We start from the raw sequence: 144179 nt of genomic DNA on the forward strand, positions 1-144179 counted from the left end.
AGTCCTGTAAGATGTTATAGTTCTATGAGTTTGTCATGTTTGATAGGATCGAATGCTTTCTCATAGTCGATAAAACAGGCGTAAACATCTTTCTGTTGATCCAGACATTTTTGAATCAAGACTTGTATTGCAAAGAGCGGCTCTCGAGCTTTTTTTTCTTACAAATTTTAAAATTCATTTTCCATTTTGTAACAGAATAACATATTTATATCATAGAGTTACGCAGTATTTTTTTTATAATTATACCACAATAAACAGAAATTATATAAAGACATTTTGCTTAGCTGGTTCTCGCGGCCCCGGTCTCCCCTACTTCCCTTTAAACATTAAAGAATACCATATTATGAACTTTAGTTTCTTTCCCTACATGTCCTAACCAACTTCTATTAGTAACGGATAAACCAATTTTAATTGACCAAAATTATTTAAAAATAAATTATTCATACAACCTTGTGTAGGATCTAAATCCTTTTTTGAATTTGAGCCAGTTACATCCACCTGGTTTAGTTTGAGTTTGTCTGCTTTATAAGTTTATTCTGTTTTACATAAAGTCATTATATATTTAACTTAGTTCGTGAAGTTCTACTGTCCCTATATATTATGAAGTTCGTAGTTAAACTATCAAGGCAGTAGAATTTCGTTAATAATATCGTTGTGATAAAGTGCAAAACTTCAGTAGCGCTCTGAAAACAAACGTAGTTAAGTGGTTCATAACAAAGTTTGTTTGATTGTTCAGAAGAATTTTTCCATTTTGCTTAGAAACCTAATAAGATGGAGGGATTTGAACGTCGAAAGATATATTAAAAATAATTCATAGCTTTACTAATGTAAACTTTATTTGATGAACTCCCAGTTTCTAAATATTATAAAAATCCAACTCTAGGCAATTCCCAGTTACTTCCTGGTTTAAAATACTTTTTACCTCTTCATTAAAAAAGTGACCCATCAACTTCAAGTTTCTTGGTTCTGTTAGAAACTAATTCCCGATAACAAATTTAATTCATGATAATCTTCCAACACACGCTAACTTGAAGTTTCAAGTCAAACTTAAGAACTATGTGGCAAGTAAAATTTTTTTTGATAACAGAAAATAATTTATTTTTATCTTTTTCTTTGGGTTCTCACTTAGTTTTTTAATACAAAATTGATTATTATTGTCTTGTTGTCTTCTTTTTTCTCCAGGCTCCAAGTTCTTTTTTCACCAGGCACTGAATTCTTTGGGTTTCAAAGCACTTGTAGACAATTTATCAGTCCTTTTTGAATAGTACTGGCTGATCCAAAACCATTACGACATCTTGTAGAATTAGCTCTATTATGTGCTCAAAGTAATCCATCTTATGTATAAATCATCTCCTAAATATCATCCCGTAAGTATTATAAAAACTATTAAAAACATCTACCAAAACAACAACATGGAAGTCAAAATAGATGGACTTACAGAACCTAAGACATAGACAGCGGAATAAGACAAGGGGACTCGTTGAACCCTATGCTCTTCAATTTAATCATGGATAAACTTATCAAAAAAGATACACAAAGGAAGAGGATACAGAATGGGAAACAAAGAAGTAAAAAATTCTGTTAGTCAGACAACGCAATATTGATAGCCCAAGATAAAGTTAGTTTGCAAAGACTGGTCCACATATTTAACATAAGAGAAAAAGAATTTAATATGAAAATCTCATCTCAGAAAACTAAACAAGAGTACAGCGTTAACGAATATATAACCTACAAAGGCAGCTCCATACCTTCAATATCACAGCAAATAAACTTAATATGAGAATATCAGTAGAAAAAACTAAATGTATAGTGATCAGTAAAGAGCCGCGTAGATTCAAACTAGAAATAGACGGCAAAATTGTAGAACAAGTAATGAAATTCAATTACCTAGGAGTAGAGATCACTAATGACAGGGATATAAAAACAGAGACCACAAGGCAAGCATCAAAAGCGGCAAGAGTAAGTGGTTGCCTCCGAGAAACCATATGGAGAAACAAATATCTGACCATAGAAAGCAAAATGAAAGTATACAAGACAACAGTAAGACCAATTCTAACATATGCAGCGGAGACAAAGACCGATACAAGAAAGACGAAACAACAAATCAACAATATCGAAATGAAAGTATTCAAGATCAATAGCGGGCATATCATTAACAGACAAACCAACAAAAGTATACGCGAACAATGCAAAATTCAAAATATTAACAGGTGGTAGTCGCGCGAAGAAAAAGAAGAAGAAGAAGAAGAAGAAGAAGAAGAAGAAGAAGAAGAAGAAGAAGAAGAGTAATCAGCAAAGAACCAATCAGATGTAAAATAGAAATTGATGGCATCAGTATTGAACACTACTACTACTACTAAGGATTTCCACAGTTTTCACTGTCTTCCTTCACTCAACCGTTTTCTCCAATTTTCCCTGTCATTCCAGTCTCCATCTCGCAGGGTTCTTTTCTCCATAGCCTCGTCGATTTCATCTCTGAATGACCTTCGGGGTCTTCCTCTCTTTCTTCTTCCAATCGGGCTCCATTCTGTGATTTTGTTTATCCAGTGTCCTCTGTCCGCTCTTCTGACGTGGCCGTACCAGGATAGTCTCTTCTCCTCTATATAGTCGATTATGTCTGATTGCACTCCCATTCTCCGCTTAATCTCTGCGTTTTCAATTCTGTCTCTTTTTGTAAGTCAACAGCTTCTCCTCAGGAACTCCATTTCTACTGCTCTTATTCTACCTCTATTTCTCTTGTTTATTGTCCAGTTTTCGGACCCATATGTCAGGATACTTCTTGTCAGGGTATTATATATTCTCTTTTTTGTCTTTATCGTAATGTTCTTATCCCACAACACTGAGTTTAGTTGTCTTATACAGTTTCTTGTTTGTCTCAGTCTGTTGTTTATATCTTCTTCTGTTGTTCCCTGGTTCGATATTATGGTTCCTAAATACTTGAATTTATCTGTTCCATTTATTTGTCTTCCCTCGTCTATCTCTAGGTTTCTCATATCCTTGTTTTCTGTTGTTAGGTATTCGGTTTTCTCTAAGTTTATTTCCATTCCGTTGTTTTTATATTCTTCTTCTAGTTTTCTGAGCATAAAGCTGAGATCTTCTTCATCTTGTGCGATGACTACTTGATCGTCGGCAAAACTTAAGGTGTATAGGTATTCGTCTATTACTGGTATGCCCATTCCTTCGCACTTTCTCCTCCATGGTTTGAGTGTCTTTTCCAGGAATATTTTAAACAGAGTAGGGGACGTAGCACAGCCTTGTAGAAGTCCTTTTGTCGTCTTAAATGGATTGTAGGCTTTATTTCCACATTTAATAGCTACTTTGTTTTCTTTGTATAGTGCTTTAACTGCTTTTATTAGTGTTTGTCGGATTCCGAGATCATTCATTGCTTCCCATAATTTGACTCTAGGTATTGAGTCATATGCTTTCTTTAGATCAACAAAGGCCAGATGGACCGGTCTACCTTTTGCCATTTTCTTCTCTATCAGTTGTTCTAAGTATCTATCAGTATTGAACAAGTAATGGAAATAAAACACCTTGGAATTACACTGTCCAGCTATGGAGACCTGGACAAAGAAGTGAGAGATCAAGTACAAAAAGCAAATAGGCTGGCAGGATGCCTTAATAACACTATAATATGGCGAAACACACATTAACACTGAGATGCAGTAAAGAATTTATAAAGCCAGTGTAAGGCCAATAATGACATATGCCTCAAAAATAAGACCCAACACAGCCACAACACAAAGGCTACTGGAAACGGCAGGGATAAGAGTACTGAGAAGAATTACAGGAAATACGCAGAGAGATCGAAAGAGAAGTGAAGGCATTAGAAGATAATGTAACATATAGTGTATAACCGAATGGACACTAAATAGAAAAAAGGAATGGAATAACCACTTAAGCAAAATGGGGGAGACCCGTGTGGTCAAAATAGCAAGAGATAAATCACCAATCGGCAGAAGTATCGGACGACCGCACAAAGGATGGAGTGACAACCTTCCATAGAAGTATGAATCCGCCAATTAACAAGCGGAATTGTTTATAAAGAGGAAAAAGAAGAAAATTTGCTCAAAGCACCCCTCAAAAACATCAGCATTCACATCTTCGTAGTAAAAATCTCTACGAATTGACTAAAATGTTAGTAAACTATCATTTCAAAAATCATTTTAAGATCAGATCGCGCTTTCATTCCTGTAGATAATTCATCAAAAAGGCGGGCGAAAGCAGGTTTTTTATTTTATTTGATTTTTAAATTTTATTTTAAGTAGATGTGTTGAATCTTGTATCGCTTTACATTCAAACAGGGTATCGGAGTCAGCAGGTAACAATCTCAATTTCTCCATTCTGGTTTTACACTGGGACACCCCGACTCGCAGACAATTAAGAGTTCTCCACACAGGATAAGAAAGATAACTGATTCAGACGGCGAGTAACAGCTTCTTTCCATTTGGCCAGACGAGTTATTTCTAATGTGTCTTGAAGATGTGTTGATTTGACCAGAAAGCTTTTCCTCGATTTGAATCTTCCTGCGTTATGCTGGTAATCATGGAGTAGATGTCACAAAACCAGAGTTTATTTTTTTCGTTTCACATATATTGTTTTGTATTTATTTATACAAAGTATTATTTCTGCTTTCTGGTGGTTGATACTGATAAATAACTGATAAACTGAATAAAAACTGAATTTATTTGTACATTGCTTACACTGTGTTATATGATCGTTACGACATTCTTTTAATGCTATTGTCATGCGCGCTGTCATCAGCTGACATGCAACGAGCACTTATTTGCCCCACACTTGTGTATTCTGCAACATATATAGCTACTTCTTTTCAGATACCAGGTGGAGTAATATCTACGATAGGGTAAAGCTTATGTAACGGTGTTGGTCTCAAACATTCATTGGTGATTCTTGCTAACTCATTGATAGTTACATCTATGTGTCGAGCGTGAGATGCTTCCTATATTGGCGAGACATATTCGGCAGCAGAAATGCGGAGTGCAATCTTCGACGTTCTAAAGGTGGAAGGATGTGTGCTCCATTTCTGATTTACAAGCCTGGGGATAATATTATTTCTAGCCGGCTTTTTTCGTTTTAGTTTCAAACAATGTTCTTTGAATTAAAAAGTGCGATCCAAAGTGTTTCCCAGGTATTTAGAAGTATAGTGTTCAAAGGTCTCATTACACCATTCAATATTCAGTTTTCTGAAAGCGTCTCTGTTATGAGTTTTTTCAGGGTTTGGCTTAAGTTGTTTGATTCGTAGTATGTGTTGTCATTGTGTTTAGGGTTGTTAGTGTTGTCTCCACTTCGGCAACAGTTTTTTCTTGTACGATAATAGTTGTACCGCCTGTATATATGAAGGTACTAGTATCTATTGGTATGGGTTGGTTGTTTGTGTAAATATTATATACTTAGTATAGTTGCCATTACGCTGCCTTGAGTAAGACCGTTCTTACCTATATCTAAGGCCCCAACATCGATTATCTGATGTCAGGACAGATGTTAATGCTGTCAGAACGTGAAAATTAAAATTTTCCTTAAGCATTCCTCTTCAGTTCTATTCCCAGATTTACTTTACGTTTAGTCTACCAGCAAAATAAAAAGATACGTTCATACGGATTCTCTTATTAACGATTTTTACTTAACACCTACCATGACCTTATGTGATGACTACAATTATTTTACTATAAGTATAGTATAATAATAACTTTTCTTTGCTTTAATGGCCCGTCTCATGTATCATCATCATTATTGAGTCAACATAGACCTCCCGTAAATAATTCCATTGTTGGAGGACTTCCTCGATAATGATAAGCATTGTGTATAATGGGTTCATATTAACGCATTTATCCATTATTAGTTTTGTTCTTCTGTTTTTGCTATTTGAGTTTCTTCTTGTCGTTTGCAATTCTAATTTCTTACTTGCTATTTCTTACTGTTATATTGGTTTTAATGTTTAGCAGGTAATTTATGTAATAGTCTTTTAATTGTTAACTGAGTTAGACAAAACTCCAATAATGATAATTGTGTCATAACATCAAATCACCAATAAAATCAAAATGATTAGCGTTCATCCAATTGTGTATTAGCTATCTCAACAAAAAAATCTCTGTTTTGAACCAAAAAAACTATTAATCCACCGGTTTTTACCTTACCCAGATCCACCCCTGCTGACATATACACACGCGCTCTCATCTTCCTCTCCCCTGCTCGTGTCCTTCGCACCGATAATGGTCGTTGCCTAGCAATGCTGCCACCGGCTCCCAGCTCTCGCTTCCTCTCCCTCTATTGCTCTATTTAGCTCTGTCTTTCCTCTTCTCCCTCCAGCCTCCCGCCGCCCAAAACTGCCGGCTTCGAGAGTTTTCGTTACCCAAACACTGGTAATTGCATAATTGCGATTCGCCGTCGTCACTGCCGCCGCCGTCTAGATCCGCCGGGAAATTCCGGGCATTTTCCGAACGGTGTTGCCTGATATGCTGTAATTTTCGTATTTTTAGGGAAATATGGATAAAACACAAATAGCTGTGTAACGTTTTGTGAGTGTTGTTTTTGTGAACTGCAACTATACTTTCCGAATTTTAAATTCAAACTATAATTTTGTTAAAGGTACGTGTAAGACATATTTGATAAGGGTTTTTATTTATTTCAATTTGAATTTACTTATATAACATACAGAATATTCCCACCAGTGAGGGATTCTTTTTAATCTGCATGCTATTAGATCTGCATGACAGAATATATGTATTGTTGGAGATGTAATATGGTTTTGACGTGATTTAGCCGTGATTGTAGTTGTATCAAATTACTTCTATTCATTTATTTTAATTAGTTTAATTTTACAATCTGCTTTGATTTCAGTTCATCAAATAAACTACTTTAAAAAAAAATTGTTGGTAAAAAATACTTAAAAATACTGAGATTTATTATTTTAATACCCTAAATCGTATAGTAATAGTTCCAATTTGTCACTATCGATCTACATTGAGTTAAGTTTGATAGAAGTGTTTTTTTTTGCTGGGGTATTATTTTGTAAGAGATTATAAATCCATGTCAAAGGCTTGAGTGTTTTTCAGTATTTCAATTATAGTGCAGGAATCATTTTGAGCATTTTGGCACTACTTTTTGATTACTACAAAATCGACTGTTTGCTCTTTTTGCAACTCTGTTATTGACTTTTGGTGCGTTGTTTTAATCCACCAAACCAGTTCAACATAAGCAACTGTGGTTCTGACAAGCTAGATGTTATTTTTATATATTTTTACAGAGTCCTTGTTGCTTTAGTAGTGATATTTATGAGGTGCGCATTCACAGAAATTCCCTTTTAACAGTAACTTAGAGATATTTGACATCTTCCGAGAATGATAGTGTTGTCTCAATTAAATTTGAAATATACCAGTCTTCTTTGAAGATATAATTTAGGAGATAAAGCAATTGATAGGCCTATTTTCAGTTAGATTTTATTATTTTGTCGGTAAGACCATGTTGTATTCTTGATTCCAAACATTTTTTTAAATAAATACTTTATTTTGGAATTTTTACCCTGAAATAATCAGTTTTTTGTTTATTTCTTCAATTATATGCCTTCTTCAGATACTGAATACAATAATTAAAACAGACAACAACGGGAAAAACGTTTGACAATGGGAACAACAACAAAAAAAACATCTAAATTACAACCGAATAGCTGCGCATACTTTCTATGCCTTACTATCATTGACTCTTCATATGGTCTCTTACGCTCATCGCATTGTTTATTCTTTAAGAAAAGATTTCTTGAATATTCTCCCTTTTCTGTGGTTTGGTGGTATCCATTCCATAATCGTTTTCGGGAGTATTACCATTATACATTCTCTGGACATGTCCGTACCATACCCTTGCATTACCTGTTGTTAGTGAGCCATCAACTTTCAGTCATTGCGAGTTCTCCCTGTGCGGGACACTCCAACTGATCTTCTTAAAGTGTTCATTTAGACTACTTTCCGTACTTGGTTAATATTGAAACCTTGTTTACCCTTACGAGTGTAAGGCATTCGAGGTTTTGGAGTAGAAGCCTCTTCAAATGCCAGGGTTCTTGGCCACCGACTTCGCTTCTCTCCAACTGTTTCCTTGCCGCTTTAGCGCCTTTCCAATCTCACTATTCAACTTCCTTCCTGGTCTGCCTCTTTGTTTTTTGTCCACTACTGCTAGCCTTACTTGCTTCACTTTTCTATTATCATCCATACGGACCATATGACCAATCCACGCAAGTTGTCTTTGTTCGACTTTGTCTAAGACCGATAGAACATTACACTGTTCCCGTATAAAATCGGTTCTCCATCTATCGCTTCTCGTCACCATCAAAACCGCTCTAAGGTACCGCATTTCACACGCTTGTATCTTACTTGTGTCCGTCACTTAAAGTTCATGTTTCTAAGCACGGCCACGTATACACTGTTAAATACTTTTATTTTGGTGCTCATACTGATTGTTTAATGTGTAGTAAACTTTAGTCGCATTCATTACTCTGTTGTTGATTTCTGGTTCCATGTTTTCCTTCCGCATGTTCAATCGAGCCCAAATATTTGAAATTTTTAGTTTGCTTAATCTGTCTTTAATCTATTCTGACATAACTTTTTTTCAGGCTTCTTGGAAACTACAGTAATCTCAGTTTTGTCTAGATTGATTTTCATTTTGTATTTATTAAAACCTTCATTCCAAATTTGCAAACTTTTTTGTAGGTTTTTCTGGCTATTTGGTTAAAAAAAATTTATAAGTAAACACTTCCTCTTGTAAAATGGTATACAATTTTTAAAATTATCCAAAATGGATTTATAAATTTTCAGACGTTTTCGATCAGATCATCATTAATGAAAAACGTCTATAAAGAACTAGCCACATAATGAGGTCAGATGACCCTTACATTACATAATTAGAATAACGAACATTATAATTCTTAAGACAGTAAGTCTATGATAATAAATTATATTTTTTAAGAGAACGAACAATTTCCCAGCTCGAAAAAGGGACCTTACGCCCTGAGAGGTAACAACCAACAGTTGTTCCCAACACAATTTCCCTTTTAAATTCTTTTGATACATCTTCGTGCTTCTTTGGCTATTTTATCCATTAATGTAACTATACGTACTTTCCATTTTATTCTGGCATTGTTGTTTATTTTTCAAGATTCTCCTCCGTGTAACAGACTACTTTAAATAAGACTTTGGTAAATATTTTATGTTTTTCTTTTTGTATTTCGTGGCTCCACAGTATTCCGTTCAGGCAGCCTAATGTTCGTCAGTAGACCAGATCATAGATATAGGTAGAGAAAAAATGAACCATATTAACAGATAAAATAATTTGCTAAAAACTGGAAGGACTGGAAGAGACTGATAAAAGCGAAGTAAAAAATGAGAACTATTCAATTCCGCTGACCAATATGGAGAATCTTGGGAAAGAAGAAGATTATCAAAATTGTAGGATTATAACTTCTTCTAAACGTAACTAGTAAATTATAACTATTTTATTTAACGTTTTGGTCCCAAAAGTCGAAAGCCGTTTTCCAAAACCTGGGGGCTGAAAGTGGCTAATTGTACAATTTTGGTTAATTTCTACTAGAATCTTAATTATAAAATAAATTGCCACCAGAAAATATTTTCAGAACAAATCGATTTCATTGTCGTTTTATAAAATATTTCAATAAGATGTCGATCAAGGTTCCATTTACCTGAAATATTAACGACAATATAAAGCATTCGAATAATATTCGTGCGCTTTATTTTAGGGTTTGTTACTTTATTGTAGTTTCTCACCTTTATTCATCATAATTTAATTTGACAGGACGCTGAACAGCACGAGTTGGAAGTTAGAAACTCATACATTATTCACGTTACTTTGTTTCAAGTTACTTGGCAACATTGTTAATACCCTTTGATTAGACGGGGCTAAATTCCCGAAACTTTTGTGGAATTTCGGAGGAAAGGAATAAATGTTTTGTTACAACTTCGTCCCCGTAGACAGAACGGAATTTGGTGAATTTGGAGTATGTGTTTTGATTAAAACGCTTGCTACCTAGACCGGTATAGCGTGGCGAGAAAATAAATATTAATCAGGTACTCCTTATTCCTCTTGTTTCCAAATTATTTTAGTGTTGGGTCAGATTTTCGTAGACTTGTCTCTAACGATACAACTTACGACTTGTCTCTAACGAGTATTAGGATTTTCTCTAACGATTATGCTGTTGTTTACTAAAAATGAAATTTATGTGTTGGTTATAAAACTTGTAGTAATCAGATCTAAAAACTCAGTCTTATCAGAACAGCCAAGGAGTAAGCACGTTAAATTCTAATTATTTGTTTATCTGTTTTTGCAAAGGCTAAAAACGCGTTTTGTGAATGTGTTTTATTTTAATGATAAACATTGGTAAGGTACCTTTATTTCAACTAATATCGACAACTATATATATATATATATATATATATATATATATATATATATATATATATATATATATATATATATATATATATATATATAGGCCAGTATTTTCTGGCCCCAATTAATTAATATTTTGGCATACAAAATATTAATATCCACATCATGGCATCCTCATCTACGTCAACTCAACCTAGTTCTGTACCAGACCAACAACCTGTACAACCTAAAAGTTACTCTTCCGTAACCAGACACCCAACTACTAGTGTTTTTCCGTCAAGAAATCAAGCAATCGTATTTGATGCAATCTTCTTCTTCAAGTGCCATCTCCGCGGCGGAGGTCGGCAATCATCATAGCTATTCGGACTTTTGAGACTGCTGCTCTGAAAAGTTCATTTGATGTACATCCGTACCACTCTCTCAGGTTGCGCAGCCATGACATTCTACGCCTCCCTATGCTTCTCTTTCCTTGGATCTTTCCCTGCCTAATCAGTTGGAGCAAGGTGTATCTCTCCACGTGTAATATGTCCGAGATATTCTAATTTTCTTGTTTTTATTGTATTTAAAATTTCCATTTCTTTGTTCATCCTTCCCAGAACCTCTTTGTTTGTGACGTGTTCTGTCCATGATATTTTCAGAATTCTTCTGTACACCCATTTGATGCAATAGACAACACTAAAAGTGAAGATTACCTTCACAGTTTAAGCCTAATAATTCGACCAATCAATATTATTTTCTGTTCAAGACTATTCAACAGCAGAATATGCTTTTACTTAGCAAATGAAAAATTGGTCGATGATTTTATTACCAACCACGGAAAAATCAACATTAATCAACAACTCTTACAAGCACGTCGACTAATCACCCCCAGCCAACAACTAGTACTTTCTAACGTATACCCGTCCATTCCACACTTAAACTTAGAATTTGAACTGCAAGCACTTGGTGTCAAAATTTTGTCACCCCTATCGTTTCTACGGATAGAGACTTTAAGTCCTGAATTCCAGCATATATTAGGCGGCAAACCTACATATCCCCTTTAACCAACCATACCTTACCCGATTCTTTTTTTATTACTCATGAGGAGACATCATATAGAATACAAAATCCACAAGGAAACTAAGTTCCTGTATCTGGCTGTATACCATGTATCACAAAAAATTTATTTAAAATCCTTAATAAAAGGTATATAATTAAAACACCCAATCGGGCTACATCAAAAACCGTTTTCGGAATCTATATTTCATCATCAGTGTGTCTAGGTGTACATGTTTTGAGCCACTAAATATTTGGGTAAAAAAACTGTTTAACTGTATGCGATACTAAAAGTACTAGTTCTGATAGTTAACAAAAATAAAAAGGGAAATATCATTATTACAGATTCTCTCAACTCAATAATGGCATTAAACCAACTCTACTGTAATCATCCACTACTCCTTCTCATTAAAAAAAAAACTAAAACATTCAGAAAATATGAATATTAAAGTTAATTTTATATGGGTACCGTCACATACTGGAATCGAAGGAAACGAGGTCGTAGACAAAATAGCAAAAAATGCACCTACTAACCCAAACGCAGAGGAGAATACGAAATCTCTTCACACCGACCTGAAAGCATTCATTAAAGAAAAGATTAATTCAATATGGCAGGATACATGGAAGAACTCCCCAACCAAGCTGTACGAAGTTGATATTAATCATCAAAAATTCCCAAAATTTAACAATAGAAGAGAACAAGTAACCTTCACTCGCCTCCGGATTGGTCATACTCGGTTAACACACGACTACATACTAAAACGTGCTGATAAACCTGTGTGTGTGTGTGTGTGTGTGTGTGTCTTAACGGTAAAACATTGTTTATTGCAGTGCCCCAAGTATGATGTGCAACGAAAAATGTATAACATACCGTCAACATTAAATAGTGCTCTTGGAAAAGACTGATACTAAAAATATTTTCGCCTTTCTCAAAGCAAGTTGTTATCAAAAATCTAATATTTTATTTTGTATAGATTTAGGTTTATTTCTAATTTTGTATTGCTATGGTTAATATTCTATTGTTAAGTTCTAACTATGTATCACAATCCATACACGCTAATAACCCTGCGTGGTTGATGCGTTATGTAAGGAAAAAAAATATCTAAAAAGACACTGAAGCCTTGAAATTTACTTACTACATTCGTTACAGTAACAGTAACAAAAAATTTAACAGAATAAGAAATGGCGCACCAAAATAGAACTTTTTTGAGAACTTTTTGCCTCATTTTGATAATGTGAACAAAATATGCAGCCTACTACATTCTGTCAAGAGAATTAAAAAAGCATACTGATAGGTTTTGTAATAATTACTTTTCCTATTCGGATCACTTTTTCAAATTTGATACTGCCAATGTTGTGAACTGTCTCCTTTCTACAACATAAGTAGCGAGACAGACGTTGGAACTGGCTGAGTATGAAGACTTGGATCGAGGAATCCTTCGTCGAAACAATTTCTAAGTCGAATTGGTAGAAAATAATGTTTGATGAGTTTAAGAGCACTTTATTTTATGTTGTACTATTAGAAAAATACTTTGTTAAAAAACGTATTTAACTAAAATTAAGTTTATTCCTATTTTTCGGCTATATGCGAAGAGAGTTACGTAGTACTGTGATTGTGATCTTGCCGAGAGAATCCCGAATTGAGACGTGATTGTAGAATGATTTTTAAGGCATACTGCCCGTAGCGAGGCGCGATTATATAATACATAAATGCACATGCAGCTTCAATTCAACAATTTATAGGCAAAAAGCATAATCGCCAAATTCAACGTTTTCAACGGTTGTAACGGGCTTTAACGTATTTTTGTACAGTGGGTTATAATTTCCGCAATAAACCATTTTTTGCCATATATTTACGAAAAAATGCGTAAATAAAACAAAGCATAAAGCTGGAAGACTTGTTACCTTTTAAATGAGAACTATAAAAACAATAAAAACTAATGACAGACTTCCAGGTAGACATTAAGCCTGCCTTTTAGCGAAGGTAAGAAATTCAAATAACAATTGTACGAGCAAGGTGTCTAGTTGGAAAAAAGGTTAAAAAACTTTTTAAACTGGTTTTATTTGAGATAAGATATATGGAAAGTAAACAGGATATGTTTTTGTATTTTAATTATTAATTGTAACAGAAAGAATAAAAAATTCTTTATATGTTAATATGTTTAATAAAAGTCATAGATGTCATCCAATTAATAACAACATTGAATCATCTGTTTAAATTTTTATAATAATTCTCGTTTTAAAATAATTTCATATTAATATAATTATTATTTTTAAACATATTTAGTTTATATAATACTTAAATTTACTATGAAATGATATTTATTTATATTTTATTATTAATATTTGATCTGAATTTGATAGGTTTGTCATAAGTAAACAACGTATGCTTCTATGCTTTGTTAAAAAGTTAAAAGGTGGCGTTAGGAGCAAACATAATATTTTATTGAATTTGTTTAAAATATAAAACATAAATAAATAATAAAATCACTTTATTTAATTTTAAATATATTATTTAAATTTTAAAAATACAAGAAACATAGTATGAAGCTCATCGCTAGTTTGCAGTACTGCCTACTGTTTCACTTTTTTTTTTCAGGTCACGGACGCTGTTTTTTTTTTGGTACTCCAAAAGCCGGCTCTGGTTCGAAGTTTTTTGTAGCTGATCCTCTTCTATCAAGCTCGTCAGCTCTTTCTTTGTCATGTATTCCCCAATGTGAGGAATGGAAATGTTTACAGTTGCACTATTTACCTACACTGTACATTACCACTACATTAGATTCCTACATCCGTCTCTTCTGCAGTTGTAGGCCCCTCTATGTACCAGCTATAACCGTGCAGCCTGTGGTTATCTCCTTCCCATCCCCTTCGTGAAGAGAAGTCTACCTGGAAAGGTCCTTTAGGTCAGAAATCGTCATTCATACGGTATTCCTAATTTTATTTATGATGTTACTGTGACCTGGTCTCACCATTAGGTTTTCTAGCAGTCTATGATATACCATTGTCGCCCCATCCTTATATCGATGTGCAAAGGAGAAAAGCTTCCATAGCTGCTGTTGGTTTTACTCTCGCAGTTTCTGTAAATCCAAGCCAAGCAAGTCTCTGCATCTTGCTTAATCTAAGATGGCATTTTTTTGTTACACTTTTGTCACCATACCACTGAAGTATACATATTTAATTGTTGGTTTTACCGCAGTGTTATAAATCCAATATAATATGAGTTCGTTTTTACCTTGAGTGCGTACGGCTACTATTAAGGTAGTCAACGCTCTCTCAGTTATTCGTTCTAGCTGCTGATTCCAAGTAAACCTCGAGTCTAATATTACCTGAAAGTACTTAACTTCACTCACAGATTTAGATTTGTAACATTCAGGCAGAGATCTAACTTCGTTTCCCTGGTAAATTTCGTGATATTGGACTTCTCACTTCATAACCCAGGACATGATGTCTGTCGTTTCTAAGTTTAGCTATCAACGAATCCATGACCAGATTACACAAGAGATGAGATAAAACTCCTCCTGTGGACCTTTGACTACCTATTATGATACTGTATCTCCCAGTAACGTTGTGTATATCACACAGCCCTTTAGCATGCGCCTATCCTCGGCAGCTTGTTTCATCTGTTTCTTCCAGCTGGATCGTCCTTCTGATTGCTTTATATCAGGTGATCTCAAATGCTCCCTGTATATCGAGAAATCCACCCAGCATCACCTCTTGGTTTTCCAGAACATATTCCATCCATATTCTAGACTTAGTTTTTCTACAGTCTTCATTAAAATTGACATAAGAGTTATCGGCCTCAGGAACTTTGCTTTATCCTATCCATTTTTGCTAGGTTTAGGTATAAAAGATACCCTTATAAGCCTCCATACTCTTGGTATGTACTCCAGTGCTAAGTTAGCCTGTAGTGTAATACATTTTGATTTGATTCCATAATTTACTTAATAGTTTTATTTGCTCTATTTAATTGTATTGTTTCTTCCAAGCTCTAGCAGTGTACAGCTCTAGCAGTGTATGTTAATTTAATATATTAACATGTTTCAGCAAACCTTTTCTTTTCGATAATATGTTCCAATATGTCGCATATGCGTAGACTAAATTTACGCACACATATTTTGATTAGTTAATTCGTTTATATGCAACTTACTACCTTTCATTCTTTTCCAAAAGAAGTCAAAAGAAATTTATACATACTTAATTTGAGAAAAATCTTCCCGTTCCTTCTATTCATCATTGTACACGTGCAGTGGAGCCGGGTGATTCCTTTGTCCTTCGCCGCACGCTGAAGTATCGATTGTCTCGTCTTTCTTTTCTTGCCAGTTTCTTTGTTTTTGTAGTATAAAAATTAATTTTAAAATGGATTGTTATGTTTTATATTCTTCAGGGTGGATTTATTTTATTATTTAATTTAATTTTTTTAATTTCATCGTTTAGTGACATAAAAGTGGCAACGTAAGTTTATACAAGTTATGTTGTTTATAAATGTTAAATTAAGATGAGCTAAGGATTTTAAAAAATCTATACTTTTACACATTTATACATCAAAACAAAATGAAAAAGATAAGCTCTATTTTTTGTGGCATCTTAATCTCAAATTTTTATCTAAAACTAAACCTCTAATGAACAAGAAAGACGAAGAATTGTATTCATAAAATACCTTGTGAATGAGAACATTTTTATTTAGGTGAAACGTCAAGACCATTAGATGTTAGAATAAGTAAACATCAATCTTATATTATAAATAGAGAACTTGAAAGATCTCAACTATATCTATCTCAGTCAAGTCATCTACTTTAAATTGTACTTTAATTTGTATAATGTATAATGTCTGAATTGTCAATATGAATGAGTCAGATAAAGTTAAATTATTAGAAGAATTTTTATTAAGCAATAGAAACAAAATTTGTTTAATATATTAATACTTTGTACTTTGAGAGAACGATTTCCGAAGTGGAAAGCGAAACTTAATTCTAAGGTAAAATTGTGGCTTATTCCCAACAATAATAGTAAAATATTATCTTCATTGTTGACACATGATAGTTTAAACAAAAATTAATTAATTAATAATTTAAATAGTTATATATTCTTCCTAAGATACCTCTCTTAGATGGTATCTCCGTCTAAGATTTCTACTTTTCTAGCCTCTTCCTCAAGAAGTTCCTTTTTTTAAGTTTCCATTGTTCGACTTCTTTTTCTGCGCCTTTAAAGATTCCAATGTAAGCCATCCTTCCTAATAATACCTGCAGGTTTTCTTAACGAATGACCAATCCATTTCCAATTTCCTTTCATAATTTCCCCTCTCGGCCTATTCACTCCCACAAATATTCGAGTTCACGATAAACACTGTAGGTGAAAGTATGTAACCTGTAGAAAACTATATATTATTATATATATCACGTTACGAATATTTTCTGGGAAGTAGTAATATAAAAGATTCTGCCACATTTGATCGCTGTGTACAGAATTAGAAGCCTTCTTAAAATCACAAAAAATCGTGTAGCGATTGGCGAAACGAGTTTGCCATTCTGTATTCTGTTCTAAAACTTTACATTAAGCACATACATCTCGTTTGTTTCCTATATTTTGCCTGTTTTTACCTAAATACTCTTCCCCTCAATACTACACGATACACGTACGGTATGTATTAATACAATCTGTTTTTTTTTTAGACCAATAAGCCATTTTATTGTGACCTAAGATTGAGAAACAATAATGTTTAAAGGTTTTTCCAAAGGTGTCCTTTTATTTCCTTTCAATGGATGGACACCTTCCAATGGTGTCCTTTTAATTATTTATGTGAAACATAAATTATTGTCCTAGTCAGTGCATGCACTATATTCTGCTTTTACGTTGGAAACTAATCTAGGTTAAAATGCTTCGCCCTCTTGAGTCTTCTTGTTAGCCCGTTTTGTCCAGCAGCTCGAAAGACTCAACGCTAGTATGATTATGGACCCTTTTTATGATTACCTACAAATTTTCTTTCTTTGTCGACCATTTCAATGCCCAGGTCTCTGAATATCTTTATTTCTATTGTAACAACAAGCATTTACTATATTTTTCAGTACTTTATTCTAAAATCGTTAAATAACGTTAGTATTGCTTTGTTTGGTGTGTACTCACAATGAGCCTTACTAATTATCCAAAGTCGTACTAAGAAATTTCCCTTCGTTTGCGTTAGGCACATGCTGGTTTAATTATTCTATTCTTATATTCGTGAAGTGTATGTGGACATACTAAAATTCTTTAAGCTTTATTCGCCATTTATTGGTCCAATCGGTTACTTGGTAAATGGCTGCCTGTAATTTTTTCATTGACTGGTTATACTTGTTGTCCTCTGCGATTATAGCAGTAGCATAAGCATAGATATATAATACAAATAGACCGATAGCTGCAATACATGCCTTTCTCCCATTACAACAGAGAAAACTGACGCAAAGCAGCCCTTGCATGTCTTTCTAATTCTACTTTGCCAGGTTTATCGGCCACGTGGCCACATTTAGGTCACATGGTCGATAAACCTGGCAAATTAGAAAGATGCAGGGACTGCTTTGCGTAAGTTTTCTCTGTAGCACTGGAGGAACGGGTTGTTAATGCAACGATCAGTATATCTTGTATTATATGTTTATGGGTATATTAGTCAATTTGACTATAACCTTCTAAGTTAGCTGTCCGAAACTTTCTCGGATTATCAAGTCAAACATAAAAGAAAGTTTCTTAGAATTCATACTTTCTTTGATTTCATAGGTTACTTCTTTCTATGTTCGATTTAAACTCAGATCTAAAATTAATTGTTCGAACGAAATAAGTTTCGTTTTTTACAGTGTGTTGGACGGGAGCAATTTTATAACATGATTTTAAATGAAATTATATGGCAAATAACAATATTATTTGAAAGCTCTTCTGTCATTCTATAGATTCCTAGATTTGTGTGCAATGCGCTTTTTCCTTGCATGTTAGTATTATCTTGGTTTCCTCTGAGCAATATGTCTGGTTTAGCCCCATCAGCACTTCAACGTGGAACAGGTCCGTGGAGAAATGATAATCCAATACGAAAAATCGATCAATGTGAATTTTCTGGTGAGTGTAGGGAAGATAGACCAAAGAAGGCATGATGGGAGGTTGTTAGACAAGATATGTCTGTTAGGGAATTTAATATGGGACATATTTTGCGTGAATAGACTCAACATATGTGGGAAAAGACAAAAATTGTATATTTGTGCTAGCAAATAAGGGGACAGAAATACACACTGCTGCAAAATATATCTAAGATCGAAGAACCAAAAACATCGAAGGACGAAAGAATTCAGTCGCTAAACATGAACAAACATTTTAGGACAGCTATTAACAGAAATTAGAAAATTACATAAAAATAGTAGACTGCGTGCATTATTTGATTACAATAAATCTGTGATGATATGAACATTTCATAATTTATTATAAAGATATAGAAGTCGCGACTGTAGGTGGAAAGCTTACAGTTCTGTCAGTTAATTCACAAACGAAGTAAATATGAAACAAGAAATCAAGAGATATCACAACCTATAACGTCTACTGCTTAGTGTAGATCTCCTTCAGTTATCTCTAGTGTATCCGATATTGTGCCGTGTAAATTTTTTTGTGGTAACCCTCTTCAGATCATTCGACTACCTGTTGGAGTTCTTCCCCTACCTCTATATCGGTATATTGGTTTTAAATTGTTTAAATATATTAGTCTACCACCGCTAATTTTATTCGAATTTTAACTTTACAAATGTTATTATCTCGACCTGCTTGTGGCCCAGATATTTGTAAGATATTACATAGTCAATTTCTGCATCATTTATGTTGCTGTTAGTGTTAAGTTTGTCATAAATTAGGTCTTTTTAAGGATAATTTTTAGACCTACCTTGGCCAACACAGTGATTAGTGTACTTAACTACTTTTAGGCTTCTTTAATACTGTGTGACATTAGCGTAATATCGTCTGCGAAATGGTTTAATTTTTCACCATTGATGTTGATTCCTATGTTCTCCCACTGAAGTTTCTGAGTTCAATTTTAAATGTAGATTATTACTTTTACACTTACTGTTGTGCTTGTATATTATGTAGGTATAATTTTAATTAATATTGTATATCTGCAATCTACTCTACAGTCCATCAGTCTAATTTTATTTATTAATTCATTAAAGAAAAACAGACTTAGGCGGTCTCCTTTTCTGATTCCTCCCAGTGTGGGTACATTTTTTGTCATCTGCTTTCATGCTCTTATTTTTGTGGTGTTATTTTTATTCGAACCCTGTATTATGTTTATGGTTTCTTTCTCTTTTAGTATGCCTGTTATATTATGACTTAACCCTAGAATACTAACCATCGTAATTTTTACGACGCCAATGTCGTTGTTGTATGATATTGTGGAAGGGGTACACCAATATCTCTCGCCCGCTGGCCCCGCTCATTTATTCTTACATTAGTGAATATCGAAACGTTTTACAAGTACAGTTACGCCGACATTATTAGTGAAGTGCATGAGTACAGCTTCGTAAATATTACGAAGGTAAGTAATAACGTTATAATTGCAGAAACAACGATATTATCAGTTTTGTTTTTTTTTTAGTGTGAAATATGAATACGAAAAATAGAGGCATGCACAGACCTCTCACGCAGCGAGAGTTGGAAGCTAAGTTGCAATTGTGCCTGGAAGAACATGGTCAGATGAATCGGATAACAATTCTGATAAATCAGAAAGTGGATCTGAAACAGAAGATGCTGTTTTAGAAGCATTCAGTCCATCTGAATCAGAGTTCGAACCATCAAGCGAAAATGACTAAGATTCCGACCATAACTTGCCATCCAATAGTAAGAAAAGAAAAAGAAGTTCTAAAAAGAGTAATGAGTTGGAAAAACAGTTTACTTCACTGTTTTCAAGAAAAGAAAGTAATGGCTCTAAAATTGACAAGGAAAAGATATTTCTTGCTCAGCAAACTCCATCAAACGAAGAAGAATCTCCAGAAATTGCAGCTAAAGAGAAGCAAACTCGGTTGCCGTCGAGTCTAAAAGGTAAAAATGGACACAGATGGTCCTCTCAACCAAAGATCGCTACTAAAACTCCAAAACGTAACTTCCTACATTTTGTTGAAGGCCCCTCTGATAAAACCAAGGAAGCACAAACAAAAAAATTGTAGGATATACAAATGCTGAAATTTCTGTTAGGGCACAAAAATATAAAGTCGAAAAACTTACAAACTCGAAAGTGAATATTGACGAATTACATGCACTCCTAGGACTACTTATTTTTGCTGCTGCCCAGAAGACAAATGTTTGATGACAAAATTTCTGGTGCGATATATAAACCAACTATGGGCCGGGAAATATTTGAATTTCTTATAAATTTTTTACGTTTTGATGATAAAATGTCTAGACCAGACAGAAAAGAAACAGACCTATTATAAGACATTCATGAAATATGGGATGATCTTGTTACAGAACTGCAAAACGTCCTATAAGTCCGGATCATACCTAACAATTGATGAGCAGCTACTGGCTTTTAGGGGAAGATGTATATCCCAAACAAGCCAGCCAAATATGGACTGAAAATAGTAATGCTGTGTGACGTAGGTACCAAATATAATATGTTCGATGCAGAATTGTATTTAGGAAAGAGAACTAAAACCAATGGACTGCCTCTAGGAGAGTATTATCTAAAACAATTAACTCAGGGTGTGTACAGAAGTAACCGTAACATAAACATGTATAATTGGTTTACGTCAGTAGCGCTAGCATCAGATCTCTTAAAACCTCCTTACAATTTAACTGTAATTGGTACTTTATAGCAAAATAAAAGAGAAATGCCTCCCGAGATGATAAATCTCAAAAATCGTGAAATTGGTCATTCCTTATTTTGCTTCGATGGTGAAACAACAATGGTACCCTATAATACAAAAGTAAATAAGTCTGTGCTTCTTCTGTCCAAATCTTCTTCTTCTTCTGTCCAAATCTTTGGTCTTCAACCAAATGTGCGGAAACATGAACATCTCCAGAAAAACAAGAAGATGGCCTCTTTGCCTGTTCTATGGCATGATAAATATAGCATGCATAAACTCTTGGATAATTTATAATCATAACCAACAACGACAGCAGAAAAAAACCATCACCAGAAAAAAATTTATGGTCATTTTCTCTGTCTGAACAACTGACAAAGCCTTGGCTACAGCATCGTGTAAATTGGTCAACTTTGAACCGCTCGGTAAAGTTGCTTATTAAAAATATTTTAAATCTGGAGCCGCAGCAAGAGCGAATATGCCCTATTGTGTCAAAACGTGCCATGTGTCAATTTTGTCCATCTAAAAAACGTCGAATGACAACTTATCATCGTGAGCACTGCCACCATTTTCTTGTGAACATCGCGCCTTTTGTTGTCAGCAGTGTAGTTCTAAAATATGTAGAATTTATGATTTTTTTGTGATTTTTAGGATTTAGAAACATCTCTTTGTTCAAAATAATTTGTAAAATTAATATAAATAAAACACTTTTTCAGTGACCACATTTTTTTTCTCAGCGTAGTAAATTTTACGATGGTTAGTGTAAATAAAGATAAAAATAAGGTTGGTATTCTAGGGTAAATCCAAGACTTAAAAAATAGACAAAAACAACTATAATAGTTCGTGCATAAAGTAGTAAATTAAAAATCAAATAAAAGCGAACAAATTGACTAAACATGATAATGTAGATATAAATTAAACTCTACAACTTTATTATAATTATTAAATGAAATTTAAAATGTCCCCTTACACATTACATTTAATAATCGTAAAGTGTGTAGAAGTGTAATATTCCCTCCAGTTTTTATTAACGCTACAGTCGCATTGGAGTAGGCGCTTCAAACGCATGACCTTCAAGTGACATTGAACACAACAATAAAGACGCACAGCACAAGCATCCAATATTTTAAAGGGGCACTGTCGGAATACAGATAGGCAATAACGTTATATGGAAATTACACACTTTTTGTTGTTTTGTACCCTTGACCTCTCCTTGAACCCAAAAGAATAATAAAAAGTGTACATACAGATATTATTTCTTGTTTGAAATTCTTACATCGCTCGTTAATATTAACGAATGTAGTAAGTATGGTCATGTAATTTGATTGCGCAACTTTAATCTTACCGGATGTCCGGTAATATCTGCAAAATAAAATGATAAAAGTTTGTTCTGTGCATTTGATGTGGGATTATCTTTTATGTTTTTTATTCTGGTGTAAATATTGATAGATAAAAAACGTTTTTAATTATAGATTTTAATTAAACTGATACGAATATGGTATTGTGAACAAATGTGAAAATCTAAATTGTAAACAAAATGTATTCAGAATCAGTGGCGGTTTATGATATTTGAGTTTAGGAACAAAAAATATTCCAAATTTTTTTTTCATGCAAATTTGATGCTACTCGAATAAAGGATCTTTTCTATGGGAATAAGCCACAATTGATTGTAATGACGATTACATTTTACATAAAAAGTTTGACGTTATGATTTCCACTCCGGGTGTTCTCAAAATCGTTCTCGAAAAAGATTATTAAATAATTTAGTTGAAAAATGATGTGTATAACCGCCAAGATTGTTGACAAGGTTATGTCATGTCAACAAAATTGGAGGTTGATTCACTTTTGCCCACTGTGTTATAGGCAACAGCCACATTTGGCTGAAAATATGTAAGAGTGGATGTTTTGCCCCATGGATAATTCAAACTCTGATTATTATTAATATGTACTCAGTATTGTTAATATGTACTGTAAATGTTTGTATGCGTGTATGCTGTAAACCAGTTATCCATTGTCAAGTTAACGCGTGAACCAGAAATGTGTTTGCACAATATTAAAGCCACATCTTAAAGCCACTAGGTTTGTTAGAAAATTTGCATGGTCCATCGGGTTGGGAATCCCACGTAGACTTCCATTTTTGAAGGGTAAAATACTTTTGAATCAAAAACTACAAATATCTTGAGTCCGTATTTATTAGGTTTTGAGGGAATGTACTAACGGAACGAACATTTCCCTCTGAAAGCAGGGAGAATCTCGTCAATGGTAACAAATGCAGAATGATTATAACCATTTTGACAATTTTTTACGAACTGGTCAAACACCACACGAATGGGAGCTAGCTTGTCAATTTTTGATCGCTCTGCACCTGTTTCCTTATCATCACACCCAATGCAACGAAGAAGAAATCGGAACCTTTGTAGAGTCATCGTGAGATAAAAAGTTTCTATAGCATAACCATCTCTCTTCCAAACGGCTTCTGAGCTGGCACGATTACAGTGACCTAGCCCAGATAAATACAAGAGTCCTATGAAAGCACGGATTTCCATTTCATCAGTGAGATTAGCATTTTGCTCTCGCGAGTAGTTTTCTTGAATAGAGGCTATGTATTTATTTGTATTTTCCACAATGTTACCAATTATCGTGCCAGCCAACAAATAATTCCAAATCCCGACAGCGTCCTTTAAATTTTTAGTACTTTTTGTAGGTCCTGTTAAGCGAATTATTATGTTATCCTGTCTTGTTCTAGTAGTTCTTGGCTTTGGATGATGCTTCTTTCAGCGAGTTGTACGGTTCTTGCCTAAAACAGTAACAATTTAGCATGACTTGCTAATACATATTCTAGTTTTTTAACATAACTGTATAGAAAAGATGGGCAGACTGACGAATCGCAACTGTTTCATCTGCATCTGATATCTTCTGTTCTGATTCACTGTCGTGATTTATAACTTCCTCAATGTCCTGTTGCTCTTCCTGTGATTCATATTCGCATACCACTGATTCAATATCATTATTATCTAGTCCTACTTCTTCTAAAAGTTTCTGCAAGTAAGCTTGCTTGGGATAAACCCGACCCATTAGACAGAGATGCAGGGACTGCTTTGCGTCAGTTTTCTCTGTCGCTCTGGGGGAATGCGACTGTATTGGAGCAATCAGTCTATCTTGTATTATATATGTCGATGATCTTGGTGGTTATAAACACCGATTTCAACTAAATTATTTAATAATCTTTTTTGGGAAGGATATATAAAATAAAAAAATAAAAATTAAAATAAAAACGTTTATTGCCTAATATAAATTTACATGTCATTCATTTCATTCATTTTAGCCTTCTTTCTTCTTCGGCGTCCCGCTCTTGCACCGCCAGCTTCTTGATGATTTGACCTCTCGGCATTCTGGACATCTTTGTGTGAATTTATTCGTCTTCTTCTGTAGGTACTAATTTAACGCACCGTACCTACTTCCCTGCTTGGCTGTTTTTCGGCAACCATCCGGCTAGACCCTGATCATATGGTCGATCAGTCTATGGGTAGGGAAGGATATCCGGAGTGGAAATCGAAACGTCAAATCAAATTTTTTATGTAAAATGTAATTTTCATTACAATCAATTGTGACTTATTCCCATACAAACATAGTATTTAACTTAGACATGCCACAAGGAAACAGTTTCAGAACATTAGCAATTAAAACTATAATTTTAGAAGTTCCAGCAACACATTTGCTATCGAGCAACACATTTAGCGACACATTTGCTATCGAGCAGCAATAGATACACCTTCTCTTTGGTTTGCAACCCTTAGGAGTCTTGCGTTGCCATAATGTAAATCTGTTTATAACTAAAACATCATTTAAATTTATCAACAGATATGTATTAATTTACAAAGTTACCAACTCATATATGTCTGGTAATTGCACTGATGATAGAATTATTAGTCCGAAAACATTCTGTAATGTAACCAGGAAGAGCATTTTTAGAATAATATATACCTTTTATAAAGGTTTTTTAAATAAAAGTTTCTATGATTCATGGTATACAGCCAACTACAAGAATTTCATTTTCCTTATGGAGTTTAATTGTATTGTAATCCAGTTTTCTGCATAACGAGGTTAAGCTGATTGGTGTAACAATGTATGGTGTAAATATTCAGGATTTGCAAAAGAAACGGATCAATTTCATTTTTTACGCAGGTTTTTAAACCTACTGTAGAAGAGTCATAAAAAAACCTTATACATGAAGATTATCTGGATCAATCTGAAGAGCAAAATGGGTTCATAGCCGCTAGATCCACAATAGACAACATTTTTAGCATAACCTAAGTATTGGAAAAAACGCTTGCAAGAATATAATAATTACATTTACGAATGATGGATTTAATGACAGCATATATGACACAGTACCCATTAATAGGCTATGGGAAGTCCCAGAAACTCTTTCTCTAAAATTAAATTGGGAAATAAAATATCGGAAGTCTTTCTGGTTATTATAGGATAGACAGAGATGTTGTATATATCCAGTTTTATTCGATATATATATACATTGATGAGGCACTGAAACAATGAAAACTGAAATGTAAGAGAATGGAACTGCCGATAGCCGATACAATATACATTACATTACGCAGATGATCAAATTTTTATTATATAGGACAATGAAGATTTAGAATATATGCCAAGAAAACGTGTGCAAAAGTATAGAAAATGAGGTCTGGAATGATACAGTACCTGTGTATAGGAAGGGAAGAAGCTACGGAAAAACTGGAAGTAGTACAGGATGAAATCAAGAAAATATAAAAGACTGGATAATAAAATCAAGACAAGTGACAAGAAAGTATGAGAAGTTGCAGAGAGAATCTACAATACAATATTAGAACCAGTGTTAAAATATGGGACAAAAGTATGGCAATTAACCAAAAAATATAACGCAATATGGAGGTAAATCAAGGCTAAGCCTTAGTAAAAGCCCACGTAATCACCCTACTATCGTCCAAGCGAAAATTTATGGTATATAGATGTGCCCACAGGAACTAATAAAGAAGAACTGCAGGAATCGAATCGGATATACCATATTTGGGTTTTTAAAGTCCACCTCTAACAATTAAAATACTTTGAACATGTTATGAGAGCAGACACAGAAAACATTAAAAGACTTATTATTTAAGGAAAGGTATAGATGGATCGACCAAATTACAGGAATATACAAAAGACCTATGCATGAGTTAAAAGAAATGACTAGGGACAGAGATCTTTGGAGACGGACAATACACGACGTCGCCATTATCGCTACACTCCCTCCGGGGGACAGGACTAAAGAGGACCCAATCATTACAGTAAAATTCCCTTGTTAGTAATCCCAAAAACCGGAACACTCATGTAACTCGAGTAAATGTAATTTACCTTTAATATTAATGTCAAGTTTTATAGCAACTTTCTCATTTTTCTGATTTTTGTTAAGTTTTGTCTGGTAAGTCATTGATTTTCCTTTGTTTGCTTTTAATTCACGTCAACACAAATAATAATGGATGCTTTAATGATTTCTGACAAAGATAAACATTCCATTAAAGTTTTAGTAAAAGTTTTTATTTCCTTTGAGAATATTTGAAGTAAGTAGTTAATTTTCCCAACTATATCCCGCATAAAGAATTCAAAAGTCGCGTTTGACTTCACTTTAATTTCTGTTCATACTAGTTTACGTGGAGTTTGGGGAGTTTTGAAAGTTACTCGCTTCCAACAAACTTGCTCAGGAGTTAGAACCAAAACAAACTTCTTTATTATATTTCCCCAAGAAAGTTTCCTAACAAATTAAATTTTAAAGGTACTATAAAATAAGGAAACTTCGTTAATGGATACAATAAAGATTTTGTGTAAAGGTCACTGCGAAAGGACTTATTATTTTTTTATATTTATTTATTTCCGTATACCTTCATTTTTTTATAGATTAATATAATATAGCGTTTTTCTAATCGCTTAGGATTATGCACTCATACGTTGTATAGGTTTTGGGTTTTTTCAGGAATAACTCCTTCGATTTTGATCAATAACTATATCATTATATAGAACATAGTATATGATATAGAATTTTTCGGCATTGCGGAGATTTCTTGTGCGGATGTTTTTCAGTTATCAATTTCAAGCTTTTATTTTACTCAATTTTTTGTTACATATGCTCTTTATCATAACGTCTTATGCCTTTTGGGATAATTTTGATGATACCTTATGACACCTTATGATACCTAATGATACTTTATGATACCTTATGATAGCTTATGACACCTTATTATACCTTATTATTATACCTTATGATACCTTATGATATCTTATGATACCTTATGACACCTCATGACACCTTATGATACCTTATGATACCTCATGATAACTTATGATACCTTATGATACCTTATGATACCTTGTGATACCTTATGATACCTTTTGATACCTGATACCTTATGATATCTCCTTATACCTTATATACCTTATGATAGCTTATATCTTATGATACCTTATGACACCTTTAGATAATTTGTAATACCTTCCTTGTGATACTTAAGATACCATGTTGAACATGCCCTAGTTTATTTCTGAGGATACTGGGTTGTTGCGATTCAGTACACTTTGTCTTTGGTGTATGGAAGGATTTTATTCTCCTTTTCTTGCGTTAGATAGTCCTAATTTGTTACTATTATTATTATATACTTATACTTATATACTTATTGTTATTGATTTATTCGACTAGTTGGTATATGCTGTTTCTGTATTTACTAGTGCTTTTGGATCTTCCCATTTTTTCTTTGTTTTTGTTTTTATCAATTGCCGTCTTTTTTATATTTAGATTTACGAAGGCCCTCACCATCCTAGGATTGCTACCGATGGATACTTAGTATAACACTGCAATGCCTCTGGCATTTTATTTTTTAGTGTGATAAAATCTATTTCATTCCTTTTTTTGCGGTCTGGACTGATCCATATCCATCTTGTTTTTTTTTTAGGAATAAGTTGTTAATTAGTTTAAGTTTTTCTCCAACAGGATGTATACCAGGTTTTCTTTTCGTTGATGACTACTACTAACTCAGTAGTAGGTACAGGGTACTGTTTCAGATTCTGAAAAGAGAATTGAACTTTCCACTTAATGTGGTAAAATATGGTGTTGATTCATGTGATGCAGTTTTGAGATAGACAGTATAAACTTCTTGTGGGGAATTAAACAAACAGTGTACTATTACGAATTAATAGTAATTCAATTAACACGAACTATTCCTTCGATAGCTCTGGTAAGATAAATGAACTTTAACTCATAGGTGCAAATAACTATCAAAATTTAAATGGTTGCAATAAACAATCAAAAACAATTTATAGGTACAGGTAAAACTAGGTAAAACTTACCGCTTGGTCTAATTACCATGGTTTGCACTACTTTATGAAAACGACGAACAAAACAAATTCAATATGATGGTTCACTGTAGGGTGACGTCTTTCCCTCTTAACGATTTACGCTCTTGTGTCTTTAGCAAGATATATTCCCGAGCCTCAGCGGTACTATTAGGATCGTATGAATACAGGGGAGGAAAAATGTAATGATTAATTTATACAACCATATTTGAATGGTTGACCTTGATCCCTTATCAGGGCGTGGTGACACTCTAAATATTGTTAGCTTGTTGTCTACATTGGATGCGATCCTGTGCCAGATATACGGCTTCATGTAGGGATTTTCTCACCAGCTTCCTCATTTGGTCTGCCCATCGTGTTGGAGATCTTCCTCTCGGTCTTCGGCCTTCTACATTTACTGAATCGAAATCCTTTGTGTAATCTATGAAACATAACAGCATTGGTATATTGTGTTTCTCCGCTTTTTCTATCATCTATCTGGTTTTCAATATCTGCTCCCGCGTTCCTTTCCCTCGACTATATCTGGAAGAAGTAGAAAGTTCTTCAGTCGTTTATTGACTATATGAAGCAAGATTTTGCTCATTTTGCTTGCATGAATAATAAGTTCAATGGTTCTGTAATTGCTGCACGCGCTTAGTGATCCTTTTTTATGAATATGGGTAAAGGTTGATTCGCACCAATCATCAGGCCATTCACCTGTGATCCATATCATGTTGCAGATATACAATATTACATCTATGCCAATCTCGCCCATTCCTTTTATAGTCTTCGCTGGTATGCGATCTACCCCTAGAGTTTTTTGTTTCTTAATTGATTGAGAACTTTCTCTTTTTCTGCTCGTAAAACGATTAGTTCTGCCTCTTTGATTCCATGTTTCTTGTGTTCTGGTACTGGTGCATCTTTTGAAGTATATTTGTATAATTCTCCTTTATGGTCATCTTGAATAGCTTGAACTTTCGGGCCAAGTATGTAACTCTTTTAAATAGTTTATGACTTTTAATAGCTCTTGACACACGTTATTTATATGGTTGTTTTATGTCTGATGCACATACGTTTTATTTTCCTGCTTAGCTCCTCTATTCCTTGAGTGTTGTTTCCTGTTTTTAGGGTATTATGTAATATAAGTTTTCTTTCTTCCACTAATTCTAAGATTTCCTCTGATATCGAATGTTTGTTCTTTTGGATTTTACGCGTTGTGCACTCTTTTTCCGCTGTATCCAGCTTTTACTCCATTCCATGTTCTATCTGTGTCTACTAATATCGGTGGTTTTGCCTTGTTCATCAGTTTCTGGAACTCTTCCGCATTATTTACGCTTAGCTGTTTTGTATGATGTATTTTTCTAGTTGTATCTGGTTTGAGCCTGTAGTTTATTTTTAGCAGCTTATGATCTGGTCCACAATATGCTCCAGGCATAGCTTTAACGTTTATTACATAGATTTAATTTTTATGTTCTTTATTTGGACTAGTCTACGTTGATAGCCTTCTTGGGTTGTGTTTATAAAGTGTATTTGTTATCACTAGATTGTTTTCACTGGCAAACTGTAGGAGACGTTCTCCTCTGTTGTTTCTAATATCCAAGCCAAATGCCCTGCGAAACTTTCAAGTGTGGTTCATTTTCAGTTTTTCCCATTTTAGCGTTGATGTCTCCAATAATATTATATACTGGCTCCTTTTGCGGGATTTTCTTTAAAATGTTTTCTATCTTGTTGTAAATGTTGTCATTATCTTCATCTCAGACATCTCTTGTGGGCGTGTGTATCTGAATGACATGTAAATTTTCTGGTTTGGCTTCTAATGTTATTTTATTGAGTCTACCATTTATTGTTTCATATAACCTGATATATTTCGATATTTTGTTGTTTATTAGGATGGCTACTCCATACTCCATTATATCTTGTGCTTTCAGACTCTGATATGTAGAAAGTGTAGTTTTTTTTGTTTTAAAATATCCTTGATCTCTCCTGTGTGTTTCTGCTAGACCACATAGGTCTATATTTTGTCTTACTAGTTCTTTCTCTACTATGAAAATTTTATTAATTGTCTTACTAATTCTTTTTCTACTAAAAAAATTGATTTGTTGTTTTGTGTGTATTGTGTGTTGCATAATTGTTGTATTTAAGATTATAAATGATGTTTTTTCAGCCTCCTATTACTCCGTTATTGTTGGTATATTCTTGTTGTTAACTTCTTATTTTAGTATTGGCAACCAAAGCCGTCTACATTCTGAGCCGTCTGAGGGGTTTGCTACACATTTTTTTTTCCGTTGATTATGATGAGATCCACAAGGAATCTAAGTTCCTGTAGTTGGCTGTATACAATACCATATATCACAAAAATTTTTATTAAAAGTCCTTTATAAAAGGTATATAATTTAAAAACCCAATCGGGCTATATCACCAAACGTTTTCGGAATCCATATTCCATCATCAGTGCACTAGGTGGGTATACATGTATTGAGCCACTAAATATGTGGGTAAAAACCCGTTAAAAATTGGTTTTTTAAATTTAGTTTACATTATATGGTGGTAAATATTATGATGTTAAAGTTACCAGTGAATTTGGTAACATGGCGACGTATGACTCCGCGTGAAGTTGCTGGTCCTGAGACGATGTATCTACGAGGACTTGATGGAAGCAACTCAGAGTTAAGTTGCAGAGAGAGTTGCTTTGTTGCATACAATGTAAACTAAATTTAAACAAACAATTTTTAACGGGTTTTTACCCACATATTTAGTGGCTCAATACATGTATACCTAGTGCACTGATAATGGAATATGGATTCCGAGAACGTTTGGGATATACCCCGATTGGGTTTTTTAAATTATATACCTTTTATAAAGGATTTTTATTAAAATTGTTTGATTATGATGAGGTTTGCTTAGAGATTGCTTCTTTGAGTTTTCTCTTTTTCATGTCTGTTTCTTTCACGATTATTGATGCATCTTTTGATTGTAATCTGTGCTCGTTGTCCCACGCATGTTTGCATATCTGAGATTTTTTGAAGTCTCTGTTCTTGATATATGTGCCTTGCTCGTTTATCGTGACATTGACATTGACATTTAGTGGACTTGCGATTTCTTCCACGTAGAAATTGTTGCATTCACAGGGTATTTTATAGATGCAGTTTTTTGATCTTTTTGTGTGTTGTTGGGTTTGGTTTTGGACAGCATAGACCTCAGTGTGTTGGTTGTTTTGATTGTTTGATTGTTGTTGTGATGCTGCTCTTGTTTCCTATCCTCTTTAGTTCCTTTTTTTGATGTTAACGTTATGGTTTATGGCGGTTTATGGTTTATGGTTTATTACGTTATGGCAAATTTAAATATCTGTTAGTGTGGGTTGGTTTTCTGTAGACTTTTGTTAAGCCAATAATTGTGATTACTATTAAAATGGGAATAAGCCAAAATTAATGGTTAAAGTAAGTTTATTGACGTTTCAATTCCCACTTCGGAAATCGTTCTCAAAATACAAAGATTAGTAAAAACAAGAAAATAGTTTCAGAATACTACCAATAATTGTAGCGTAATCCCATAAAAACTACCTAATATTTGACTATAATTTGTTATTTTGATTTTTTAAATGTTATATATTTTTTTACTTAATAAACTCCTTTCAAGCTATATTCAAATTTTATTTTTAAACATCTTATTAGGTTCTATAATAATGAAATTTACTATCAAATGATATTTATTCATTTTTTTTTTATTAGATTAGATTAGATATAATTTTTTTCTATTTATTTAATATTTAGTCTTACTTTAACATGCTTGTCAGAACTAAACAACGTAAGCTTTGTTGATACGTTAACAGGTAGCGTTAGGAGCAAACGTTTAATGAATTATTTTAATATAATATAATTTATTTAAAATATAAATAATAAATAAATAATAAAATGATTTTATTTAAGGGTAAAAATACATAAAATATAGTTTAAGGCTTCGCGCTAGTCTACTATACCGCCTACTATACCACAATTTTTATATTTTAAGATTATTAAGAATAAAGAACAAAATTTTTTATTTACACGTTAAGTAATCTATTGTGGCCGTCCTGCTACAAGAAGATACTACAATGGAAGTGCTTAAACTAAGATTTCTTTGTATACAGACTGATTCTCAATAGCACTGTTGGTTACATTTAACAAGGTTCGGAACTAAGGCCAACTTAGTAACACACTATTGAAAGCTTCATCTGCAAATATTACTTCTAACAAGTTCCGTACTAAGTTGGTAACAAGTTCATTTAGGGAAACGCCAACAAGAAACTGTCTTGAAACTTCTATCGTCCTCACGTAACTAGTCGACGAGAAGTGAAATTAATAAGAGTCAAATCCCCAGTTTTTAGCCCCTCATGTTGGATAGTTCGAATTCCCTTGTCAAGATCCGTCAAAGTAATCGCAAGGAGAAGGAGCTGGCATTTTCTTGCCCGCGACCCGACCTTTGTAGGAATGGAGTTTGAACTAGAGGTGAGCAATTCAGTAATTTTTGCACAAAATATCTGGTATTACAACTGATTAAGACTATAAACATTAATTAATCTTTGATAAAATTAAAAGAGCTTTTAAATTAGTATTCTTTTTTAATAGTAGTGATCCTAGGACTTCGGTGCAATTCAGCGTTAATTATCTGCTGTGTATCAGTTTATTATGAACTCTTATACTTTATATTACATTTTTTGAATCTTTAATTGGCATGCGCCTTTGTTTACTTACGAGTAAATTGCGTACATAGTTTTAGTTTCGTTTTATTTGTCTTTTTTGTATGTTTGACTTTTTGTCAAATATACAACTTGTCTTGTTTTTACATATTTTCTGCTGTCTAAATTTGAAGAATGTTCAAAGTAACTCACAATTTCCCCAAATTATTTTCTACTAATTTTTTTTGCTACGCCCATGGCTAACAAAACCCACGCATCGATTTGTTAATTATTGAAAGTTGCATCGCATTGTGTCCTTAAGGCCCTTACCTTCCAAGATATTCCATTTATTCAATAAATTCTTTGTCTTTTGTCAATTTAAGAAACACATTTTCTAAATCCTTTTACGTTACATACTGCTTTGTGACGTAATGCTTTTTTTGATTGTCGAGTTTCTAAAAAAAATCAAGTCCCGTTGACTCGAAATGGTTTCCTGTCCGTAACCCATATTTAGTCCTATTTTCGGATACATCTGAAATTCCCCTTCTTCACAGCCGTATGAATCCTAACTATCTAACCAAGCCGAGACTAGTTCATTTTCGTCTCAGCTTTTGCACGAGTAAGTCCGACTTGTGTAGCAGTTTCCGAACGAGTCAGTTGTACTTGCCCAATAAGTTCATTTTCTTATATTTTTCATCTATCTTATAACTTTACTTATATTATTCACCTATCTTATACTTGTCTCGCTAATGTCAGAGTGCGGTAAACAAACTGAAAACCCACCCATACTAATCGTTACTTGCATGCCAACTCTCATCATCCCCCTGCACAAATTAATTCAATCATTAGTACGCTTGTCTCCAGATCAATACGCCTTTGCGATTATGCAAGTAGACCCGCTAGCTCTTTAGTTTAAAACAAGCCCTCATCCAAAACGGTTACCGCAAAAACCACACCAATAGGAGCATCTACAGACATCAATATCCCACTCAATCTCAACCCCAGGACTCAAACCCTCATCATACGAAAATTTTTCTTCCTTACATCAAAGGTTTCACTGACAAAATCGACAAAATTTTAAATCAAGAGGAACAAAGACAATATTTACCCCCAATAAAAACTTTCATCTCTTGTCCGATCAATCAAAGACAACATTTCAAATGAACAACACGGAGCTTATGAAAATCCTTGTGCAGACTACCTCCGATCCTATATACGCCAAACAAATAATAGAATCCAAAATAGAATTTATGAACATTCCATTTCTGTTCGCAATTCCCACTCAATTTCAGCTCTAGGTCAACACCATCTTCACACAGGTCACAAAATTGATTTTGAAAACTCCAGAACCATAGCCCCCATCCGCTTCTATAAACCAAGCATTATCCGAGAAGCCATAGAAATTGAAAAAAGGACAAATTGTCTCAATAGAAGAGATGACGGCATACTGTTGCCTTCGACTTAAAGACCTCTCATAAATAAAATATCGTCCGCTCCACTCGTCAATCAAAATCCCCACGTTAACCCCCACGCCAATCTCCACCCAAACCACGTCCCCATCAACAGTATAAATGAACCGTCCTCTATTCCCACTATCACTAATGCATTGGTTAGTGATAAGTGTAGTAATGTCTGGGTTCTCGGGAGACTGAGACCTCGGAAGCCCTGAAGAAGACATCGATGAAGATGTAGAAAGCTCGCCGCAATGATATTGGATGCGATTCAACCCGGAAGACTGTTAAGTTTAATATTAATTCCTGTAATAGTTATTATTCTTGGCTCTAGGTTTAATTGTACTAACATTTTTGTTGTCTACTCTTACAATTATTAGCCACATTAATTTATCATTTATCGTGCGATGCGATAATATGTTCTATCCATGAAAATTAGAAAATCGTGAGATATTTTAACTTACTGATATTCATATCAGTGAAAAATCACGGATCGTGAAATTATCGCTCATCTCTAATTTTGAGTTGTAAGAACCATATTCTGACCGATTCGTTATTCGTTACCAAGGCAAACACTATTAAAGTTCAACGCAAAGAAGGAAGTAAATTAGTTTAGAAGCTATTAACCCAAGAGCGTTAGTTAACCTCTTCTCTTTATTCTTTCTTATACGTACAGAACCTGACTCACTCGCCATTATAAGGAAATGGAGTTGAAGGAAAAAACTAATTTATATACAAGTTTAATATATTTTTTCGTTAGCAGTTTGTGTTACGTTATTCTATTTTTATTTTTACATTCTAATTAAATTTTAGAAACAACTAGTTTGATTACGTTTCTTGAACATTTTAATTTTCCTTAACGATTCTACACTTTTTCATTTATTATATAACGACGATTTCCTTTGATTTTGATTCGTTTTAAGAGCAGTTTAAAAATATTATTGTGTATAATATTGCTAAAATAAGTTAAAATAAGACATTATCAAATGTCTGCTGTTTCTTCAGACGACAAAGACTATTCCTGCCTTTACTGTTCTAAAACGGTAAACCTGGTGAAAACTGGATCCAGTCGTGTCATCAGTGGTCACATTGTGAATGCGCTGGGGAAGATAACAGTGATTTTTCATGTATTAATTGTTTAAATGAGTACGATAAATAACTTGGCGTGTATTAAATAATATCTTCTTTTTGTATTCCTTATTAAAAAATAGAAATCGTTTAAAATTAATCCATTAAATTAAAAAAAGGGTTTGCTGCAACGTTCCCTGATTCTGCGATAACTTGCCCCGAAGCGGGGTAAGTTGCCACACAATGTATCGCGCTAAAGAAAACAATTTTCTTCAAAATCGTTGTTTTTAAATGAAACACGTAAATGCTTACATTTAAAAATATCGAAACTGCGGCAACTAGCCACGGTTTCCCCTACTGTCAATCCGTATAAGGTTAAGTACATAAATGAATAATCATAAATATGAAGGGTAAGGGGAAAAAACCAGGTAAGTCAATTTTTGTCAAAACTGAGAAAAAACATTTTTAATGTTCAAAACCATACAGAATAAGCATAAATACTAATACCGGAGTAAGTTATACACATAACTTTACTTTTATGTGGCAAAAAAGTAACTAAAATAGAAAAAACCCAAAGGGTGTTGTCAGATCACTGGAGTGTCACAAAAACCATGAAAGTGTCCAACCTGAAAATAACACGCATATTAATAAGATAATAAGTAAATAAAAATAAAGCAAAAAATAATTATTGTGATTGACAGAATGTATTTACGTATAAATATTATTATGTTAACTTACATTTACTTAATCATGGGGTAGTTGATGAAAGAATTCGACAGTAGCGGGCGCACAAAACTTCATTAGGGTTTGCAAATCTTTAAATTTTTGCACTCGAAATTGGCAGGAGGCCTGGAAAGAATATTATTGTATAGAAATTTGTTAGAAAACTTGTAATGGTTAATTCAGTCAAATTATTTTTATTATTAGTACATACCATTGTATGCTGGAGGGGGAAGTTCAAACAACCCTTCTTCTAATGATAACAGACAATGCCGTGGTAACCTTATAATGCCAGTGAATATTGGTCCATTGTATGTGGTGCGATAGTCTATCAAGCGGCTATGACTGGTTGAACAATGTATAAATCTGATAGGCTGTATTTTAAACGGACATTTAGCAATGTACTTTAATTCCAACATTTTCTTCCAATCCAGCACAATTGTTTGAGAAACACTGATTACAGTAAATGGGGATGGTTTCGTCCGTACTAATTTCACCATTTCTTCGAATTCCTTAGGTGTTTCCATCAACGTTTTTGTGTTCCACAAACCAACGTTTTTATCACACTCCAAGTAGGAGTGTCCACGAATAGGAAATGTAATTTTGATATCCGTAAGGCCATGAACTTTATTGTTCGTGATATAGTGAATAAATTTAAATATGATGTAATTTTTGTTCTGTCCTCCTGCAGAATCGCAAAAAATTTCCAATTCTTCTACTTCATCGTCCAAATAATTCATAATGAAGTGAAATAGAAATGAAGCCACTTCATTCTGTCCTTTTTTAGCAATAGCTTCATGATACACGTAAAAAAAGGATTCACCAGTTGACAGAACATGAACATTAAAAGAATACGTAGCAAGCTGTCGTTTGTAATAAACGTCGTTGGTCGCTATATTCGGCAAGGAGACATTTTTGGCAAAATCTACGCATATGGCTTCTTTTTTCTTATTTTGTCTTGCTGCAATTTTTGATTTCTTTTTGAGGTTATAAAAAGTCTCTGCGCGTTTTTTATGAAGAGTATTCATTACTGTTAGCTGATGAATCTGCTGTGCATCTTTTTCCACAGACAAAGCTTTAACCTTTACTGTATATTCATCACACACTGCACAAGTATCCGAACGCGGATATCCAAAAGAAATATTGAATTTTGTGTTAAAAATTACCCTGTAAGTGTCGTAGGATACAACTGCAGCAGGATGTAATTCTTTAAAAAGGTTGTACATTTTCCTTATGTTAAGACTTTCTGGTAAGTAAGTTTTGGTTGAGTCCTTAAGACTATAGTGACTCTGGCGACCTTTGAAACTCTTAATATGACTATCAGTTAAAGCAGCAGTGACCTCATTGAGCTGTCTGTGTTTCTTGGAATGCTTACCCCTTTTATCCATAGGTGCAGATCCTGTCGATTTCAAACTTTGCTCTAGATAGCTGAGTTTATTTTTACTGATTCCATGAAATGAGCAAAACGCTTTTGCACATATACCAATATCTATCACTTCTCCGTTGTCTTCAGTTATTCGAACTCTGTAGGCAAAACTAGCTTCTCGTAACTTTGCCTCCTCTTCACAATGTCGAGGTCTTCTCTGTACCACTGTTATCACGGTGATTAATCCAGTCAAGTACATGTTTTGCTCATTATGAGACGGTAGTTGATTAAAGTAGCTCAATATCTTTTTTCTATTGTATTCAGAAGTTACATCATAACATTTATATCTTTTACAATGGCAAGCAGGACCAGCTTCATGTGTCGCAAGTCTTAACTTTTTATTTAGGTACCTCAGACATCCGACCGGTTTTCTTCCTCTTTTTTGGCTCACTATATAACTTAATACCTTCATCCGGGCTTCATTCATCCGAACTTGACATAGCGATTATATTATTATTTACAAACTAATCTCGATGCGACCGTTACAAACTGTAGCAATGCACTGATGACTGATGCGTTCGCAGATGTCGATAACGAGGCCATCGCGCGACGGCAAAGTCGAGTGAATTTGTTGACTTGCCTGGTTCTTTTCCCGTTTCACTTGACTTACCTGCTTTTTTCCCCTTATATCAAAACTTTGGCTCTGTATATCTTGTGAGTTACTTGTATTTTTCCAAGTTTCGGACTTTTGAAAGATACATACACTGTGTAGCGAATACAGCCGATAACTCAATATTGAAAAAAATTGACTTACCTGGTTTTTTCTCCTGACCCTTCATATTTCATTCGTTCCAATCTCCAAAAAATTGTTCCTGTCTTTCGTCAATAATTTTTTGAGTAAGTCAAAAAATTTTCACGGATATGCATAAATATCATCGAATTGCTTTGTTATTAGGGGTCACAATTCACAAACCATTCACCGCGAACGTCTAAATTACTTTTCTACGACTTCTCCAAATTGCATTAACATACTTCATCCAACACGAATAAAACAACAAAACCGCAAAGCTTGGCGAATCACGCGAACAGAATAAAAAAAAAACAACCATCTTAGGAAGCGCATTACTGACTAGTTCAAATACTAAAAGAAAATTACTGTGAAGACTTTCTTAATTTAATTATATTCTGTAAATCAAATCAGTCCATGTCTGCTTTTATTTGAGAATATATTGAAATTATTACAAAATTGATTAACGGAACAAAATTCTTAGTTAATTTATCAGTAATAAATTGCATCAAAAAGTTGAAATATACTTGATATTTTTGAGATTCATAATATGGAAACATACTCCAAATGTGAGAAAAGTTACAACTAAAAGCAAAATAAGAGTTTTGTTTGTTTCAAATCTAAAGGACTACGTTTTTTTTAACAGGGCGACTAATATTTATCATCTGCATTTTTACGGGCATTATGGAACTATAACATCCGTCTTTGTGCAATATCGCGTTCTTTCTTTTGTTTATAATAAAAATCTTTGAGCTCTTATTCGTTAATTTGCTTTGTTCCGGCTTCAAAATTTCGGTATCATTCCACCTTTTTCTGAATCTTTCTATTCTTCGTTCACAAATTGTTGAGAGCACGAAATATGCCTCAAACTCATAAAACGGTCGTAAATCATAGGCGTTCCTAATGTGTTTATTCATTAAATAATAATATAATGTTTTAATACTGTTATATATAATATTGATAATATTTTAATACTAATATATTTAGCAAAAAAACAATTAAAACTTTCACTACTAATGTTGGTTATTATATTATATTAATAAAAATAAGAATTTAACCATTAACAATTTTGTAAATAAGAATACCTTATCTCTTTGGATATTTCAATACTAATCTTCGCGTTTAATCACTTTACTAGAAAACCTGGAATTCATATCCGAAGGTACTATTCGTTGCAAGATAATTAAGATGGAATTCCCCAGATTTTTAATAATATAATTATATTCGAAACTTAACTTGAAAGGGTGAAGTTATTACGAACGAAAACAATTTTTTTGTTTAGTACGTTTTTGATCGCATGTAATTTACGGCTCGTCGGTGTTTCCGCGTCTACGGCAGTAATTAGCGTCTCGAATATTTCTTTTGCGAATTATATGCAGTGCGTGAGTGATTTTTTATTGATGTTGGAATGTTATCCAGTTGGATTGTTCGTGATGGCTTCATCATCAAGTTTTACACCGGTACTGTTGCGTTCAGTCAGTAAGTCTGTGTACTCACCAAGAGAGAAGACTATTGTCCTGAATGTTCACGATGCTCTGGTTTCTCAGAATCCCACAAACACTGTTCGCAACATAGTCGAAAGTTGTGCCAACATGACTGGCGTAGGAGAGTCAACTTTATATAGGTTCCTATCAGAAAGAAAAAAACACGGTATAGCTAACCCAAACACAAACAAACACTTAAAGAGAGGGAAAAAACCTATTGAAATTGATGAATTTGCCAAAAATGGTATTCGAAGGAAAATTCATGGATTTTTTTTCAAAAAAGAAATACCAAACCTAAACAAAATTTTACAAGAAGTTAGAGACGACCCGGATTTGCCTCATACCGGACGAACTAAATTGTGGCAAGTTTTAAAAGAATTAAATTTCCGGTGGGAGAAATCAGACCGAAAATGACCACTTTTGATTGACCGGGAGGAGAAGATGATGTTGGAGAAGAAATTATCTAAGATTCATACGAAAATTCCGGACTGAAGAAAGGACCATCTTCTACCAGGATGAAACGTGGGTAAACTCAGGTCATACTCTAAAAAAAATTTGGTCAGATAAAAATATATTAAGCTCCAGGCAAGCCTTTATGGAAGGTTGGTCTACTGGTATCTCCACACCTTCTGGTAAAGGCAGTAGATTAATAATTTCTCACATTGGCAGTGAAAAAGGATTTGTTAAGCATGGTTTGTTGGAATTTCATTCCACAAGCACAAAAGACTATCACGAGGGGATGACAGCTGATGTTTTCGAAGAGTATTTTGAGCAAATGATTGAACACATACCACCAAATTCAATTATAGTATTAGATAATGCCCCTTATCATTCACGACTAGTAGAAAGACTTCTAACGAATGCGTGGAAGAAACAGTATATTCTTGACTGGCTGCGGAATAAGTATCTGCCTTACGAAGATGGAATGGTAAAAGCAGAACTTTTAAAAATTGCCCGGCAACACAAATCTAAGTTCAAGAAATACGTAGTTGACAAAATGGCGGAAAGGCGAAACATCACAGTCTTTAGACTTCCCACCCTACCACTGCGAAATAAATCCAATTGAACTCATTTGGGCACAAATGAAAAGTTATGTGGCTAGAAAAAATACGTCATATAAAATACAAGCTGTACGTGAAGTGTTATACGAGTCTTTATAACATATTACAAAACAAAACTGGAAAAATGCAGTAAGACATGTAATAGAAGAAGAACAAAAAATGTGGGATCTTGATAACATAATTGATGCGACCGTAGAGATTATTAACCTAATTGTTAACCCTCAAGACGACTCGGATTCCGAAGTTGATCCTATTTATTTTGAATTTGAATAGTTTTCTAATCGTAATTATATAAGGTAAGTAATAGTAGTTGTAATCGTAAGGTATTAAAGGGGAAAGGCGCAAAATGTCGCCTGTCAAAATGTTCAATGTGTTTTAAATGTATCCATTTTTTTTTTCAAATCCTGAGAAAACTAAAAAGCATTTTTGAAAAATTTAAAGGCAGAATGAAATATTTTTTAGAATAATAAAAAGTTTCTTTTGCATGCAATATTTTCAATTAAAAATTATACTATATTTTCTCTTTTATTTTCACCCCTGTTACATAACATATTAAAATAAACATTGTTAAAGTTTTCAGGGACTTTCTGCCCTGATTAATAATGTAATCTTTCATTCTGCGTTTAAATTTTTCAAAAATATTTATTAGTTTTCTCCGGATTCGAAAATAATGGATACATTTAAAACACATTGGAAATTTTGCCAGGCGACATTTGACGCCTTTTTCCTTAATTAAATAAATGTATCTTTTACAAATGGCAAGAAACTTTTTATTTTTGAATAAAATAAATAAGTTTTATTAAAAAATACAATTTACATATAAGTACAATTTAAAAAATATATTTATTTAGTTCAAATAAATGTTTCAATCATATACTCTACGACACTGGTCGTTCATCTCTAACCATTCAAAATACCCCCGTAATAGGATTATAAGGTATTGTATTCCTTCAGATATAAGGTGGGTTAGTCGAAAACGTCTTAAACCGTCAGTTTTAGGTTCAATTTTACTATTATATCGTATTACCTATCCTCTCTGTATGTCAGTTGTCTAATTAGGGTTAAACTTGTAGTGAGCTATCAACAAATTGTGAACCGACTGTATATAATGTTGATCTAGTCAATGTCGATGAATCCAACCCTGGTTTGTTTTCTTCTTCAGAATAACTTATTCCAAATGAACAGCTTCTTCCACAAAAAACAACAAAGAAGATGAACTTGGCAAAGCCCGGATAACAAAAGCAAAAACAAAATAGACTATATAATTAGCAACAGAAGATAAATCGACCAAGATATGGCTGTCCTAAAAAATTCTATACATGTAGTGATCAGCGAATGGTACGAGCCAAAGTTAAAATATGTCTAGACAAGGAAAAACATCGATTCTTGAGAAAAAATGAAATAACACATTAACACAACCCAGTATCGTCAAAATATACCAACAAGAGATTGAGACCAAACTAAAATCAAATATAAGGACACCTCTTACAGCAGGTATAAATGTTCTCAACAAATGCATTACAACTAATCTATCCGAGAAAGCCAAAAGAAACATTATACAAAAATAAAGAACGAAGAGAAATTCAGCAGTGAAACCAAAACCCTAATAAAACAAAGAAAAAAATAGAGACAATATAAACACAACTAAAGAAGAAATAAGGAAGATGAATCAAGTAAGTACTTAAGCAGAAATAAATTAAGAAAACACAATAACGAAAAATTGAACAAACGATAGAGGCAAATAAAAGCATGAAGATACTTCAAAGAAAATTAAAAATACTCCAGTCTTCAGAGACAAAAATGCCAACGAACAAGCTGAATTTTGCTGAGAATGTCAATTTTGGGACCCCGAAATAGATGCAAACAAGTTGACCACTTCTTCATCCGGCTTCCCCCTAAAACCCCCCACCGTAGGGAAGGAAAAGCGGAAAAAGTCGTTTTACCAAGAATGTGTACGCTGTGGAAAAGAATGTTTCAAATAAAAAATGAAGCTGAGATAATTTTAAACAAAAATGTTTATTAGCACTTTTTCGGTAGAATGAACCATTTTCTAAGAAACAACGCTTGAAGCAACCGATAATTTTCAATGTTTTTAATGTCAGGTCAGGACGCGAAATCATTTTTAAATAAAATTTATATCAACTCGACGGTAAAAATTCGATATCTTTTGATCAGAGTGTCCCATCGACAAAAATCAAAATGCGTTTTAAATGCGAAGAAAGCAGCTTTCGTGTGAAATTGCCGCATTGTCTTGGAGGGGGGTCACGGGGGTCATGACCCGTCCAAACAAAATTAAATATCAATCAAATAATCCTAAGAAAAATAATTTAAAATCCATCAACCCTATAAGCAGGAAGTCAAGAGTTGAAATGATTTAAACTTACTTATTCTAGGGGTAAGTGTAGAATTATGCGGACGCCTTTTTACATTGCGCTTTAAAAAAATCAACAATTCTAAATACAGTAATATCTCGGCTAACACTACCCCGACTTCAGAGTTACGCGATTTTTAAATTTTATCAATTCGTCATTTGAGTGCCAGAGAATCGTTCGATTATCGATGAGATAGAGTTACCGTATTAGGTATTTCTTATCTTCAGTTTTGTCTACGAATTGGTTGTTTGTAATACGAATATGTATTACACTATACTACTCACAAAGTTGATTGAAGTTCAGCGAGTACGAGAGTGTAGACAGGTACTTTATGTGACTTCGCTTCGCCTCGTTCTACTTTCGTTCTGTGTCGGTTTTTCGTGTCCGAGCTAAAGGGCCCGAGTAAAAAAATATTTCACTTATAGCCAAATATGCCTAATTATAAAAATAACTATTCTTAAATTATATTATGTTTTTTGTTGAATAATATAATTTAAATAAAATGCTGTTTACACTTCTTAAGGTTCCTTCTTCATTACGGAAGGGTGGCTTAACTGCAGCAAATCTATCTTGAGCTGTTCTTAGTGTCGAATGAGTGTCCATGCCTGTCCAGTCTCTTACATTTTTCAGCCAGGAGCATTTTTTTCTTCCTGGACCTCTTTTTCCTTCTACTTTCCCTTCCATTATGAGTCCATGAGAAGAAACAAATTCGTTAAAGATTTCTGCTTAGTTGAGGAGACATGTCGTGGAATGCAAATTTTAGATTACCCATGTCTCTATTAACATCTTTATCAACGTCTGGCTATGCCTTGCAATTTTTAGAAGGCTCCAGATTAAAGCAGAAATCTGAATTTGTTTCGAAACTATCTTACCGATTCTCCTATCAGATGTCGCTATTGCGTCCATAACGAAGCCATTTTATTGTTGCTTCCTAATAAGACAGAGAAGATTATTTTTCACGTTAAGAACGGCTATGAATAACTGTTCTGATGAGACTTATTAAGTCTAAATACGTATCAAAAGATACATAGACGCTTTATACGTGAAATCAAATCTTTTCTGTCTTTTTCATTTTCATTTTCATTTTCATTTTCATACTTAACTTTGGTTTATACTTATTTATCCTTGGTTTGTTCTTGATTTTGTAGCCATAGGATAGGTGGGTTTAAATTAATTGTCTTTAAAATACCTAGTTTAAATAATTGACAGTTCTTGCTTTTTCAGTTTTTATATTTTAATACCTTTCCTTTGGTTTAATAGTCTTGTACACTTGATAGAGTATGTAGAGCTTTAAATTATTTTTTTTCGTTTAAGTTTAAGACCCCTTAATGTTGTACCCTTCTTTGCACCCGTAGGGTATTTGGATTTTAATAACTTCTCATTGGTTTAATAAGGGAAAATGATTCCCTTACATAAGGCAAAATCGTATCAATCGTAAAGGTGCAAAAATCTAAATCCTATATCAAAATTACCCTCACGAAACCCCCCTCCCCCCGACAAAAATTTCTGGATCCGCCACTGGGTGCAATGCTTAACAACAATTGAAACCGTCTAAAAAATGATTGTAATGCTCCGACTAAAATTATGGTTCACCAAATTCTAGCAAAAAAAACGTTACTAAATTCTTGCATGAAGCTGACGATTACAATCTTTCTTTCCTCTTTCTCAACTTTATTTTACTTGAATATTTCCTACATAAAAAGTTCAGTATATAGACTACAAAGTTTTTAGCGAAACATTTACTTTGACTTATACCTGCATTATGTACTCTATTCTCCGATTCCATTTAAATATCACCAGTTGCAGAAGAAAATAAACGAACAGAAACAAGCTGTTGTAAACGGGATGCGGGCCCACGATAAGTGCACTCTGCTCTGGTATGCATTTACGTGAGCTGCATTCACGACAGTTTCTCGGCCTTACAATTCAGCACCAGCAGTTTAACTCATTATATTCATTAGCTTTAAATGGCGTTTGTGCTTTTAGATGTTGAGGTTGTCGTTATACAGCGTAGATATTTTGTAAGTGGTCCAGATGTTTATCGTGTTAATTTGTGAAACTAGTTAAACGGCGACGTACATTCATTTTCCATTCTATCCGGGTTTCAAAACTGATAACTCACTCATTCTACTTAAATATACTTCAAGAGTAATTTAACTGTAAAAGCGTAGATATAACGATGCAACACAACATTTTCAACGTCGAAGTACAAGGTACGATAATAATTCTCAACTCAAGAATAAAATTTACAAAATAAATTTGAAAATATCTTTATATATTAGAAAAGAAAAGTGCTCAGCCACTGATAGTTATGATATTAGCGTTATATTGAGTGTTAATTATGTCTTCAATTAAGGACAATTCGCCTTAGATTTGAATTGCGGACCATTCTCTGACTATCCAACCACGACTTACATATTCCAATTCTACATCTGTGTTGTTTTTTATGTTTTTTAACGAGAAGTTATTTATTACAACTTCCACTTGAAAATACTCTGTTTGCTTTTATATAATAAATAATGCAGAAAGCCACATTCCCACTTAAAAATTGAGAATTAGTATTCATTCCTTCTTTTGTTAAATCTTAATTCACATAGAATATAGGCGAGCCTGATAGCTATAAAAATTCATAGAAAAATCTTTAACATTTATGTGTAATCAGATTCTTAAATTTCTGAGCCATGAAAATCGTCTCTTTACTTAGTCTTTTTCGATCTATCTGGCCTGGAGTACTAATGTTTCTAATCTATATCGGTATTTCCTAATATATTGTCAGGATGTTACACTTTTATTATTCTTCTTTTTATATAAGATCTTTCTCTTCTCCACAACGAAACTAAGTTCCTGTAGCTGGCTGTATACCGTGTATCACAAAAAATTTTTGTTAAAATCCTTTATAAAAGGTATATAAATTATTGCCTTTCTCTTATGTTACATCTGCTAATAACGATTGATCGCTGTAATATATGGTGGGAGGTGGACTCTATACCAGGTATAACCCTGCAGTCTGGGTCGAGGGTTCCTCTCATGGGTCATCCCTCTCGTGGGCAAAGGTCCACTTGGAAAGGTACTTTAGTCCTATATCTAGATGCCATATGATCAGACATAATCATCCATTCCATATCCCTAATTTTATTTTTAATGTGACTATGGCCTGATTTAACCGGTAAGTTATTCAGGTTTTCCTGAAGTCTAAAATATCTCATTCCCGCCTCCTTCTGAAAATTATATATAAAGGAGTGAGGTCGAGTAGGGCCTCCATAGCTGCTGTTGGTGTGTCCCTCATAGCCTCTGTGATTCCGAGAGAAGCAAGTCTTTTCACCTTGCATAGTTTGTGGATGGCACTTTTTTGCTGCACCTTTGGCCACCATACTACTGATGCCTAATGTAATTGTTAGTTTTAACGCCATGTTATAAAGCCAATGTAATATATTATCTGGTTTTAACCATTAACATAGTTACCGCTCTTTTGGATATTCATTCTATCTGCTGATTCCAAGTAAACCTATAGTCTAATATTACCCAAGATACTTTACGTCACTCACTTCATTTAGATGTGTACTATTTAGGCTTAGAGAACTTAACCTAAATTAAAGTTTATATCTTTGGAGTTAATTGCGGTCTAATGCTGTAACCGTTTCAAAAGATTTAAAAGAAACTCATTATATATTTCGATTATATTTTTTTTTAATAAAACTAATAGCCCCATCTATCTGTCAAGTACCTACCTGTAGCCGACTCAAGGATTCTTCTGTAATTCCCAAATATATCCGGTAGATGAGCATATTTTTCAACTTGTCACTCACGCCCAATTTCCAGATTCAGGCGCCATGACAGCGCTTCGCTCTTTTCTGTGAAGACCGTCCAACCGTTAAGACGTGTTTCCAAAGTGGGTCTCAATTCAGAGGTGAGCAAATAAATCCTTTTCTTGTCCATATTTCAGATAGATATTTATTTTTTTAGACCCTTATTGGAGAGGCTATAATGCTGATATTATATTTCTAATACTCGTCGCAAGATAGTATTGCTATGGAGTTATTCCAGATCATGGCCCAGTAGCAGTATCTTTTTTTGGAATCCCTAACCCCTCTTATCTAGGATGGTGGTGATTTTATATAGTACGTAGCTGAATCAATGGTTTATTTGGTGACTTATTAAACAAGAAGAGAAACAGAGCAGATTAAGGTTGTACCAATTTTTATTATACCTACTTTCAAGACAACAGAAATGATTATGAACTCAAAAAAAATGAAAATATAGTGAAGTGTTCTAATTTAATTTAAAGGTTTATTTTCTTCATTGTTGCTAGTTGATAAATAACTATATTATTTTCAATGTAAACAAATTTCGAAATTTGGGGTTAATATATATATATATACATTCATTTTCTTTATAACCAATTCTTAATTTAATACGATACAAAGATTTTTTGTTTATGATAATGTTAACATAAAATAATATTTTGGAATCCCTTTGGGATCACGTAACTTTTAATGTTTTCTTTTTGTTCATTACTAAGAAATAATAAAGAATAGTTTTCTTGTAAACTTTCAATAAATCTTAATTTTTTTTTCTCTTCCCCTTCGAGGATAAACCAGGGGTGGCGTCCAATAATAAATTATAACTTCATATTATCTAATTGTGCTTGGATTTAAAATACGATATAGTTTCTATAACCCCGCCCTAATTCTCTTCGACAACGAGCGATTCTGGCCTTGTAATATTATTGTAGCACGGCAAGCGTTACAAAATGGCGCCCTCCAACGTGGGGCATGTATTAGATTTGCTCCATTTGTACCTTCGTTACAAAATGTCGCCAAGCGTGTGGGGCTTTTGAATATTCCTGTATCTTCAGAGTTTTTTTCAATATTATTAGTTGTTTTGTACCCCCCTGTATATGTGGTTAATTAGGTCTGTATGTTTTGAACCATTTTTTTTGGTTAAATTGTGTATTTGTTTTATCCAATTTTTCATTAAATCAACACTGCTACTATTTTAGAATTTTTTGCAAAGTATTTATATGTATTCGTTTTTAGTCTTCGTAAAATTACGTAGAAATATTTCCGTCTATTTTCTGAGATCAAAATAAAACGTATTTGGAATGATGTGATGTAAACATTCACTGCTTAATTTCTTTTTGTCGGTATTCTTAATGCGAACGATATTAATTTGTGTATTTACAGACTCGTCTAAAAAATAAACATTCCATGTTAGAAATTTTGTTTACGTTCATGAAATAATTGATTTGGTATCTAAACGCTGGCCTTTTCTTAGAAGCGTTTGTAAGTAATATAATATTTCGTCGTTCTTTTTTAGTGTTTAGATTGAGTGAAACCTTGAAATTATTCCGGCTAATATGTCTCGACAATTTGTATAGTCCTCAATTCTTTTTCTTTGCAGTTCAGTCCTTTTGTTTATAGAAGCATAATAATTATATTCCTCAATGTGTTTATTTTAAATAAACGAAATGGCACTTAGCGTTCGTTATTTGAAAAATCAATTAAGTGAATTTTATTTCTTAACCTTGATTCATGGTTTTTATTTGCGGCAAACTGTTGGGAACTATATCTATATACAGGCTGTCCCGACCTACCTAATTCTAAAATATGTTATCTGGATTCGTGTAGAATACTTACGCGAAATATTTTTTTTGCGAGGATTTGAAGTTGAGTTCTTTGATCTTGGATGTTTTTAATGTTTAATCTGTTATCTGTTAAATTTTCTTTTTAATTTGTCTTTCGTTTATTTTAAAAATTTATTTTTTCATAGTTTAACTTTTTCGTACTTTGAAAAGAAAATTTTATTTCCTGAAAAGGAAAATGCTTTCTATATTTTACAGTCCATTGTTCTTTTGTTTTGAGAGTATAAGGAAGTAATGATATGACTTCGTTTCTCTCTGCCTAAGGCGTCTTTGTTGAGAATATAGAGCGGAAATATTGTTACTCTCCTTCTGTTATGTTAATTTTATGTCTTTGTGTGGTCAGATGTAGTAGAAGTATGTTTTTGGTACTGGAACTTATTGTTATTTGTGGTTTTACCTTTTTCTTTTCTCGAGATGTCCTGTAGGACGTACAGGCACGTGACCTGTATTATTGTATCTTGAGTTATTTGTGTTGATGTCAGACTGTTGTATACGCAGCAGCTTTCTTTTTTTTGTCGTTGACATTTTTGCGGTCTTCTAATAGTTTATTAGACCACATATATCTTTTTGCTTTGAGACTTTTGGCTAAGGCTCAAAAGCTTTCATTTATTATCTTGTGTTCATGATATGGCACAAGTGAGGTTGAAGTAGTTTGCTGTTGTCTATTGTGACTCTTTGTATATACAGAGGTGAAACAACCCGCTGCCGCCTATTGTGAATTTATCTTTTATCTTTATGTCGACGTTAAGACCACGTTTGTTTAACAATTGAAATAGTTCTGGTACTACCGTTAAATGACCCACTGAGAATTAAAAGTTTATATTATTTTGACTCTGTTAGAGTTCTGCTAAAGAATGGTAGACATTTCTTTGTGATTTGTATGACGACCATATTGGATTCAATTAGGTGTCAAAAATGTTTTACTGTTCAACTTTTTTTATTGTTGTGGTGTGTTACATCCAACATCATGATTTTTTCATTATTGACGATGGACTGTAATATTTTTCTATTTCTTTGGAAGATTGTAATAATTCTTCCGTTCCTTTTAAGTCTTATCGTAAGTTTTTGTTTCGTGGAAGACTCTTACGATTTTTTTTTTGTTTCTTTTGGAAACAACAGTTTTAGACTAAACTGTTTGTGTATCGATTATGGTTTGTATGCCATATACCCATTTTCTTTCTTCTTCTCCAAGAATGTGTATTAACGGTTTGGATTTATTTTCTTCTTTTGTCCTTTTGGAAGTCTTCTTGCTTGGAAATTTTCCACTGTGATCAATCCCAGAGGATATTCTTATGGAACTATTGGCCATCCTACCCTTCTTCTAAAATGTTCAGTCCATTCTTAATTTTTAATTTTTTAGTTGATTCCCTTTACGCCTTTGCGTACTTAATCTTTGCTACCTTCTCCAGCGACTATTCAACCCCTCCGTGGCCCGTGTACAGGAAGAGTTGCGCTAACGCGAACTTTATCCTGGAGAGGATTCGTTTCCTTTCCAAATTTTTTTGGCGTGGGGTCAGTACAGCACTGATACCCTAGTACTTAGTACATTGAATACCACTTTGCTTCGGCAAATCTGTCCCTTAGTGCTTCTTTCCCTTCAGGAAGTTGACACGTTTCAATTTTTTTTTTTTGAGCTGTCTCGACAACCCTTGTTTTATGTCGGTGGTGTTGACTATTAGTCAGGGAGCATCCTGCTATAGTAAAGTGGATTAGTGGACCTATCCCTATTCCAATTAATAATTTTGTGTATCTCAGATGTTGTCGCAAAGAGACGAGCCTCTGGAAGTAGTGTAGGAGACTCCGCACGTCGATCTCCAGAGCAACTCAGTTTGGCTCGCACCCCAGTTCGTTGAACTGTTTTACTTTTTATTATTATAATATTGATCATTTATTGTGTTCAATATGTCTATATATATGTATATATGTCGTATTTCTTTTCGACATAAATTTTATTTTTATCTTATCTTATTCTACTTCGGTATTATTCTCTCTCTAGTTTGTATTGATCGAGATCTTGAGTTTGTGCTACCCCGACCAAGAACCTATATTGATTTTAAGGGTGTTTGCAAAATTTAATCTCATTTTATTTTTAGAATGCCTTGGTAGAATGTGATATTTTTATGCTTATGTTAGTTTATATTACAATGAATTGTACATACCTTTAGTTGTCTTCAAGTGGATACAAAATTCAGTTTATCTTATTTTACGGATTTATAAATCCAAGTAATTTTTTTGGTATCTATACCAAGGATATCAAGATTCCTCTGTCTAGTTACCAATGATAGTTCATTATAGTATCTGTTCATTTTGCCTAAGTTTTACTCTTAGTGTGAAGACCTTAGAATTTCGACTCTCTATTCGAAACCCCCCAAAATAATGTTTGAAAAGATTATTGCTGTCTAACATCCTATATTCTGAATGGCCAGACACTGAGGAAGGCTAGGGATGAAGTAAGCGGATTCCCGCTAGTTGACTCGTCGGAATGATAAGCCATTCATAATTTTATTTCAGTAATAAATCTAGAATAACAGCCTCCCGCGTCAGGAAACTTTTTTAGTTCTCCAATACTTGTTTAGTTATGTAATCTAGAATTATTTAGACCCTACCCGGAGTTGACCCTACCCGAAGTTGACCCTACCCGAAGTTGACCTACCAATGTTGTCCCTATTATAGGCGGATGATACACGTTAGTTATCACAAATTCTAGTTGTCATACTAATAACTAAACATCAGCCTTTTTTTTGTTTCTAAATATAGATGTGTCTTACAGAAATTCTGATGTCTACCTTTCCCAGTAAACTTATTAAGGCTTGTCTTTGTAGAACTTTAATGTACCCAATTTTGAACTATTAGTAACTCTTTCCTTTTATTTGTGTATTTCTAAATGTGTCTATAATGACGCGCTGCGTTATTACCTTATGTTATTCGTGGATTAAGTCATAGATGAAAGACTCTATGCTTCCGAACAAACGATGACACATTTGTATTTTGTATCTTATGGCGTTAATGATACGATTATATTATTATTCTTATGTTATTCGTGGATTAAGTCATAGATGAAAGACTCTACGCTTCCGAACAAACGATAACATTATTTTTTTTGTGTTTTATTGTGTTAGGTCTCATAACGACTACGCAGTAAATTATCTGTTTTGTATCTTGGTGACAACACTAGTATGTTTTGCTTTATATTACTTATGAAATTTCAAATAATAATATCTTAATTATATTGTTTCGATTGAATGCGAGCATTTGGTCTCAAATAATGATTTGTAGATATGTTTTGTTTTATTCCGCTTTGTTCATGATATTGGTTATAGGTGAAATACCCTATGCATTTTGAGAGTGAGCATGCAATTTTTTTTTGTTTACATTTTTATAGTTGAGTCATAAATATTCTATGCGTTCTGTTTCGCTTTGTTCTGAAATCTTTGAGTTGTTCCCACGTGAGTTGTGAAAGAAGGATTCTGTGAGTCCAGATTGTAGCTATATTTGTCCATTCTGTTTGTCTTACCTCTCCGTATATCTATTCCCACTTTTGAAAAGGTTAGTATGGTGTGCCACCATGCCTAGTCCGATTCCACGCTGGTACCCAGTTGAAATCGTGGGGAGGGCTGTGTAACCGTTTCAAAAGATTTAAAAGAAACTCATTATATATTTCGATTATATTTTTTTTTAATAAAACTAATAGCCCCATCTATCTGTCAAGTACCTACCTGTAGCCGACTCAAGGATTCTTCTGTAATTCCCAAATATATCCGGTAGATGAGCATATTTTTCAACTTGTCACTCACGCCCAATTTCCAGATTCAGGCGCCATGACAGCGCTTCGCTCTTTTCTGTGAAGACCGTCCAACCGTTAAGACGTGTTTCCAAAGTGGGTCTCAATTCAGAGGTGAGCAAATAAATCCTTTTCTTGTCCATATTTCAGATAGATATTTATTTTTTTAGACCCTTATTGGAGAGGCTATAATGCTGATATTATATTTCTAATACTCGTCGCAAGATAGTATTGCTATGGAGTTATTCCAGATCATGGCCCAGTAGCAGTATCTTTTTTTGGAATCCCTAACCCCTCTTATCTAGGATGGTGGTGATTTTATATAGTACGTAGCTGAATCAATGGTTTATTTGGTGACTTATTAAACAAGAAGAGAAACAGAGCAGATTAAGGTTGTACCAATTTTTATTATACCTACTTTCAAGACAACAGAAATGATTATGAACTCAAAAAAAATGAAAATATAGTGAAGTGTTCTAATTTAATTTAAAGGTTTATTTTCTTCATTGTTGCTAGTTGATAAATAACTATATTATTTTCAATGTAAACAAATTTCGAAATTTGGGGTTAATATATATATATATACATTCATTTTCTTTATAACCAATTCTTAATTTAATACGATACAAAGATTTTTTGTTTATGATAATGTTAACATAAAATAATATTTTGGAATCCCTTTGGGATCACGTAACTTTTAATGTTTTCTTTTTGTTCATTACTAAGAAATAATAAAGAATAGTTTTCTTGTAAACTTTCAATAAATCTTAATTTTTTTTTCTCTTCCCCTTCGAGGATAAACCAGGGGTGGCGTCCAATAATAAATTATAACTTCATATTATCTAATTGTGCTTGGATTTAAAATACGATATAGTTTCTATAACCCCGCCCTAATTCTCTTCGACAACGAGCGATTCTGGCCTTGTAATATTATTGTAGCACGGCAAGCGTTACAATGCTGATAATACGACAATTCTTAGATATTGATTAGAATTAAAAAAATAATAAAATCAAAAATGAATATATTATCAAGGGAAGTTTTAGTGTGGTACCAATTAATTACAAAATGAATACAAGTTAAGATAGTAATAGTACATTCAACGTCAAAATAGTTATCACCCACGAAAGCACTGGAGTGTCACGTTGCTGAAAGAGCTAAAAGAGGAAATTAATAGTATATTCAAGCATTTATGGTCTTGGACAAAAGTACGTGGGTTAGGCTTTTGTGAGGAAGACGCTGCAGTCTAAGAAAATTGACGTGAGCAGCCTAAGCTATTTTAAGAGAACAGTTTAAGATGAGTTAGTATCGGGTGAATGAGTGGCGCTGAAGCGTAGCTTCTGCTTATCCGTGGGCGTCGCGTTTGGGAGCCGTGGTGTCTACTTCGGTAGATGTCCAGAGCGATTGGGCGAAGTGAAAACGGAGAGCAGATAGGATGTGATGTGGGTGCAGTGTTGAAAATATACTGAACATGCAGTCCCGATCTGCACTCGCGAAACAAAGTGTGAATAAGAGGACGGGGGTAGTGCCGACCATATCTCAGTGACTAGGGATTGGCTTACCAAGCCGAACGCTCAGGTTCAATCCCGGAAGGAACACTAAACATTTTTCAATCTAAAAACCTGAGTGGAAGATGTACAATAAAACAATTGTCATCGGTACGACCGGTTATAACAAACAAGTATATTTAAGTTTTTCGTACACACAATAGAATAGAAATATGCTTTATCGTCACTGAAAATTGTACAATTTTATGGACAAAGCTTACAAAAACTACAAGAAAAATAACAATAACAACTAAAATTTACTAAAATTACATAAATCGTCAATATCACAAAATAAAAAAGATAATAAAATATACTATCCAAGCTTCTATTGGATTAATGGTAAAAATTATATCCAAAAAAAAAGGAAGAAAAATGTTGTACTTATAAGGCTAACAAAACTAATAATAAACAAACTTTATATAGGTACTGCTAAAAACCTTTTAAACAGTAAACACAATAAATATGAATTTTCTATTTAAATTATTTTTGATATAAAAGTAAAAAAATTTTACTATTACATGTAATAGTAAAATTAAAAAAAAAATGTAGATAAGTTGACAAATAATGAGTTTTATATTAAACTTCTCTTTAAATTATTCTAATAATCAAAATGCTAACCCTAATTAAATGCCAAATATCAACATGACAGCAAATGATAAAAATTTTTATAATACCAGACAAACAAATCAGTCAACTCAAATTGTTCCAACGGAAACACTTGACTCGAACATCTGGCTTCTATATCCTTCTCTCTTCTTTTAACAGTCATTAATTTGGAATTTCCTTGCCTGCGACCTTTACTCCAAGGGAGCCAGTTATTTCAGTGTTGCCACTTTAGGCTACTTGAATAAATTTATCAACACACCAAACAAAGAATGAAAAAACACCCTATAAAAAACTTAATAATAAATAATTTTAAATAAACCTATTTCCAATAATAAATTTATATATATATATATATATATATATATATATATATATATATATATATATATATATATATATATATATATATATATATATATATATATATATATATATATATAATTATGCACAGATATCAAAGTGAGGTCCTGACAATACACGCACTTAGTGAGGACCGGTAGAAAACGTAGACATAATCGATTCAACTCTTCATAGTGACCTTGACAAGTAAATAGCAATTAAAAAATGAGCAATATACACAAAAAAAATTACGTGTATGTGTCCCGTATTGTTCAAGTATATTGCCACCCAAGTGAGGCCATTATATGCAGCTGTTAAAGTGAGACTGTATATATTTTTTAGTTATGCACACAAAGAGAGGACAACTTTACGTGTATATTTCCTTACAGCTCATCAAGTGAGGACCCTACAGTGTTGTCGATAAATATGAGATTAGTGGTTTCTACCGCCTTTTTCTGTATAACACAGTAAGAATTATTGTTTAGATGTTTCAGTATAACTTGTAGTTATAAGAAGGATTTCGCTTTGTTCTTGCTCGTACTGTTTGTTAATTTTATATTTTAGTACCTAAGCATCAAATCACGGTAGACTTGTCGGAGACTAGCTCAAAGAAATAGTTTTATATTTTTCAATAATTTACATTAAAGATGGATAGGAAATCAAGAATTTTGAAAATGGCATTAGTTGAGAAAAATAATAATCAAAATGGAGGATACAGTGATAGTTCAGGAATGCGAAATTTATATTGCAATATTATGTGTTACAATGTGGGCCAAGGAAAACAGTCCACTTCGATATTTGGCAGTATTTATTATATTTTAAGGAAATAACGAAACCCCACCGTTCCACTTCCCTCTCCTATTATTTTTAAATAGGGAATAGGGGTTGTCTGCATTTGCTTTTGTACACTTTTTCATTGTCGCTTTTAATGCTCTATTAAACCGTTATAAAAAATTTTATATTCGACCTTTCGTCTTTTTGAACCCATCATCAACTTTATTGTTAGACAACGTTTCGACTTCATAAAACCATCTTCAGTGAAATTAAATGGAAAAATAATACACAGGGTGAGTCTGTTTTTTTGAAGTATGATTTTACACTAGACCTCATTTAGTGAAAAAAATTTCATATAAACAAAGGTCGTATAATGCTTTGTTTCTGAGATACGGGGTGATAACATATAAATCATTTTTTAGTTTTTCGCAAATATCTCAAAAATAGTATTTACAATTGACTTCTAATTTTACAGTTATTAAAGGGCCATTCAAACTTATCGAAAACATAAATAAACTCATAACATTATCAATCAGTGACGTGCACTGAGGTTAATAGTTGCACTATTTTAAATAGAACTCCTAGGCCACTGCATATTTGGCAACATTTCTATAAATCTCCATGAAAAGTTCCTGTTGTTTAAATATCGTATCTTTTTAGTTTTTGAGAAAAACAGCAGTTAATCATTCTTTGCAGTGTTTTTTTTAATGCTAAAATTTATCGTTTTTAATATTGGCTGTTCATAGAAGTTAATAGTAAAAATCATAATATTCTTATTGATGAATAATAACATTTTGTACAAAATTTAATATTTTTAATATTATTTTTACTATGAACTTTTACCAACAGCAAATATTAAAAAAGATAAATTTTTACATTTAAAAAAATATCTGCAAAGAACGATTAACTGCTGTTTTTCTCAAAAACTAAAAGAGATACGACATTTTTACAACAGGCATTTTTTATGTAAAATTGATTGAGAATTTAATAAAATTTAGAAATGTTGCCAAATATGCAGTGGCGTAGAAGTTCTATTTAAAATTGTGCAACTAGTAACCCCAATGTACACCACTGATTGATAATAAGATGAGTTTATTTGTATTTTAGACAAGTTTGGATGCCGCTTTAATAATTGTAAAATTTACTTTGATCAGATAAAAGGCATATATCGAGCACAGTTTAATTAAATCTTGCCCAAGTACTTTCGATCCCTAGATCATCTTCAGGGGCATTTCGTCAATTGTGGCCTATCCGGCAAAAACAGGATGTCATAAACATATTATGTTTATGACATCCTGTTTTTGCCGGATAGGCCACAATTGACGAAATGCCCCTGAAGATGATCTAGGGATCGAAAGTACTTGGGCAAGATTTAATTAAACTGTGCTCGATATATGCCTTTTATCTGATCAAAGTTCATTTATTCGAGCATTCAACCTTATATTTATTAATTGTAAAATTGGTCAATTGTAGATACCATTTTTGAGATATATGCAAAAAACTAAAAAAATATTTATACTTTATGACCTTGTATCTCAGAAAAAAAGCATTATACAACCTATGTTTATATAAACTTTTTTTCACTAAATAAGGTCTACTATAAAGTCCTTATAGCCATAAAGTGTTATGGCATCGAAACGTTTTCTATCAATAAAGTTTTATATATCGTTGAATTTCTAATAAAAAGATAATATCAAATCTGCAGAAAACTGAATTTAGTACTAAGGGAAAAAATGAAGTTGATAATGGTTCCAAAAAGACGAAACGTCGAATATAAAAATTTTTATAACGGTTTAATAGAGCATTAGAAGCGACAATGAAAAAGTGTTTTGTTCTTAGTCTGTTAATAACTCCAAAAATAAATAAAAACCGAATTGCAAAATTTTGGTTTTTTGCGAATTTTTTCAAAACGGCTTAAGATATCCTTGATTTTTTAGTGTCAAATTATTGCGCTTTTGATTACGCAACTTTGCCCCAGTTTACCCTTCTCCCTATGTTTTACCGTTTACGAGATCCCCATACTTTGCATCTAATTTGACTCACCCTGTACAATACAATTAACTTTTTGCATAAATATTTTAAAGTTTCTGAAATGCTTAATGTTTATTATTTATCAAAAACATTTTCTGTTTTTACCATTTTTTTAGGTAATGAGATCAAAAGAAAAAAGATTATGTAATAAAAAAGACTATTGATTTTTTTGCGATACAGAAGTTCTTAAATTTTCTCGACATATTACCAGACATCATGAAGCCGAGATTGAAGTTCAAGAAATTTTGTCATGTTCAGTTGGTAATAAAAAAAGAAAAATACTTTTTAATAAACTCAGAAGCAAGGGAAATTTTCTAAAAAGTTGTACCAATGATCGTGTTGTCCCTGTGCGAAAACCTTTATTGGGAGAACTAGAACCAGCAACAATATCATCCTATTTACCTTGCAAATTTTGTAAAGGTTTCTATAAAAGAAAATTTCAGGTGACAGCCATAACTTTGATTTTCTAAATAGGAAAGTACATCATGTGACACCTTATTTAAAAGCTTTTGAAATACTGATTACAAGAATGTATATTATTTTAAGCCTTTCTGAGAACACAGGCGCAAAATTTCGCTCGAAATGTTTTTAAATGCGTTCATTTTTTTCGAATCCTGAGGAAACTATTAAATATTTTTGAAAAATTTAAACGCAGAATGAAATATTACTGTATTATCTATGATCGAAAGTCCCTGAGAACTTCTATAATATTTATTTTAATAAGTCACAGAGGTGAAAAAAATTTTAGTCTGATTTTTTATTTTAAATATATCATTCAAAAGAAACTGTTTGTTTATTATAAGGGACTTTCTGCCCTCGGCAATACTGTAGTCTTTTATTCTGAGTTTAAATTTTTTTAAAATATCTACTTATTAGTTTTCTCACGATTCGAAAAAAATAAATGCGGTTAAAAATAATTCGACCGAAATTTTGCGCCTACGCTCTCAAAAAGGATTAAAGTATTATACATTTTTGTACTATTTGAATTTATTCGACGGTCCACTGTTTTAAAATAGGTTGAACAGATGTTGCCAGCTGTATGGTCCTCACTATGTGTATCGTATGTTATTCAACAGGGCATAGAATATACATGGTTAGAAAATATACGCCAAAGTCAGCGCCTCTATGCGGAAAATCTCTGAACTAAAAATTGATGTGGACCATACAAAATGAGGTCCCACTTTTTTTTGTAAAAAAACAGTTTTTGCCATCAGTACATGTCTACGAAAAAGTCTTACATTGATTGACCAAGTGAGGTCCATATACTGGACCTCACTTTGTACAGGACCTCACTTCAACCGCAGTTTCTTTTGATATGTGGCTCACTTCATACGCTGGGAGATATATATATATATATATATATATATATATATATATATATATATATATATATATATATATATATATATTGTGACGATTGGGGTTTATAGAAAATAATTTATAAGTTATATACTACATAATATTAGATATTTGGTTGTTTTAAATAAGTTATATACTAGAGAATTTTATAAAAATATATTTATGTGAGGGCATTTTTAATAAATTAGCATATAATAAGTGTAAAAAGTTGTATTTTAATATTGTAAATAGATTTAAGTGAGCCATGTGACTAGGCAACCAACTATACATACTCCAAGTGTCATATTAAGAATTTTTACGAATATAAGTGGGGTTATAATAATATATTGTTTGAAATGTGTATTTTATTAAATTAGAGTGTTAGTTACTAATTTGAATGTTTATTCTGATCTGAAAAGCCTAAATGTCAACAAAATTATCAATGGAAGATTAACGAATTCTCCAGAGTGCAGAGTGTGACCATTGTTTACAGTCGAACATTCTGGAATAATGATTATGTCGGTGGATGGAACAGATATTTTTTCGAGAACATCTATATAGAAGTAATGGAACAAATTGGAACATGATCTCTTACCAGATGGTTCTGGAATATCCAAAAGGATATAAATACCCGTGATTTGGATTCAAGATGGCAGTTTTTGGAAGTTTTTAGTCAGAAGTCAGGCCAGTTCATTATGAAAGTTAATAGACACATTTAGTTAGTGAATAGTGAAGTAAATTGTTCAGAATTTTCAAGAAGTCAGTCAGAAAAGTTTAGTAAGAAATATGAAAGTTAGTTGGAGTCAGTGAATCAGATTATAAAAGTATATTGGAAGAAATTAAATTATATTATGGTTGGAGATTAATATAAATCAACTTATAATAATTGGATATTGGTATATTGAAAAGAAGAATAAATATAAATGCTGTTTGCTGGTTTGGTTGGTGGTGTATAAATGCTGGTGAAGAAAACTATATCTTAAATTGGTAGAAGCTGATAATTGGAAAAAGTAATTTCAAAAAAAAACAAGGATAACTGAAGTACGAAGACATTCAGTGGTGATTAGAATCTATATAGTGGAAAACAGTTCATTTAGGCATTCAGTGAAAGAAAGGTACAAAATTTTGTTAATATAATTTAGTTAGTGTCATAACAATTTCAATTTTGAAGATAGTTTGTTTAAATTTTAGATTGTCTATAGAATTTAATTAGTTTTATAAGAATATCAGTTTAAAGATAGTTTATTTTAAATTTACATTGACTAGGTTAGATATATATGTGTGTTTCATAATAGTTATAATAAAGATAATTTAAAAAAGTACTTACAAGCTAACTCTTTGAGAACCGCGATAAAAACCCTATATAATATATTATTAAAAATACTCATTGCTCATCATTCAAACAAAAAACACATTATAACAATTTGGCACCCAACGCGGTGGCTCTCTATTTAAAAGAATTAGTTTGGGAAGATAAGTGCTCTCATATAATTAAATTAATTATCAGTAAAAAAAAAATTATAGATTTTATTTTTAATTATATTTGAACAAGTAAAGTCTCAAAATGTCTCAAGGAAAGAAAGGTACAAGAAGCAAAAAGAATGAAGAAGATGTGGAAGTAGAAACACAACCTATACAAGAGGAGAGTTTAGTTCAAGTTCCACAAGATACTGCAGAAATGAATCCAGAAAGAGAGGAAAATGTCAATATGGCAGCTTTGATGTCATTAATGATGCAGATGAACAAGACAATGGAAGAGAATACAAAAAAAATGGAAGAGAATACAAAAAAAATAGAAGAGAATTCAAAAGAAGTCAAAGAAGACATGAAAAAAATGGAACAGAAAATGGAAGAGAATACGAAGAAAATGGAAGAGAATACGAAAAAAATGGAAGAGAACACGAAAAAAATGGAAGAGAATTATAGAAAATTAGAAAAGAAAATAGAAGATAATAATAATAAAATTGTAAAGCAAATAGAAAAACAAATGGATAAAAAACTTGAAGCTGCAGAGAAAAAAGTAGCAAATGAAATAAAAATTATACGGAATGACTACAAGAAAAGGATAGAAAATGAGAGGACAGAAGTAAAGAGGATTATTCAAGATAATAAGATAGATATAGAACAGAAAATAGAGTTACAGAAATGTAACTTAGAAGTAAAAATTAACGAAGACAGGAGAAACACAGAAGAAAAATTAGACGATATACAACAAAATATCCAAATAAATAGTAATCAAATAAGAAATGTGGAACAGAGAATAGATGATATTTCACAAATGAGAGACATAGGGAGACCTTACTTAAATTTAACAAATGAGACTGGGATTAAATTCTCTGGTAATATAAAAAATTTGCATCCTAGAGTATACATAAATAGTTTAAAACATAAATTAAGATTGGTGAATAATATTAATGATATTAAAGATTATATTAGAGTGACATTAAATGACAATGCGGCAACTTGGTTTGCTAGTATTGAGAATGATTTAGATAATTTTCAAACATTTGAAAATAAATTTTTAAATTATTATTGGGGTGAATTAGAGCAAGCAAAGTTTAGAGAAATTCTATATTTTGGAAAGTATAATCACAATTTAAAATCAAATATGGTAGATTATGCATTAAAACTGATAACAGTTGCAAAATATTTAGAACCACCACTTAGAGAGGAAGAAACAGTCTTAAATGTATCTAGACATTTTGATGCTGATATTGTGCAAACAGTAACTGTACAAAATATTCAAACAATTGATAGTTTTATTAATTTTATTCAAAGAATACAAAGAGGCAATATGACAAGTAATAATAACAACAGAAAAAACAATAATAACTTTCAATATAATAAAAATGATAATCAACAATATAGACAATCATATAATAATTATAGATATGGTAATAATTTACAAAATTTTAATAATAACAACAGTAATTATAATAAACAACATTTTAATAACAGTACTAATAATAATAGACAAGATTTTAACAATAGAAGAAATACAGAGCGACCTAACTATAACAGACAGGTAAATTGTGTTCGAAGGAATAGAAGCTGCGAAGACAGGGAACGAAGTACTACAAGGCAGGAAAATGTGAGTAGAAGTCATAGTAGGGAAGGACATAGGACATCAGATTCAAGTGGTCAGATACGATCTGACAATTCTAATAATCAAAATTTTGTTCAGTAAACTTTCTGAATTACAAGTTAGGCCATTGCTATTATGAAAAACCTTCTGAATTTATTTCTCTAGATGAAGATAAAATTATTGACTCTATTAATTTAATTTATATAAATGCTTTGGCCAAAAATAAAATGATTAAAATTATGATAGATACTGGTTCAGAAAGTACTTTAGTCTCGGAGAATTTTATTTTTAATACATTAAAACTATCAGATATAATAAAGATTCCAAAAATTAAAATTATTGGTGCAAATAATAAGAAGTTGGGTGAAATTGATAAACTAGCCAATTTTAAAATTAATATTCTTAATAAAGAAATTAATATGCAAGGATTTATTGTCAAGGATTTATGTGTTGATATATTAATGGGAAATGATGAATTGGAAAAGAAGAAAGTAAAGATAGATTTTGAAGAAAAAATGGTAACTTTGGAAGGGCAAATAATTAAATTTATGCAGAAAGATGAGGTGGAAGAAGGAATAAGAGTTGATAGGATATTATTAAAAGAAAATAATGATGTTTATGAAGAAGAAATGTATTTTGATGATAGGGAAATGTCCAAAAAGAATGTAAAGAATAATTATTGTAGTGAATATTTAAGGAATGGAAATTTTAAGCAGATGGATGCCTACGAGGCGGAGTGCGTAAAATTGGAAGCAAGGAATAATGAGTACATAATGAAGAATAATGTTATTTGTAAAGAAGAAGATATGATGAAAGTTTTAAATTGCCCTGAAGAATATAAATCAATAGTCATTTCCATATTGCAGCAACACAAGGGACTTGTCAATAAAGAAAATAGAATTGCACAAAATTATATCCATAGTATAAAAGTTAAAGAAGAAAAAGATTTTAAAACAAAATCATACCCAATACCATATAAATACAGAGAAGAAGTAAACAAAACAATTAATAATATGTTAGAAGATGGGATCATTGAGAAGGCAGACACACGTTTTATTAACCCCATAGTAGTAGTACGAAAAAGATCAGGTGAAATCAGGTTATGTTTGGATGCAAGGAATATTAACAAGATTACTGAAAAGCAATTTGAAGCACCAATGAGTATAGATGGAATATTAGGAAGAATTACAGGAATGTCATTTTTCACTAAAATCGATTTACAGCATAGTTTCTGGTTAATACCTCTAGAAAGAAAAAGTAGACAGTATACAGGATTTCAGATAGATGGAGTAGTATATCAATTCAAAGTAGTACCATTTGGACTTCAATCATCTTGCAGTGCTCTATGTAGATGTCTTCATGATATTTTGGATCAATATGAACATTTTGTAATTCACTACATTGATGATATATTAATTTTTTCTAAAAGGGCTGAAGATCATGAGAAACACCTAAAAACTATAATAAATAGATTAGACAAAGTTGGACTAAAAATAAATCAAGAAAAATGTACAATTTTTCAAAAAGAAGTCATATATCTAGGTTATAAACTTAACACTAAGGGAATCGAAATGGATCCAGAACGGACACAAGTCATTCAGGAATATAAAACACCACACAATTTAAGAACTTTAAGAGGATTTATTGGAATAATTAATTATTATAAAAGGATGATACCAGATCTAAGTATAAAAGAAATTCCATTACTTGAACTACTGAGAAAAGGTGTAAAATGGAGATGGGATCAGAGAAGAGAACTAGCATTCCAAGAGATTAAAAACATTTTCTGTCAAATTTGAAAATATACTATCCTGACTACACACAGCCATTCATATTAAGAACAGATGCATCAATAGAGAGATTATCAGGGGTATTATTACAAATACATGATGGGGTCGAATACCCAATACAATTCATTTCAAGAATCACAAAGCCACATGAAAAGGGTTACTCAGTTTCAGAATTAGAACTAGCAAGTATAATACACTGTGTCACAAAATTAAGATTTTATTTGTTGGGTAATGAATTTACAATAGAAACAGATCACCAAGCTTTAACATCTATATTAAATAACAAATATGGAAACAGTAGAATACACCGGTGGAGTCTAATACTTAGTGAATACTGCTTTGAAATCAAATACATTTCTGGAAAATCCAATATAGTGGCAGATGCTTTATCAAGGTTAGAAAATACACCACAAAAAGGGCAGCGAACAATAAAAATTGGATTAAATCGATTAGTAGAAAGTACTGGATTATATTCTAAAGAAGAAATTATAAGAGATCAGATCAATTTGAGTGAAAAACAAAAAGTCCTTAGGAAAGATGGAGTTTATTATAAAATAATAAATGGAATAGAAGTATATGTAATAACTAGAACTTTAGCAACGAAAATATTGAAAAATTTACATAACAATTATATGGATATTGGTTCAAGAAAGCTATGGATGCTATTTAGGAACAATTATTTTGCAAAGAATGACATAAGTATAGCTTATATTACTACCCAATGCCCAATATGTCAACTAAACAAAGAAAAGAATTTAAAAAAAACTTACTGATAGATCCATTTCATAGATAGATGGTAGATTTCTTTGTTGTGAATAAATTTGACATCATACTTGTTGAATTTTGTACATATGGAAATTGTTTGGTACCCTAAAAATCATAATTTGGGGTTAGATACAGAATTGATTGTGTAAATGTCTTTATAAAAAGTGTAAAACTTACCAATTTATATTGATGAAAGTTATTTTGAATGGAAATAATTCCTAGATTTTGTTTATAAATAAACAGAACACAATATCCATTATATTTTAATTAAGGTTATATTTTATTCTCTCTATTTGACATGACAGTTTGACCATAGAATAGCCGAACTGTGATCCGTTGTTCTCTGCTTTGATATAGACAGCGAACAGGGATGTATTTAACACATTTAAAAAAAAAAAAATTTTTGATTTATTAAATTTAATAAGGTATGAGAAAATTAATATTTAAAAAAATAATAAGTAAATTATTTATTTTAAATATTATTTTTGGGGTATTGTGACGATTGGGGTTTATAGAAAATAATTTATAAGTTATATACTACATAATATTAGATATTTGGTTGTTTTAAATAAGTTATATACTAGAGAATTTTATAAAAATATATTTATGTGAGGGCATTTTTAATAAATTAGCATATAATAAGTGTAAAAAGTTGTATTTTAATATTGTAAATAGATTTAAGTGAGCCATGTGACTAGGCAACCAACTATACATACTCCAAGTGTCATATTAAGAATTTTTACGAATATAAGTGGGGTTATAATAATATATTGTTTGAAATGTGTATTTTATTAAATTAGAGTGTTAGTAATTTGAATGTTTATTCTGATCTGAAAAGCCTAAATGTCAACAAAATTATCAATGGAACATTAACGAATTCTCCAGAGTGCAGAGTGTGACCATTGTTTACAGTCGAACATTCTGGAATAATGATTATGTCGGTGGATGGAACAGATATTTTTTCGAGAACATCTATATAGAAGTAATGGAACAAATTGGAACATGATCTCTTACCAGATGGTTCTGGAATATCCAAAAGGATATAAATACCCGTGATTTGGATTCAAGATGGCAGTTTTTGGAAGTTTTTAGTCAGAAGTCAGGCCAGTTCATTATGAAAGTTAATAGACACATTTAGTTAGTGAATAGTGAAGTAAATTGTTCAGAATTTTCAAGAAGTCAGTCAGAAAAGTTTAGTAAGAAATATGAAAGTTAGTTGGAGTCAGTGAATCAGATTATAAAAGTATATTGGAAGAAATTAAATTATATTATGGTTGGAGATTAATATAAATCAACTTATAATAATTGGATATTGGTATATTGAAAAGAAGAATAAATATAAATGCTGTTTGCTGGTTTGGTTGGTGGTGTATAAATGCTGGTGAAGAAAACTATATCTTAAATTGGTAGAAGCTGATAATTGGAAAAAGTAATTTCAAAAAAAAACAAGGATAACTGAAGTACGAAGACATTCAGTGGTGATTAGAATCTATATAGTGGAATACAGTTCATTTAGGCATTCAGTGAAAGAAAGGTACAAAATTTTGTTAATATAATTTAGTTAGTGTCATAACAATTTCAATTTTGAAGATAGTTTGTTTAAATTTTAGATTGTCTATAGAATTTAATTAGTTTTATAAGAATATCAGTTTAAAGATAGTTTATTTTAAATTTACATTGACTAGGTTAGATATATATGTGTGTTTCATAATAGTTAGAATAAAGATAATTTAAAAAAGTACTTACAAGCTAATTCTTTGAGAACCGCGATAAAAACCCTATATATTATATTATTGAAAATACTCATTGCTCATCATTCAAACAAAAAACACATCATAACAATATATATATATATATATATATATATATATATATATATATATATATATATATATATATCTTTAAGGAATATGACCGTTTAATTTAATATAAAAAAAGTGCACTCGTAAGTGAATGGGATGTTTTCGGTCAATTTTGAGATAAAAAAGACAAGAGTTGTGCTACTTTATCTATTCATTGAAGACGTTTCGCCCACTGTTCAATGAGCATCATCAGTTCATCTAAGAGTGTTATTAGCGATACATCTAATATCAAAAACAATTAAGTAAATGATCTTACCTTTAAAAGATCTGTAGCATTAAAATGTTATTATTGCGAAGAAACATCAAAAATTAATCTACTATCCATGGAAAAGCTATTATATGTATGTTTGGTTTTTCATATTGTTCTTTTTAGATGAACTGATGATACTTCTTGATTAAGAAGCGAAACGTCTTCAATAAATAGATGAAGTAGCCACCCACCTTCTTTGTCTTTTATTTCTCCACTTTGATCGAAAAACACACCACTCTTCGAGTGTTCCTTAGTTTATGTTGTATTAACAGTCGTACTCCTTTTCTCGATATATATATATATATATATATATATATATATATATATATATATATATATATACATATATTGTCATACTTTTTCTTTCCCAACCAAAGAAAAAAATAAATAAAAAGATCCATCGGAATAAAATTTTAAGATATCATTATAAACAATGTATATAGTTTTTTTCCGTTTCAAAAAAAATTATCAAAAAACCTTTGTTTAGAATTAGAAGACATTTTACCTGTAAGTTAATCTTTTCATTGTTTGTATAGTCGAGTATTAAATGACCATATTCTAATCTTTTGAAATATGTATAAATTATGTATTGACAAAACCAATTTTAAAGTAAGCTATTTAGTTTTTCTCTGAAACCGAAATTAGGCTTTTCCAAAATCATGGTAAACACAATTTGAGCTTTTGATTGAACGGTCGTTTTTAAATGGGAATTTGTGAGCCGATCAGGAGACCGGAGGAGTTAGTTATAATTTGGTCATCGAAAGGAAACAGTCGTTTGTCTCAAGATAGGGTGTGATTCGTGAGTTGGATACCGGCGTTGTGAAAAGAAGTGAATAGTTTGCAGAAGGAGATAACAAGTAGATCAAAAGAGGTCCTTGTATCTACCGTGGGCATTTTGTAAAGTATATGTGAAAGTATTCTTACGGCATCAAGTTGACAAAAGGAGGTCCTTGTGTCATAAATAAGTAGCTGAGTTTGGAGAAGTGAATCAGGTGTTTTTTGTGTAGTCTGCAAGAGGTTTGCAGAGACGTTAAGAAGGAGCCGAGGTGCCAAAGAGGAGAGATCACATCGTTGAGGAGACTGGATTTTTCTGGGTATGTTCCAACATACAACTCAAGAAGAAAATAAGCTGTAAGTGTTTGTACAATTGAATTTTATATCTGTGAAGGATCGGTTTGACATCATGGTCATTAGCATTCAAATTTAAGAACTGAGGTTTTGTTAGGCTAATCAAAAGTTTAAAGTTTTGTTGTTTCTTGGTTCAAGTAAAGAAAATTTTAAGTAAAATTGGTTTTCACGTAATATAAATGTATGTAGCTTTATAATCTTATTATTATAAAAATTTGATTTATTTTCTTGTATGCTGATTGATAAGATAACGACAGAATTTAATAATTGTTTTATTCGTTCATATAAAATAAAGAAACGTAAATCTTTGTAATATAATATATTTGTATTCTTATCCTTTTTTCTCTCTCCCGATAAAAGACAACTAGAAAATCTTTTGAATCCATCGAACACAGGTAATATAAGGATTATTTTACTTTTGATAACAAATAAGTTATAATTCTTTTTTATTGGCTCAATAAACTAAGATTAAAGTCAAAAATAACAATCATAACAATATATATATATATATATATATATATATATATATATATATATATATATATATCTTATTGCTTTTTAGGGGTGATATTTGTGAGTTTGCAACTCGGAGATACTTTTGAAAATGATTAATAGTCACGTGTCACATATATTGTTAATATTTTGCTATTAGTGAATGAAACAAGAGTCGTTTTATTAAGATTTACTGAAAATTATTCTTTCAAACAACAGTTAATTGCTAGGTATACGGAACCTTGCATACAATCAGCAATTCTTTGCTACTTACTTTTTTAAAGTGAACTTTAAACTTCATAATATATCATGATTTTTATGTATACAGAAAACAATTCATACCTATAATATCCATAATATGTTTCTTCTAAAGAAATATTTTAGTATTATGGTACCATTTTTAACATATTTTAGCATATATTTATATTGTTATATCGATATTTCATTGGTGTAACTTATTATACGTTTTGTTAAACATTTACATTTTATTTATTATGCTAATTTTTATAATATTGATATATCGGAGTAAAGAATGGGCACAAATCAAAACTTGATTTAAAGATATTTGAAAGCTATATACTTTGCATTCAAAGGCGAGTATTATTTATTAGTATTCAACATTATCGTGATACTAGACAATGCTTGTTTGCCCTACATTCACACAAGTTTATATTTAATGATATTTTTTTGCGCCTGTAAGTGTAAAAAGTTTTATGCACCATTGGCCTCGTGTTATTTTTTAACAAAATAAAGATTCATGGGCATCCTATTTCTATACACTTATACAGTCATCTTTTATTTATGTAAAATTGTATTAATATTGATTACTTAATGGTCGATTCTTTATTCATCACCCATTCAGTAAATAATTTACTTGCACCAACCAGACAGACGGAGAATAACAATTATTATCCTCAAGGCATTCATGCAAACTATCACGTAATAGTTATCGACAAAACAGTTGACTTCTATATTAGGTATAACCAGTTTTTATTTAATAATTTACATTTATAAAATTTATTAAATATACGGTTTGTATATGGGTGTATTAAGATGTTATTAAATATAATTGATACAATGTTATTGACGCATTGTCGCACTATTGGTTTTCTTTAAAGGTAAATCGTATTCCACGGGGGATAAAGTATACCTACAATTGAAAAAAGTGTATTTAATTATGATAATATTTTATTAGTAAGGAACTAGTACACAATTTGCTTTTGCTAATATGTAACATCAAATATCACCGTCTACCAATTATTTGCTACACCGAACCCTCTCGTGCAGTGGGACGAATTGCCAAAAAGGTGGTCAAAAGTCTAAATTTATATCAATTTGGATAAGAATGGGTGCTATAAGGTTTTCAACTTTGCTGATTACGAATTTAATATCAAAATTGAAAAATTCGAAATGGCCGCTCCAATATGGCGAACTAAATTTCATATATTTGGAATTATTTGGATAAAAATAAGTATAGAATTTTTCCTATAAAAAAGATTGCACGTCAATTAAGATTTACGACGTCAGAACCCCACAGCGTTGTCAAAACATCAGGATAGTTAATAAGTGAGGAATTTTCAAAATGCCAAATATTAAGGAATACACTAGTCAATTGGATTTTTAAAATGAAGAAAATAATCGTCACATTTTTCATTTTTTAATAATGTGAAAAACGAGATAAGTTTAATCCATAATATTATAAAAGATCACATAAAAATGTATAATTTTAAATGCATTTAAAATTTAAACCTCAAATACTGAGGCATTAAATAAATCAGTAACTTTTATTATATAATACTATTACTTGATTTTTACATGTCGTAAATAACATCACGGATACCACTAACATTCGACTCTTCTGTATTAGTTTTAGTCTTTTTGTGATACCGTTTTTAAGAGGTGATTTGAAAAGTTCATTATTTTTAACAGCTTAAGAAATAATACTAAAAGTAGATAAACTTAGTTTTAAGACTGCTGCAACACGCTAAAATACATAATAAAACGTATTACAAAATTATATATTTTATATTCTTTAAATTACCTTTCTCATAGCATTCAATGGTAAAAAAAGTGCCGCCTTTATTTCGCTCTTGTTCAAAAGAATCTATTAAACAAGCAACCAGTTCTCGACGACTATTTAGTTGTTTAGGCAATTTAACACACACAAAAATAATTAGTTTTTAAAGCTATTAAGCTATATTAATTTATGTATTTATAAATACAGTTTATTAAAGTTATATATATTTATTGCGAATCAAATTGTTCAAAACAAACTTATAGGTAAATAGACTTAGTATAAGGTTATAAAGTATTGACAACACTGTACTGTGACTGTCCCATGTTTGCCATCCCACTGTCATATTATTAAAACGTGAAGTATTCCCGTATCAATGGCGTAGATTGTGTAATTTATTTAATTAACATGATTATTTTTTGAATAATTTAACTTAAACAATTGTTGCATAAAATTTAGATTATTAATAATAAGAAATGTTTTTGCATATTTATTCAATATAATTCTAAAATTCCGAATGTAATCACGATTACATTTTTCTGATTAAAATACTAGGTTGGCGAATATGAAAGTTCGAGCAGCTCCGTAAGGATGTCTTATTTTTAACTTTGTTAGGGAAATTTCAACTCTAAGGTGGATGTTCTTTGTATAAATCGTGACGTGAAACGTTTTTACTTTGAAAAATGGTATACTGTAAAGTTTTTGACGGCAGATCCTAAATGGCGAACATAATTTATAATAATTTAGAACAATTAGACAAAACAGTGTACTATAAGTTTCTTGACTTTTCTGAATACAAATTTGATATCAAACAAAAATGAAAATCTTAAAATGTTTCAGTTTTACCTAATATTAACAGGTGTAATAAAAATATTTATTTTTTTATGAAAACGATTAATCAGTTCTTCGTCGATTCCAATTATCAGAACTAATAAAGATATTCGTATTCTCAAAGAAACATCGAGCTGTGTTTTTATCAATATTACTGCCCCAACCGAGTTTTGACATGTCTATGAGGAGTCCCAATTCTTTTTTGAAACCATCCTGGATTATAAGCTTTCTTTTTTGTTCCACATCTTTGTCTTCGGTTTAGCGCGCTTTGTGTGCCACTTTGGTAGAATATATGTATGCAACATTGAAATCATCTAATCCATGCAAGTAAAGTTGACAAACTTAGTTTGTAATGATCAGCGTTTACGGTTGTTACGTCAATATCGTTGAGCTTAGTGGATGTTGCTCCGCATAAGTTACAACAATGCGAACATTATGTTCCAGTGAACTTCCAAAATTTCATTTCAAAGTTAATCTGAAAGTCAATTAGCTATACCTTATAGAAATATTGGACATTTAGCCTAATGTAGCCTAATACATAATTTTTGGATTAGTTGAAACGAAATTTTCGTTTTTTACATATGTTTGTTCAGAAATTGTTTATAAACAAACTACTGTTACTATATTTTTTACAAGCGTTAAGCATTGAAAAAAGCACAAACCTACATGGAAAAAGATTCACTAACGAAAACATGCCGTGTTAGACCTAATCTGCAACCTAAAAGGACTTTCGGAAAGGAAAGGACTGGAATTCAATAGTGCCAACCTTCCCATAGACAACTTAATAGTCGAAAATCTCTATAAAAAACTTTGTTCCCGGGACTTTTGGCCACGTTTTCAAGTTTTCGTCCTACTGTGTCTCTCTTAGAAACATTCAGTGTTGGAGAGGGTAAACTTTATTACCAAACTTTCCACATTTAAGAGAGGCTAGTTGAACACCTAATTGCTTCAAAATATTTATTAAGGACCACTGAAGCAATAAAACAATTAAAATGTATTTTTCCTTCGATTTATTTATAGTGAACTTAAGGGCTAATTCAACATTGATAATTATCGCAATTCTGATAATACTAAAAAGAGTTATACAAATATCATTAGCTTTACAGTGCTGGGAGACAGTAACAGAGATACATAGAATTGAGAGAAACAAACTGGTATACGTTTAACACAAAACACCGGGTTTACAAGCGCATTTATCACTTACGCACCACGCACTTTTCGGGATCGACAACACACCCCAGCCCGTCTTTACTTGCCGAGAGGCAAATTAGCACCAGAGAACAACCCAACACATGGGTGTGTCTCTGTTATTCTAGGTTAGCACTGTCACTGTCCTAAGTTATATAACGCGGGAATGAAGGAGGTTTATGATGTAGGGAATCAGTCGCACACACGTTAACACGATAGCTGACGATATGAGCGTACAATTTGATAAAATAACTATACTACGATTACAATATTATACAGGTTGTTTTTACAACATTCAGTTATAGGGAACCTGCGTTACTATGCTGAAGGTTCGCCTGTAGGACCGTAATTGTGGCCATTGAGATCGATCTGGCACATATACAGACTCATCTTACCATACCATACATACCATACCATACATACCACACCAAGATTATAACTCCTTATGAGATCGCCAGCGTTCTTAGTCATTGCTTAGACAACACTTTTCCCCCTGTGGCATGCATCCCTGAGGACGATGATGTTACATCTTGAAATTGGAAAGCGCAGTAATTGCAGCACAAATCTCACCATACAATGAGTCAGTGATGGTGCGAATGTTTAGTGATTTATCTATGGTGTAGATGTTCAGGGGTGTATGTGAACTTTGTGGGTGTTTGGGCGCGTCTGCCAGTTTCTCAGTTGATGCGCTGGTGTTTATTTGATTATAGCTTATTCACATCTTTCCTAGGATGTATGTACCCATAGCACGTTCCGTATTTTCCATTGGGACCTTGTAAGGTACTAACCACGTAATTTGTACCATTTTGAAATCCACGATTGACTTAGTAGCATGAAAACCTCAACCTTAGCTAAAGTATCTCCTCTTCACCAGCACAAAGACAATCATGGAGATCCTTACCCTGGCTGGCTCTTTTCAGAGGTAGTTCGGCTAATCCCTAAGACAAACCATGGTAGCAAGAACGATCACAAATTAGATCAAAGCATAATACAAAAATTTAAACAAACATATTTTATTAAATAAACTGACAGGCTTGTCTCTGTGTTACAGCAAGTCCTGTGCAAGCTGGCTGAAGGCCTAACAATCGAAAATTAAATGACTGATGACCCAAAGGTAAAAGTGGCTGAAGGCCTTTATAATAAAGAAAAATGTCTTTATTGAACATTTAACATGCCATGCTGTTTTCGATGTAGGCCGGCGGGATGAAAAATTGACAATGTTGTCGGTTTTACTGCAATATCAGGTTCATTAGACGGTGGAACCTGGTGACTGTATTGTTATTATTTTTATAGTCCATCGGATGCGGAATGGAGCCTGATGGTCGATTAATTGCTAGTCCATTTCTATTACGGGACGAGATCAAAGATTCGGTAAAACACGTAGATTTTAAGATCGTGTTGCTGGGAAAAATTACAGTATTAGCGACGCAAAAGTACCTGTTTTTTTTTGCCAAGTAGTATGGATATCGATAAGATATATAAGAAAATTAATACAGATCGGATATATGAATATTGAAATATCGATATGTCAAGTGTGTCGAAAAGTTAGCAGAAAATTCAGAAATTAAAAGGTAGAAGTTGAGCGCCAATTATTTTGGTTTTTAGGATAAAATTTAAACAATAAACAAAAATAAAGGACCATTAGATTAATGTAAATTATTTAAAAATAGGAAAAGAGAATAATTGTAATGTAAAATAAAGAAGCTGTTTCGTTATATAGAACGTGCTGTGTCCGGAATGAGAACTTCTCCACTCGGCCTGTTCTGTGTTATGTGAATATAAATCAGGGTACTTTGGTAAAAACCAACTCTACTCATACATTTCTGCTTTATAGTTCCACCTATATTGAGTTTTAGTTCATTTATTTGATTTTGAAATTTCTCAATAAATCATTAAATCCAAACAGCATTCTTTGCGCCTCCAAAATTAAAATAGCGTAGATTTTTCAAAAACTCTTGACATTTTTTATACCAAGTTAACTTTAAAATCAAATTTTTAATTAATTCTTTCAATAAAACAGAATGATTGGAATAAAAAATTAAAGTATTTAGCCATGTACTCCATCATGTAATTATCGGTTCGAACTTTAGAAGAACATTTGGTAACTTTTTCTTTGTACACTTTATTTCTCAACCGAACTTTCAGAAAAATTATTTTGCAATTATTTATAAACGAATTGACATCTGAAAATTGCTTTCTTTGAAATATTTCTTGTTGCTCAATTTAAATTAAGTATAACCTGTAATAAGCGAAATATGATACAACGCAAATTGGTTTGGCCTTTTCTTAGCGCTCTAGATTGTGATATTATTTACTTTGGTCTTACTAACGTTCGTTAAGATTATCATTACTCTGCAGCTGCCGTACGTAGTGTATGAAGTAGAATAAAATATGGACTTGAAACATTTGGAAAAATAGTCATGCAACAAATAGTTGGTAAGGTTAGGTTTAATAAGTACCAATGATCTTGTAAAGATTCAGAAAGGGAAGTATAAATTATTGGATCTTTAATAGAAGACCCTCGCTCTAATATAATACTTCAAAACACTAAAACACTATACACCGCAGATTAAGAGAAATGAGTACAGATTATGTAAAAACGCTTAAAGAGGTAGATTTTTATTCCATAGGGATTGATTATTCGTCACTAGTTTCATAAAGAGTTTCTTTAAGAATTTTTAAGAGTACTATGTAAAATCTTCAATAATATCTATGACACAGGCAATATCCCAAAAGATTGGCTACTTTCAGAATTTATTACCTTACCAAAGAAACAGGGAGCAAAAAAGTGCGGAGAATATAGGCTAATAAGTCTAATGAGCCATACATTAAAACTTTTTCTTAAAATTATACATCGTAGAATATACAAGCTATGCGAAGAGAGAATACAAGACACACAGTTTGGATTCATGAAAGGCGTAGGTACAAGAGATGCACTGTTTAGTCTACAAGTATTATTTCAAAGATGCAGAGATATGACTTGCGATATTTACACCTGCTTTGTGGACTACCAAAAAGCATTTGATACAGTTCAACACCAAAAAATGATGGATATTCTAACAAAAGCCCAAATGGATGATAAAGATCGGCGTATAATACAAAATTTATACTGGAACCAATCAGCCACAATAAGAACGAATTTTGGAGGTGAACCAACGGAAATGATCCAGATTCTACGAGGCGTTTGACAAGGTTGTATACTTTCACCTATATTATTTAATCTATATTCAGAGGAAATATTTAGTAAAGCCTTGGAAAAATGCGAACATGGAATACTTCTAAATGGAGAACGCCTAAACAACATCCGTTATGCAGACGACACCGTTATTTTTGCAGAGAGTTTGAACAGTTTACAGCAACTAATAAACAAAGTAAATGAAGTAAGTGAAAGATTTGGACTTCAAGTAAATATAACAAAAACTAAATTTATGATCATCAGCAAAAATAAAGTTAGAGACGCTCAACTACTTATCAATAATACACCAGTGGACCGAGTAAAACAGTATAACTATCTTGGAACAACAGTAAATGAACAATGGGATCATTCACAGGAAATAAAATGTAGAATAGAGAAGGCTAGGAGTGCATTCAATAACATGGCCAAACTCTTTAAAAGCCACAATCTTAATCTGGAGATAAAAGTAAGGCTCCTACGATGTTATATCTTCTCAATATTGTATTACGGAGTTGAATCCTGGACACTAACTGAAGCAATGGAGAAAAAACTTGAAGCCTTCGAGATGAGGCTGTACAGACGAATTCTAAGGATATCATGGACAGACAAGATAATCAACGAGACCGTATTACGAAGAGTGGGCAAAGAAAGAGAGGTGATGTATACCATTAAAAGGAGAAAGTTGGAATATCTCGGACATATAATGAGAAACAGCACTAAATACAGATTACTGAAGGTAATCCTACAGGGTAAAGTATTCGGAAAGCGAGGAATTGGGAGAAGGAGAATATCATGGTTGAAGAACCTGAGGAAATGGTTCTCCACAACAACAACGAATCTATTTAAAGCATCAGTCAATAAAATAATTATAGAAAAAATGATTGCCAATATTCGGAACGAATAGGCACTGAAAGAAGAAGAAGAAGTTTCATAAAACTCCGAGGCAATCATTTTCCAATGGAGTTTAGTCGCTCGAAATGGACATTAACTTGTCTGATATATCTGTGGGTACTTAATGTTACACGATACATCAGAAGAATAAGCAAAATGGAAGATAACAGCATTATTTTTTTTAGTTTATTATTTTTTGATTAAATTATGATGGCTAACCCTGACATGGTTTGTTTATAGCCCAACACGCCTATAAACTTAAAAATAGCGTTACTTCTGTACCAGATTATAAATTTATAAATCATGCCTCGTTTTAAGGGTTTTATAAAATTGTTTTCTACAATAATTGTTTTCTAACTATAGTTGTTTGTACCAGAAACAAAAATGATTATACAAAACGAGTGCAGTTATACCTGCCGGTGAGAGGCGCCCCGAACCCTCTTTGAAAACCGGAATGCATCACCTGCCGCGGTTACGATCTGGCTAGGGTGACCTTTCGCGCATTTTTTTTGTATTTCAAAATGCTCTCCGGCAGCTGTTTCCGCAGCACAGGCACAACAGGCAAGTTCGACTTAGTTTTTGTGCAAAAACGACACAGTAGACATTAGATATTTAGGATTACATATCTAGTTATATAATTCTTTAATACATATATTATATTCTTTAATACATTCTTTTTATTTCCTACATATTCCGTGAGACAACATCATTAACATGACCTTGCCGTAAAACTATGATTCTATTAGAAGTTCTGAACTGCTCTCATGTCGAGTGCAAATCCGCAACTAAATACAATTAGTTGATGCCAAGTCGTCACCTGATTTTATCATCCCAGAGATTGTTTTTGTCCATTAATGTGTCCACCTACCTTTTCTTCATCTTTTTTTGAGTCTTTGAGTCTTCCTTTATTTGCTTTATGTTTATATAATCAATGCATTAGTTATTTATGTATTACCTTCTCTTCATATTGGTCGGTGGTTTCAGGGGGTTGCCCAGTTTGAACTTTCCCATAAACATTCGTCGATAATATCGCTTCCGACTATTATTTTTACTATTACAATTTTTATAATTTGCACTTACAGCTTTTGGAAGTTTTCAACATGGAGACTTCCAGTGTCAGAGTACCGCTAGTTATCAAATTAGGAACTTTTCGGTCATTTTTAAACTCAAAAGAAAGAAATAAAGGTGGATACTTCGAAAAATATGTTTTGAGATAGTCGCTTTTCCATGGAATACCTAAATCAAGATTCTTCTTCTTTGTCAACCATTTTACATCCACTCCTGAATGTAGGTCTCTCCCAATTGCTTCCATCTTTCTCTATCTTGCGCCAATCTAATCCACTGTTTGCCTGCCACTGTTCTTATGTCATCTACCCATCTTTTTTAAGGTCTTCCCATGCTTCTTGTTGTCGTCCTTGGTCTCCATTCCAGAATTCTCCGTGTCCACCTGTTGTCATTATATCGGGCTACGTGACCTGCCCAGCGCCATTTCATTTTTGCAATGTCTTCCACAATATCCCTAATCTTCGTTCTACGTCTTATCTCGGTGTTTCTTTTCACGATTATTACTTGTTATCTTCATAGATATCCAACAACAATGACTTTGATACTATCTAGGTAAATAAAAACAAAGACTATAGGTTAGATAAGCTTAACATATTACCTAAAGAAGGAATGCATGTATAAGGTCCGCTTGCCATTATGCTAATTTCAGTAATAAAAATATTAGTTAGTTGTGCAAGTCGATTTAGTATGAAAAATGTGGGTTTGTGTTTGCAACTACAATTTTGATTTTAATTAGCATGTAGGTATGCGCTCTAAAAATTTTGTATTGTTAACCTAATGAAGTGAATGAAGTTTGTTTTATAATTAGAGTAAACAAAACACACAGGTAAATAATGATGGTGAAAAATAATTTAAAATTATGTGTAGTAGTTTAATTATAATCATGCTTAAGAAAAAAAATCATATGCTTAAAAAAGCGAATTTGGGGACAAAATGGATCGAAAGAAGAGAGTTATGCAAAGGAATATTAAATATGCTGAATAAAGAATTATTAGTAAAAGACCCTTTGTCTAAAGGGTCTTAGACTAAATTCAGTACAGAATTTATTAGCATAATGGCAGGCAGATCTAAAATATAAGCCAATTGTTGAATTAAAGGCAAGAACCACATTAGTACAATAACTTAACAGTAGACATAATAGTAAAAACTGCTATAGGTAAATCACATTAGACAGAAAAAAAATAAGCAGCGGATACTCTAACGATATCGAGAATATTTTTTGGCGACAAAAGCTCGCAATGTACGTATTTTTAAAGAAGCATAACAAAGATTTTCTGCCTATTAGCTTCTTCTTAATATCATATCAATAAATAACGGATCATAGAACAGGAATTACACTTATTAATTAAAGAATATATTATTTATTACTTATCTACGAGTATGGCAGCAAATGTACTTAACGGCCGAGAGAGAGTTAATTTCTTAGAGAGCGTTAACACCGAAGACGATTGATGAAAATGTCTGTACACCCGACTGAAAGGAGGTTACTCAAACATAATAATTCAGCTAAGTTAACAGTTTCAAGTCGACTCAACCGTTACTGATCAAAAAACTTGTTTTCACTTATTAAAACGTTAAATAATCGTGACATTTGTTTACTGTTTAGACACTTGATTTTAATTGATTAGAGAAATATTTGTGATTTGATTAAAACAAACAAAAAATGTGAAACAAAACTTTTCAATAATACAATATTATTGACCAACTTAATACAATAAGCATTAAAAAATAGGTCAAAACTGTTCTAATAACAGTTTAATAATGATAATTACGATAAAATGATCTTATTTTACCATGTACTAAAAGTAAGAAATAAAAAACAAGGAATTATTATTATATTATATGTATATAATTATAAAACACGTATATTATAGTTAGTACTATTACCAATGTCTCGGTAACACGGTGACAAGTGAGAACTGACATTTAAAGGAGTGGAAAGGTTTGTGATATGAGGGATGGTTGATCGTCAATAAATGTGGGTTAGAAACTGATGCTAATTCAAAAATTACAATAATATATAGGGAAGCCAAGGTCTAAAAATTATAATAAAAGCAAGGAAAAATCGCAAAGAAATAAGACGAGAAAATAAAGTCCATATTAATAGCTCTCAAGAAAGTTTCTACACCCACAACACAAAGTAAATCCCAGCTCCATGGGACACGTTATTCCCTTAGTAACGTATTCTCATGTCAAAGATTACAGAGATCACGCTTCGTGTAGACGGTACCTCCCTACCTCTACCCCTCCCCAATCGCAGACATTACGTTGGGGAGGCTCTCGTAAAACCTCTTGAATTGGCTCTTCTCCAATTGTGTGCCCGTCCAACAATCCAGTGACCTTTTTGGCCTTGGTCGATGGCTCTCCTTACTGGGGTTTTGTATAAGCCAGACGATCGGCGGCCAACTTGGCAAACGATGTTTGCTTACCTCACCAGCTGACCATCTGGAGGGTCTGGCCACCAAGCCCGTGCTCAACGGTGCAAGAACTCAAGGACTAAGAATCGCGGTTACTCCATCTGAGGTACCTGTGGAAAAAATTGCTGTCCCCATTTGGATAACCTAAAACTCAGAAAAAAGTTGTTTCAATGGTATGAATTATAGTACTTAACCTAAGGTGTGAGGCATGCATTCCCAGATATATAGTGCCCTCGCATGTCTCGTGTATGTCTTTTTTCCTAAACCTACCTATCCTATTTTAGTAACTAACCTATTCTTCCTACTTCACTTGCCAAGTCTAGTGCGATGCCAACCCGTTGAGTCCTGTTTCCTACCATATGACTACCTTTTCATGTGTCTCTCTTCACTCTTCGAGTTGATACCATCATAGCTGGTTCTGGGTCTTCTGTGCCTTGGCGGTCTGTTTTTATTGTAGTTCGTCAAGTTCCTTAGACTTTTAGTCGGATTATTTCTTAGTTCGTTAAAAATTCGTTATGCTTTTTTATTAGTTTTATTTAGGATCCTTACCTCTTTGGTTTCTCTGTAAACGAACCTTTCGGATAAGCAGGTGGGGATGTTCACAGCCTCCCTTATAATATGGTTTTGGGCTATTTGGATCTTCTTCCTGTTGGTTTTAGATGTTTGGCCTCAAGCTATTGATCCATATCTTGTGGATGGTATAATGATGCTGTTTGTCGTTCTTATCTTCGTTTTTAAGCTTAACTTGCGATTTCTAAGAGGTATTAGCGTGCTTCTTAATATCTTCCTTTTAGTGATAGTGCTGTTTACAAGCAACGTCGTTGAGGACAGGGCATGTTTTTTGGTGTTTATACTACAAAATTAAATGTGGTCTTCCTCTGGTCCCTTTTTCCGGTAGGTTGTAAGTCTTGAAATTTTATTAAAACATCTCCCATTTTGGTTTTATCACGCCTTTCACCAGTTATTGTTTATTCTGCTAGTTTGATTTGCATTTGTTTTCTTATCTTTTTATATATGTTATCAGATTTTTATTAAATAAATCATTCATAAAACAAGGATTTAGCTTGTGAACATTTTCTAACTACCGTCATTTTCTACCTACTACTACCGACCTACTATTTTCGTTGGGAATAAGTCACAATGTAAGTTTAAAATAAGTTTATTTTTGACATTTCGATTTCCACTTCGGAAATCGTTCTCAAAATACAAAACAGCTTCAGAACAGTATATTTTATGTTTATTAGTTTTAAACATACATACCTAGTAGCAGCACTGAAGATGGACTATTTAGTCCGAAACCCTTCTGTGATTTAGCCCGTAAGAATCCTTTTAAATAAATATATCTTTTAAAAAGAATTTTTTAAAAAAAATTTTTGCGATATATGATACATGATGGTACTGGCTTAGTGGCTTACCAAGGCGGACAGCCCGGGTTCAATCCCCTGCACAGACACCAGAAATTTTTAATTTCTAATAGCATTGGTCGTAGTAACTAGTTAATACTAAAAACCTGAGCCTTATATGACTGAAAGATGTACAATAAGCAAATTGGCTATAGTACGATCGATTATAACAGCAAACGGGTTCTAAAAAAATGTATAGGTACGAGTATTACGTACATCGTAAATTCAACAACATTTTTCGGAAACTCAAGGGTAGGTAGTACTTTACATTTCATAAATTTTGATTTTAAATTTTAATTTCTCGATTAAACAACACAATTTAAATCTATTAAATTGTATCTTCAAGTTAAAAAGTTAACTTAAAAATGAAACAGATTATTTAGAGATAATAATTCTCAAGATTATTCTTCAACTGTTGGTGCAGTATATAGTACCGCTCTCAGGGGCTAGATATACATACAAATAAGGCACCATGTGGTTCTTGAAGAATGCCACTACCCGCCAGGAGACAGGTGCATCATATAACACGTCCGTCCGTCTGTCTGAGTGACTGTTTCTGTATTCAAAAAACCGTGTAAATAATAGAGATGTGTCAGTCCTGAACGGATCGTTCAATGGTAACGGCAAATAATCTATTTTAAGTTAATTCCAAGAAAGGTTCATCAAGAAATTGAACCAAATTATTTTTGGTTCATCAGAGCACCTCTTCTAATTGGAGCGGTTTTCATTTGTGCTACTCGTTAGCACATAAATCATTTAATATAGATTACATTTTTATGGTTGTAAACAATTAATATCTCTTTTGTCCCTGGTATTCGGATGATATATACACGTTTTGAAAGCTTTAGTCCATTTTTTATCAGTCTTTGTAGTATGTTTGCCTTAATTTTTGACAGTAAAACCTAAGTAACTCACGAATTATATAGTTCTTGGTGAATGCTGTGAAATGTTCTATTGTTCCAGGGTGGACCTTGGATTGGGACATTAGCTCTATCAATGATCTTGACTTTAGTAGTATTGAAATCATCTGAGAATCGTATCTGCTTATTACATTCGAGCATTATCTTGCACAACCCAATTTACATGTTTACTCGTCCACTCATAATTTCATTACTTCCCGCATAAACCTTACTGTATTTATATGAAACATGACGACAGACCCTTATCTAAAACCAGCCACCAGCCCCCATAGAAATGGATTAGATTGGGTTCTGCCTAACTTTCGTCGAATGTCGTTCATATAACTCTCTGCTTCTGCAAAATGCAAAACTTTGTATACCTGCGTTTTTCAGAGAGGCACATCGCCACATCCATCTACACCACTCTTAGCCGGACCGTTTAAATTGGAATTGAGTGTATGTACATGGAATTCAGTGTACAAAATGTGAACAGCGCATTTTATTAATTGTTAATTAGAAAATATAACACATTAGTATTCTGTGTGTTGCCAAAAAATTTATTAATCAAATTTTTGTGTATTTCCTCCAAATGATTTGGATTCATTTTAATGATTATTTCTGTGATAACTGCTAGTATTTTCTTATGATCAAAGGTAGTAAGATAAAATATTAATAAAAGAAAACAAATTGCAAGTTATTGTTCTACAATTCGATGTAAATTTACAAGGATGACTCAAATCTTTGACAGTTGAAGTTGGCTTCGAGATTTTTCGTAGATATGTACCTATAAATCACAATTTTTCTCTCCAGGGCTAGATAAGGTATATCAATAGGCTGAATTAGTGTTCAATTAATATTTATCTATAGATATGTTTGTGTTGTGCCTTTTAATTAATGTAAATAAGAAAAAAAAAAGAATCTGTTGACCAAATTATTGTTAGTTAAAGTTAGTTAAAGAATTCGACAAAGTAAGACATGGAAAATTAGACAGATTTGGCCTAGATACTTCTGGATCAATTGAAATTATCCGTGGGGTTAGTTATGCATCTTGTCACCACTGCTTTTCAATCTGTACTCCGAGCATATTCTCACAGGGTTGATGTCGGTATCACGGTCAACGAAATTGAAATCAGTGATCTTAGATATGCGGGAGATATTGTGTTCTTGCGAGTTCTGCTGAAGAATTACCCTTATTTATTGACATTTTTACTGGAGAATGCGAAGCATATGGCTTAAATTTTAATATTTTAAAAACTAAATATATGGTACTCAGCAAATTACCGGCTACGCCTATATAATTACAGCATATGGTACTAAACTAGAAAAAATCACTTATCAAACCACTTATTTAGGTTCAAATATAACAATGATGACAATTGGAATATGAGCAAATAGACAAAAATCTGCATTGAAGGCCAGAGCAGTGTTCTTCCGAATGAAAAAAGTATTATGTGCACGGTATTAGCAATAATCTGAAAATAAGACACGTCAAATGTTACATCTTCTCGACATTATTGTATGGAGTTGAAAGCTGGACGCTCATTACATCGCTATTAAATAAACTTTAAACGTGGGTGGACCAAAGGCTGCTACACATAATCTGGGTTGATAGAGTGACAAATGAAGAGGTATTACAACGTTTAAAAAGTACCGAAGTAGTGAAAATCGCAAAAATATGAAAATTGGAGTATTTTGCATATGTCATGTGACACCCAGAATGATATGGAGGCCTTTATTCAGGGCAAAATATCTGGAAAGAGGGGTCCCGGTCGAAAAAGAACATCATGGCTTCGTAAACTACGTGAGTGTCTTAATCAGTCTTCGTCGTCTCTCTTCATAAAATTATGATAGCCAATATGATACCCAACGTTCACTAATGGACATGGTACGGAGAGAAGAGAAGACCAAATTATTTTCAACAAATCAAAACCGAAGCCGATATTTTACGAAATGAATTTATTCGGTAGTTAATCAGCAATGTTTTTTGGCAACTGTTTCTAATTCTTTTAATTGTTAACACTTGATTTTATAGTGGCGGTCTTAGCTCAGCGGCTTACATAGTAGCATTCTAAGTCTGAGCGCACGAGTTCGATTTTCGGCACCAACAACATTTTCATTTCTAAAAATAATACGAGCCGTCACCGCGCTTCAGAGGGCACATACCAGTCGGTCTACCTGGACTAATGTGTATCGACACTAGTTATCTGAAACATGGTTAAATATTCAATTGGCTCCGGAACGATCCGAAAGAATCTATCCGATAGAAATGCTACATTTTTCTAAAGAGACTACAGCTTTTGTACACAATCCAATTTAAACAATCTTTCTTAACACCAAATTTGTTAAATTAACAACTGTAATGCTGACAAAACATGTCAAATGTTGTCACTGAGTGATTAAACAGCCAAATGGCATACTGAAACATATTTCCTCTTGGAAAGAGTTTCGTACCACGCACCTTAACAACCAAAACGTTAGTTTATTTCAGAGCACATCTGCATGGACAAATTTGATATTTACCATGTATACTATAATCTTCGTCGCCTAAAAGTTTTTTAATTCCTACCTCGGAAAATGAAGGTTCTTGTAATTTGAAACATTCTTTGTATCATCAAATTTTCCATAAATATATAACTCACAATATTTTGCCACTTGTGCTTATATAGGAGCTGTATTATAGAGAAATTGAACAAGTTATAACTTATTTTCAGTGCTTTTTTATTTACCCTTTATTTTAGTTTCGAAAATTTCTTTTTCTGTTAATAAAAGAATGTTTTAATCTACACTAACAGAAAATGGCGTCAAACTTCACTATGAATATGCGGTTTATTTATAGAACTTCGAAGAAATTGATAAAATTAATGAATTAAAGGAGTCAATACCAATGACTCGAATCATTAAAAGTAACGATTTGGCTGAGTTCTATTGTAAGCGATGAATAATGAAAGTTTTGTGGCCGTGAGCAAAAAGGTTGTTTTCTAAATGTCAACGAACGGTGATGTCGATGTTAGTTTCGAGTTCTTTTACCATAAACGTTTTAATGATCTGTGTGGATGTATGTAGATGTAAATGGATGTTTTTTTATTCATGAGAAGGCGTGTTTTGTCGGCCACAACGAGTCCCAACTGAGTTTATTTTGCTTAGAATCGAATGCGTTAGATATAATGCATAATTCTTTAAAGAATTGTCCGTTAATTTATGTATATATAGAGGCAGGCAGGTGATTAAAGAAATCATACGAATAAATAAATTGCTTAGCAGAAATTAACTCAAGTCTATTTAGTTGATTCTTCAAAGTATCGACAAAGTGTAATACAAACAATTATAGACCTACAATATTTTTATCTTTTTTTCATCTCAATACCCGATTTTTATTTAATTCTGCGTTTTTCTTTCTATTTAGTTTGTGCATACCTTTTCTGGATATTCATTTTTCAGCGTTCTTATTAAATGCGCAACCCTTACGGCTGCCATGCCTCAAGATGTCTTGTTATCTTCTATATTATTTCTAATCTGCTTTAATCTTAGATTAAAGAATAAGGAGAAAGTTTGACTTACACCGTCCTCGCTTATTTTTCTCTTGCAATTGCACTGATATAACCTATACTGGACTTTGATCTGAACTAACACCTGTCATGTGAGATCTGCAAATTTAATAAAAATACAAAATGCTATGGACACGAAGACTCACCATCTTAAAACAGGGATCTCCTCAGAATTCAACCCAATGGTTTTAAGAAGGTACCAATGACAGAAAAATATCAAATGATGATAATGAGATAACGAGATCGAATTACTAATCTTTTTTTAATAAAAGCGTAATAGTGTTGATTATTATTGTTTATATGTTGTTTTGTTTACAAAAAACATATTAAAATTAACAAAACTTCATTTTGAACTCAAGGTCATAAATATAAACTGGAAGTCTGCGCTCCGAAGCACGGTGACGACCCAGTTAAATTAGAAATTGAAAAATTTTTGTTGTCTATGCCGGGATCGAACCTGGGCCGTCCGGCTTGCTATGTAAGTACCTAACCACTGAGCTGTGGCCGCCCCTTATTTAACCATCATCAGTGATTTTATGCTATACAGCGTTCCACGTTAAGAAAATAACATTGCGGAGATAGGGCCATGTATTTCTTATGGACGATAGAAGCGCAGCGATGCCACGATGAACACAAGCACGATTCATAGTTGTATAATTTGTATTTTCGTTTTCACAGACATGAATTAAATTCATGTTTTTCAACGTAATTGACCAAAAGTGCCCATTCGAAACAAGAGATGAAAAGTACGGAAAATGATTTTAATTAAATAAATAGTACCTATTTACAAAAGATAATTTTATTTTATCTTATTTTAATTATAGTAACGACAGTTTATTTGTTTTTCGGTAAGAATATCATATACCATGAATCATAGAAATCAGTAGAAAATATTGCTTAGTGAAATCATGCACTTTGCCGGCTATTAAAGATTTAAAAGCAAATAAACGGACCGCTTGGAATGCATATATCTAATTACTAATTGCAACTTAAAATAATACGGTGTGCTTATGTCAGCGATTTTATGTCGTTCTCTGAGATTACATAATGATAATAAGGCTTTGTGCTTTGTGGTTCTTCAGTTGTTATTCTAACTTTACAGTTAAATGTTAATTGAAAATGGAAATTCGAAAAATATATCGACAATCTAGTAAATCGCATGCCTGAGAGTTTTGGCAACACTGATCTCCATAAGCCTAATGTTATTTTCTTAACTTGGAACGCTCTATAGTAGATTTATTTCTGCCCTATAGCTTTGTATTGAGTATATTATCTAAAGGAATATGTGCTAAATATTCAGACTATTAATCTCTATTGTATTCGGTAATCTTCGCCATTGTTTGCACGTCAAACAAAAATTGTATGATATACATACTACATTATGACAGCAATTAGATATGCTACGGTAATAATTTAGAGAAGGGTCGAATTCAAATTAACGGCCTAACATACTCAACGGAATTCAAAAAATGTTACCCTTATCCGAACCGCAAAACATCGCCCTACGTAATGTTAATGAAACGTCCAGAAATTCCAGTCGTTCATCACCACCAAGTACAAGTATCATCCACGATAGCCGCCATTTTTATTTTTCCAACGAAACAGGCGCTATTTATCGTACACTTCCATCTACCATCCGCTAAAGTAGTTTATAAATTACATCCATCCGTGTTGGCTGTCGGCCGACACCGTAGAGGCCATGATTCATCGACCGTCTCCCATAACCTCTAATCCTATTCATGCAGAGCCATGCCTCGTTCACCAACGCAAAATGGGCACAGCTTAGCGCTTTACACGACTCGAAATTGTGGTGATAAATCACGAAAGAATTGAATAAACGCTATCGTTTATATCGGCTATATGAAGTTCTTACAATGTTCGTTAAGTTTCCTACAAATCATCTTGATTGTCCAATGTAAGAGTAAGACCGCTAGAGATGTGCAATAAAATTATTTACATTGCATACTTAAATTGGGAAAATAACACGTTTGTTTACTGTTTGATAGATCATAAATTAAATTGTCAATAGACAAATTTAAACAAATATTCTTCTAAAAATGCCTGGCGTCTATATAGATAGACAATGCTAAAGTATAACTATGACATGTTTCCTACCTCATGGAATCTTTAGTGCATAATTGGTATAAATGTCCTCTACTTTGATTTTTTAGTCAAGGTTATTCAATATTTTCTTGAAAATAAAAAATGAGAGAACGTTCCTATTCACTTGCATGAATTAATTAAGATACTACTAAGATTTATACGTACTGATGATGATAAAATGTTATTTAGATTATTATTACTTAAACTTTGCAGAAAAAGCACTTTTCTCTATATAATAATTAAAACAAATGTCGGTTTTAACTCCAGAGTCGTCGCGATAAGTCTGGCAGACGCGATGAAACTTTGTTGTTCGATTTCTTATTGATAGGAGAGACTGTGAACTTCCATCTCAGTTGTCTATTTATAGGTTATGTAATAAGTGACAAAAGCAAGTAGAACAGCAAGATGTCTTAACGATACAATATGGAGAAACAAATATGTAGAATCAGAAACTAGCACAAGAAGATACCTGGAAACAAGTAAAGTGAGGACTCTAAGAAGAATAACAGGAAAGACACTGACAATCAAGAAGAACATGGTCAGAAAAACGAGCAATAGAGACGACATAAATGAATGAGTACAATTTCGAAAGGAAGAATGGAAAATGGACATTAGCAAAATGGCAGAAAATAGAATAAATTAGAATAGCCCGAGATGTCACCTGTCGAAAGGAGAAGTAGAATAGCGGGGGAAGGGAAGATATATTGTGTGCTCTGTAGAAGAAGTCAGCTAAAAGAGGTTACCAACTGTAAAGTGATAGAGAGTGAGTGTGTAGCTGGTCAACACTGACCGGTGATAGTGAATACGGAGATAAAGGTGAGGCAGAAAGGAAAGCAAGTAGGACTAGAGTGCTGGAAGGATTTGTAGAAAAAGATACGGTACAGTGAGAATCGTAGAGCGAAGGTTAAGAATGGAGACATCGATAGGAGAAGAACAGTTTAGGTTTATGCCAGGGAGGAGGACAACGGATGCCTTTTGCTTTGAGACAATTGGTGGAGAAATAGGGCGAGAAGAAAAAAGAGCTGCATTTGGTATTTATAGATCTTGAGAAGGCGTACGACATAGTCCCTAGACAAGAGCTGTGGAGATGTATGAGGAGAGAGAAATGGGTTCCTGGGAAGTACGTAAGGCTCGTGAAGGATATGTATGAAGATGCGTACACTAAAAGTAAGGACATCTATCGGATTGACCGAAAGTTTTCCAGTGACGGTTGGTTTGCATCAAGGCTCTTCACTGAGTCCTTACCTGTTTAATCTTGTTATGGATGTACTGATTGAAAAAGTAAGGGAGGGGTTGGAGAACAGGGAGGACTTAAGATTAGCAGGTCAAAAACGAAGTATATGTGGTTTAGAGGTAGAGGAATGGTTGGAGACATAGAATTGCTTGGAAAAAAACTAGGAAGAGTAGGAGAATTGAATTACCTTGGTTCCTACATAACGGAAAATGGCACACTATTTTAGAGCGGGGTACTTTTGTCATCGAAAAATCAGGGAAGGGCTGAAAGGAAATATATAAAAGAGTGTTGTGAGACCTGCGTTGGTGTGTAGCGGTGAAGTATGGCCTGTAAAGGAGATTCAAGAAAAGAAGATGGAGGTAGCTGAAATGAAAATGTTTCGGTGGATGTTGGGTACGACTAGAAGGGCCAGAATCAGGAACGACTTGATTATGGAATAAGCCGGGGTGACTAAAGTCTTAAAAAAGATTCAAGAACAAAGGTTGCAATGGTTTATTAGATCAGATTAGAAATGAAAACTATTTGGGACGAAGGATAGAGCTGTTAGAAGTTGATGAAAGGAGGGGTAGAAAAAAACCGAGGACAAGATGAAAGAACTGAAGGAGTAGCAGAAGACTTGAGAGAAACAGGTTTAGGTGAAGAAGATCCGATGGACAGAAATTAGTGGCGACGAAGAGTAAGGAACAGCGACCCCTGAAAAGGGAAAATCTGAGGCCTCTCGAATGCCTAATGCCAGATTACAGTTAATCGGTTTCATTATTCGAAAGACTAAATTTTTCGATTCGTCTTAAATTTAAAATTTTAATTTAATACATTTTATCAATAGGTAAACTTAAAATTAACATTTCTTTATCAGGGCCCGAACTAAAACTGTTCACAAACTATCATAATATATTTAATCTTAATCGTTTTTATTACCGATAACATGTCAATGGTCACACCTATAAATCGATTAACATCTCGTCGATAATGATGACGTAAAACTACACAGTATTAACAATGGTTACTAAGCTTTTCAAGGTAATTTTCTATTTTATATTACAATTGAAGCAAAAAGGTAATTGATTTAGTTTCGATCACGTACTTGGATTATACAACTTGTTTATGATAGATAAATGATTTCATCACCCTATTAATTTTTTATCTTGAATTCAAATAAGACGACTCCACTGATTATAGTTGATAGCATTATGTATTTTTATGTTCCACAAATGTTGCGATTTATCATCTGAAAATTGGCGGAAGTGATCGAAGTAAACGATAAACTGAAGATAGTGAAGGCAATAAAATATTGATACGATTAATAGATTTACTTTTTCTTAAAGAATCCATTACCAAGATTAATTTCAGATTTCAATTAATTCGAAGACTGTTGAACAGGAAAATTTATAGAGCGTAACACTTTGGATTGAAATCTTTCGAATATGGATAACTTGGATTTTGCTGCTGCTGGATCCCATAGGTCTAGACCGGTTTGAGTATTGTATTATATACCAACAGTTTGTTATGAATGGACAACTTCAATGTTCTGCCCAGTATCCAATGTTTATAAAATTTTAACTGTTGGCGCTTTTTGTAAATATGGGTTCTCCATGTCAAAATTTTGTTCAGGTACATTCCAAGGTATTTAACGCTTTCAGCTTGTGGAGGTGCTTTGATATTTATTTCTATAATATAGTGTATTTTTATGTATGAGAGAGTAATAAAACAATAAATTATGTATGCAAATCCCTAAACTGTTGATACGGGTGACTCAATGAAAAACAGATATTTGTCAACAAGTTTACAGAAGTATATAGGAAAACAATTTTAAATTGAGTATGACCACCAGGTATAAAGGTTGGAGCAGAATAGAATACAATAGTTGTGAGGGTTACTAATCCCTAAATAAGGTTGCCAGTGTCGGAGTGATGGAGGTTAACAGGCACTAATGAATTTGCAAGAAATGTAAGATGTTTATTTTATTGGTTATATATAACCAATAAAAGTTTAATAAGTACCTACCTATTTGCAAAATAAAGTTTAATTCTTTAGATAAAATAAAACGTTTTATTTTATCTGAAATGAGTGCATTCCACGAAGTAAGGGTTTCAACAATCAAACATTTAATTCTTTAATTCCAGGAATCTACGACAGTAATTGACTAGATAATTACCTTCTAAACTTATTCCACAGAAAATGTGATAGTGGGTTTTTCCATTTTGTAGGAAGGTCCAAGTGGCGTATTCAAAATTCTTAACAGTTCACTAAAAGTAGGTACTTCAGTTGCAAGGTGCAGTTTATTGTGTATACTAGTGTTATGGAAAATTTGGAAGTGCCGTGTAAACGCCGAAAAACTGGTCCTTTAACAGTTAATGAAAAAACATTAATATTTAATTGTTTTAAATCATTTACAGACAAACGTTTATGTGAAAGTGTTGATGAGACCGTTGAGTTAGTTAGCAGTACACTTGGTGTTGGGAAATCTACGATTTACAGAGTTATTAAAGAAGAGAAATGTGGTAGTTTTCAAATGCCACGTAATGCTCCAGGGAAACCAAAATTTCAAATAGAATATCATTTTAAAGAAGGACTTCGACGGAAACTGCATGAATTCTTCTTTAGACAAGAATTCCCAACATTGGATAAAGTTCTTGTCTCAGTTCGAGATGATAAGGATTACCCAGAAATGAGTCGAAGTACGTTATGGAAACTTTTAAAAGAAATAGGCTTCCGCTGGAAAAAGAATCCCAGAAAGTCTATTTTATTAGAAAGAAGCGATATTGTCATATGGAGAAGACATTTTCTAAGAACCATAAAGGAAATGAGAAACCAAAAAAGAAAAATATTTTATCTTGATGAAACATGGATCAACGAGGGTCATACACCAAATAAATTTTGGCAGGATGAAACTGTTACAAGTCAAAGGCAGGCTTTTGTAAATAACTTATCTACTGGTTTAAACCCACCATCAGGAAAGGGACGCAGGCTGATAATAGTACACATTGGCAGTTCAGACGGTTTTGTTGAAGGTGGTTTATTAACTTTTGAATCAACTCGTACCGGTGACTACCATGAAGACATGAACGCTGATGTCTTTCAAGAATGGTTCGAACAAATGATAGATCTTCTTCCTAAGAACTGTGTAATAGTAATGGATAATGCAAGTTATCACTCCAGACTTATAGAAGGACTGCCCACAACCAAGTGGTTAAAAAAAGACTTGCAGAATTGGCTGAGTTCAAAAAATATTACGTACCATCCCGGATCTATAAGAAAGGAACTTTATTCGTTGTGTGCCCTTCATAAAGAAAAATTTAAAAAATACGAAATTGATGAAATTGCCAAAAATCGTGGAATGACAGTACTTAGATCCCCACCATATCATTGTGAATTAAACCCGATTGAACTGGTATGGGCACAGATAAAGAGTGAAGTTTCAAGAAAAAATACCACTTTTAAAATTCATGATGTTAAACAGTTGTTTTTGGAGGCCGTAAATAATGTAAAACCTGAAAACTGGGAAAAGGCAGTAAATCACACTATTAAAGAAGAGGAAAAAATGTGGAAGCTGGACAATATTACTGATAAAATGATCGAGCCAGTTATTATAAATCTTGGTTCTGAAAGTTCTTCTTCTGAATCTGATTTGGATTTGTAACAACTAGCTGTAAGTTTTATATTAATATTTTTATTCATCTATTTAACATACCTTAGACGGTTTTAAAAACTCTTTTTCTCTTTTGTAATTTTTAAAAATTAAAAAAAATGTGAATTTTTTAAAACCCTTTTTAATGTAGGCCAGTCAGTTCTAATATAGTGTGTGATAAAAGAGGTCACTTTTGTTTACATACACATAACACTTTATAACACTGAAATAATTCATTTATTTTTTACAATTATTCAAAGTAATTTTTCAATTAATCTTGAGCACGCCCATGGAGTGGTCGGAGCTACCAGTTAAAATTATGCTAATTACTCTCTCGTTCATAAAAATAAACTATAGGCGATATTTTGCGACATTTTGTAAAGATGAGTTGTTGTAATTTAGGTTCATACGAGAGGTAAGCTCGTTAGAAAGTTTCACAGCACTGTATATAGCGTAAAGCTCAGCTAAATATATGCTATATACTGGGGGTAGGCGGGAGAGAAGATTTTTTTCTGAGAAAACGATTGATGCCCCCACTTCGTCTTCGGACTTAAAGGTATCTGTAGATTTTATGGTGGTCGGGGTACTTTTCTAAGAGGGCTTCAAACTTGAGCCGAATCAAGAAGTTGTTTGTACTGGATTTATCTAAATAGGCCAGAGATGTATCACAGATTTGTTAATCGATCAGCGAAGGTTCAGGCCTATTAAACATAAAATGCTTTGTATTTTGAGATCGATTTCCGAAATAGAAATCGAAACTCCAAATAAACTTTATTTGAAAGTAAAATTGTGGCTTATTCCTAGGATAATATAGTATTAACAGGATAAATCCAAAATGCAACGAAATATTCACAAATATGTGGCTTTATCCACTATGCTTGGATAATTCTAACTTTATTCGGGTAATTCTAGGATTATCCGATATTCGCGTTTTAACCGTAACATATATACCATTCAGAGGACGTTATCTCTCTACATTCCTTCTTGTGGTAAATTTGATGGTTTTGGACTTTTGGGAGCTTATACTAAGCACAGTGACTACAGTTAGACTCTGTTTATTAATATGTTATAACTGTGTATAGAAAATAGAGAAAGTAGCCTTAAAAGAGATGTGAATTTTATTAGTTCTATTATATTTTTAATAGGGCTCTCCTCAATATTTATTTCTCCTTGCTCTTTGACATTTTATAGTGTTAAATTTGTTAGAAAAAATGTCTGGTGTACATAAATCCCGTTCGGCAAAAAATTTCTTATCAAAATAAATATCCTTAACGACCTATAGCATTTAAAATGTTTTTGTTATTCCGAAAATGAAATACTAAATTATTCTGCGGAGTTCAAGGGAGAACGTATATCTGAATATGTAATACGCATATCTAATATTCCAGTGCCCATTTAACTTGCCGGTTCAGTCTAAATGCCAAACATGTATTCAGAAAATGGAACACAGCAAAACGATGCCGTGGCAGCGGTAATAGAACCTCTTAAAATTCAGTCCACGGAAAGGGCAGACGGAGAACGATATATGGCGGAGACGGAAAGGGAACGAGGGAAACAAACTTAGACTGTTTATGTTCAGTTTGGCGAGTTTGAGGTGCTGTTTGTTTCACGCGATAAATTCTATGAAAATGTGTTCCACGACTTAGTCTCTCATAACTTTCGAGACAACCTGTTTTGAACTAAGGCGAAGTAACTGTGAAGAACATAACATTTTTTAATAATTTAATATTTCGTTAAATGTAAAAACATATGTCAGTTACACACGTTTGCAGTTATACTTCTCGACTTTTGGATTGTAGTTTCACCTGACGAAAGAAGACTTGCGACAGGTCTTGGTGTTACCAGATTGGTAAAACGGATGCTTCCAATTTCAACTTTTTATCTTTTAATTTACTATCTTACTCAGTTATTTTGTTTCAAGGATTTCCGTCTTAGATATCGTCAATCTGTACTTGGTCTTTTTTCTGTCTGCTCTAGTTTATGTACAATAAGTAAGGATTGACAACTCCGTATAACTTTTTACTTGTAGGCTGGTTATAAGTTGTAGTTATATATGAAATTACATGGTTGTCTTGATGTACCAGGTACTGCAATTATTTATTAATTTGTTAATTTTTAGGTTATATGTATTATTAATTCTATGTCTAGGACGTCTATTTCTCTTTGCTTCAATCTTACATCTTAGTGGTTATCTGAGTATAGTCTATCTCAGAAGTGTATGAGACTGTTACGCTAGCCCTTGGCCTAGGATCGAACCGCAGGTGGGGGTTCAACCAACTACGACTTCTAAAAGATGCAAGTAAAAGCAGCGAAAAGTCCAACAATGTCTCCAAAATACTTCCCACTTTCAGTGGTTCGCGTACAGAGGTGCCATTTGTTTTGACAGCGAGGTACGAGCACGATTTAGTAAAATCGTTTTCTGTTCCTCTGGGTTATCGAAATGTGTAAATGATTGGAACTTTCAGCAAAAGGTTGGTACTACTCTAATGGAATAAGCCAAATATTATGGCGTTGGAGTACAAATTAGTCAAACTTTTTACGTCCGAATCGGAATCAACTGTTATTTCGGAATCTCTACCTCGTCAGTCGCTCGAGCTGATTCAGATTCAAACCGAAAAGTCCAACTAATGATTAACATAAGAGCAAAAGAATTTAATATGACAATCTCATCTCAGGATAATTAAAACTAAAACAATAGTAATCAGCAAAGAACCAACTGGATGTAAAATAGAAATTGATGGCATCAGTCAAGTAAAATAAAATACCTTGGAATTACACTATCCAGCTATGGAGACCTGGACAAAGAAGTGAGAGATCGAGTACAAAAAGCAAATAGATTGGCAGGATGCCTTAATAAAACTATATGGCAAAACAGATACATTAAAACTGAGATGTCTAGAATTTATAAAGCCAGTGTAAGACCAATAATGACATATGACTCAGAAACAAGACGCGACACAGCCACAATACAAAGGCTACTGGAAACGGCAGATATGAGAGTACTGAGAAGAATTACAGAAAATAGAGATCTAGGATCAAGATCTGAGATATCGAAAGAGAAGTGAAGACATTAGAAAATATAACATACAGTGTGTAAACGAATTGATACTAAATAGAAAAAAGAATGGAATAACTACATATCCAATTGTTACAAACAAATTTAGAGTTACACAACGAGCCAAGGAACGATGTAAAAAAGAGTAGCGAGAGAGAACAATGGAAAGAACTGAGGAAGGCCTATGTTGAGCAGTGACTAATTGATGATGATGGGTATATAGTACTTACGACGGGTGTGAATAAGGTATAACCAAATAAACGCACGCGGATGAACTGAAAACATGATACAGCTATGTCATTAACTGTAAATTTGTTTTGAATTCGTTGCTTTCAGCGACCTAACTTCAGAGTATATGCTATAACTCCAAACAAGCTTGAGGGCTTTACACAAGAGTAAATTTTAGTTTCAGGGAATGGTTATGCTTACCTCTAACTACAATAACTATATCATCGTCTGCATAGCTCAGGGCCTGCATATTTTGGTTATAGGGTTATAGGGTTTCGCATCTTTCTCCGATGTCGTGCACAAGGAAAATACGTTTTTTCGTTTATAGTCTCAGTTATAATTATTACCTTGCAGTCATTTCATTCATGTAGTCTTCTTTTGTTCTAAGAGTGTTTTTAAAAGTATTTTAAGTTGGTTTTCTCCTTCACTTCACGCAGTTTATTACGAAAATAATCTAATTTCTGATTAAATTTAATTATGGGTAAATTGTGATTTAAATTAAACATATACCAAAACGTACAACAAATAAAAAAAAAAATTTTTTGACTACTCACTGTTAAATATTTCCGTGTGTTATTTTGATCGATAAATATGACATAAAGACTATTTTCCCGCTTTATAATTCTGAAATGAGTCGTTTCCTTGTTTAGCGAAACAATATACAACTCTCGTCGTTTCTGTATAACGTGCAAATACATAAAGTTCTCTTTTATTATTTATGTAAACATACTCTGTGTTAGCAGACATTTCCTGTAAAGTGGGATTCTCTTTGTAAAAGAATAACCACTTATCTCCATGTGCAGGAATTTGTTGAAACACTTAAAATATGGTCGTAACGGCTTCTTTAAGAAATACCACATTGACAGTGAAATTTATGTGTTTTTCATTTTTAATGACATGTCTACGGCTGCTACTAATTAAATGTATGCCTGCAAAATTTCAGACAAAATACACTGCGCGTCATTAAAAAGAGGTCACATAGAATTTTATAAGAATTTTTCAATAATTTTAAGTTTATGCAATTTATTCTATTGTAACTAAACTCCCACAATGCAGAAATACTTTTAGGCACAGCTACTGGGTGCCGACAGGTCAACTAAGGGTAATAAGACTCAATGCAAGACACCCTGGGTGGAAATGTTCTCATCCCGTCATATAACTAACAGGAAACGTTCCATGGATAAGATATAACCAAATATACACCCCCGGATCAACGTAGATCATGACATAGGTGGAGCAGCTTTGTAATTAACTATATACTCGTTGATTGAACATGATGTACACACTAATAGACACACAAACACAACATATATGCACATGCACACCTACAACATAGACATCTGCTACACCAACCTCAATTGGATTATCATATGGTTAATGAGATTTGTGCTGTGAGTACAGGGCTCCCAATACCGAGCTCTAACACCAGGGAATGCATGGTAAAGAAGGAAAAGTCCTAAGCGATGTCAGCATTTCATTTCAACTCGTGGGAACAAAAAGAGAGAACCACAAAGGCATGGAAACAAAAAAGGCATAAAAGAAGGCTCGAAAATGAGTAACTCTTCTGAGACTCTTCTAGAAATAAAAATATAAAGGGAACGAGCAGTAAGGCCTTAATACTCTAATTAATTAAGGTCCTTCAGTACAGCATTATGTGAAAGTAAGATTTAACTTTGACACAACAGCCCTGGAATAATCAGGGCTAAATAAAAGGTCTGTCGGTTTTCTTTGGAGAGTCTATATATAGCTAATCTGCCGAATTCCCGAGTACATGTATGTTAGTGGAAGATGCACCATAAGCAAATTAACTGCAGCAGGACCGGTGTAATACAATCGGCTTCCAGAGAAGAAAAAAATTAATGGGTTAGTTCGTATTTATTTCAGAACAAAATCTTCAAAAGTAGTGACAAATATAAACTATGTAGTTCAGGATTCAAATGTTGGTAACATTGGTTCCATGTTTTTTATTGCTACCAAAAACATCGAAAGTAATTTAATTTTAGGCATAATTATTTTATAGTATTACTAAACCAATATTTCACCTAAGCGTGATAAATTGCATGTTACTGATTGCAAATGACTAATTTTATCAATCGAAATCTTCACACATATATTCGCCGACATATCTACATTGGTACAGTTAATAATATTTTATGATAAAAAGTCCAATAGACAAAAAAGAACGGGTGTGGCAGTCCAGTGGGACTGCATAGTAATAGTAATAAATATTAAATACATTTACAAAAGGAATATTTTTATTCTCGAGAGAGAAAGAGAGAGAACATATATCTTCTGTCTCTCTCTTACGTATATCTAACATATATAATGATTTCACCGATTCACTCCCGTGCAAATTTCCAACGTCGAGCGCGCGTATAGAAGTATAACTTCAAAAATAACAGCAAGCGTATTTTAAATTATTTTGCATAACACTACAAACATTATTTGGTTAGATAATCTTAATTTAATGCTGACTTAAGGGTGCATTTTTATGAAATCGATATCGACGGTCAATATAAATTTGGAGTCAAGTATACAGCGAACTGAAATCAAATGTTCTAGGACAGGTTTTTTACTATGACAAACTAAAAAACAATGCAATACATATTGTATTCAAATTACCAAATATAAGTTTGCACAAAATATGTTTTCTAATTCATTTGGTTAATTTAGGACAAACCCAAATTAAGCCCTTTTGATAGGTCGAGTTTCGTTAATAATATTACCGTACTCGGAATACAGCCGGTATTGCATTGTCTCTTGAAATGCTCTACTATTCTTATTTTGGTTAATTGATAAAGGATCCTTCTTCCATAATCGTCGTATCACGTTTTTAATCTGATCACGATTCTCGCTCCGACTCTGCGAGGATGTGAGACTAAACAGAGACAGTAAAGAGAGAGGCACTTCTACCGTTAGCTATTCAAAATGCATCCGATATAATAATTGATGTATTCGCGGGCGGGGTAAAGAGGAGAGTAGAGAGAGAAAGATAGAACGAGCGAAGTGCAGGCACTGGAAACGCCAACACGCAAGCTGCCTGCATACATAAAGAGTGGGCTCTGCCTGCGTGCCTCTGCCTATGCCTGTTTATGGTTGTCGGTTGCCGTTCCTATATTCTACACTGTTAAAAAGATATACAATTTGAAGAGTCAGCGAGAAAAACGATGAATGTTGCAAATTTCATAATTTGCTCTAGAACATTTTTTATACTTTAAACTTGCACCTACTAGTTAGAAATCTTTCAAAAAGTATAAAAATTAAATAGGGACAAGCCGACCTATTCATTTTGACATTAAAAGCAATATTAGTTTTTTATTAAAAAAAAAATTCAATGAAAAGTTAGTTTTTATGGGGGAAAACGATGAAGCTCCACAGATTCAGTGGATAGGAGTGTCTTAGACGTTATTTTTTTAACTTTTATAAAATTACAGGCTTTTATATTATTAAATAATTGATGGATTCGACCATTACTTGATGGAAATTCATTTTATGTAACAATAAAACACTGAAAACTTTGTTTTCAAACTTCCACAAAATTTATTTTAAATTCTTATCACTACAGCTGTTTCGGCTGATTGCCTTTCTCAAGTTTCTTACAATTATTAATATAATTGTAATATTAATTACAATTCTGCTCGGCAAGTGTATTTCGCCTAAAAACGAATCACGGTCGATTCCCGTTGCAATTATTTAAGCTTGGCATATTACCGACACCATGCTGCAGTTGTGATATAAGTTCTTACGGATATCATCGGATATCTTAACCATATTTTCTTTGGCTGAAACGAATCTGTAAACATAAATAAAACATCATGTGGCTAATGGAAGAAAAACATTAGACAACATTGTCACAAAAAGATTTATTTAGAAACAAAATAATTTTCGGTCGACAAATTTCAGAGTTTTTACTGTGTACCATTGTAAAATCGCCTGCAGAGCGAAGCGATAGAAAGTTGATTACCATTTTTTACCGCGACACTAACTTTATTCAATGACATTATTATTCGTTATGTAATAATATTTTAGTTTGATTGCGCAAAGTGAAAAGGAGGTGAAAATATCAGTGAAAATGGCGCTTCTGGTTGGATGTCAAGGTGACCTTGGAACTTTAACCGAGGTTGGAGTTGGTTTGTACTGACAATAACTGGAACTTTACAGTTAAATAATTAATCGTTTTTATGACTGGCAGGTCTTCATACAATAATATCTGGTTTCAACACTTGTCGGTGTTATTCCATTGGTTGAATATCATCAAAAATTTTAAATGTCCATTATTGATAAAGCATCATTTACAAGTATACAACAAAGAAATCTCTTGAACATTGTGTTTCTTTCTAACCTATTATTAAGCTACAGTGCCCATTTTTTTATTTTTTGAAAAAAAATGTTTCCTATATCTTTAGAAGGTACAGAATATGGGAAAAATAATTTAAAAAAATTTTTGGTTAATATTCTTCTATTGCAGGAAGTAAGATTTAGATATCTGGGAATAGATATAACTAGTTACGGAGATGTTGAAGAAGAAGTACGACAACAAAGCTTAAAATCAAGTAAAGCGGCGGGATCTCTTAATGACACAATCTGGAAGAACAAACACCTAAGACAAGACACAAAAACAAGAATCTATAAAGCAGCAATTAGACCTATATTAACATACACGGCGGAGACAAGACGTGGATCAGGGAAAAGTCTGTTGGATAGGGAGAAAAGCGAAAACATAAGAAGAGCATGCAATATAGAAGACATAAATGGATGGGTGACAAAACGGAAACAGGAGTGGAACGAACACATTAGTAGAATGGCAGAGGATATGATAGCACGAGATAAGTCACCAAATGGACGAAGAAGTATTGGCAGACCAAGAACAAGATGGTGCGATAATTTAAACAATTTAGGAGGCTAATATTGAAGAAGAAACAGGCTTTAAAGCCTACATACAAGAAGGGAGAAGAAAAAGAGTTTCAGAAAACTAAACTCGATAGTTATTTTATTACAGATCTGATGTTCTCACTGGACACACAAATTCAGTTTGCAAATGCAGGCACTTGTTCGCCAATGCCATGAATACGTGGAACACGTATTTTAGGACCTGACCAGGTAACAAATATACCTATGAAACGAATATAGGTTCTCTTAAAACCTAGATTTGTTGGACTAAACAGTATATTTAAAATATACACAAAGTATCTTTCAGATCGCAGTGTGAAACGGTGTGCGAAGCCAAACTACTCCTTTGAATCTACAGTGGTGTTGAAAAGTCCTGCATCACCTTACCAAATACATGAAAATAGAAGTTTAAGGCATTTACCTTAAATATTTTTTAACCATTTACTATCTACATCAAAAAAGCACAAACACAATACTACAAAATGGAAACACAGCAAAAATTTTGATTAATAAAAAAAATGTAGTTCGGAAACTTTTTTATTCAATATTACAAAAATTAGGCTATTGACATCAAGACGATATTGTCCATCACATTGAAGTAATTTAAACTAATTTTAATATTTAATTGGCCAGCCCTTGTTTTTAATAACTAGATCACATCTTTTGGGCATGGAATTTATTAATTTTTGCAGTTCCTCCACGAAAATACAGTTAGATGCCAAGCGTGGATTAGAGATTCGATTAATTTCGTTTTATTTGTGGGTTTGCTTTTGGAAATGATGTTTGATATCTTTTGCCACAAATTCTCGATGGAATTGAGGTCCGGGGATTGCGCTGGCCAGTCCATCCTATCAATTTCATTACTCTTCATCTAAGCTTTAACCAATTTTGCTCTATGGCAAGGAGCATTATCATCCTGAAAAATAATTTTTTTTTCGCCAATCAGGTCTTTTCCACTACGCAGCTTCTTATTCTGTAGTACCTCAATGTATTTGGTAGCATTCATCATCCCAGAGACAACGTGTAGGCGACCAACTCCTCGAGCGGACATGCAACCCCATATCATAACGGAAGTTGGATATTTAATTGTGGGAAGAACACATTTTGGAGAAAATTCTTCACCAGGAAATCTTCTGACGTAGGCATTTCCAGCATGATTATTAATATTGCAAGTGGATTCATCACTAAACAGTACACTCTGCCACTGCTCTGCTGTCCAGATTCTATGTTACTTGGCCCATTTCAAACGGTGCAATCTTTGCTCTTCTGAAAGCAGTGGTTTCTTCCATGCCTTATATCCTCTAAGTCCAAAACTAAGCAGTGTTTTTCTCACAGTGGAAGTGCACACGCTTACATCTGTAGATTTAGACCACAGCTTCGTCAATTGGGTGGAATTAAGGCTTCTGTCTGCCAGACTTGTTCTTCTTAACGCAGCGTCATCCCGAACAGATAGGCCACTACGCGGTCTGTCGTCGATTTTTCCTTGTTCAGCATACTTCTTAATGACTCTAATTATTGTAGATTGATTACAGGTTACTGCGGATGCTATTTCGCGACTAGATTTGTAGTTTTTATGGTAAAAAATAATTTCAAAACGCTTTTCGTCCGATAATTTAGTTTGTTTGGTCTCGGATGACATTTTGATATTTTTATCAAAAATCAAAGAGCGAATGAATGTGTTAGGGTAACTACAGTGTTTATATAGTCAAAATATGTGGCAAATTTGTCATTAAGATTCAATTTAATAGTACTGTAGCGTGATTAAATAAAACGAGCGGTTCGAATTTATATACATATATTTATTTATAAGTTTACAGTTCGGTACTCTCTTATCAACTAACTCTACTTCTAACATTCTTACCTATATATACTACAGTTACTGGTTTCGAGAATATTCTGGCGTTGTCCCACCTCTAATTCGCCTACGTGACCGGTTATTCTCTCTCGCACTCGATACGCCGCGAACTTTCGAGAGTATTAGAGATGCAATGCAACCGTTACCTGGGCCATGCCAAAAGTATGTTCGTAACACTGCTCCCCTCTTAAATCTGATCGTCCCGATCAGCAACTCCGGTAGGCACAGCATGGCGGAATCTACAGGACTCTCCAGCTCTGCATGAACCCTTTAGAAAGAAATAACAGTCTACTGACTTTGAAGGATACGATCCCATCGGGTTAATGCAACACACAGTAATTCGTACGCCGGTGTCTCGGAAGATCACTTCAAGCATGCTTCTGACAATCTTCCAGTCCAGATTATCTAGTGCATGGCCTATCTTGGGTAAGGCCAAATTCTTGATGTCGTAATTGCACACAATTTTCTTCAAATTAGTTAGAGCACGCCATATATCCTCGTAGCTTGCCCTGTCTGTATAAGACTTCCTGGTCACCATATACAGCAAAGATCGGGAACCATCTTCTAATCTCAGTACTCTTCCAACTTTAGGCTGCTGGTTTTTTAACTCGTCCAAACGACCGAATTTCTTATAAAATACGGATGAGATCCCTTTAGTCATCTCAAGATCTTGGGCAACACAGTGGGCTAGAGAGACGTTATGCGGAACACTAAAAAGATCCTGCTGAACTTCTGTGGTCACGCCGAATCTAGCACTCTTTCTCGCTGCGTAATTTGACATAAATTCATTAAAGCTTGGTCGCCGGTCATCTTTGATCTCATGTTGAAGGGTTCGTGCTTCTTCTGTTTCATTTGAGCCAGCATATGGTGCAAGACGATTTATGTGAACTACTTTTGGTTTACCTTTCGGCAACTTCTTAATTCGGTATATTACGTCATTTATTTTCTTTTTAATTTCATATGGACCTTCCCATTGTCTTTGCAGTTTGGGAGACAAGCCTCGACGACGTTGTGGATTATAAAGCCAAACAAGATCACCTACTTCATAGCTTTCACTCTTACATCGAGAATCATATTGATCTTTCATTCTGTCACTGGCTATCTGGATGTGTTGTCGGGCAAGTTCATGAATGTTGTTCATTCTTAACTTCAGGCGGTCGACATAATCTTCGCTTGCAACATGTTCTTCGGAAGGTCTGCAGCCAAACTCTAGGTCGCAGGGTAAACGAACTTCACGACCTAACATCAGGCAGGTTGGAGTCTGGCCTGTAGTTTCATTCACGGCCGAGCGGTAGGCCATTAGGAATAAATGAATGTGCTGGTCCCAATCTCTTTGATGTTCTGATACAACTTTGGACAGGTGTTTACCCATTGTTCGGTTCATTCTCTCGACCATTCCATCTGATTGAGGATGCAGGGGTGTCGTTCTGGTCTTATTGACACCAATCAATTTACAAACGTTTTGGAAAAGGGTTGACTCGAAATTTCGCCCTTGGTCGGAGTGGATCTCCAAAGGGACACCAAATCGGCTGAAGAATTCTTTAACAAGTACCTCTGCAACGGTAGCAGCTTCTTGATTTGGTATCGCATAGGCCTCAGTCCATTTCGTAAAATAATCCATGGCTACCAGGATATATTTATTTCCATCATTTGTCTCTGGAAGTGGACCTGCAATGTCGATTGCTACTCTTTCCATAGGACTACCAACATTGTACTGTCTCATGGGTGCCCTCTTTTTACCAGCTGGACCATTACTGGTTGCACACAGTTCACATTTCCGGCACCATCTTCTTACATCATCTTTACAGTTCACCCAATAGAACCGTTCTCGAACCTTTTGCAGAGTCTTCGTGATACCAAAGTGTCCACCTGATGCACCGTCATGCAACTGACGCAATACTTCTGACACTTTACTTTTAGGTACAATCAACTGAAGCTTAGTTTCTGTACCATCATCGTTCTCAAAGGTTCTATACAGAAGATCATCTTTCAGCACTAGGCAATTCCATTGGCTCCAGTAACACTTGACTTCTGGACTACATGCACTAATGTCTTGCCAAGAAGGTCTCTCACTTCGACGCATCCAATCCAATACTCTTTTTATACATGGATCATCTGCTTGAGCGTCTTGTAGCTGTTGAGGCTGCCATTGCTCATTAATGACGGTGGTTCGTCTCACGGGGCAAAGTCGTTCTTCTAATTTAAGACAGTGATTACAATTTGCACTGCACGGCCTTCTCGAAAGGGCATCAGCATTTGAATGAACTCTGCCAGCCCTGTGTTCGATCTCGTAATCATATTCTTGTAATCGTTCTAACCATCTTGCCATCTGGCCCTCTGGATTACGAAATTGTAGGAGCCATTTTAGAGCAGCGTGATCCGTGCGAAGAAGAAACTTTCTGCCATACAAGTATTTATGGAAATGCTCACAAGCCTTCACTACGCCTAGCAATTCTCTTCTGGTAACGCAATAGTTTCTTTCTGGTTTTGACAAGACTTTGCTAAAGTAAGCGATGACTTTCTCCTGTCCATCTTGGATTTGGGAAAGAACAGCTCCTATTGCACTGTTGCTTGCATCGGTGTCCAACACAAATTTTCCTGCCTGTCTAGGGTAGCTTAAAATCGGTGCGCTGATCAGAGCCATTTGTAAGTGTTCAAAAGCTCTTTGACACTCTTCGCTCCATGTATATTCTTTGCCTTCTTCTGTCAACTTTGTTAATGGCTTGGAGATATTGGCAAATCCTTTGACAAAACGGCGGTAATATGTACATAGGCCAATAAAACTTCTAATTTCGTGTTTATCTCTTGGTACTGGCCAATCCTTAATTGCTGCAAGTTTTTCAGGATCAGCTGTTACACCATTACTTGCTACAATATGTCCCAAGTACTTCACTTCTCGTCGAAACAAGTGACATTTCTTCGGACTCAACTTCAGATTAGCTGCCCGCAATCGTTGAAAGACTTCTGTTAGATTATTGGCATGTTCATCGAAGGATCTTCCAACTACAATTACATCATCCAAATAAACCAGGCATGTTTTCCATGTTAGACCTCTTAAAACTGCATCCATTAATCTTTCAAATGTGGCCGGGGCATTACATAAACCAAAGGGCATAACTGTGAACTGCCAAAGCCCTGATCCTATCGAGAATGCGGTTTTTTCACGATCAGCTGGCTCCATGTCTACTTGCCAATATCCACTTTTCAGATCGAGTGTGGAGAACCAACGAGAACCAGAAAGTGTATCCAAAGTATCGTCTATTCTGGGCAAAGGATAACTATCTTTTTTAGTTACTGCATTGAGCTGTCGGTAGTCAATACAAAAACGTGTTGAACCATCTTTCTTCTTTACTAGGACTACTGGTGATGTCCATGGACTGTTTGATGGTTCAATTACCCCTTGTTTGTTCATATCTTTGATGATGTCTTCGGCTTCATCTCTTTTCGAAAATGGAAGTCGTCTAGGTTGTTGTCTGATTGGCTGAGCGTCTCCGGTATTAATTTTATGCTTTACTATGCTTGTTTTGCCATTATCCTTCTTATCCATGGCAAAAACATCTTGAAATTCTATCAGCATAGACTTCACTTTTTTAGTTCGTTCATCATCAAGATCTTGGCACGTTTTAATCATCGTTTCGACAAGCTCCTTTGGATACTTAGATTTCGACGGTTTCTCATTAGTATTCATGGAACAAATCGAAGCCACGGAAACACACTGTCCAATCAAAGTTCTTTTACTTAACTTAATAGCAGTTCCCTTTAAATTCATAACTCTTACAGGAACGAAATCTCGAATTCTCACCAAAGCTTTTGCCGTTAGGAACTCGGCATTATTCACATCTTCGACCATCCTTAAACTTCCCTCTCGGCAGTAACCATCAGGTCTGGTCATCAAAATTTTCTCACTATTACCGGGTATTGTTACGTCACAAGTAGTTATTAAGCTGATAACATCTTCTTGGTCTTCATGAAACGGCAACTCTTCACCACTGATCTCGAGAACTCCATCTTTGACATTCAATACAGCCCCAACTTTCCTTAGTAAATCCATCCCCAATATGAACTCATCGGAGATCTCTGCAATTAATACTGTATGTTTCACTGTGGTCTGGCCAATGGATACTGACAGATTAGCCTCGCCATATGTATTAATTATCTCACCAGTTGCTGTTCTAAGCTTTACTGTTGCAGGCAATAACTTAAGATGGCCTCGTACTACTTCTGGCCGTGCAATAGTTCTCGTTGCACCTGTATCTACCAAAAACGATCTACATTTATTATTGATACGACCCTCTATGTACAAGCTATGAATTCCACCTGAGGACGTAATGTTCACAGTTACTATGGGGGCTGTGTTTCTCGAGGTCGGCAGTTGCCCCTTGTTGTCGACCCGTTCTAGTTTTCCGACTGTTGTATCATTTTCTTGCAATTACGGCGAATATGACCTACGTCACCGCAATTCCAACATCTGGGCTCGCGTCTCTTCGGCATCGTGTTACGAACTACTTTTCGTACCATTTCTTCCAGACGTTCATCGTTTGGTTCGTCGCCTTCTTCGATGGTTCTTACTCGATGGCTCCGTGAAGTTTGACTAGCTGTTTCATGTTCCAAGGCAATAGCGAGCGCTTCATCCAGAACTTTTGGTCTTGCTAGTCGTAAAGCTTTCTGTAATTCACTTTCTTTTAACCCATTGACGAAGGTATCTACAGCAATTTCTTCCAAAATGTTGTCTGGTACTTCCGGATAAGCCAACCGCACTATACGAGCAACATCTGCTTCAAACTCTTGTAAATTTTCACTTGCTCGTTGAATTCTACTTCTTAGTTGCGCCTTGTAGACTTGTTGTAGATGGGCATCTCCGTAACGTTTGTCTAGTCGAGTGAACAAGGTCTGGTAACATTTTTCTTGACCCTTAGGAATCGATCTTAGGATATCTGCAGCATCACCTCGTAAAGCAGCAGTCAAGGAAACAGCTTTTTCTTGTTCTGTCCAATGATTGGCTGTCGCAATAGCTTCAAATTGTCTAAGGTATATGGACCAAGAGGACTTTCCATCAAATGGTGGCAATTTGAATCTCATATGATGTGTCATTTCGTCTCTGGCTGATTCTTCTTTTACTACCGGATCTAAAGCTACTGTATTAACTGGTGGTAGCACTTTTGTATTAGTTATCATGCTCTCTAACTGTTTGATCTTCTCTTCTACTTTATCGAATGTTTTTGTGACTTCTTCAAATTTGTCATTGTTTTGATTACATACTTCGTCGAATCTTCTAGACATATTTTCGAATTTCTCGTCGTTTTGTCTAGCTATTTCTTTAATAGTTTGAGACGTTTCATTGAATCTTTCATCATTCTTTCGAGAAGATTCTTCAATCATTTGAGACGTTTCATTGAATCTTTCATCATTCTTTCGAGAGGATTCTTCAATTTTTTGCGAAGTTACTTCAATCATTTGAGACGTTTCATCGAATCTTTTGGAAACAGTCTCGAATTTTCCATCAATTATTTTAGTTAAAACGGCTTCGTCTGCTGACTGAAACTGGAATGTCTCTGGGTCTTCTCCATTTTTGTTGAGAACAGTCTTCAGTCGTTCTTGGAGTGTCTTCTTGGACCCACTGCAGTCTTCATCGCGTTCTTCTAGCTGCTCACGCAACTGTTTTACTGAAAGTTCTACTAGCAGCATCTTTGGTCAGGCACACACGTACTTTTTAAATGTTCTTTTATATAAAGATCACTACGCGGATGTTCCCGACGAATAATACTTTTCAAGTTCAAAAGTCTTTTTCAAAAGTCACTGCTGAATTTATTTGCAAATCTCACACCGTAACACCACTGTAGCGTGATTAAATAAAACGAGCGGTTCGAATTTATATACATATATTTATTTATAAGTTTACAGTTCGGTACTCTCTTATCAACTAACTCTACTTCTAACATTCTTACCTATATATACTACAGTTACTGGTTTCGAGAATATTCTGGCGTTGTCCCACCTCTAATTCGCCTACGTGACCGGTTATTCTCTCTCGCACTCGATACGCCGCGAACTTTCGAGAGTATTAGAGATGCAATGCAACCGTTACCTGGGCCATGCCAAAAGTATGTTCGTAACAGTACTTTAACGACTCAATAATCACCTCATAATTTTCTCGGATTATGGGAAATCCCTTCAATCATATTATTTTAATCTTTTCTGTAGAATTTTGAGGTAGTAATTAAAAAACCATTAGTAATTATACCGATAACGCTAATTACAAGCACAAACTTAAAATGAATTAGCGAAAACATACAAAAAACTTGTGTTAAACCTCAAAAACTATTAGGCGCCTAGCTGATGCAGGACTTTTTAACACCACTGTACAATATACTGTTCCGTTATTAAAAAATAATCGAAGCAAAAATATAATACCGTCATTATGTTCCGTTATTGTTTAAAAGGCTTTAATTTCATTTTGGAATATGTTTTAATTAATTTATCATACTTATTGTTACTTAGTAGTTTATTACATAACACTATCAAGTAAATAAACAATAACTTCAATAATATGTAAAATTCAACGTATAGAAATTAACGGTACATTAAGATAAGGTACTTTATACTTGAAATAGAAATATTAAACTGGTTGGGCGAAGTTAAGGTGCGCCAGGTATAAATTATTGAAAAGTAATCAAATCAGCAATAGATCTCAGCTCGCTGCATACAATGGCCGTCACACAAACAATAGAGCTGAGTCACGTTGAAATGACAGTGAAATATGATTTTTATACCAATTTTCTCGAGTGAATAATTCTACAGGTTGTCCAGAATCATTATAATAACATGTTTCACAATATTTCAGTGATTTTATGACTTTTTATGCCTTGTTTCAACATTCTCCAATATATTCGATAATATATTAGGAACTCATAAGATTTTAGAAACTAGACGAGAACATTTGAAACAAAATATTCCGTTAATCAGTATATTAATGTTGGATTTTGTTTATTGTTAACTTATAGTGACGTTAAAAAAATGTGAACAACCGGAAAGAATCACCGACTTATAACATAAATTTATACGCCACTCCGTTTCGCTTTCAATAGAAAATGATAATAAATGGACAAACTATTGATCGATTGGACTTTTTTAAAACAAAAAGCCACCGGTGGCATTGGTATATCGCGGGATGCGACTTTTAGGCTGCATTCATTTATATCATTTTTATATTTCACTATCATCAGCCTGTAGAGCAGCGGGATATCGAAAAGTACTCTGTACTAAAGACCACCTTCAAGAAGTATGAACTCTTAATTGACAAAAGTGCAGAATACAGTAAACCTCTACCCACTGTTTAATTTTGCAGATTACCAAAAAGTCTTTGATTCTGCGGAAACCTCGAAAATTCTCACGGCCTTGCCTAGCATAAGAATCGACTCTAGATATTTAGTCGTATCAGGCACTCAAAAATATTAGAATGCAAGTCACAATAGATGCAGACAAAAAAACAAATATATATCCATCAATAGAAGAATACGTCTATATGATACTGTTTCCTTTAAGTTGTTCTGTCCTAGGATATATCTTATAAACTTAGAAAGGCGAAATGGGAGCATTAATATTCTTCTTCTTGATGTACCTATCCGTTACGAATGTTGGTGATCATCATGGCAATTTTTATCTTATCTGCAGCAGCACAGAAAAACTCCACAGATGTTGTATTGAACAAGATTCTGAGGTTCTTTAACCAAGATGTTCTTCTTCTTCCTAGACCTCGTTTTTGAAATATTTTTCCTTGCAGGATGGCTTGAAGGAGAGCATATCTGGATCCATTCGCATAATAATATGTCCGAAGAACTGTAACTTTCTAGATTTGATGGTGGTCAGTATTTCTCGGTTCTTATTAATTCTTCTGAGGACCTCCTCATTTGTGACTCGGTCAGTCCACGGGATCTTAAGCATTCTACTATATAGACACATCTCAGATGCTTCCAGTTTTCTGCACATATCTTCGTTCAAGGTCCACGATTCAACACCATAAAAAAGGACAGAGAAGACGTAGCATCGCAGCATTCTTACTACTTTTGTATCATGAGAGAGGTTGTAACTCTTGAAGAAGGCCCCCATCCGATTGAAGGTGGATCTAGCTTTTCCGATGTGTGCTCTAATCTCCTGGTTCTTGGTCCATTCTTCATTTATTATGGTGCCGAGGTAGTTGTAGTGCGTCACTCTTTCTACAGAGGATTGGTTGACGTAGAGTTGACCTTCTGTTATCCTTTTCTTGCTAATTATCATAAGCTTTGTCTTCTTAACGTTTATATTGAGTCAATATTGTTGACTGTAATACGTGATTTTGTTCATAAGAACTTGTAGGTCTTCTGTTGTTCGCAAATACTATGGTGTCATCTGCATATCTGATGTTGTTTAGCCGGTAACCATTTACTAGAATACCTTTTTCAGTTTCGTGTAAAGCTTCGATAAATATTCTTTCAGAGTACAGATTGAAGATTAGAGGAGACAAAATACAGCCTTGCCTTACTCCTTGCATAATTTTCACATAGTCAGTGTGTTCACCTTCAACTCTGAGATTTTTTGTCTGATTTCAGTAAAGATTTCTAATTATTTTCAGATCTTGGTTGTTAATTCCTGTTTCTTTTAGTATTTGCATCATCTTGCATTAATATAGAAGTTGTTTATCTGAATCACTTTCCCTTTGCAGATGATATCGTCCTTATAAGTAAGAACACGGATAAGCTTAAAAGTATATTGGAAGAAATTCATCAAGCAACTACACGAATATGGAACTTTAAACGAATCTTGCTAAACACTTGACTTCCTAAAAGATATAAATGAGGCTTGATTATCAAATATTGGAAACAAAATACAGTTAGGAAAAGGATACCAGAGTTTTAAAGTGGTTAGAAGAAGAGTCTTGGAAGACTTGGCAAACTGGGCCCTATACTTAAGTCTCTGTTGTACCTCTTTATATACGATCATGGAACAAATGGGATTCACACGTAAATCCCTGAACAAGTTTCAAACCTTCCAACGATCAAGAGAAAGGGCTATTCTGTAAATAAACTTATAAGACATAAATTCAAAGAAAAATCATAGTTATAATAGATGTTCTTGAAAGAGTTTGTAAACTTAAGTGGCAATGGGTCTGTCATATATCACGACACCTCATGGATGGGCGGACACATAAACTGTTGGGTAGCATCTTATAGAAACCAAGAAATATGTGAAAATAATTGGAAAAGGTCTATATCCAGGGGTGGATGATTGAAGACTCAGCAGACAGAGAAGAAATGCCCACATTGTAGAGTATAGAGTAAATCGTACTGCAAGTACTCCTAAACCTATGAGGTGTACTAGTACAACAACCTTAACTCTTATACATCAAGACAATCCACAGACTCATACAGTAAGGTTTACTACAAGCTTCTTACAAGAAAATAACGTGGATTTGCTTTCATGGTCCTCTCGCGCCCTGGACATATCGCAAATGCGGGATATCATCGCTACTCGATTAAATAATTTATTCCAACCACCATATAACTGACTTGAACTTTGTAACTGAATGCAAGAACCCTGGGATGACATTCCTTAGGATTCTCATTTTTTCTTAAAAATGTAATATTGTAACACAACAAACGCTGGACAGTGTTTGATGCACACAAAATGAACGAGGCCGCGTTGCTCAGAGTCGGAAGAGATGTGTGGATGGTTCTTAAGACGTTAAAATTTCGCCACATTTGTTAATCGTTCGATCGAATTAGGCTAATCAAAAAAAGTTCTTGAATTTGGCTTGCGTCATTCTATAAGAATCGACAGTCAAAACAATTTTAATGGCTATTACGTTCTGAATTAAGCGGACTTTTTTTAAAAAATAAAAGTTTTTTCTATCTTTACAATATACGTATAAATCTCATTGAAATTAATCATTTCTTACTGGGTGTTCAGATTTTTGAAGATTGGTATATTTATATAGTAGCATAACAATTGTGTTATTAAAAGATTTATATGTTTTTTCTTTTTTGTTGCAGGTAAATTATAAAATATACATATGAGAAACAAATTGGTAAGCATATAACATTAAAGACGCAGTTACACAATAATTTAATATTGGTTTTTTTAATAATACTGTCTCCCACTCCTATATATATGTATATATATATATATATATATATATATATATATATATATATATATATATATATATTTCTAAAGTATTCAACTAGTGAATTCAGAGGTTTAATCGGTCATTCAAGTTGGCAAATAAAAAAAGAAGTCAACTACTTCATAAGTTTATCGAAGACGTTTCGCTTTATATTTCTAAATATATATTTCTATATATATTTAGAATATATATATATATATATATATATATATATAGAAACTTTTTTATTTCCTGGGTTTGTCGGTCTGATGTAAATAAAACTATTTAAATTTTGCTTAAACGTTTCGGCAAATTTGCCATCATTTTCAATAAGCACTTTATTAAACTTTAAACATTATATTTTACATTTAAATTTCATGTTTACACTTTTTTAAAAAGTTTAACATGGATTAAAAATTGGTATCTGACATTGACAGATGACATCTGGCAGATATCTTAAAGTATGAGTGGTTCAGGGTCGTATTTTAAAAATCTGCCATAGTGCATTTAAAAAACAACTCAATTTATTAAGTTATGATACATATTGGAAAGATCTTTGATGTTAGTCTTATTATTGATGGAATTTGGATCTTTTTTTATGTGAATCATCTCAAATATGCATCTTTTGTTGTAATTTTGTTCCTTTTCCAAAATCTGTACATTTTCAAAATCAAAAGAATGGCTATTTTCTATAGAATGTTTGGCTAGGGCTGTTGTGTTTAAATCCTTGGTTTGTATACTGTGTTTGTGTGCAACCATTCTTCTATGTATGTATTGGTGTGTTTGTCCAATATATGTTGAATTGCAGTCTTTACAATTTATTTTATAAATAACATTTCATTGATGGTCTTTCTTAACTTTAGCTTTAAATTTTGAAAAATATTTTCCAGATATTTTTGATGATTTATGTCCAACATTAATATTACCTATACTTTGCAAACATTTTTGACAGTTGTTCAGAAAATCCATTAATGTATGGTAAGGATATATAGGATTTGTTAGAGTTAGTGACATTATTATTATTATTGCTAGGTATGATTTGGGTTTGTTTTGGTATGGTATTCGTAAATGCATAAATATCACAATTCACATCTCTACATCGTTGAAATAGTCCAAATTTAACAACAATAAAAAAACTACTTTGTGGGTATGGACTCATTTCCTATACATTAGTAAGTTTATTTTTACTATTTTACAAGATATTATATATATTATACTATTGAAAATTAAACAAGTTTAACTTTCGGCTTTATTGATAATACAGTTTAGATGTTTTTTTAAATATGAATCATCCCCAATATGCGTCTTTTATTATAGTTTGGCTCTCTTTATAGAGACTGACCATTTTCAAAATCGAAATAATGGTTATTTTCCAAAGAATGGATTGGGTCGCTGTTTCTTCTGCTGCTTTTGTGAGCAATAATTTTTCTATGTAAATATTAATGTATCTGACTTAAATATATTGAACTTTGATCAAATGAAAGGCAGATATCGAGCACAGTTTTATTAATTAAATCTTGCCCAAGTACTTTCGCTTCCTAGAGCATCTTCAGGGGCATTTCGTCAATTTCGGCCTATCCAACAATCACAGAATGTCATAAACATAAAATCTGTGATTCTGTGATTGTTGGATAGGCCAAAATTGACGAAATGCCCCTGAAAATGCTCTAGGAAGCGAAAGTACTTGGGCAAGATTTAATTAATAACACTGTGCTCGATATCTGCCTTTTATTTGATCAAAGTTCGTTTATTCGAGCATTCAACCTTATATAAATTTAAATATATTGTCTTACAATCTTTACAATTTATTTTATAAACAAAATGATGGACTGTATTTATACTAGGTTTGAATTTTGAAAAATATTTATTGCAAGATTCTGGTTTGCGAGAAATGAATACTTGAAAACACCTAAGGCTTTATAGGCGGGATATTCACAAACTTCTGTAAAAAAATGTTCAGGCAAATAAGAAAATTATTTTGGGAAGTAAAAAAAAATGCTACAATTATAGTAGTTTTATTTTTCGTGGTAATCTTTTGTTTGGATCCACAATTTGCCTCTACATTTTTGCTTTCTTTTCTTATCAGGAACCTGGCTGTTCTATACTGATCGTGCTGCAACGAATTAGCTTACTGTCATATGCCATTAACTATTACAAAAGTCTTGGCGATAGTAAAAATAAAATATTTTTAAATACATATTATATAATTGTTTCTGAACTAAGTACCATCCCTATAATCACTGGGAATGTATCAGAAATGTAGTAAAATGAACACTATATGATTTCTTTCATCCGGTTGCAAACATATACATACTCATTCATTTATAATAAATGTATATTTTATTATATCTATGTATATTTTCGTAATAAGCGGAATTATATAAATATAAACAAAATAATTCCATTGGAATCCGCCGACCACAGTCCATCCGATGAGAGGATATAAATAGGCCTGCACTTGTTTATAACGATAATTCATTAATTAATAGTTCAGTTAATTGTATTAAGAGCGTGTATTTATATTTCGGCAAATAACTAGTTTGTATTATATTTTGAAAATAAAGTTTTTAAAAACAAAGTGTCTACAAAAATAAACTTAATTGGCGCAGTCAGTAGGATTCCTGAAGGTTGAAGCAGTTTCCTGAAGGCGAATTATTAGAAAATTCCCAAGAAAAGCAAAAATCAACCGTTGGTTTCCACCATTTGTCTGGAGAATCTACGTACCAGCATAACAAAGTAAGTTACTGAGAAATTTTATATTCCTGTCTTACTTTCCTTTTACTGGTTATTCTTTTTATTGAGTATAGAATTTTGAATTTAACTAGGTTTTTGCCGAACAAGAATATTTTTCTACTCTTGTTAGAGATTTCTAATTTTGAAATTCTTTTTCTACAGAGTAGATTATTTTAAAATATATTTGTATTTGAAAGTTTAATAAAAAAAAGAAAAATTTTTATATATATTATAAAGAATATTTTTTAATGCAAACTGATATTGAGGATCTAGTTATAAATCTAAACAAAATGGCACTTAATCCAACACCTACTATTCAAGCAGCTAAAGCTCTTGCAGACTTTTTACCTACATTTAATGGCGATTCTCTGAAACTGGAAAGTTTCGTACAAAGATGCGATAAATACTATCTTACGTACGGACAAACCACAGATAATACATTAAATGATTTTACTTTCAATGTTATTTGTTCAAAGTTACAGGATAATGTTTTAAATTTTGTTATGTGCCGACCAGATTTAAATACCTGGCCTCTAGTCAGAGAAACGTTAAAAAATAATTTTGGCGATAGAATTGATAGACAAACGCTCACTAAAGAATTTTTACAATTAACTAAAGGTAGAAACGAAAACATTCTTGATTTTGTTGCAAAAATTTCTCAACTTAAATCAAGAATAGAAGTTAAGATTAATTCAGAAACAGAATTAAATGCGGATAGAAAATTAATATTAATGGATCAAACTGAAAGCAATTCTATCGACATTTTATTAGCAAATGTAGACGAAAAAACAAGAACAATATTAGAAATTAGAGAACCTAGAACATTTATTCAAGCTTCAGATATTATATCTAGACAATTTTACAATGATCAAAGAATTCAATCTTTAAATCCTTTTAATAAATTTAATAAAAGTAAACCCAATTATCAAAATCATAAATATATGCCAAATTCGAACCAAAATTTCAATTTTAATCATAATTCTAATTTTAAAAATTTCCAAAATAGTACAAATAAACATTTTCAACAAAATCGACCTAATTTTTCAAATTTTAATCATCAATATACAAATATGCATTCTTATTCGCATAATCCTAATTTTAACCATCCCAGTCATTCAAGGCAAACATTTCCTAGCCAACCTATAAATATTCAATCAAAACCAATTCATAAAAAATATTTTACTAATGAACAAGTATTCGGTAAACCAAAACATGTTTTCGATCCAAAAAATGCTCCAAAAAATACATATCAGCCAGAACCAATGTCCACCACATCGAGAATGCCTTCCATTAAACAAAAATTTCAATTCCAACAAAGGGCTCCTCCTAATTTTCAAGTAGAAGAACTTTATAATCTATCAGAAGATGAAATTGAAAATAATCCATGTTCATGTTCCTGTTCTCAAAATTATCATTCCTATTCTCCAAATTCGAAAAATTACGAATACGAATCTCAAGATCAAAATCAGTCAAATTTTCCCGAGCGTATTCAGCAAAGTCCAAACGATTAGCAAAACAAATCGATTTAAATAATATAGTCCCTAATTCACTGCCATACATTCAAATAAATTTTCCAACTCCAATAAAATTATTAATAGACACAGGATGTCACCCATCTCTTCTAAGACCTTATGTTGCAGAAAAATATTTCCCTGATAAAATTAGTCGTCATACTACTCCTATAATTACTTGTGCAGGATCAAGAGAAGCACAATTTAAAGCTAAAATTCCCCTTTTAAAAGAATATAAATTATTAGATTGCTTAGATTTTGTACTATTTGATTTTCATAATTATTTTGATGGAATTATCGGAATAAGAGATTTACGAAAATTACATTTAAATCTAGATATAAACAGTGGAATTCTTTTTAACAAAACCGCAATGATACCGCTTAACTATAGGAAAAATTTTAATATTCAAAAAATCGAAATTCCCGCTTTATCTACGATAATAAAAGAAATTTATACCTCATTGCCTAGTGGTGATTTTTATTTACAGGAAATAGAAAACCAAAACAAAACAATAAAAATTCCATCTAGTTTAATAAACATAAACAACGGAAAGACCAAAATTGAATTCATCAATAAATCTTTCCACACTGAATTAATTAGTATAGATGATAATTTTTTAAATAATTTTGTGGAAAATATTGAAATAAACAAATACAATTACTTTTCCATGGAGGAAGTTATGAATATTTCCACAAGTAGTAATGATTTTAATGTAGAAGAAATAAATGATAATATTGAAGAAAATTTTAGAACAAAACACTTAAACGAAGAGGAAAAGAAAGCACTTCGGATATTAGTTAGAGAATATCGAGACATATTTCATCATCCTAGTAATAAATTAACATTTACAAATGAAGTAAAACATAAAATTAAAACTAGTGATGAAATTCCTGTATACTCTAAGACTTATAGATATCCCTTCGTACATAAAGAAGAAATAAGAAGACAAATAAGTAAAATGTTAGAAGATGGAATAATACGACCATCTCAAAGTCCGTGGAGTTCCCCAATTTGGATTGTTCCAAAGAAGCTAGATGCTTCTGGAAAACAAAAATGGAGAATTGTAGTAGACTACAGAAAACTGAATGAAAAAACAATTGACGACCGCTACCCTTTACCTTCAATTCAAGACATTTTAGATAAATTAGGACGATGCCAATATTTCACTACATTGGATTTAGCCTCCGGTTTTACACAAATCGAAATGGATGAAAATTCAATTCTGAAAACAGCGTTTAATGTAGAAAATGGTCATTATGAATATCTTCGTATGCCATTTGGTCTTAAAAACGCACCGGCTACGTTCCAAAGGGTAATGGATAATGTACTTAAAGACGTATTAAATAAAATATGCTTCGTATATATGGACGATATAATCATATTTTCAACTTCTCTTCAAGAACATGTTAGTAACATAAAACAAGTATTCAAAAGATTAAGAAAAGCTGGATTAAAAGTACAGCTCGATAAATCTGAATTCCTTTGTAAAGATGTAGAATTCTTAGGACATGTTATAACTCCTCAAGGTATTAAACCAAATCCAAAGAAAATATATGCAATAAAAAACTTCCCAATTCCAAAAACAGCAAAACAAATTAAATCATTCTTAGGACTTATCGGTTATTATCGACGATTTATTAAAAACTTCGCTAAATTAACTAAGCCTTTAACTTCTTGTCTTAAAAAAGGTGTCCAAATTAAACATTCTCCCGAATTTATTGAAAGTTTTGAACTTTGTAAAAATATTCTAATGAATGATCCCATTTTGCAATATCCTGATTTCGAAAAACCTTTTAATGTAACAACCGACGCCTCTAATTTTGCAATCGGTGCTGTTCTCTCCCAAGGTCCCATAGGTAACGATTTACCTGTTGCTTTCGCATCTAGAACCCTAAATCCCGCCGAATGTCACTATAGCACAATCGAAAAAGAACTTTTAGCCATAGTTTATGCTGTCAAATATTTTAGACCCTATTTATATGGTACAAAATTTAATATTGTCAGTGATCACAAACCTTTGCAATGGCTTTTCTCACTAAAGGAACCAAATTCAAAATTAATAAGATGGAAGTTAAAATTAGAAGAATATGATTATAACATTATTTATAAAAAAGGTAAATTAAATACTAATGCAGATGCTCTTTCACGAGTAGAAATTCATCCTCTCGAAACTGAAGATGACAATCTCTCAGTCTTAATGAACTTAGACCCTAGCGAGTTTATCAGTTATGAAACTGAAACGCAACTAAGAAATTTAGACTCCCAAGAAATTATATCTAGATCTCCCTTTAATTTTGATAACATTTTAACAGAAAATATAGATATTAATCCTTATCAAGATATAACACAAGAATTCATAGATGAAATCATTGATACAGAATTACCGACATCAAATAATGTCTTAGAAAATATTGAAAATAAAATATTAGCACCTGAACAAACACCTGAAGTAAATTCCAGTCCAAAAATCAAAATCCTACAAGATATTGTTATTTCTAACAAAGAAGAAAATAAAAAAGATTCAGATGACTTAGAAACTGTTCATACAAGTCTAGAAGACCCTATATTAAAAATACCTTATACAGAAAAAGCTATAAATGTATATAAAAATCAAATTATAATCTCCTCTAGTAATACTACACAACCAAAAAACACATATGTAAAAATATTTGATAAAAATAGATACTATTGGCAAATACCTAAAGAAAATTTTGAAGAAAAACAATTTTTATGCTTAGTAAAAGAAATTATAAGACCAAACAAAACATATTGTTTATTGTTTAAAGATAAAAATCTAGAGATACCATTTATTCGTTTCATGGAAAATAACTTTAAAAATAATGCATTTTTCCTTATTATTTCAAACAAATTTCTAACAGACATAACAGACGAAGAAGAAAAAGCAGAAAAACTTAAATTCTATCATGAAACTAAAACAAGTCACAGAGGAATTAATGAAAACCTCGCTGCGTTAAAAAAGCATTTTTATTGGCCAGATATGGACAAAGACATTTCAAATTATATTAACACTTGTGATTTATGCCAAAAATCAAAATATGAAAGGCATCCCACTTCTCTTGTTTTTAAACCAACACCAATCGGAAACTCTCCCCTAGAACATCTATATATCGACACATTCAAATTTAGTAGTCAAAATTTCCTAACAATCATTGACAGTTTTTCAAAATTTGGTCAAGCCTATCCTATTAATTCCATAAATGCTGTTGAGATAGTAAATAAATTAATATTCTTTATTAGTCATTACGGAATTCCTAACAGAATAACATGTGATAATGGCATAGAATTCAAAAATAAAACCTTCCAAGATCTCTGTCTTCTTCATCGTATAGATATTCACTATACAACTGTGTATAATCCTAATAGTAATAGTCCCATTGAAAGATTCCATTCTTCTATAATTGAAAGTTTAAGAATACTAAAAGAAGAAAAAGAAAATATTCCTATTAATATTCTAATGAGTTACGCGATACTAGCATATAATAATAGTATACATAATAGCACAGGCTACACTCCTTTCCAAATTATGCGAGGAAAACTAGAATATAAAAATCCTTTTGAACTAGATGAAAACGAACGCATAACACAGTACATATATGAACATTCAAATAATTTAAATATACTTAATGATTTTATTCGAAATAAATTAACAAAAACTCAAAAAAATAATTTAGAAAGAGCCAATAGAACAAAACAAAGAGAAATAAAATTAGATACAAATCGCCCTGTATATCAATTAAAAGGCTCAGAACAAAGATTAGCAAAATCAAGTCAACCCTATAAAAAATTAATCGATCCTAAAATAGTTGGAGATAATAAAATATTATCAGAAAACAAAATATATCATTTAAGAAATATAAAACCACAACGCTTTGTTACAGATACCAGTAAACAACATGAAGCTGATAGCGACGATGATATTCCTCTTGCTACAAGGATATCAAATGCTAGAAATCAAAGAAATTGATAACCCCGTTTTACCTGTACAAATTGGCAAAGCAAAAGTTATTTTATCCAAACATACTTTTATCTATCATATTAATTTAACTCAACCATTAGAGATAAGTAATCAAATATTATTCGAATTATTAGATTTAAAACATAATATTACGGTAAATAATCATTTTTCTTTACTAATAGTACATAAGTTAGATCATAGTATAAATTTAAGTCAAACTATAAATTCTCAGCTAACGGCTTATTCAAAAAATACGAGAACAAAAAGAGCTTTAATTAATGCAGTAGGAAAAGCTTCAAAATGGCTTTTCGCAACCTTAGATTCTGACGACGAAAATTACTATAATAACTATCTATCTATTCTTAATGATAATCAAAAACAAATAAATTCAAGTTTATACAAACACCACACTGTTTTAGTCGAAATGTCAAAATCATATGCAAAAAGCTTTAATATTCTTAAAGAAAATCAAAACCTGATTAGTAAACAAATGACAATAATGGCACAAGAATTAAAAGAAATAATAAATGTTGAAAAAAGCTTTCTCACTAAATATAGTAATCGATAATCTAATAAATCAATTACATGATTTGCAAATTGTTATTAATAATATAGAGACCGCAATATCATTGGCAAAATTGAATATTCTTCATAATTCTATTATTAAACCTTCTCAACTAGAATCAATAATTACAAGTCTAAATAGAGTATATGGAACACAAAATATTCCAAAACTTAAAAATTTTATGAATTATTATAATCTCTTTTCTACTCAAGTTCAAATTCACAAGAATTTGATTATTTTTAAAATTCATACTCCAATTGCCAGTAATTCCTATAGATATTTCCAAATTTATCCTATACCTCTAAATAACCTTACAATTATTCCTGACCAACCTTTCCTACTTCTCAGTAGCAAAGAAAATTTGATGACAGCCAAAAGATGTCCCGAAATTGAAAATTATTATTATTGTTTAAAGAAGACTTTACAAGAAAATTCTCAACCATGCTTAAGTAAACTTATAAAAACTGGAAAAAATGAATGTAAAAGTACGAATATACATTTAAAGAAAACCACAATATCAACTATTAATTCAAATCAACTAGTAGTCATTCCTGTTAATTCAGCAACGTTAGAAACCAATTGTGATAAAAATGGAATATATAAAATAAGCAAACCATCAGTCATCACTATGGGAAAATGCCAGATAACAATCAACAATCAAATATATGAAAAAGAAGAGACAATCCACGAAGAATATATATTCGACTTACCAAGATTCGAATATAAAGAAAATATAACGAATCTACCCATACTAAAATTGAAAACATTGGATAGCAGCGAAATTAAGAAGATACAGAAAATAGCAGAAAATATAGAAATGCCCGAACTAAAAGAAGTCCCAACATATCACAACTGGACCAACTCAAGTTTAATTATTATAATTGTACTAATAATTCTTGTTTTAGCAATCTTTAAGGTGTTCAAAAGTAAATTCAAAGAATACTGTACCAAAAGGAAAACCCAGAAGACAAAAAATGGCTCAGAAAAACCAAGTCCCTTGTTTTCAGAGCTTAAGGAGGGAGGAATTATATAAATATAAACAAAATAATTCCATTGGAATCCGCCGACCACAGTCCATCCGATGAGAGGATATAAATAGGCCTGCACTTGTTTATAACGATAATTCATTAATTAATAGTTCAGTTAATTGTATTAAGAGCGTGTATTTATATTTCGGCAAATAACTAGTTTGTATTATATTTTGAAAATAAAGTTTTTAAAAACAAAGTGTCTACAAAAATAAACTTAATTGCGGCTTTTTATTTTTAAAATTGTACTGGATCTGTATTCTTCCGTTATGAATAATATGTTATTGAAAACTGAGCAGATGTTTTTAATATCACATCTTCGTTGAGAAGCATTGGCACTGATGTGGGTAAATAGATATGCATACTGAGTTAAATACGTAGACAACAGGTGTACTAATTATTATCGAGTTTTACAGGCTTTGGTCTATATACAGCCAACTGTTTAAAGTAACAATAAATAATGTGTAATAATTATTACAATAATGACGCCTTCGAAAAAAGACGAAACAACAGTGGCGGCTTGTGATATTTTAGTTTGGAATGACGCAAACTAATCCAAAAATGTTTTTCATTAAATTTGAAAATTTGGTGCAATCCGGACAACGGTCGCCTTACCGATGTTAGACACCAACATGACTATTCTGACTTTATTGACTGCTGTCCTAAAAAGTCCGGTAGTGGTCAAGTTAAACCATTTTCGTAAGTTATGCAACTGCGATATTCTCGTTCTTCCTGCACTTCTTTTTGCATGCACCTTACTTTGGCATATTGCCCGAAGTAGGCCGTATCGTGGTGCATTACGCATTATATGGTCCAGGTATTCCAGTTTGCTACGTTTTATGGATATGACTAATGAGTTCGCACTCTTTACCCATTCTGTGTAAAACTTCTTCGTTGATAACTTTGTTTATCCAGGAAATCGATTCGAAATAAACGAATTTTTATTTCCAGTTGTATATTGTGACCGCTAAAGATTTTGTTCATTTTGACTAGTCCTAGACTTCCTAGAGTCCTAGACTCCTTGACTTATTCTTTAGACTAAATTGACAAAGTTCTTCATCGTTATTATCAACAGTATACAATCTTTCTTCTTTCGCCATTGGTCCATATATCTTTCGTTACGTATTTTATGGAATTCAATGAAAGTTGTTTGACATCCTTGAATTTAAAAGTTTTATTTTGTCTGGTCACTTCATCTATTACTTGAGCAAATATTAACTCTATTGGATTCAGTTGACAATGGTAAGGTGGTAAACGTAATATCGTTATTCCTTTTGTTTTTGCAATTCGTAATAATTCCGTTTTAAGCATAATCTGATCATAGGGTATTGTTTTGCGTTGGAGCCAGTCAATTATATCTACTTTTTTACATGAGAACGACAGTATTATTTGGTAGAAAATTTAATACCTGAGAAAAGTAATCCTCAAAAGCATCGGAGTTAATTTCTTCGTGGTAATCTTTAGTGGATTTGGAAATGAACTCAAATAAACCATTCTCCACAAAATGTTCGCTACCAATGTGCATGATTATTAATGTTCGACCCTTTCCTGTGGGAGCATTTAAACCAGTAGAATCCTCCTCCTCAGTTCTAATCCCTTTTGGGATGTGGTAACACCATCAGGCCTTTACAGTTTATTCACGATTTCCCTCCATCCTTCCCTGTCCTGGGCTAGTTGTTCGGCTTTATGTAAACCTTGGTTAATCAATATTTTTGTTTGATCTACCCAACGGCTTGGAGATCTTCCCCTAGGTCTCTTTCCTTCAACTCTACCCTCGACTATCAGTTTTTCCATCGTACCTGTTCTTCTAGCAATGTATCCAAAATACTGCAAATATCTCTGTTGTGTTGGTTTAAGCAATCTATCCTTTACTTTAAGTTGTATCTAATATCGATACGTTAGTGCGATGATCAATCCAGGATATTCTTAACATGCGGCGGTATACCGACATTTCAAAAGCATCTAGTTTATTTTTATTCGCTTTCTTTGAGGTCCACGTTTCGGATGCATATGTGGCTATGGGAAAAATGAGTGCCCTTACCAGCCTTAGTTTTGTGTGTATTGTTATGCTAGAAAGTTTCCAAATTGTTGCCAGTTTCATCATAGGTGTTCTAGCAATAGTCAACCTTCTACGTATCTCTCGGTCACACCCTCCGCCATTTGTTATTAGGGACCCCAGGTATATGAAACTATTTACTACTTCAAATCCCCCAATTTCTTTAATGTGTATTATTAATATTATTCCGTGCTCTGTCTACTATCATGATCTTTGTCTTACTCCTATTTAGCTTTAGTCCAAATTTTTTGCTTTTCTTCTCCAGACATCTCATTATGTCTTCCATTTCTTCTTGATTTGCCGCGATTATTAAAGTGTCATCAGCATATCTTAAGTTACTGATTTTTTTGACCTCCTACTGATATTCCACCCTTCCATCCGTCTAGTACCTTCGCATAATGTGTTCGCTGTAGATATTAAACAGAGTTAGCGAGATTATGCATCCCTGCCTGACACCTGCCTCTGTTCTGAAATGATCGGCATGGGTGTTGTTTATTTTTACTGTGCACTTATTATTTTCATATAGACTTCTAATTAGTTAAATTAAGTTGTGGGGTATTTCCATTTCCGCTAGTATGGACCTATATATAGATAGCTGCTGCCATTTGACTTTATCGAAGGCCTTTGTGTAATCCACAAAGCACGTAAGCATAGGAGTATTGAACTAACGAGTTTTTTCGATTAGCTGTCTGACATTAAGAATGTGTTCTCTTGTGCCTTTTCCTGAGGCACATTCCTGATATCTGAGGCAATAGCACCAGTAGAACATCCTTCTAGAAAGATGTGTCGAGAACTTTTAATATTTTTATCTGCCCACACTTTTGAAACGGTATGATTTTCGTTTATCCAGGGTTCATCTAAATAAAAAATGCATCTTCCTTCTAATCTAAATATTTTTATTATTCTCAAATATTGCCTCTCCAACAAACCATCTCTTCTGTATCGTTCAATTTAGGTTTTTTTCTTTGATTTTCATAGCAAAAACTGATTTCTTTCAGTAATTTCCATAACTTATCTCGGCTACAGTGAGGAAAATTATTATTTCTTATTGCCTTTAATATTGTATCCAATGTAGAAACCTACTTGTTTACATAGAACAAATGAACTTTTCTCCGAAGGACGTTTCCATGAAAGTCATCATTTCCGTTGGTTGTTTTCCTGGGCAGACACGAATTGAGGCCCAAAATGAAATTTTAAGTAAGGGTTTACTTTTATACCTGAAAAAATCACACGAATTGAATTGAGGACCAAGACTTCACCAAGGTATAAAATATTAAAAGTACGAATCCCAAAAATCGTAAATATTTATTGCCTATTTCAGAAACAATATTTTAAACATAAAAGCGTTACACTTATTTACATTTAATATTTATAAAAATAATAGAGGTACACATATTTACATTTAATATTTACACTTTCGCATCGGAAATACAGGTTGGTAAACGCGGTTGGATTTGACGTCTCTTGTAATACATATTATTTCTTACGTAGGTAATGTCTTTTCTTGTCAAAGAATTCATAGCATCACTGTTTTCCCTTATTCCTAACCTAACCTAACCTAATCTAACCCAACCTAACCTAACCTAACCTAAACTAGCGTAAACAATTTTGCGTTACATTTATTTACCGTACATGTCGAAAACTTTTCACCACTTTTAAGCACTTTTTTTTCACGATACTTATAATCATCCAACACAAGTAACGAGTTTCCCTTTTCACTTAAGATCATTTTAATTTCACTCATTTTGACTACCTTTCAAGACAGCTCAAAATAAACTAAATATAAAATAATATTTTATTATTAAATATTTCCTTAATCATTAAAATCTCGTTCGGTCCGTAATTCGGTGCACTTATTTTGGCTGTTCAGGTAGCGGTCCTCAATTCGAGAACACCGGTTTTCCTTCATATCTTTTTGGCTCAGTAATATTTCGGACGTGTACGAACTCATCACTATATAGCCCCCCATAAAATTATTAGACCCTCGGAGATATAGTAAACTGATCACCGGCATCCTTTGGAGATTGGTAAACTCATCACCGGAGATAGGTAAACTCATCACCGTAATTTTTGCCTGGTTTCTAATGCGAAAGATTGCCTCTTACCTGTTATACTTCTCGTTTATGTGATAATTTAATAAATTCAGAAATAAATTATTTTAAGCAAGTTGCTTTAAAATTTAACTGAGATATTAATATATCTCACGGTGTGGCCTATTAGACGTATCTGCCAATCTAAATGGTTTTGAGATCTAAAAATTTAGTTACATATAATTTCGATAGTGAACTTTAAAATGAAAATATTTGTCAACATGTGCTATTTTTGTTTATATCGGAAGTAGTCCCAACTTCGTTATTTGATTTTCATTGCATTTTTATATTTCTCATTGAATTCTCGAGATAATTTGTTAAGCATACATTCGGTCTAAGTCTTACTGTTTTGGCGTTATTTGACTATCTTGGAAATAATGGACGATTTTGGACAGGAAGTAAATATAAAATGTCTAAAAAATAGGAAAAGCTAAAAACTTGAGTGTGCTATTAGTGCGTTGAAGTCGAAGGAAACTTAATTTTTTACACGTGCAAAGCTTTACATTTTATGGCATCATTGGCGGAAATTTTTAAATTTAAAGTAATCAGCAATGCATTTATTGTGACAGAATGCATCAAAATGCTTAAGTACAGTTTCCTGTACTTTATCTTTCAATGACTTGTACAAAGATTCCACAATTAGAGTGCTTTTAAAAGCAATTTTTTTACATTTTTTGGTTAGTTTTCGCCATTATTTGTAGGACTCAGATGAGTTGTTCATTTCATTTTATAAACATCATGACAACTAACCTCAATTAGTGTAAGATACAAAATAATTTTTATTCTGTAATTTGTACTAATTTTCTTTATTGTAGCACCCTGATGATGCAAATAAAGATTTGCGAAAGCTTGGTAGACTAAAAAGAGTACTTCTTTATCCTATCTTCAACTGCACACCCAAATAGTTGTGTTTTGTAGTCTAACTGATCAGCGTTGACTACAAGCGTTTATCGCTTTTTCAGTATATGTACACAATGTGACTTTAACAATTTAATTTAAATCTCAAAATGTAATATCAGAAAAGGTAATCTACAGCAACAAAGTAATATTATGCCTTGCCTACAAGAAACATCTTATACAGTTAACTTAAAGAACTTAATTACGCTGATTTTTTTCTGTTTGATCAGGATGATTCGCGAAAACCAGTGCGAAACAACTAAACAAAAACGGTATAAAATTTCTACTCACCAGTTGTATGACATTTAGTCATACAACTGGTGCGACACCCTTTCGTCGCACAAGTCCACAAAAGGCAATCGATTTTTTTAGAGTCTTTCGCAATTGAAATTTGAAATTATTGATAACCATTATTTTTTGTCCGCGTTGGCTTAGGACGTAATCAATTAGCAGTTCACTATCCATGTTGAAGAAACAAGGGCAAATGAAGAGAAATTTTTCTTTTCGCATGATTTTAGATACCTATCAATAGAATTTTGTGGAATTATCAAATAAAAACAAATAAATTGCAGTTGCATTTAAGACATCTGGATTTGGATTATTCTGTGAAATTACCAAAAACTAGCCGTTTGCTGCGATTTTATGGTCTATACCTGATCCGGGGTGCAGGTAGGCCAGTGATCAGTTTACCAATCTCTTAGGGTCTATTTTGAAAACCCTACTTTATGGCGGTGATGAGTTTGTACTATGTACGAGGGTATTTATGGTAATTGGTGATGAGTTTACGTGTACCCAATATTTCCTTGTTTTCTTTCACTTAAAAATCTGTAAATGATTCTTTCATTAACACCTGTCATTTTCATACCGGAGCACATAGTCACTACAATATTAACCGTTGTTTTAAAAGTTGTTTTTGAACAAGGAAGTCATGAACATGAACATTTAATACAATAGTTTTTTTCTCTCAGAGAATACGCGCCGTTTTAAGTTTAACTGCAACAAATTGAAAAGATGATACCATTTTACCGCATGGACTGAACTGCTAACTGATAACACGGACGGTATCAAATTCGTCACAAGTTTTATCTAGTATTACCTGCTTTTCTTCAACAATGCCTCTTATTCTATTTGAATATTGTCATTCCATATCTTTCTAGGTCGACCCATGCTTCTTTTTTCGATTGGTGACATATCTCAGCTATTTATTCTAACTATTCTATTTTATACCATTCTGCTGACGTGACTTATCTACCCATTATTCCTTTTGAAATTGCACCCATTCATTTATGTTGTCTATCTTGTACGTGTTTCTGTTCTGTTTCTGTTTCTTCTTGATCTATATCTCGTATATCAGTAAATTTCGTATAAAAAGTTTAGAACTAATACTAATAAAATGAATATACAAATGTTTAAAAATTATATTCTTAGTAACCTTGAAAAAAAAACAAAGTCAAATAGAAATATTCAATAAGTTATATCACCACGTATTTATGAGATGCATATGCTAATACTCAATTCTAGGATGTAATCTGCAGGTAGGTACGAACAAATTTATTATGTGCATATTTATTTTTCTCATTGCCTCATCCTGATAAATGTGGGCGCATAGGAAAGTCGACCTGGAAGATTGGTTGCACTGCGACGTTGCCGTTTCCTTGCTTAAAGTATGCTTTACAGTACATTAAAACAGATTTTTATTCTTTTTATTACGTTTTCATCTTACTAGTTTAGTTGCCTTATTGGGTAGATAATGGGCAGCTGTCCTACCACTTTTTATTTGTTTTACAGCTTGAACTAAAACAGTCTTTTCCATATGTGTGACACTACACCATTGGGTATTTATTTATTTATTATACTTTATATATCTTTACATTTTAGAACTAATTGATAAATGTTTTAATATCAATTTTGATATTGCATTTTTTATTCGAATGCGTCGAATACTTTGTTTCCGAGTTCCGGCTCAAGTTACTAGGATTTTTACCGGTATTTTGAGCAAATAGAAGAATCTGTTTAAGTTGCTTTTCTCACCAGAATATGTTTATTTTTTACCTTTCCTGGTCTAGTCTGTATGGGTCTGCAGGACTGCAGACTACTTATTTATTTATTTAGCGAATGGATTTTCACAATTCGATAAATACACATATACAAATACTAAAATAAAATGAAACTAAATATTAATGTCTAATTTACACAGCCATTCAAGTGCTTCTGGGGAACATTTCACAAAGTCCTGGAGTTTCCACGAGAGGCACGATTTGGGCAGTCTGAAATTCAGGAGTTTACGGTCTGTCTAGGGGATCCGCAATCGCACTATGGACCCTCCGCATGGCCCCATTTAAACATCGGTATCTGTTTATAGTCTGATTTTATTGTTGGCATCCATCTTGTTGACCATTGCCAATGTATATCATAAGTATCACCCATTTTTCGGGCAATTCTGGTTGGAGGATTTCTAGATCTCAATCGCTGGTACTGATCTGTGATGTGTGGTATATATTAATGGATTGGTAACTCTACATTGGCTACAATTTTCTGGTACTCTTCCGCTAATGCTGTTGTATGTCGTAGATCTGGTGGAATAATATTACTCAAAATATGGACCCATCTCACTGGGGTCGATTTTATTGTTCCAGTGATTATTCTCATGGTTTGATTAAGTTGGACATCGATTTGTTGGTATGTGCACTATTTAGCCATACTGGTGCACAACATTCTGTCACTGAAAAAACTAAAGCTATCGCAGAGGCCCGAAGTGTATCTGCAGAAGCACCCCAAGTTGTTCCTGCAAGTTTTGTAATTATACTATTTCTTTTTCTCAATTAACCGGTTGCGTTTGTAAGATGCCTTTTGGATGTTAGTGTTCTAGCAAGTCCTAGATATTTTAGGTTGTTATTATGTTTGATAGCTGTCATTTAGAGTTACATTGAGAGTATCTCCCACAAGTCGACTCGACAGGTGTAAGAGACAGGGCTTCAGTTTTGCTTGTGTTGGGGCATAAACGCCAGCTCTTAAAGTAGGTACTTAGTGTAGTTAGAACTTCGTTTAGGGCTCGTTCTCCTACTTCTTTACTTTTATCTTGAAAGCCAATGGCCAGGTCATCAGCATAAGCGATTTTTCTTGATTTTGTTTCATGTATGTCTGTCGTATAAAGGTTAAATAATAATGGAGTTCCGTTGTTCAGTTTTCTAACGTAATTTTTTATTAGCTAGCAAGTTTTGAGACAGGGTATGATTTTCATCAACTTATAAATAAGGCTCTCTCTCTACACAGTTTCATAGGCAGCTGTTAGGTCTATGAATTTTATGGCAGATTTTTCACGTCTTTCAAAGCCAGCTTCGATAAATGTTGTAAGCGACAGCATTTAGTCACAGCAGCTTCGTCCTCTTCTCAAAACGGCTTGCTCAATTGGTACAGCAGCCTCAATAGTATTACATATTCTGTCATATAAGAGTCGTTCCAGTAATTTATAACAACAACTGAGTAAGGCAATAGGTCGATAACTTTCAGGCAGCTTGTTGTCTTTGCCAGGCTTCTGGATTGCGATAATTTTTGTTGCTGAACGGCCCGGGATACCAGAACTTTTTCAATTTCTACTATAATTGAGTTGCCACTGTGCTTTGAAGGGCACGTAAATCCGTTGGTCCCGACTATGTAAATTGTTAACACTAAAACCCGTTACTCTCTCTCTTCATTGGCGCTACAGCCCAAATCGAGCCTTGGCCTCCTGCAAACTATGCTTCCAATCTGTAGGTCCCGCGCCGATCTTCTCCAGGTTCTCACGTCTAGCAAATTTTGCGTGATCGCTGCAATTTCATCCTCCCACTTTTTCCGTGGCCTTCCTTTTGGACTTGCGCCCTGCATTTTCTTGCATCTCCATTCTCACTACATGATCAACCCATCGAAGTCTTTGAAGTTTAACAAATTCTGAGATCGGTGCCTCTTTAAACAGTTGGTAAAGTTCATAGTTGTACCTGGATCTCCATACTTCGTTTTTATTAATAGGTCCAAATATCTTTCTTATGACTTTTCTTTGAAAGACTTCCATCTTCTTCTGTCTTTATCCATGTCTCGCATTCATAACATAGTATATGCATAGTGCATGCTTCTGAAAAAAAAAACGAAACTCAAAATGGACAAGCTTTGCTGTGCGGATAATACTATAATCGGAGCAGAAACTGAGAATGACCTTCAAAGAATGCTGCACTTATTACATACTACCGCTTTATTTATTTATTTAACAGATTTTCTGGGATTATCGGAAGTTAAATTATCCAGCGACCAAAATATAGAGGAAGACAATTACAACATAAATTTTTATCAACGGAAGTAAAGACATACATAAATAAAGTTTTGGATAGATCAATAATGCCAATCTGCTGAAACCCGAGCTGATACGAACCCATCGTAAAGACTATTAGAAATAACGAACAGATGGATCAAAATTGTAAATGCTGAATGAAATCGAATAACGGAGAATACAGTTATTCTTCCCAAGAGATAAATCACTAGCTGAAACGAGGTCCAGGGAAGGCCAAGAAAACGATGATCAGAAAATTTTTAAAACCGAGTAATATCAAAACCGAAGAATGACTGAGGAAACTGTAACCCTCATTGAAATTGTCCTAGTTTGGCATCACTGATACTAACTGGTGATTTTTCAATATACATACATAGAATATACTTGTAAGAAGGCAGATCTGAACGAGTGTGGTATCAACATAAATGGAGGGAAGCTCCGTATTTGAGATTCGCAGATGACATCGTCCTTATAGCCGATCGTATGGATGATGCAATAATAATGTTTGAAAAATTATATCACGCTTCCTTGGAGGTCGGACTAAAGATTAATATGAACAAGACGCAAATAATGACTAATCTGGTGCTAAAGCGAAATTTTGCTGTTGATGGAAAGGATATTGTGCAGACTGCATCGTATAAATACTTAAAACATGAATTTGGGTTGGGCAGAGATAACCAGACATGTGAGCTCCCACATGAGGCCGTGGAAGATTATTGTAGATAATGGTAAACTGTGTAACTTTAAAAGAGTAGAAAAGTTAAATTATTTGGGAGTAACACTGAAAAGTAACACTGGAAAGTTTAAATTAATTGTTATATCATAGATTATATTTATATTATATTTTACCTGGGTGCTCGCCACTGGGCAGCTTCCCACTATGTTATTTCACATATTGCTTATTGTTTGTAATGAGACATATTGCAATAAACATTGGATGTTAAATAAAAAAAAATTGGGAGTAACACTGGCAGAATGCAACAAGGAAGAACTAGAGGCTCTAATATTAACAAAATCAAAAAATAGATAGGAGCTCTAACATATAATACTAAGAGATAGGGACAAATCAAAGAAAAAAAATTTATTTTTAACATTTTTAAATCAGTATAATATCTTTCAATAACGTTTCACATTTAAACTAGTTTATTTTTTTAGGCTGACGTAAATATCCGTCCAAGAAATTAAAGGAAATAATACATAATAATAAATTATTTATGTTTTTATAGCTTGTTCCGTAACGATTGTTTCAATACTTGTGTTGTTTGTGAAAATTTGGCAACGCCGACCGGGTGAGTGACACAGCTGCGAACGTCGGATCTGTGTGTAAGTGCGTGTGTCTCACGAAACGAAAAGTCGATTTCTAAAGCCGATGGAATAGCAGTTCCCCTTTAAGTTGCGCTACACGACTGCAAAGCCTACTATCGCATATATTGTAAATCGCACGATTGGTTGGCTCGGACTCGCCTGTTTGATTTTGCTTTGTTCGTTTTGCGACACATACACCGTAGGATATTTATTGCGATTTAGAGATGGACAACCTGGTCGTTCTGGAGTGGATGGATTATTATTGCTCCATTTTCTTATTTAATGTACACCTTAAATCAATTCTGGTAGACATCTATAAAAGTAAAATAATATGTTAAAATCTATCATCGTAAGTTAAAGGCATTCATAAAGCTTATAAGAACGTTTGAACGGGCAACTGACCGAAATTAAAAGCCGCGTCCTATCCACATCGATTAGTGGCGGTCATAGCCTCAGTCAGCTCACCAAGCGTAGACGACCCCAGGTTCGATATCACCACAGACAAACGACTTCGGAAAAAAGAAATCCACATCGATTCTAAAACCATTTCTAGGAAGGTCACAAGTCTATTATGTATTATGTCACAGCCCAACCCGGATGATAGCTTTCTATTTTTTTTTTGTTTCATATGCACGAGTATGGATATGTCTAATTAAACTGGGTAACTGAGTTTATCGAACGGAATATTCCAAAATTGATCATGATGTATAAGCCATATTTCCCCTTTCTTCTTTTATAAATTTTACTTTGGTCTTATTTTTCTATATTATTTAGGTATTATATATGTAGGGTTTTTCTTTGTCGTCTAGGGTTTAATAATTATAGGCCACGGGTCGATTCGAATTGAAACAAACACTTTATTGTTTAACTTGTAAATTACAGGAATGAATAATGCAACTAACGTAAACAATAACTACTTATAACTTAAAATAGGTCCGCGGCTTAATAGCAAAAATATTATCGTCTTTCGTCGTACGTCGTATAGAGATGAGATGCCGTCATATGCATATCAACTCTTCGTCTTGAGTGCTCTACTTACACTGTGTACTCGACCCCCCGTCGAGCTACCATCATACCGCGTTTTATGTTTTTTCAGCCATGGTACTTTCGGCTTTCGGCTCGCGGTTCGTGATAAATAAAAGTTATTGGTAACGGAAATAACGGAAATGGAGTTTATTTGATGACGAATGTAATCCTACACTCGGCCATCCTCTTCAGAATCCGACTCGGATTCGTCGCTTTCATTGTCGACCCACGGTTTAAGATACTCAGCACACGTTGATGTTCGCATTGGTCCCTCATGCTCACCAATCTTAACAACATCGTAACGATCGTTATCTTTAACCTTGACAATCTCGTATGGACCTAAGAACTTTATCTTGAGTTTAAGTCCTGGGCCGAACTGGGTTCTTTTTATTGCAACTAAATCTTTTTCCTTATAAATTTTTGCACGTTTTCTTCTAGAATTATACCCTTTTTTGTTTTCAGCTTGTACCTTACATATTTGTTCTTTACATCTTTCTCGAAGTTCTTTTCTTTCTTCATCATATATTTTAATCACCTCTTCCTCTATGAGTTCTCTGATTCGAATATCATCTTTATTTTTCATTTTTACGCCAACCAATACTTCGAAAGGTGTAGTACCTATACTTCGTTGATAGGTAGAGTTCAATGCATTTTGTACCCTGTCAACATTTTTATACCATTTCGTAGGTTCTTCTAAACTCAATTTGGTAAGAACAGGGATGATTGTTCTATTCACTCGTTCAACCTGACCGTTTCCTCGTGGTACTCCAGTTGTCACTAGAACATGTTGAATGTTTTCTTCTTGGCAATATCTTTCAAATTCCTCTGATCGAAATGCTGTACCTCGGTCGGTTATCATTCGAGAAGGGTTTCCAAATATTCTTCGTTGCTTTTCAAGACAACTTATAACTTCTTTCGTCGTTGTGGACTTCGTCGGGTAAAGCCAAACAAATTTGGTAAAATCGTCTATAATTACAAGTATATGCTGATAATTCTTACTTGTAGACTGCAATGGACCCAAATGATCCGCATGGTATGTGTGCAGTGGACCGTCTAGTTTTGGTATGGGGTTAAGTGTCCCTTCCTTTTTTCCTTCCTTTTTGCTTCCCAGTATACATGCTATACAGTTAGAAATAACATTTTTAACTTTTTCTTTTATCTTTGGTATATAAAAGTCTTTAGCTATTACTTCCTCAGTTTTTTTCTCAGAAAAATGTCCTACCTCGTGACTTCTTCTTATTATCTCAGTCTGCATATTTCTCGGTACAACTAATAGTTTTAATCCATTGACATACTTGTATAATATTTCGTGCTCTAAGTAAAAATCTTCATATGCTTCTGTCAAAAGTATTTGTTTTATCGCCTTTCTTCGTATTTTCGTCTCTCTTCGTCATTATTTCGTTCATATCTACGTCTTTCATCACATATTTGTCGTCCTTCGTCATAATTTCGCTCTTCGCGTCTTCGTCTATCCTCGTCGTTTCTTCTCTCACGTCTTCGTCTTTCTTTTTCTTCACGTCTTTCGTCTTCCGAACGTCTTTCATCGTCTTCCCGTCTTTCTTCTTCTAATCGTCGTTTTTCTTTTTCACGTCTTTCATCGTCTTTCCGTCTTTCTTCTTCCAATCGTCGTTTTTCTTTTTCACGTCTTTCATCATCTTTCCGTCTTTCTTCTTCCAATCGTCTTTTTTCGTCTTCCAGTTGCGTTTTTTCGTCTTTCAGTTGTCTTTTTTCTTCCTTTCGTCTTTCGTCGTCTTCATCTATATCTGATACGTCATCCTCCTCTTCGTCGTCTTCAGTTTCGTCGTCGTTAATAAAGGTATTCAAAAATGAACAAATACGGACAACCACGTCATGCTTTTCATTTTTATAATTTAAACCAAGAATTTGGCATACCGCAATTAAATCAGGAAGATCAAAATTTTCACTTACGTCTTGACATTTACTCAAAAATTGTTCGGAAGTGTCGTCAAGCCGAAATCCAGGAAAAGCACGCAAAGCTTTTCTAGTTTTTCGAGGTTCACCATCAGTGGTAAAACAAATATAATGTAAAATTTTAGCAACTCTCAATTTAGCATGAGTAATATTATAGCCAATATTACCGATAGAACCCAAAGTTGCCATAATAATAAAATATTTTTTAAAAATATCCAACAATACCGAAAATATATGTAACTACATATAAACTATAAACATGCAAAAAATTAAACCTTTTCAAAAATGATTATTGTCTTTTAATAACCATAACGCATATTTGTGCTATCAAACCTACATAAATTATCGTTTTCCTAATCTAAAACAGAAATATATCGTCGACAAAAAATAGGAGTAATAAAATTTTTATTATAATTGATTTCTATTTATTACGGAATTCACTCTTAAGACTCATAAACGTTTAAAAACCGGATACCATAAATGTTCAAATAATGTATGAAAATGTTTTTATTATAGTCACAAAATTAAATCTAGGTCAAGTAAAAATAGTTCATTCATATAATAAGAAACACGTGCGTCTTTACTGAGAGTTCATCTACTATACTATTAATTCTGTTATATAAACAAATGCAAAACTTTCAAATCACAAATGTCATATAAATATAAATAACGTTATCTTCTTTGTCTTTATCTTATTTGCTTGGTAGAATGTTGAAAAATAACTCTTACCTTAGCAAATCATCTTTAATAGTTTTTTAATTTGTTACCATCTTTCGTCGGTTGAGACTTTATCCTCTTTGCTCCTGTTTCTCGTTCTTGGCACATCTACTTGAGTTGGTATTGGTAAACAAGGCGTTGTTGTGTCGTCAATCATATAATATCCTGTTCCTCTATCCTTTATCTGCTATCCGCTATCTGCTATCTGCTATCATTTATCGTTCATCGTTCATCGTTTATCGTTTATCGTTTATCGTTCATCGTTCATCGTTTATCGTTCATCTGCTATCTGCTATCCGCTATCGTTTATCGTTCATCCCGGACGAGCCCCCAAAATGTAGGGTTTTTCTTTGTCGTCTAGGGTTTAATAATTATAGGCCACGGGTCGATTCGAATTGAAACAAACACTTTATTGTTTAACTTGTAAATTACAGGAATGAATAATGCAACTAACGTAAACAATAACTACTTATAACTTAAAATAGGTCCGCGGCTTAATAGCAAAAATATTATCGTCTTTCGTCGTACGTCGTATAGAGATGAGATGCCGTCATATGCATATCAACTCTTCGTCTTGAGTGCTCTACTTACACTGTGTACTCGACCCCCCGTCGAGCTACCATCATACCGCGTTTTATGTTTTTTCAGCCATGGTACTTTCGGCTTTCGGCTCGCGGTTCGTGATAAATAAAAGTTATTGGTAACGGAAATAACGGAAATGGAGTTTATTTGATGACGAATGTAATCCTACATATATATATATATTTTATGGTAAGCATGTGATACTTTGACTTCAATGAAAACTATAAGATATATGTTTAAAATACTAGATATAATGTTGTTCTTAATTTTGGAAATGAAGAATTAGCATGAGGAAAAACGGAATGAATGTTAGATGACAATAAATCGGTTACTTCCAATACTCAGTTTCCCTGCGAAAACCGAGCAATGAATACCGATTCCTTCAAAACATACTTAACCCAAATGGTCCTAGTAGAAGTAAGTTCTCATAAATTTTTAGGAAATAAAAATAATCACAGGGACTTCGAAAGACTAGACAAGATTAGAATGAGGACGTAGTAGAAAGAAAGAGATTTAAATAACCTCTACACACATTGATAAATGATGATCATCCATCATCTCATTTGTCTTTTACTGTAACTATCATTTTCAGTAAAACTCTTTTCTGGACCAAACCATTATTAAAATGCTTCGGCGACATAGCTTCATGGAATGTGGCAGAGACTGATTTTTCATGTAAAATTAGATAACAGAAAAATTCCAGTGAGGTTTCTTGTCGTTTAATGTATGCTAATGATATAGAAATCATAAATTTAATATTTCACTTCACCGTCAGAATCTGGGCTATAATCTGAGCTTATACTCATATTACCAGTATCTATTATTATTGGTTCAATGTTAATCTCAACCATATTTTTTCTCAGATATACCACTTTTTAATAATTTCATGAATAGGTCTCACACATTTTCCCAAATTTCTGTATCACATTGGTTTAGTGCCTCTTCCCACATATTTATCACAGCATTATCAGAATGTCCATCTCTACCAATATACTTATTTTCCCATGATAACCAGCTGCTTTAGATTGTGAGCAAAATGATAAACTTGCTTCAGTAACAAATCCTTTCGAAGAGCCAGCGTGAACAATTATAAAACGTTTACCATCATACCCTTCTGGTTCACGTACACTTTTGACACTGTTGTCTTGAAATGAAATTGTTTTATTTCCCTTTGAATAAATCCACGTTTCGACCAAAAAAAAAAAACAAAATCCAGTCACTTAAATTAACAATAGTGGTATGCTCAATTAATGCTCTTCGGTTGTTGTCCTTTTCTTATTTAAATTTAAATTCTTTAAACAGAAGCTAACAGACGTTGTCAATGGATCGAACATCTTTAGTTAAAAAACAGATAAGTACAGAATAAATCGCATTGTTATAACTATTATAGTATAATGTAAAGAAATTAAATACTTTATTTTTATAAAACTGTAAATTATTTCACATTAAAAAACACAATACAATTGACTTAATATCAATCAATGTACTCAGCACAAATTTCCTTGAAATACTTTTATCAATCTTTTTTCACAACATACATTTATATAAAGTATTGATTAAAAAGTACCTCCTGGTTTATTATCAAATTGAGATTGAAGAAATCGGTTCTTACTTTGTTGGTACATGTCGTATACTGCCATTTTTGATCCCTCAGGTAGATCGGTTGTCTTGTTTTTCGGACGAGGTCTACTTTTGCTGTGCTTTGGAATACTATGATTATTTTCTTTCCTTTTTATAATTGTAAATATATTTTCCGTCGTGATATTTTTAATGCAATAGCTACTCTATTAAATAAATAATTGTTTAATGATATGTATTTTGATAAATGGAACATTCATTTCAATATGGTAACAATTAACCAGATGAAAATGGCTCCTAAGGCCGTTCATTCAGTTTTTCTAATTTGAAATACTCAACATATTTAACATAAGTAAATGGTTTGCTTGAGAATTCAATGGTTTACTAGGCATACTCTAAAAATAAAAACCCTTAAAAATATTTCATATCACCCCGTTGACGTGGTTTTAGCCATATTTAGATGACTAAATGTCAAAATATTATATTATTTGTCATTAATCGAACACAAAGGTAACGGATTAGTCGTTATAACAACTGTTTGTTAAAAAATATGTATAAACAAAGTACGAAAAAGCATTGAATATTTAAATGTCACGAAAATAATTTATAAACACAATACAAACGCCGTCAAAACAAAACTTAAAATATTCCAGTAGGTGAATCAATCACCGACCATCGTCCTATGGCTGGCTGTCTTTGTTAGATGTATGCTGTTGTGTGTGGATAGGCGGCTTAAGTTCATCGATAGTTTCTGTGAGTAGGAAAGAGAGAAATAATTTGTGAATAATGTCATACGTGTGCAATGTTCTAGCGCATGGACTGTATCTTCTAATTTTAAAATGTTAAAAACTATTCGCTACTTTGAAAACCTATTCAGTTATTTTAATTGTAATGAGAAATTTAATTTTATATAGAAAACATACTTCAAATAATTCTAATAAATACAGAGTACTTTTAAAATTATACTTTTCCAGTAAATTGTTATACAAAAGATACAAGGCAACTTTTCTGTAGACTTGAGTATAAAGAGCACGAGAAATTTGACAATGAAATATCGATTTACACACCAGAGATTAAAAAGGGGAACTCGCTTGGGAGATATAATCTCAACAAAATTGTAATGTTTGGGGTTTCAGCAAGTATTCAATGGTAGAGACCATACGGGACACAGGCGGGTAAAATATGATATTTATTAGCAAGGGCTACAAAAATTTTAATAATCCATCCATGTATCTCCGTCTTTACAGAGATTCTTCTCTAAACTTTTTCCTTGGATGTTTCTATAACTTTTCTTCGTCTTCTACGCATTTATTTCTTTTAGCTTGTTAAGAGATTCAATTTTCGTACCCTGTATACATGCCGAAGCTTTATTCAAAGTTTGATAAATTCTTCTTCGTTTGGAGATTGTCGATAAACGTGCGAAACATTTCTACTGGCCACAGTCCAAATCATTCTCGCCGATTGCTTAACTAGAAAATTAATTTTATGGCGTTTTCCACTTATTCGATCTATCATTTTATCCTGCATTGTTGTGATATATTTTGATCCTTTATAATCACTGGCAGTCTCCTTTTTGTTTTCTCCTTGGTCCTTTGTTATTGGCCTTTGTTCTAGCTCTGCTTGAAGGCTCGTCGCCGTGGCTTTTTTGGATATTTTTCTTATCTGGCCAAATTTGTAGCTAGCCACATAGTTATCTTTGTTTGGAACCTCTGCAGATGTAGAATATATTGTAAGACTCAGTTCTATTATAGAGTCTTCATCGACTCTTTTTAGACGTCTCCAATTCTTTGTGTTGAGATAATCAATTTTGTATATCTTGGTTATTCAAACTACATGAAGATATGTCATAAGGAACTTGGAATGTGGAAAGTTACTGGTATCTTAGAGTCTAAATGAAATTTTCCAATCTTGTTTAAACAGTAGGTTGCTTAATTTAGGCTTTTTTGCGTTCGATGTAGTTTCTCTATTGTTTACAGCATCATCTATATGGTTACCAAGCATTCCAATGAAAGAGCAGTCTTTATAACAACATTCCTACCCTTATTGCTATCACGGCCTGCCTGTAAAATGATTAGATGTATAAGAATTATTAAGTATTAAGAATAATTGTGAATAATCATTGCCATAAGAACGGTTTTTAGGTAAAAGTAACCTGGATAAAATTTCTGTGTTTAAGTATTCTATAATGTCCAAATCGTCTGTATACTTATCTTCTTCTACGGAACTGCAGTCCATGGTGAGCCGAGATTTAACCAACTATCTGCCTCCTAACAGATCAATATTGAGCTGTTGTTCGCCGTCATCCAACTCCCAGCTTTATTAAATCGTTTTAGACATCGTCAATTCACCGAAGACTAGGTCTTCCTAGAAATTTTCAGCGTCCTGGAGTTGTTCAATACAATTTCATAACCGATCGCAATAATGATAGTAGACTACCTATCTTAGTCCCACTGTTTTCGCCTCCGCTAGGTCAGGTTCTTTATACATCATAGGTATTTCGTTGTTACGTTTTATCCACTCAGGAAGGGTTCCATAGATATTTACTAAAATCTTTCTCTCTCAACTACGTGGTTGATTTTTACTCTTCCTTGGAAGAGTTCAAATTTCTGCCCCCTAGAGTAATAAACTTTGATTTTTGATGCAAAGATGAAGAAATGAAATCGTAGGCTTCCACGGCCAGAGTCAGAATTATAGTTTATTCGTCTTCCGGGTTTGGACCGTGTCATTTGTGAGTGACCCAAAAGTGGGTTCGAAACGTCGAGATGAACCCACTTTTGGGTCACTCACAAATGACACGGTCCAAACCCGGAAGACGAATAAACTATAACAAAGATGAAGAGTTGTTTTGCAAAGAACACATATTACCAGCTGCTGCCTTACGTGTATTTCATCTTCGATTGACCGGCATACCTTAAGTATTAGAAACTGAACCAGTATTCGAACTCATCTCCGCTGAGAATGAGATTTTCGTATGACTCTTCTCTCTCTTCTATCACGGTTTAAGGTATTTGCTTTATTTATCTTTTATCTGTGTTACTCTGTTACGCAGACGACGCAATATTGTTAGCCTGAGATAAAGATGGTCCACAGATTTAACATAAGATCAAACAATAGTAGTCAGCAAAGAACCAACCAGATGTAACATAGAATTTGATGGCATCAGTATTGAACAAGTAATGGAAATAAAATACCTGCGAATTACACTGTCTAGCTATGGAGACCTGGACAAAGAAGTGAGAGATCAAGTACAAAAAGCAAATAGACTGGCAGGATGCCTTAATAACACTATATGGCGAAACAGGCACATTAACACTGAGATCAAGAATTTATAAAGCCAGTGTAAGACCAATAATGACATATCCCTCAGAAACAAGACCCGACACAGTCACAACGCAGAGGCTACTGGAAACAGCAGATATGAGAGTAGTGAGAAGAATTACAGTAAATACCCCGAGAGATCGAAAGAGAAGTAAAGACATTAGAAGAAAATGTAACGTACAGTGAATAAATGAATGGAAACTAAATAGAAAAAAAATGTAATAACCACATAAGCAGAATGGAGGAGACCCGTGTCGTCAAAATACCAAGAGATAAGTCACCAATCGGCAAAAAAAGTATCGGACGACCGCGCAAAAGAAGAGGTATTAATCCGCCAATGAACAAGCAGCATTGCTTATAAAGAGGAAGAAGAAGAAGAAGAAGAAGAACTTTTATCATCACCACACAGTATCAGCAGCACTTTTAGTGTCCGTATAATCTTCCTCACGGTTATAGTTTTTCTTATCAGCCTATATGAATTACTGAACTAGTCTTTCATCTAGGTTGCCCCGAATTTGTCTCATTACTTTTTCCAGTGCAAGGTTGAAAAGTGTGACCGAAAGGATTCCTTTCTGTCTCACTCCCATCTTAAATCGAAATCCACAAGGAAACTAAGTTCCTGTAGCTGGATAAAAGGTATATAATTATATACCTTTTATAAGGAAATTTTAATAAATTTTTTAAATCGAAATGTTTTCGACATCCTTACACCTTCTTTGACAATACTTTTGGTATCTGCCCCCTAAGCGCCTGTATAGTATTTATCTTTTCATAATTGTTCCAATGGCCTTCGGGAAATACAAACAAAATAATTCAAATATTCATGTTAATTATGCACTGCACTCTAATTAAGTAATATTATTATAAACAAGAGTTGCGATAATTTTTGTGGCGTAGATGATTTTTTTCTACATTTTTCTGCTTGTAATAGTGGCATAATAAACTGCGAGGTCACTTATCTACTTCAACAAATAATACTAGTTTTTTGTTTTTTTTTAATTCAAAGAAATAAAT

This window comes from Diabrotica undecimpunctata, chromosome 4 (genome assembly GCF_040954645.1).
Source record: "Diabrotica undecimpunctata isolate CICGRU chromosome 4, icDiaUnde3, whole genome shotgun sequence".
NCBI lineage: Eukaryota > Metazoa > Arthropoda > Insecta > Coleoptera > Chrysomelidae > Diabrotica > Diabrotica undecimpunctata.